The sequence below is a fragment of the Chiloscyllium plagiosum genome, unplaced genomic scaffold (assembly GCF_037043375.1).
Source record: "Chiloscyllium plagiosum isolate Xiang-an unplaced genomic scaffold, Cpla_swu_hap1 HiC_scaffold_15, whole genome shotgun sequence".
Taxonomy (NCBI): domain Eukaryota; kingdom Metazoa; phylum Chordata; class Chondrichthyes; order Orectolobiformes; family Hemiscylliidae; genus Chiloscyllium; species Chiloscyllium plagiosum.
Genome location: NW_028270153.1, coordinates 19,339,563 through 19,458,746, shown reverse-complemented (window position 1 = coordinate 19,458,746; position 119,184 = coordinate 19,339,563). Strand labels below are relative to the sequence as shown.

Genomic DNA, 119,184 nt, shown 5'->3' with positions numbered 1-119,184 from the left:
GGAGGGCAAAAAGGGGACATGAGATAACATTGGCAAATAGAATTAAGGAGAATCCAAAGGGTTTTTACAAATACATTAAGGACAAAAGGGTAACTAGGGAGAGAATAGGGCCTCACAAAGATCAACAAGGCGGCCTTTGTGTGGAGCCACAGAAAATGGGGGAGATACTAAACGAGTATTTAGCATCAGTATTTATTGTGGAAAAGGATATGGAAGATATAGAAAGTAACGAAATAGATGGTGATACCATGCAAAATGTCCATATTACAGAGGAGGAAGTGCTGGATGAGGGGCATGGATAGAATAAATAGACAAAGTCTCTTCCCTGGGGTTGAGGAGTCCAGAACTAAAGATTTAAGGTGAGAGGAGAAAGATATAAAAGGGACATAAGTGGCAACCTTTTCACGCAGAGGGTGGTGCATGTATGGAATGAGCTGTCAGAGGAAGTGGTGGAGGCTGGTACAATTGCAACATTTAAAAGGCATTTGGATGGGTATATGAATAGGGAGAGTTTGGAGGGATATGGGCCGGGTGCTGGCAGGTGGGACTAGATTAGATTGGGATATCTGGCTGGCATGGATGGGTTGGACCGAAGGGTCTGTTTCCATGCTGTACATCTCTATGACTCTATGACAAAATAGCATCACGAAGAAACAAGTTTACAGCACAGTTTAAACTAAAGGTTATTGAAGTTGCAGAGCAGAACAACAATGGCGTAGCTGCAAGGGAGCTTTGTGTATCTGAAAAACTTGTCCGAGATTGGTGGAAAAAAGGCACACAGTTAAAGTCTATGCCAGAACAGAAGTATGCCAACCTAAGAAAGCTGAATAAGTGGCCACAACTAGAAGAAAAGTTTGCTGACTGGATAATTCAGTGTCATCAGAATGGAAGGTAGTGACTCAACAAGAATCAAAATACACACCAAAAATGTAGCAAAAAGAAATGAATTCAGTGATTTCAAATCTAGTGCTGGATGGTGCAGTAGGTTTATGAAAAGGTATGATTTAGTGCTTAGACAAAAACCCAAGATTGCCCAATATCTACCAGCAGAACTTAAGGTCGAGTTAATCGGGTTCCATCACTTTGTAATCAAAGCCGGAAGAAAAACAGGTACAGGCTCTCATGCCTTGGCAATATGGATGAAACCCCAATGAACTTTGATATGCCAGGGAACAGAACTGTGGGCAAGATTGGAGCAAAATCAGTTTTAGTTAAGACTACTGGCCATGAAAGGAGTTGATTCACTGTGACACTTGGTTGTATGGCAAACGGAACAAAGTTAAAACTTATGGTGAATTTTAAGCAGAAAACTCTGCCCAAACAGAAATTTCCAAAAGACATTGTTGTCCTCGTCCATGATAAAGGGTGGATGGATGAAGGTGGCTGTAAGATTTAAATTAGGAAGGTCTGGAATACGTGACCAGGGGGACGTAGAAAGGAGACATGCTTACTGGTTTGGGATATGTTCAGATCACAGAGTGAAGAGTGTTATCAGTGAACTTCGAGCTAACAATACTGACATTGCAATGGTTCCTGAAGGCCTTACGAGCATGGTGCAGCCATTGGATGTTAGCATCAATAAACCTTTTAAGTGCTTAGTGTGGAAGAAATGGGACACTTGGATGCAAGAAGGAGAAAAAAGCTTCCTAAAGGGTGGCAACATGCGTTCTCCATTACTTGCAACTGTATGTGAGTGGATTGTTGAGTCCTCGAAGGAGATGAAAACTGAAATTATTGTGAAAGCCTTCAAGAAATGGGGAATTTCTAATGCTTTAGATGATACAGAGGATGACTATTAGTGGTCTGTGGACAAATCAATTGATGATCCCCTTGAGAGTGTAGATGAAGATGATCCATACAATGATATACTTGACTTAGACGACTGGAATGAATTATTCAGCGATGCAACTGATGAGGACAGTGAATTTGAAGTATTGTAATGGACTTTTGCATGTACTGGTAACTTTTATTTTAAACAGCAATCCCATAATATTTGTGATATACGGTGAGAAGAGTTTTTTGCTGTGAATATCAGTTTTTTGATGTAAAGTGTTTATCACATATTGTAAACAGTTCCATGCAGTTTTAAAAAATAAAATACTATGAAACTGTTTCTTTTGTTGCTTTTCCTGCTCCTCTGTTTTAATTTCATGAATTGTGTGTTGTATAAATATCCCCAGTAGATTATCTGATCGCCTGCTGGTATGCGTGTTAACTTTTATTCATACGTGTAGACCTACATTCTCTGGAATATGGTACAACAGTACAGTTCTACTGTAGTGGGCAGAATGGAGACAGTTATTTTGTAAATAAATATTTAATAATGGCCATAATTCTTTTTCCTTTTGTTGTTTGTTATTCTATGTAGAGATCTGGCTCTTGTTTGTCCATTTTTTGACTCATGCCAAGCATGAGTTTCATCCCGTCGAAAATAGTACCTTGTATAAGTCGACTCCCCCCATTTCAACCAAAGAAAGTCTTCAAAACTCAACCTATACACAAATATATATGGTAAATGGTCTTATCTTTTCTAATCTCTTTCACTCACACAATCCTATGAATTCCACTAACATTAGCTTTTTGTGTATCCTCCTTGCCTTTCTCTATCCCTTAACATCTCTGCCTCTTCACCTACTTTCTTCTTTTAACCTACCTTCACTCTTTAAAGACAATCTTTTTGATCAAGCTTTAGGCCACCTGTCCCAATATCTCCACCTTGTTTGGTGCAAACTGGCTCATTTCCTCTAGATAAATTGAGGCATCTGAGTGGAAACAAAGGGTTTACATTAAACTATTAATCAGCATGGTGGTGACACCATTTAACATGGAAAAAGCTGAAAGAGGAACCAATTTGTTATAGTGGTGACAATGTATATCCTCCATATTTTATAAGCTGTTCACAAGAGTATTACTAGGAGAAAGTGAGGACTGCAGATGCTGGAGATCAGAGCTGAAAATGTGTTGCTGGAAAAGCGCAGCGGGTCAGGCAGCATCCAAGGAGCAGGAGAATCGACGTTTCGGGCATGAGCCCAATTCCTGAAGAAGGGCCCATGCCCGAAATGTCGATTCTCCTGCTCCTTGGATGCTGCCTGACCTGCTACGCTTTTCCAGCAACACATTTTCAGCACAAGAGTATTACGCTAATTATTGATCTAATGTGAGCTTTTATTTTGCTGTCTTCTTTTCTCTTCTAATACCTAGTGGTATATGAAGCAGACACAGTGCGTCCTTATGTCAATTACCATAGCTTTATTTTTCCTACAACAAGTCTCTAGTCTGTTGCCAGAGGCTAATGCTTGAAGGGTGCCACTTCTTATCATGGAATGATGGAATCAAGAGATATTTTTGTGATTTTTAGGATGTTTCTGATTACTGGGCAGTCCAGACCCAAAGGTCACAATTGAAGGCTACAGAATTGACCACTTAGGACTAAGACAAGGAGAAATTTCTTCACCCAGAGAGTGGAGAACCTGTGGAATTCTCTGCCACACAAAGTGGTCAAGGCCAAAACATTGAATGCTTTCAAGAAGGACTTACGATATGGAGGTGCCGGTGTTGGACTGGGGTGACAAAATAAAAAATCACACAACACCAGGTTATAGTCCAACAGGTTTATTTGCCAGTGTTCCAAATAAACCTGTCGGACTATAACTTGGTGTTGTGTGATTATAAAAGAAGGATTTATGTATAGTTCTTGGGGATAAAGGGATCAAAATATAAAAAGAGAAAGCAGGAACAGGATACTGAGTTGGATGATGAGCCATGATCATGTTAAACAGTGGAGTAGGCTCAAAGGGTTGAAAGTCTACTCCTGCTCCTATATTCTTGTTTTTATATTTTGATCTTCACCATGGTGGAAACTATAGGAGAACAATATATATATGCATATATATATATATATATATATATATATATATATGCATATATATATATAATATGCCAGATCCTTTGAATTGGGCTAAACAGTTCCCAAGAGGTATTAATGTCAGTGATTAAGTCCTGAGGAGTGTATTAGAAATTATCTGATATTGGAGCTATCATTCCGAGGAAGATGCTGAAGCAAGGTCAAGTGAAAATTTCAAAAGGAGATTCAGCATATGTGAAGTGAGGGTGTGAAGGACTACTGAACAAAGATGGATATTTCATGGATCACCTATGATGTATGTGGATGAGATTTTCAGGCAGGATCTTTTGGATAGTGTGCATCCTACCCTACCATTGGCAAAGTCAGCAGAGATATGCTTCCTACTGCTGTGGGCTTCACCGCAGTTACTTATGCAACATTAATTGTCTGGAAATGAGGCCTCTGTCCCTTTGGTGGAAGTTCTACCTCAGCGAGCTCCCGTATATCCGTATCTCCGATTGGCATCTCCATAGTTCCAAAAGCCCTGGCAGGAGGGATGGTCACTGCTGGGTACCATGGGAATGGGAGGGGAGGCACATTGCAACAGCAGAGGGTTGAGGGAATTGAGGGAATGTGGGCGATATGATGGAAAGACTGGAAGGGGAGGACTCACCTGACTGGGTAGGTGGGCAGAGGGTAGACCTTCAGCTTGGTGACCCCTATCAAGGAAAAATGGACCCCCCCACCGCCACCCTTTACCCACCTGAGTCTTGATCAGGAAAAACTGCTGCGCCCCTAATTTCTGACCTCCATCTTCTCGTATCAGAATTACAGCCACGTAAGAAGCAACCATTAATTGGCCATTTGGAAGCCTCAGTTGGGGTGAAGGGGTGTGTGTGTGTCAGGTGAGGTAATATTGCAGAATTGTATGTTCAGTTGCCTCTAATTGGCTTCTCCCTTTTCCCTTGTAGTGATCTGTCCACAGAGGACATTATTTATTGACATTTTGGAAATGTTGTGGATTGGGCCATCTCCATTGTGAAACAGCCTCTTCCTTACTTAACTAGCATTGCCAGGCTGCTGTCACTTTCAGGTTCAATCGCCTCTATCTCACCTCTCAGCTTCAAAAGCCCACTCACCACTCTGAATTGTAAGGCAAACATGGCCTCAGAAAAAAAATGGAGTGACTGTTTCCTACTCAGTGGAGGCTTCTCACCTCTCATGGATTGCGAGGGAAGTGTTCTGAAACCCAGAGGGAAAATCCAGCCCCAAGACTCTGTGGCCACAATGGGAAAAATACCCATTTGTTTCTCCAGACCTTCCCTGAAGGGGTTACATTGTAGAAACTTCAAACCTCATTACTTAATGACTTTATCACCGCTGGCAGTCTTGGATGTAACAACCTAGCACTTGCCATTAACAGAGTGGAATTAAGTTAATTTGCAATTGACCTGCTGAGTTTTTATCATTGAAAATTTAATTTGAACTGCAAAAAACTACAAATTGATCGAACAACGGCAGTTGGCAGGTTGTTTAACCACTCCTGAACTTGCATATTTCAGACTAATTAGTGTAAAGGATTCCTGCTCAATGACTTTTACTGAAATTACTGTTAATCCTGAGTGTAAATTACCACTGGGGTTGGGGGAGGGTGAGGAAGTTGGTGTATTGAATCAAGTTCATTTGATTTGGAAATGCACGTTTACAAGCATGGTTGTGGCTGTTTAAGGCAATGGGTGTATGGCACATCAGAAAGCTGGTACTCATGGACAGTGAAGACCCCATTAGGATTTCTCACTGACATGCATTATAATGAAGACAGTGCACTTTGTAATCATACGCAAGTGCACAATCGGTGCAGAGAAACCAAGTTTTGGTTTTAACCAATCTTGCCCATCTAGAATGGACTGGTTTGGGTCAGAGCATCCAAGTTCATGCTCTGTTGAAGTGGATGATATGTAAAATGGGCAAGTGGCCGAAATGAACCCAACTTAGGCACTCTTTAGACCTGAGAATGCCTGCACTTGATTTCAGAAAGGGAGGAACACAAGAAGACAGATTAGCAGAATTGCTGAAGGGCAATTGTTTCTTTCCCAGAGGTTATTCAAAGAATTAATTGAAAATTTTGGTAATTATTAAAATGAAAGCTGCTTGACAACTTAAACAAAAACCCTTTCGCCATGTATTACTGACTGAAGAACTCAGGAGATTTTTTTGCAGGTTGGGGACAGGTGGAGATAGTCATCAATGTCTACAGCACAGAAAAAGGCCCTTTGGCCCATCGAGACAGTGTTGCATCTTGTACTGGCTTATAAGGCAGTGGAATCTTGTTTTCTTGAAACCAAGTGCAAAGGGGAGGGGCTTACTCTTGGGAGTGATTTGGGTTTTCTTACGTGATTATGTTTCTCACAGCCTATTCCACATGGCGATGCCAAAAAACCCTAATTTTACAGGCAGCCAGGCAGGAAGTTTTGACCTCCAGGTGCCATTAAATATGGCACCTAGACAGCACTTCACTCCAGGGACATCACTTAGCTTCTGTTCATCACTCCCACCCATGCCTGGAGATGTCAGAGACAGTGCAAAATACTGCACTGTGGTTTAGTAGCAACTCCCTTGAGGTTCTCCTAAAGGCTGTCCAACAGAAAAAGGAAGTGCTTTTCTCCAGGGATGGAACAGAATGTCTCCCAACTGATGAAGGCAATTTGGATAGAGGTCGCTGTGGAGGCCAGAGATTGTGAGCGGCTTGAAAGAACCTTCTTCAGTGCTGCAAAAGAATGAATGATCTGTTGTGGCTTTGCCAGGATATGCACACTCCATGTTTCATGGCCCCATGATTGTGAGTTAGTATTTTAAGCTTAGGGTTGCACAGGAATGTCACTGAAAATTGGATATGGGGCATCTCCATCAAGTTCCTCATTATGCAATCAATGTCTGCCATTGACAGGATGGCTAGCAGCAAATAATGGATAGAAATGGGCAATTCCACAACCTACGGATCAGATCTAAGCTCTGCAGTCCTGCTGCATCCAGTCATGAATGGTGGTGGACAATTAAATAACACACTGGAGGAGGAGAAAGCTCCACAAACATTCCCATCCTCAAAACGTCAATACAATAGATAAAATAGAAGCATTCACAGCAATGTTCAGCCAGAAGTTCTAAGTGGATGATCCATCTTGGTCTTCTCCAGAGGGCCCCAGCATCACAGATACCAATCTTCAGCCAATTTGATTCACTCCATATGATATTATGAAACAGTGGGAGGCACTGGATACTGTAAAGGCTGTGGGACCTGCCAGCATTCTGGCACTAACACTGAAGAGTTGTGCTCCAGAACTTCCTTCGCTCCTCAGCAAGTAGTTCCAATACAGCTACAACACAGATGTCTACCCAACAATGGGGAGCACTGCCGACAAAAAATAAACACAACAAATCCAATCCAGTCAACTACCACCTTATCAGTCTACTCTCAATCATCATTCAAGTGAATAATGCTGTCATCAACAGTTCTCTTAAGACCATCTACTCAGCAATAAACTGCTTACTGATGCCCTGCTTAGGTTCTGCCAGGGAATTTGGCTACTGACCTCATGACAGCCTTAGTCCAAAACATGGACAAAAGAGCTGAGTTCTACAGGTGAGATGAGAGTGACTACTTTTGACATCAAGGCTATATTTGACTGAGTGTGGCACCAAGGAACCCTAGCAACTATGGAGTCAATGAGAAAACCCACCACTGATTAGAATCATACCAAGCATAGAGGAAGTGGGTTAGAGGTCAGTCATTTTAGCTTCAGCTCTTCTCTGCAGGAGTCTTCAGATTATGTGCTTGGCCCAACCATGTTGAACTGCTTCATCAATGACAATTCCTTCATGATAAAGTCAGAAATGGGATGTTCATTGATGATTGTGCAACATTTAGCACCATTTGCAACTCCTCAAATACTGAAGGAGCCAGTGCTAAAATGCAACAAGATCTGGACAATATGCAGGTTTGTGTTGACGAGTGGCAAATAACATTAGTGCCACACACGTGCGAGGCAATGGCCATTTCCAACAAGAGACAATCTAACCATTGCCCCTTAAGATTCAATGGCATTACCATCACTAAATCCCTCACTTTCAACATCCTGGTGATACTATTGACCAGAAACTGAATTGGATTAGCCATATAAGTATAGAGGCTACAAGGGGCAATTAGAGTGTTGCAATCTTGCATTGAGTAACTAACCTGCTCAATCCCCAAAGCCTGTTGACCATCCACAAGTCAGGAGTGTGCTGCAATACATACCACTGGCCCGGATGAATGAAGTTCCAACAACACTCAAGAAGCTTGAGACTATCCAGGGAAAAAAAAATGGTTGATTGGGGAAAACATTCAGGAGTCTGAAGTGCAAAGAGACTTGGGAATTCTAGTCCATGTTTCTCTCAAGGTAAACTTGCAGTTTGAGTCAGTGGTTAGGAAGGCAAATGCAATGATGCCATTTATTTTGAGAGGACTTCTGAGGCTCTGTAAGGCTCTGGTCAGACCATATTTGGAGTATTGAGTGCAGTTTTGGGTCCCATATCTCAGAGAGGATGTACTGGCCCTGGAGCATGTTCAGAGGAGGTTCACGAGAATAGTTCCAGGAATGAAAAGCTTAACATATGAGGAATGTTTGAGGACTCTGGGTTTATACTAGATGGAGTTTAGAAGGATGAGGGGCCATCTAATTGAAACATACAGAATACTGAATGGCCATGATGGAGTAGATGTTGGGGGGATGTTTCCATTGGTAGGAGAGACTAGGACCTGAGGTCATAGCCTTAGAGTAAAGGGAAGACCTCTTAGAATGGAGATAAGGAGAAACTTCTTCAGCCAGCGAATAGTGAATCTATGGAATTCATTGCCAAAGAAGGCTGTGGAGGCCACATCATTGAGTATATTTAAAGCTGAGATAGATCGGTTCTTGAGTATCAAGCAGATCAAGAGTTATGGGTGAAAGCATGAAAATAGGGTTGAGAGTTGATTCCAGAGATGAGGAGGTTACCCTATGAGGAGAGGTTGAGCTGCCTGGGGCTGTACTTGCTAGAGTTTAGAAGAATGAGAGTGTATCTCATGGAAGCATGTAAAATTATGAAAGGGATAGATAAGATAGAGGCAGGCAAGTTTTTTCCGCTGATGGGTGAGACTAGGACTTGGCCTCAAGATCAGGGGGAGTAGATTTAAGACAGATGAGGAGGAACTGTTTTTCCCAGAGAATAGTGAATCTATGGAAATGTCTGCTCAAGGAAGCAGTTGAGGTAGTTTCATTAAATATATTCCAGACACAGTTGGATTGGTTTTTGCATGGTAAAGGAATTAAAGATTATGGGGATAAAGCAGGTAGGCGGAGCTAAGATGATGGATAGATTAGCCATGATCTTAATGAATAGCAGAGCTGAGTGGCCTACGTTTTGCTCCTATGTCTTATGGTCTTATCCTTCCACCATCGATGCTCAGCTGCAACAGTGTGTACCATCTACAGGATGCACCGCAGAAATTCTCCAATGATCTTGAGACAGCACCTTCCAAACCTACGATCACTACCATCTAGAAGGACAAAGGCAGTAGATACTTGGAAAAAACCACCATCTGCAAGTTCCCCTCCAAGCCACTTACCGTCGTGACCTGGAAATCCAAGTGCTGCTGGGCCAAATTCATGGAACTCCCTGCCTAATGGCATTGTTAACCTACCTGTATCAAATGGCTTGCAGCAGTTCAAGAAGCTCACCATCAGCTTCTCAAGGGCAACTGAGGATAGGCCATATATACTGGCCCATCTAATGATGCCCACATCTCACGAGTGAAAAGAAAATGATAGTCTTAAATTGTTTGCTGGTTGAGATTGTGCAGTAATTGCTGCCAGTTGTGTAATCACATCTAATGTTGGACACTATATTTTGAGATTTTGCAAGACAGGCTGTTGGTGAATGGTTAGTACCCTGGATATTGACAACAGGCTGAAGGCACATGCTATTTGATATACTCTACCATTCAATGGGATATATGGCTTTGCTACCTGGTATTACATCGGCACTAAAATTCATGTACCACATATTCATTTCTGTGATAAGCAGAATGTCTTTTTGACTTGATGGCAGGATCGTGTTAATAAAGAACACCACTCATGTCACCATTATATAGTAACACTATGAAATGACTCGCTTCCCTTGTTCCTCAAATTTTGAGATACCTTGTTCTTCCAGGGTAATTTGAAGTAAACTGACTATTTTTCAGGGCTGGATGTGGACGCTTCAGGCCCATTCAAGTGTTTGCATGGTTCATATTGAGGAATGATCTTACTGCGTTGCCATTATCTGGCAGGATAGCTATGATGCACCCTATTTCAGCTTGGTCTCCTCAACCTTATGCAGCAATAAGTTGCACAGATTCAACACCCTCCGACTGAAGAAATTCCTCCTCATTGTGATTCTAAAGGCTTGTCCCATCAGTTCCTAGTCTCTCCTATTAGTGGAAACATCTTCTTCACTCTCTCTATTGCAACTCTATCCTTCCTTTGAAAGGGTGATCAAACCTACATGCAATATTCCAACTGGTCTTAGGTATAGTTGCAGTAAGACATCCTTACTTTTGAACTCAAATCCTCTTGCAATGAAGACCAATATACCAATTGCCATCCTAATTGATTGTTACACCCATCTGTTCGCCTTCATTGACTGGTGTACAAGGACACCCAGATCCCTTTGTACTTCACACTTCTCAATATTCACCATTTAACAATACTCTTCCTTTGTGTTTTTCACACTGAAGTATATAGCTTCACATTTAACCACATTGTACTGCATCTGCCATGTGTTTTCCCATGCTCTCAACTTGTCTTCCACCTGGAAGGTGCCTTGTATCATCATCACAATTCACAATCCCAACCAGTTTTGTTTAATCAGAAAACTTGGTAGATATGAATTTGGTTCCTTCATCCAGGTCATTTATGAATGGCCGGGATCCTAAATGGACCCTTGCAGTTTCCCCTGAATCACCTACTGCCACTCCAAAAAAGAAACATTCATTCCCACTTTCTTTCCTGTCCAAGAACCAATTCTTGATCCATACCAGTATATTACTCCTTATGAGGAACCTCTTATGAGAAACCTTATCAAAAGCCTTCTAAACTCAAAGTACACTGCATCTACTCATTCTCCCTTATCTATAATACAAATTACGTCCCCAAACAAATCTCCAGTAAGATTTGTTTAGCATGATTTACATTTCATAAGTCTACGCTGCCTTTATCCAATCATGTTAGTGCTTTCCAAAGCTTTTGTTATCACATCTTTTACAAAAGACCCCAGCATTTTTCCAACTCCTGATGGTTGACTAACTGGTCTATTATTCTCTGTGCTTCTCTCCCTCCCTTTTTAAATAGTGTGGTTACATTTCCCACCTCAAATCTGTAGGAGTTGCTCCAGAGTCTATAGAATTTTGGAAGATGGCCACCAATGCATCCAACATTTTCAGGACCACTTTGTTTAGTGCTGTAGATTGTCAAACCCTGGTGACTTGTCTGCCTTTAAGCTCATCAATTTCCTCAGCACCATTTTCTTCTTCATAATGATTTCTTAATTTCTGCCCTCTCAGCAGATCTTTGGTTCCTTAACATTTCTGGGAGGTTATTTCTGCCTATTCTTTGTGAAGACAGAAGCAGAATATGTGTTCAATTCTGCTGTCATTTCTTTCTTTCCCAATATATACTCTCTAGCTTCTGACTGTAATGAAACTACCTTTACATTTGCTAATATTTTTCCCTTCACGTATTTACAGAAACTTTTACAATCAGTTTTGAAATTTTACTCTCATACTCTATTTTACCCCTTTTGATCAAGCTTCCTTGATAAGTATCTACCGGTCAGGCAGGAAGGAAGTGGTCGAGCGCAGGAGCTGTGGTTATTAAGGAAGTTGAATTTCTTGTCAAGAGGAGTAAGAAGGCAGATGTTAGAATGAGATGGAAAGACTCAGTTCGGGCGTTTGAGAGTTATAAGGTAGCCAGGAAAGACCTAAAGAGAGAGCTAAGACGAGTGAGGAGGGGACATGAGAGGTTGTTGGTGGATAAACTCAGGGAAAACCCTAAAGCTTTGTATTGGTATTTAAGGGACAAAAGAATGACTAGAGTAAGATTAGGGCCAATCAAGGACAGTAGTGGGAAGTTGTGCATGGAGTCAGAGGAGATAGGGGAAATGCTAAATGAATTTTTTTCATCAGTATTCACACTGAAAAAAGACAATGTTGTCGAGGAGAATACTAAAAACAGGCTACGAGACTGGATGGGACTGAAGTTCAAAGGAGGAGATGTTAGAAATTCTGGAAAATGTGAAAATAGGTAAGTCCCCTGGGCCGGATGGGATTTATCCTAGGATTCTCTGGGAAGACAGGGGGGAGTTTCCAAGTCTTTGCCTTTGATCTTTATGTCATCATTGTCTACAGGAATAGTGCCAGAAGACTGGAGGATAGCAAATGTTGTTCCCTTATACAAGAAGGGGCATAGAGATAATTATAGACCAGTGAGCCTTACTTCAGTTGTGGGTAAAGTGTTAGAAAAGGTTATAAGAGATAGGATTTATAATCATCTCGATAGGAATAAGTTGATTAGGTATAGTCAGCATGGTTTTGTGAAGGGAAAGTCATGTCTCACAACCTTTACTGAGCTCATTGAGAAGATGGCCAAACAGGTAGATGAGGGTAAAGCTGTTGATGTGCATATGGATTTCCGTAAGGCATTTGATAAGGTTCTCCATGGATTGAGGGTGATTTAGTGGTTTGGATCAGAAATTGGCTAGCTGAAAGAAGACAGAGGGTGGTGATTGATGGGAAATGTTCATCCTGGAGTTCAGTTGCTAGTGGTGCACTGCAATGATCTGTTTTGGGTCCATTGCTGTTTGTCATTTTTATAAATGACCTGGATGAGGGTGTAGAAGGCTGGGTTAGTAAAGTTGTGGATGACACTACAGTCGGTACAGTTGTGGATAGTGTCAAAGGATGTTGTAGATTACAGAGGGACGTAGATAAGCTGCAGAGCTGGGCTGAGAGGTGGTAAATGGAGTTTAATGCAGAAAAGTGTGAGGTAGTTCACTTTAGAAGGAGTAACAGGATTGCAGAGTACTGGGCTAATGGTAAGATTCTTGGTAGTGTAGATGAGCAGAGAGATCTCGATGTCCATGTACATAGCTCCCTGAAAGTTGCCACCAGGTTGATAGGGCTGTTAAGAAGGCAAATGGTGTGTTAGCTTTTATTGGTAGAGGGATTGAGTTTCGGAAACATGAGGTCATGCTGCAGTTGGATAAAACTCTGGTGCGGCCGCATTTGGAGTATTGCATATGGTTCTGGTCACCGCATTATAGGAAGGATGTGGAAGCTTTGGAAAGGGTTCAGAGGAGATTTACTAGGATGTTGCCTGGTATGGAGGGAAAGTCTTATGAAGAAAGTTTGAGGGACTTGAGGCTGTTTTGTTAGAGAGAAGAAGGTTGAGAAGTGACTTAATTGAGACATATAAGATAATCAGGGGGTTAGATCGGGTGGACAATGACAGCCTTTTTCCTAGGATAGTGATAGCTAGCACAAGGGAGCATTGCTTTAAATTGAGGGGCGATAGATATAGGACAGATGTCAGAGGTAGTTTCTTTACTCACAGAGTGGTAGGGGCGTGGAATGCACTGCCTGCAACAGTTGTAGACTCGCCAACTTTATGGGCACTTAAATGGTCATTGGATAGACATATGGACAAGAATGGAATAGTATAGATTAGATGGGCTTTGGATTGGTTTCACAGGGCAGCACAACATTGAGGGCCGAAGAGCCTGCACTGCGCTGTAATGTTCTATGTTCTTGCCCTCTTTTGCTGAATTCTAAAATATTCCCAATTCTCAGACTTGCTGCTTTTCTGGCAATTTGTTTTGTCTCCTTTTTGGAACTAATGTTATCCTTAATTTCTTTTATAACCTATAGTTGAGCCACTGTTCCTCTTTTACTTTTGTGCCAGACAGGAATGAATAATTCTTGTAATTCAATCACATTTTAAAAATATGAGCTATTGCCTAACCACTGTCAGCCATTTTAGTCGGTTTCCCCAAACCATCCATGCCAATTCATACATCATAGTTCCCTTTTAGTTAGATTTTGATCATGTGAGGAATTCCCTGGAGACAATAAAGGACATGTACCCACTGTTTATTTCATGTTACTTGCTAACTTGCTGGTCCCAGATTTTGAGCCAATCAATATCAAATGCTCTACCTTGCTATTGTGACAGTCAAAAACTACAACCACACTCTATATCTAGATCCTGTTAATCGACATGTTCAGATCTGTTGTGACACACATCTGGAGCTGGTGGGTCTTGAATCCAGGCCTTCTAACTCAGGGGCAGGAACACCACGACTGTTCCACAAGATGCCTACAAACATTCACCTTCTATACTGGGCCCTTTCAGACTGCAGCAGGGCAAAGGGAAGAAGCATCAGTCAATCCACTATTCACTGATGCATTAAACAAATGGTGGATGCATTGTTCGTGTGGGTGGCCAGTCCATAACCTTTCCTATGGACCTATTTCATAGCGAAGTGTAAAAAAAATCTATACTTAGCGCAGCATCATAACAAGGCTGCTAACTTCAGAAACATGACAGGATTTCCCCAGGTGTGAGATGTCACTGACTGCCCCTTTGTTGTGCCCCATATTTTGAACATTTGGACAACTTTGTCAACAGGGTAGAGTGCAATAGCAATCAGAAGTACAGTAATCAATGTGAATATTTGTTATCTATGGAACTGGCATGATGGAGAGTCCACTATATCTACATTGTTTGCTGGTAAAAGGTAGAGATCTGGATGGTTGATTGTCAATTAGGCATATAGTTGTGAAGGCGTAGAGGTGTACTGTATCTTTAAGAGAGTGCAGGACTTAGCAAGCACACAGAGCACTGGAGAATTTACAATGTAACATTTAGTCCAGCAACTAGCAGTACCTGGGTTGCTATGAGACAAAACAAGTTCAAATTCGGCCTATTAGTTTAAACTATAGCTAAGATACCAAACTCTAATCAAGTTTGAATTTGGTATTTTGACAATATTAAAATCAATGAAATGATCCAATGCTTTGGGATATAAATATTAAACAAATTGAACAGTTGGAATTGAACTGCCAAGCCACCAAATATGCAGACTGACTGTAGAATAGCTCTCTTAAAGGTACCTTTATCTATCAATGGCCTGTGAAACAGAAATCCCTAAGGAGAAGAAAAGAAGACAGAGAAAGATACAAAGAGAAGATTCGATAGCTGGCTGGTTTTGAAATTTGAATTTTTCTATAAATCTTAATCAGGGATTTTACTGGACTAGAATGTAGAGGGGAAGGTAAAAGATAGGTTTAGGTAAATGATTTGTAAATAGTTGTTAGTTAATTATTCTCTGTTAGATTTTAAAAAATTAAAGTTGTTAATTTTTACTTTAAATCATGACTTTTGGGATAGTTCTTTGCCTCTCGAATTTTTACAAATTACCGCATAATCTTTTCTGTGTTGCTGGTTTAAATTGGCGGGGGGTGGGGTTTACCCCATGTCATAATAGTATCCTTTCACACCTTTTAACAGCTACAATTAATTTCCTTACTCCCCATACTGAACACTAACTCAATTTAGTTCAAGGTGCCACTGAGTTTGTAATTAACCAGGTCACTGATGATCTGAAGGTATGCTTCGGTGCTGGGAGGAGCTCTCCAATTTAAAGCGGACAGGATCTCTGAAGTCATTGTCATCCTCTGCCTTCTGCATCATTTTACCACTTACAAAAGAGAGGAAATGGAAGCTGAAGAATGTGAATAGGCAGCAGAAGCTGCTTTGGAAAACATCACACAGGATAGCCCTTTGCTTGTAAAGCTGGTGGATCTCAATAGCAGTACCTTGACTTAACTACTGAGAACTTTCATTATGGTTACTCTTATTCAAATACACAAATTGTTTATGTACTAACATCTAGCCCTTCCACAAACACACACAGGCTCCATCATATTGAAGAAACACATCTCACTGCATAGAATTTTCTCTTTGAGCTTTGGACCCTTGACACTGGCAAAGTCAAATTATATCAGAGGTCTCCACTGTGCAATTGTTTCTGCAGCCAGCCAGGCGGGTGAGACTCTAAACGTGCCTCATGCTTCCCTAACACTGACTAGGAACGATTTGAAGTATATAATATTCTGACAAGGCTGGAGAGACTGGATGCAGGGATGATGTTTCCCCTCATTGTGAGTTCAGAACAAAGAATTATGGTCTGTGGATATCTGTAGGTCAATTTGGATTGAGTTGAAGAGAAATTTCTTCATTCAGAAAATATTGAACCTGTGGAACTTTCTATTGCAGAGGTCTGTGGAGGCCAAGTCACTGAATATATTCTAGAAAGATATTCATGAATTTTGGGTATTAAACTCATCAAGGGGAATGGGGAGAAAGCGAGACTGTGGCTTCGAAAAAGAGGATTAGACGTAATCATATTGCATGCAGGAACAGACTCAAAGGGCTTAAGGGCTTATTCTGAATCTTATTTTCTACTTATAACAATCTGCCACAAGCACACAACTCCCAAAAGTCCCTCATCTCCATAATACAGGTTTGAAGTTCTCAAGTTGTAGCTGATATGGGCTAAGATCAACCATATTGTGCAGCTGGGATCTCGCCAATGCTGAGCCGTGTGAACAAAGGATCCAGGAAGAACATGCCCATTGAGCAAGGAGGCACCTTGTGCAGAGGAAATGGCTCTATGTGAAGAGAAACTTAATGGGTGGCAGAGCCATTCCATGAGCTGCAATGGATGCTGAGGGGACAAATCACCAGGCACCTGTTCTGTTATACTGTCCAATTTTTGTGTCATTGAGTTTCTTGATCGGAGACAGAGAAGTGTAATATTAATATGGTGTATTGGGGTATTAATGAGATGCAAATGTATGGAAATAAGCCTCTTGCCACCCTTTAAGATTCTGAACTCATCACCTAAAGCTTGGGACTTAATCAAGAGTGATTGAAGTGAGGACTTAAGTCAACTCATTCACCGTCATTCTCACCACCACAAAGAGGGATAACTTCTACCCTTAGTTTTCTTTCCCTACAGAGTTATATTCCTTTGAAGAATCATGTTCCTGTTTCCTTTTGGCTTGCTTACAAATGGCACTGAGTTTCAGTTAATGATAATCTTAACAGAGATTGAGCCACATTCTGATATAGAGTTTGGCACAAGTTACTGCAAGTGTAGAACTAATGGTCGAAAGAAAACACTAATATTCATATTCATTTGCACAGAGACAGCTTTTGCAATGTTTATTCATGCTGAGTCAAATATCCAAAAATGCTGCACTTCTAACAAGCCTGACCCAATCCTTCTGGACAATCAAATCTACTGTCTAAGCGTCTTTTTCCACACGCTGCTGCATATAAATTGTGTCTCTTTTCATTTTATTCACTGAAACTCAGTTGTACAGCTGCTGTGCTTGAACCACACAACCATCTAACCAAAGATCATCTTTTTTTTGCTTCAAAGGTTGTTCTTCATGTAACATTCATCTTAGCAACTCCGTACAGAATTACTGAACCTGCTTATGGCAAGTCCAATGAAAGCGTCAATATATCTCTGTTTTGTACTTTAAATGTCATGGCTCTTGTTAATGTGGAACGAACTTTAAAAAGAAATATTAGACGTGTGTAGATCTTTAACTGGAATCTGCTGCCTTTGATTACATTTTCCATTTGTTAGAATAATTTCAAAGAAATATTTAAGCACACCTGCTTCACAGTCAGTCAAACATGTATCCTAATTTTTTTAGCTATATATTCTATCACTTCCTTTTATTCCCTTAGTGCTGTGAAAAATGCTGAGGCAGCTGAGATATTGAGATGTTATATGACAGATTTGCAAGTGTGCTATGAAGCGTTGTAACAATGAGTGTGCGAAGTATGAAGGAGTGCTGGCACGCCACGTAAGGTAGGCTGGTAGGTAGTACCAGAGGACAGGGTAGTGTGCTGTGCCAGGGATGCTATAATGTTGGATTCACGATTTCAGACAATGTCAGGGTCACGGTAATGGGCTATACTGAAGCCTGTTACAGGGAAAGCTGGAGTATATTAAATGTGGTATGAAACCAAGGAATACAGCTTGCTTAGGGGTACAGCAAGTAGAGTCAGGCATTTATGTGCAGAATAGCTGTTAATTTAGAATGCAGTGTGGTGTATATCAGAGATGATACATCGAAGAGATGGGGGTGGGAAGGGTCTGCCTGAAATGGTGATGTAGAGCAGAGTTTAACCGTGCTGAAGGGTACGGGTTTTCAATGTCTGGTTTCATTGCACCATTAAAAAGTTGCCGAGACATTTCAGCATTTATGTCTTATCACCGAGTCGCACTGGAACTGAAAATTCATTATCTTCTTCCTTGCTAATTATTCACTGTGCATAATTTGCGTAAGTTCAGTGCACTAGCTTTCATTAACAATGCATGACTTAATTAGTGATTTGATCAAAGTTGAAGATTGACGTTCAGATGTTGAGGCTGTGGCTGCGTGATAATAGAAATACATTCTATTAGTCTTTGGTTAAGCACAGTGCTCATCCAACTCCTGCTGCTAGCCAAATGGCTGCTTGATGAGATGGAGTTTGTTGTAAATACATTAAGACATAGATTCCAATCAGTGGCCAAACTACGAGAAAATGTTTCACTTTAACTGCTTTCTTTAATTGTACTGTGTCGGCAGGCAGTGACTGTAGCTACACTGAAATAATAAGGCCTACTCAGCTTAACCACTTCACTGCCAGATTTTGAAATTACTTGTTTCTACAGGTTTGACTTACATGATTGTCTACCAGTGATCAATTTTGGAAATGTAACATGAGAAGCTATTGTTAAGTGGTAGAATGCCTGATCAGTCTTGCTCCTTTACTATGTGGGTAAACTTTCAATCGGGTGTGGTATTGTGTTCTCCCAAAGAGAAAAGTGACATTGATTTATAACTTGTGTTTGAAGCAGTAGACAATGCTCACTGCATTCAAGTTCGTATTTTCCAATCTTCCTTTCATTTAAAACATTGTTCTTGGTAAAGCAATCCAAAGGTCTTGATGGTTCTTCTCATTTTAAGATTGTATTGCTAATCTCTTTCTGTTGACATTTGGACACTGATTTTGTCACCACCGAGTAATAATTGATTTGTAGCTAGACTGTACTTAATTATTATATTTTGTTGCATCATGTTACTCACCAAGGTGGCGAAATGGGGATGTTTGTGTAATATTTTGCATCTTTTAAACCCACTCATTCTCTCTAATCAGGAAGTTTACACCAAAGGCACAGAAAAAAAGCACACAATGAAAGCGCTGCTCTGTATTATGTCATCCTGAGCTTCCCACATAATCCTGGTGCCTTTATGAGCAAGACAGGAAATTTAATAAACATTAGTGCAAAACTATAGATAATATTATAATGTAGACTCATGCTCACTAGTGCCAGTAAAAAAATATATAATTAGGTTTCCTTGTTGACACAGAGAGACTTTTACACAGTAGTCTAAATAGATGTAAAAACACATATACTGTTTAATGGTCCTAGCAGCATTTGGAAGGACTGTGCATGAACAGCCTGCCATAGGTGAACATAAGAAATAGGAACTTATGCAGACCATATGATTGCTTGAGCCCCCTCCAGCATTCAGTACAATCATAGCTGATTTCTAATCTCAAATCCACATTCCCGCTCACCACCACCCATTTACCCTGATTCCCAAGGGATCCAGAATTTTGCCCATTGGGTAGAAAGCGGTTTCCTCCCACAGTCCAAAGATGTGCAGGTCAGGTGATTTGGCCATGCTAAATTGCCCGTAGTGTTAGGTAAGGGGTAAATGTAGGGGTATGGTGGGTTGCGCTTCGGCGGGGCGGTGTGGACTTGTTGGGCCGAAGGGCCTGTTTCCACGCTGTAAGTAATCTAATCTAATCTAATCTAAAAGCTGTGGACCAATGCCCCTCAATTTCTTAGCATGATTTCTTAGTAATACACTCAAAATGCCTAAGTTGAAAAACTCCTTTTAAAATTCCAGGTTGCAGAAGTCAAAGAAGTTTTTTAATCTGTTGAGCATGATAGTCTTCCAATGTCCATTCAAATCCATTCTATACAGGCTGAATAGAAGAAAATTATTGTCGATTTTGCACATAGTGCGACAAATACTGAGATAGCTAGGGTTGTTATCTGTACAGTCAGTAATGATGGAATAACTCAGTAATAGAAAGAGTCAGACCTACTTTATAAAACAGTCAGTGCTTTTGTATAATAAATGGACCGTAAGCCCTGTTATACATATTCAGTCTCCCATGTTATGTTCAAAGAAAGGAAGAAATATGTATTTGCAGTACAATAAATCCTGGAACAGATAGTCAGGAAGTGACTTGATACCCATATTATAGACACAATTCAATTAGGATTTAATCAATTCCATTCTAGATAAATAGGAAAATGTGATTACCTTTGACATGGAAAGGAGAAGGGAAAAACTATAGATTTTTTAAAAAATGTACAAGGACAATGTATTTTATTTTTAAGAATATTTGAAAGGACTCTTTTTTTAAGAGTTTGTATCAATTATAAAAAGATCAGTCATAATTTTCTCAGTTAATAAACAAAAACACTGATTCATGTGGTTTGGTGACCCTTGACCTAGAAGCAGTAACAATAGATAGGAAGTTAAGATGTGTGAATGACAGCAAAAATGTCAAAACTATTATATATATAAATAGTCAAAAATAGTTAAAGATACATCATATGCCACCACAAGTATTTGTATCATTCCTGCACAAATGTAGCATCAAGTAACTATTCTTTATTAATGTAGGAAAGATCAGGAGTCCTATTCAATAATAACTTTCATCTTCAGTTTTCATGAAAAGGATCATTTTCAGTGCTGAAGAAGGGTTACACCCAAAATGTTGACTTCTCCACCTCTTGTTGCTGCCTGGCTTGCTGTGTTATTCCAGCCTCATACTTGTCTGTCTCATTATCAGTAAGGCACACTTTTACAAGGGCTTATGCCCGAAACGTCAATTCTCCTGCTCCTTGGATGCTGCCTGACTCGCTGTGCTTTCCCAGGAACACACTCGTGACATGTTTACAAACCCTTGCTTCTGCAAGCAGAGGGCATGGCAAGTGAAGGTTGTCAGTACATAGGTGGAGACACAAACAGAAAGCAGGTAAAGGCAGCAAGAGGAACACAGATAGCCTTGTTAGGAGAAGAAGGAAATCATTCTCATTGAAAGCTTGGCTTTTATGGTAGGCAGAAAAAGACACAGAAGTTCAATGCATGCTAGCTAAGAAGATGTAAAATGTGAAAAACTGTGTGAATAGTACAAGAATATTAAAGAGCTGTATATTTTCACAGAAATGGCCAAACCATGAACTGGAATGTTATTGGTTGGATGATTGGAAAGAAATTATGGAAAGCTATGCCATTAGAAAGGAGTGAGGGTTTGTAAACATGCGCCTTACTGAAAATAATCCGACTCATGAAAGCTGATGGTGTAAGTTGTTGTTGAACAGGATTCCTGACCTTCCATGAATAAATAAAGAATGATGGCACATTTGTGCGGGGAATGATACAAATATTTATGGTGGCATATGATGTATCTTTGTAGCTTTGATGGTTTCATGTAAAATTGACTTGTTTATCTGAAGTATAATTTTTCTGTTAACTCATGGAACTTGTATTGGCTCTGATTGTGTTAGAGGAAAAGTTACAGAAAGTTGGTATTTTTGGCAATCTCTTCATTTGGGGGTTATTCAGTAAATTTAGTTATTTTTATTCTCTGTCTCCCTAAGGGGATTATAACAAAAGCAATGATTCATCATCTGTTGACAGTAAGAATCTTCATAAAGCTAATCCTTAATGTCGACCAGGAGGTGAGAGCAACTTCTAAATGAATTTAGAATAATGGACCTCAAGCAAGCAGAAAGATTAAAAATTAACTAATGGGAATGGACTTTTCACTAATTTTACATATACCAATTACATCATGGGATTTGAATAAAAGTACTTTGGACCCTGAAACTCAGTATTGTTTTGACATTAACAGTGAGGGGTAGCTGAGATGTTGCTAATGTCTGAGATATTCAAAACTGTATTTGTGTAACCTTAAGCTGATTCAGTTCAGTCTCTATGGAACAAAGGTGAGCATATGTCGAGAGCGTGCTGCTGGAAAAGCACAGCTGATCATCAGGTGGCATCCGAGGAGCAGAATTAATGTTTTGGGCATAAGCCCTTCATCAGGAATGAGGGTCTCATTCCTGATGAAGGGGTTATGCCCAGCCGTCGATTCTCCCGTTCCTCAGATTCTGCCTGACCGGCTGTGCTTTTCCAGCACCACACATGACTCTAATCTCCAGCATCTGCAGTCCTCACTTCCTCCAAGCGTGAGCATATGTTCTAGAGCAACCAAAATTGAAACCATTGTCTTGACATCATTGTATGGTTTAATGTGTGATCTTCATGTGTGTAACACAACTGTGATGCTTTGTGTAATTAATGTGCAGAGGATGAGGTTGGAGATTGATGTCTGTAAGCTTCAACCAAGCTGAGGATGTTGTCAATCTAGCAAGGTGAATGAATTGCTTGGATTGTGTGTTCAGATATATAGAGATAAAAGGACCCTTCATAGCAAATCTTTAGTGTTATCCCCAGTAAAGTGCAACTTTGGTAAAAGACACACTGTCTAATTATAGGCCTCTCATTGCAGTAATCTAAAACATCTTATCACAAAATATTTATCTTTTCATGTCCTATTGTGGTAAACAAATGAACTCAATATGGCTTCTCCCTCTCTAGCCTCCACCAGTAAGAAGAACGACTGTTCTGATCCCTGTGTGAGTCTGTAATAATGAGGTTTGATCATACTGAGGTTTCCCATTTGGAGACACTGTGTGGCATGCACAGCAGTGGCCCTAAGCTCAGAGACAGCTTCAGTTCTTACACAGTTAATGCATGATTTTAGATATCACAGTTCTGAGAAAAATGACAATTTCAGCAATTTTGGCACCAGCTTTTCCATGATACATAAACAGTCTTTCCTTCGTTCTCTTGCAGGTTTGCTTAACAGAAAGAAAATTCATCATAGTCACTCCATGTTATCCATGAGTATTAATTGTTCAATTTTTTCTCCTTTTTTTCCCTGGGTGCTGCTTTTTTTTTGGTACAATTTAATCTCTTGCTGTGAACAGAAAGTGCTGCACTGTTACAACAGTTTTGTCATTTTCGCTGTCATCGGGCTGACGCTTGGGTGACAGGTAGCAGATGTGTGGAAGATGGATGCTGTTCTGAGCAAGGATACAGATTAACTGCAAACAAACTGGGTAATAAATGGGAGATGTAGTGTGGGTTTGATGAGGACTCGTCTGCATGCCGTGATGTATGTGAAGGCAAGCTGCTAGCAATTTGTATCTGAGAAACAAGTCATCTGTCAAAAAAGGAATCGGAGAACATGTCGCATCTGAGTGCTACAGATTGCACTGGGATAGCAAGATGAATTGTGCCAAAAGGGATGGTCATGTGATTGCCATGTGCTGGTTTTCTGCAAATCAGATTGTACATGGCAGTTAAGACTTCATGGAATGTGCTGGGCTACCTAATATTACAGTACAAACAGATTTGTTTTGTTTTATCAATTCCTTCATAGCAGAGGGAACATAGTGTCACCTTTGTGAGAACTGGAGTCCTTTCGAATGCAATAAGCTCCGAGCTTGCCTGACCCTTCATGCCCCATTCCAGTGTGTGGAGGGCCAGCAGAATGGATATCAATGAGTTAAGGAGAGTTGGGGTGCAGGTCAGCTACTCCACTGTGGACTGTACCACACTTGACAGGAGTAGCTTGCTGGAAATCAAGCCCTGCTATTCCTGGAGTTGTCACTGAAGTTAAAGATTTTTAAAAGTGTGCAGACTTTACCAATTTATCTGTGTTTTAGACCCAGGTTGACAAAAAGCACCTAACAGATTTCTGTACTTAACACAAATTACTATTTATAACAAGTAATTAAAGGCTAGCTATTGGTAAACAATTATGACCTGTTGACATGTAACACTATTACTTAAAACTCTTACCACATTATAAACCTCACAGCGCCAGAGACCCGGGTTCAATTCCCGCCTCAGGTGACTGACTATGTGGAGTTTGCACATTCTCCCCGTGTCTGCGTGGGTTTCCTCCAGGTGCTTCGGTTTCCTCCCACAGTCCAAAAATGTGCAGGTCAGGTGAATTGGCCATGCTAAATTGTCCGTAGTGTTAGTGTTAGTAGGGGAATGGGTCTGGGTGGGTTGCACTTCGGCAAGCCGGTGTGGACGTTTTGGGCTGAAGGGCCTGTTTCCACACTGTAAGTAATCTAAAAACCCTACACACATACAGACACATACAGACAGACAGACAGACAGACACACACACACACACATACGCGAAAAGCACAGGTGATAAGGGTAGAAATTGGGAAGGTTGTTCAGTGGTTGCTGTTCACAAGGTTTGCTGAAATAACTCTTTCACTGATCAGAACACTGCTTCTGATCTTCCTCCTCTGGGATGCTGTCAATATTTGCAGGAGGCACAAGGTGATTGATTTACAAACTGTTGAAAGAAAAATACACTCGTTTTCTTCAGGTTTCAAAAGAGTTCTTCTGCAAAGAACAGACCCACTGGGTCGTGGAGAACTGGTTACTATTCTCTATATTGTTCACAGCCCCAAGGTACCTGAGCTACTTGAATCACATGGTTGTTGCTAGGCAGAAGGGGTTTATCATTAATTTTAGATCACTGGTTCACAGACCAATCAGCTACTTGTTGTCAGCTGAATCTCCATTTGTTCACACCCTTGGCTTCAGCTCATCTGTACCTTCTCCCTCAATTACCTTGACCGGCAGCTATGCACACAGCTTTTACAATGAGTGTCAGGTTATTTGCTTTCAAGAGCATGCAGTAATGCTCCAGCATTACTCCGTGTGGGTGGCACGGTGGCACAGTGGTTAGCACTGCTGCCTCACAGCGCCAGAGACCCGGGTTCAATTCCTGACTCAGGCGACTGACTGTGTGGAGTTTGCACATTCTCCCCATGTCTGCATGGGTTTCCTCCCACAGTCCAAAGATGTGCAGGTCAGGTGAATTGGCCAGGCTAAATTGCCCGTAGTGTTAGGAGAAGGGGTATGAGTGGGTTGCGCTTCGGCGGGTCGGTGTGGACTTGTTGAGCTGAAGGGCCTGTTTCCACACTGTAAGTAATCTAATCGAATCAATCCTTAACAGCTTGTACAAAAGGTTACATTATGGCTGTTGTTTTGAATTCCCTCCTTCATACTGTAAGTATATAGTTGGTGAGCCTTTGAGTCCTAGTACCTGACAGCTTAGTAGTAATGCAAGAGAGCAGTGAGTGAATTGAGATTATAAAAGAAATGTTGTACTTTCTTGTAGATATCTAATTTCAGAATCCCTTTAAGATTCTTCAATGTTCCTGAGGTAGGAGATTGCATATCCTGTACTATTTTGGAACGTATAATGCAGGAAGGAAGTATATAGTAAATGGCAGAACACTAAGAAGTATTAACATACAGAGGGATCTGGGCATACAAGGCTACAGTTCCCTGAAAGTACAACACAACTGGGTAAGGTAGCCAAGGCATAATTGTTTGAGTATAGAGTATAAAATTTGGTGAGTCATGTTTCAACTGTATAGAACTTCAGTTCGGTCACATTTGGAATATTGCCTACAGTTCCATTTGGCACACTGCCAGAAGGATGTGAAGCCTTTAGCAAGGGCACAGAAGCAGCCTACCAGAATGTTGCCTGGTTTGGAGGAATGAGGAAAGATTGAAAAACTTGGTTTGTTTTCACCTGAACATCAGAGGCTCAGGGGAGACCTGACAGACATTTCCAAAATTAAAAGAATAGATGGAATAGATAGTCAGGGTCTTTAAGGTAAAAAGGGGAAAGTTTAAAGGAGATGTGGGAAGCATGTTTTTACACAGGGGATAGTAGGTGCCTGAAATGTGCAGCCAAAGGAGGTGGTAGAAGCAGATATAACAGCAATGTTTAAGAGGTTTATTGACAGGCACAGAGCAGGCAGGGAACAGAGGATATAGACAATGTAGCGGATGGGGTCTTTAGCTTAGAAAGGCATTGTGTATTGGCGCACGCTTGGTGGGCTAATGTGCGTGTTCCTGTATTGTACTGTTCTTTGTACAGAAGAATGGGGACCTCTTCGTTAAATTTCAACAACGGAGCTCTAGTAATGGTTCAGTCGATATAGAGGCTATCTGAACCTTGTAGATCAAGAAGGTTCAAAGGCAACATTACATTACATTACAGTGTGGAAACAGGCCCTTTGGCCCAACAAGTCCACACCGACCCACCGAAGCGCAACCCACCCATACCCCTTCATTTACTCCTTACCTAACACTACGGGCAATTTAGCATGGCCAATTCACCTGACCTGCACATCTGTGGGAGGAAACCGGAGCACCTGGAGGAAACCCACGCAGACACGGGGAGAACGTGCAAACTCCACACAGTCAGTCGCCTGAGGCAGGATTGAACCCGGGTCTCCGGTGCTGTGAGGCAGCAGTGCTAACCACTGTGCCACCGTGCTGCCAATGTTCAGGCAATGACCATATCTAATAAGAGAGGATCTAACAATTACTTCCTGACACTCAATGGCATTACCATCATTGAATTCCCGCATCAACAACATCCTGGGTGTTACTATTGACCAGAAACTAGAAGTGGGCTAGCCATATAAATACAATGGCTACAAGAGCAGGTCAGAGGCTAGGATTTCTGACTCCCCAAAGCCTGGGACCACTTACATCTATGACAAGGGCAGCAGATACATGGGAACACCACCAGTTGCAAGTTCCCCTCCGAGCCACTCACCATCCTGACTTGGAAATATGTCCTGGAATTCCCTCCCTCAAGGCTTCATGTCAGACTTACTGCAGTGCTCCAGTGAAGCTCAGCGCAAGCTGGAAGAACAGCATCTCGCTAATCCTGCAGCCTTTGGAACTCAGTATTGAGTTCAATAACTTTAGAACCTGAGCACCTTCTCCCATATCCTTATCCCAAACCCCGACACACCAGGCCTTGTCATCACATGGGCTGCTACCACAACCAACCCAATGTCAGCTACTAATGGTTCTCCCCAGGCTGACATTTACGCATTTCTTAATCTGCCCAACTGTTTCTCTCTCTCTCTCTCTCTCTCTCTCTCTGGACTCCATTTCCACCTATCATGCATTCCCCACCCCCCACAACACACACACACACCCCATGTTCAACATAATGTAGCAACTTTTGCTTAGCTCCATCCATTCTGAAGAAGCGTCACTGGACTGAAAATGTTAACCATCCTTTTGACAGATTTTGCCAGACCTGCTGAGATTGTTGAGCTATTTCTGTTTTTATCTCTGATTTCCAGCAAGTTCAGTTCTTTAGTTTTGTTTTGCTCATACTGATGCTCTGTTGTAAGCAACTCCAGGGACCCAATTCACACCGGGACCCACAGAAATGTTTCAGGGATCATTTCAAAGTTTCCATAAGATCTGCTTTGCCATGGGAAGCAAATGGTGATCCTCATCGAAACAGAGTCAATATCTTCCAATCAACAAGAGCAAACACTGAGAAAGGACAGAGAGAGGGATGGAAGAAGGAGGCAGTTGCTTAGGCCCACACCCTGTCACCACCTCCATTTATTGACTCACTGTGGGTGAGCACACATGGTTAAGATATTGGGCTCATAAGCCTGTTTTGAACTCACAGCCAACACTGACATCTCACTTCCACCCCTCAAGAAAATCATCCTCTACATGAGGAGTCACTGAAGTTGCGTTTACAAATGTATTCAATTTGCCTTTCAATATTGGCCAAAATCCCAGTCATTTTAGGTTGGAATTAGAGTTAGTCTTTGTTACTGGTGCTGACTAGATGTTTTATTACGACGTTACTGATTTTGCTTGGCATGATTAGATTATTACTTGGGCTGGATATCTAGCAACAAAAAGACATTACTGTCCTGAAGTGGTGTAGTGGGGAACAAATATAATATGACAGATTGAACCTATTGCAATATGTCACTGTAACATAGTCTTATTGTAATATCTTTCAGACAGATGTTAATTCCTTGGCATCTACATTGTGTGCAAAGTGGCATGCGATTTCCATGCATTGATATGGTGCTCCCATGACAGCCTGACAGTAATGGATGTTAAGCAGTAAGTTAAATAAAGAAGAAGTTAGCTGGAGTTGTGCTCCTGACAGTATCACACAATGGAGTACTCACCAAGATCTTCCTGAATCTCTCACTGAATGAATGATCTGGCCAAGCAAGGTGATATAGTGGGACATTCTCCCTCTCTGTGTGAAGGTGGGATGAGACAGGAAGTGGAGAAAGTAAAATCCAATGGATTGATTTTCAAATGGAGAGGCTAGACCTTGGCAAGTGGGAGACATCTCTACTCCATTTTCCAAGGCGAAGTTAGTTCCTAGAAATAGACTTGCTTTAAATATTTTCATTCTAAGAGTGTGATAATGTCAGAACTAGGAAAAATGACAATTTGAGATTTGGCTAAGGGGTGCAATCATTATAACAAGCTTGTAGCTTTTATACTATGACGTTGAGTGATAACAATAAAGCTTACCGTGCACAAAGATTTTGATTAATAATGTAAAGTATGATTTCAGATGACGACAGCACAGCATCATTTCAGTGAAGTAAAAGGTGGTAAAAGGACTGCAAGTTCTCAAACAGGTTCTTGATAATGAAAAGCTTCCAATATCATGTGCACTTCAGAATTACTTGTTGCTTTCACAGATAAACCCAGCAGACAATTGTGTTTGTAACCAGAAACTAAAGATTCACATGTCAGCTATAATTGATGACCAGGCATCTCAACAGTGAAAAATACCTCTCTCAGATAGCTGGCTATTTGAAACTCCCAAAAGGAGCTGTGTGTTCATGTGGCCTGTCTGTTTGACAGAATATTACAAGCATATCAACAACATTTCACATAATATTTATCTGAGTACATTACTAATGGAATGGAAATCTACTCACTTTTTCCCACACTTGCAGTCTTTTTAGTATTAGGTGTCGACCCACTGGGTTTGTCTCTTTGCTGACATGTCAGGAAGACAGATGAATGCATTGAGGATCATCATGTATTAACTAATAAAGAAAATGCATCAATATATATTTAAAAGTATGGAGTGAAGACGCAGAAATAAAGAAGTCTCTCATTTTAGCCTCATTGTATGGTAGGTAGTGATTATGAAAGGAGCTACTGTGTTTAAGGGTGCCAGTGGAGGCAGGGGTTTTGATTCCTACAGTCCAGTGTCATTAAACACTCAAATATAAAATTATCATGTCATAACACACTGATAAACAAGGCAATATTTAGCAATTATGGCTCAGAATCTAATGTGATTAATATTTAGGAATGATCAAAGCAGAGAATGTTCTATTTGAATAGATTTCCCACATACCTATCAAACTGCATTCATAGAATCATAGAGTCATATAACATGGAAACAGACCCTTTGATCCATGGTCTGCTATTGCACACAACCCATTGTTAGCCATGTATAGCCCCCATTAGTAGCTATTCATTCTCCTAGGCTGATTGTTATCCACTCCTTTTTCCAACTGTCTTTCTCTTTGGGCTTTATCTTGACCTATCGTTTATTCCTTATCCCCTTGCCCACCCTATCTTCTGCATAAAAGCCAACTTTTTCCTAGCTACAATCAGTTTTGAAGAATGGTCACTGGACCCAAAATGTTAACTCTGATTTCTCTCTACATATGCTGCCAGACCTGCTGAATTTTTTCCAGCAATTTCTGTTTTTGTTTCTGATTTCCAGCATCTGTAGTTTTTTTTAATCCTAATGGGATTTCTGGTAATCTTAGAGCTGCAAGGTTTCCAAGCATTTGGAATATAGGAATTAGGAGCAGGAGTAGGCAATTCAGCCCTTCGAGCCTGCTCTGCCATTTGATATGATCATGGCTGACCTTATCCTGGTCTCAACTCCACTATCCTGCCTGCTCCCCATAACCCTTTATCCCATTTTTCTTCAGAAACTTATCTATTTATTTCTTGAATCTGTTGATTGATTCTGCCTCCACCGTACTCTGGGGCAGTGAGTTCCACAGATTCACAACCCTCAGAGAGAAGTAGTTTCTCCTCTTCTCAGTTCTGAACCTATTTCCTCTCATTCTATATCTATGCCCTCTTGTTTGTGACTGTCCCACAAGGGGGAGCATTATTCAACATCCCCCTTATCAATCCCCTTCAGCATTTTGTATACCTCAATCTGTTTACTTTAATTGCCGGCACAAAATACACTGGACACACTTCTGACTCCTTTAGAAGTCATTGGCAAAAATTATGTTGTCTAGATTTTGGAGATGGATTTTCCTTTCTTCAGTTGCAGAAATGGGAAGTTGGCACTGAGTCACTTTCTCAAACTCTTACAGTCCCTGTGGTTAAGGCAGCTGTGCTGTTAAGGAGGGAGGTCCAGGATTTTAACCCAACTGCCAACTAAGGATGATGTGTGACTTGAGGGAAACTTGGAAATGGTAGAGTTCACCATATTTGCTGCACTTGTCCTTCGAGCTGGTCGAGGTCTCATGGAAGAAAGCTGCTATTGGAAATATTCATCAGTGCAAACTGTGTACTATAATCCACCTAAAGTTCTCCTGAGACATACTTAACTAAGAGGTGTGAGACTTGCAGCATCAGTCTAACATGAAGACAGATTTAAGATGATACTCTGGACATCGTAAACCTCATTCTTAACATTAGTGGAGCTCTGAATCTTGTTACTACTCCTCATGTTTCAGTTTATATGATATAAAGACGCCAGTGAATAAAACTCCATGCCCTGATTAATGCAATGCCATGTAACGTAGATTTGCCAACTCCATGCTGTGATATAAGACATTCTTGCATGTTATTAAAATAAAAGTATCCTTGTACAACAGAGGTAAATGATGGAACCGATTTTCCTTCCTTTGTCCAGGATCTGTGCCTTACTGATAACTGGCAGGTAATGTGTATAAATATACTTTTGCCTCCTGTTTCCCTAATCTATGAGCTCTGAAGGTACAAAACAAGCTCAGTTCCTCACCTCCTCCAGGAAAGCTGCCCTGACATTTCCCACATTTTCAAAAGAAAGGAATGTCACCGTATGTATCACAGTTGATGAAAAAGCTTTACTTATTTTTATATTTTCTGATTTGCTTTCAATGAATTGGAATGAAATGAAATGTGATCGTAATGTTTTAATTTAAAATGCAGCTATTTTAAACTTCATTACACAAGCATTTGCATTCCTTATTCCCATATGGAGAGTGTGTCTTATGCATGGCTGGAAAACACACATGGGTACATGGTTTCATTTCCCATTTATTCACTGTCATTGACTTATTTAGGTCCATAATAGTTATAATTTATTACCATACATTCCCTGCATGGAGTAAATAAGGGCTGTCTTTTGAAAATTCCCAGGACGATTAACAGAATAAAAACTGAGTCTATATTAGCATTTATTGCACTTGTACATGAAGTAGGCACCACTGATAAATTACACAACAAATTCATTTAAAAAGGCAAATCTGTCAGATAAAAAGGGATAATGATGAAATTGCTTGTGCACATTTGTGCAATAACAAAAAATAACAGTAACTGTTCTCATAGCCATGTTTTGGTGGGACTTATTAACACTGCCAATAGTTCAAGAAAGATTAAACTTTATATTTGGTTTGGAGCAATTAAAATGTTTAAGAGGATTTCTAAGTAGATAGCAATTCATGACTGATAGTGAAGAAGCTGTTTGGTATGCTTTCTTTTATTGGTCAGAGTATTGAGTACAGGAGTTGAGAGGTCATGTTGCGGCTGTACAGGACATTGGTTAAGCCACTTTTGGAATATTGTGTGCAATTCTGGTCTCCTTCCTTTCAGAAGGATGTTGTGAAACCTGAAAGGGTTCAGAAAAGATTTACAAGGATGTTGCCAGGGTTGGAGGATTTGAGCTGTAAGGAGAGGCTGAACAGGCTAGGGCTGTTTTCCCTGGAGCCTCAGAGGCTGAGGGGTGACCTTACAGAGATTTACAAAATTATGAGGGGCATGGATAGGGTAAATAGGCAAAGTCTTTTTTCTAGAGTCGAGGAGTCCAGAACTAGAGGGCATAGGTTGAGGGTGAGAGGGAAAGATATAAAAGAGACCTAAAGGGCAACTTTTTCACACAGAGGGTGGTACCTGTATGGAATGAGCTCTCAGAGGAAGTGGTGGAGGCTGGTACAATTACAAATTTAAGAGGCATTTGGATGGGTAATATGAATAAGAAGGGTTTGGAGGGAGTAGGGCCAGGTGCTGGCAGGTGGGACTAGACATCTCTATGACTCTATGACTGCTACCAATATTTAAAATGGACCATTTAAAAGAATACAATTATTAAATGAAATGGCCTGCATTTCTCTACATTTTAAGGAAATTATCATGTCAACAAGATGCTCCATTATCTTTAACAGACCAACATATGATGCCATGGATTTCCATGGTTTTAAAATACATTGTAAAGAGTGTTCACGGTATGTGCATTGCTTTGCTAGTATAGATGGCTTCCATTGCACAAAAATGCCAACAAATGTTAATTCTCCTGAAAATGTCCTGAATAAGATGGTTGGCTGACACCTCCAACGGCACACAGTGGCACCTTCATGCTGTTTTAAGTCTAGCACTGTCTATAGAGTCATGAAAGAAGGTGTTACTTGAGAAAACTTATGGCCCCTATGTTTTGATTCAAAAGAGGGTTACTTTTATTCTCCCATTAAATGGTGGGTTTAGTGTGAGTACAATATTATCAAGTCAAAAATCTGAAACAAGAACTCAACATGTACTGAATCCACTTGGGTAAAAGCCTTTTAGATGTCTACATACAAATAATTGCTTGGTGATAAATACCTAACCGTTTGTAAACAGAGATACAAAGATGAAGCTTTTTGTCTCGTAATCATCAGGACTGACATGCAAGAAACCATATGAAAAAGGGAACCTCAAATTATGCAGCATGAAAAACAACTAATTGGAATGTAGTTGCGATGAGAATCAGCTACTATTAACTGTTAATCTTATTTAGCTGAGAAATGCAGAGAAGGCAGTTATTCTGTGATTATTTAATGCATTACCATGGGAACGCAGTAGCAATTGACAGTCTCAATGACCCTTCTCTCAATTAAAATTGTGTGATCATTTTGCTAACGAGGATTAGGATCCTGTGTATTAATACATGTAGCTGAAAATGTGTTGCTGGAAAGGCGCAGCAGGTCAGGCAGCATCCAAGGAACAGGAGAATTGACATTTCGGGCATAAGCCCTTAATACATGTAGCCTGTACCATATGCTAATGCATCTGTGAGTCCAACAGATAATCTTAATTGGTCTCTTGTGTAAGTCTAAGCACAATCTCGATTATACAGCAAATGTTGTCCAATAGTGGAATCATATCCAATGTTGAATATACTGTTTTGAGTTTTATTAGCTCGGATTGACAGTTAACAATTTTTCCTGAACCTCCAGGCTATCCATGCTCCAGTCAATTAACACTTGCTGTTTAAGTTAGTGTTCGTTTCCAAATTTTGGTTTCTTGTGTGTCAATCCTGATTTTCAATGTCATCTGAGTGTTTTATCTGGGCCGGCATTGGCTACATGATTCTTCATTGACGTTTTGGATAGGTTGTATATGGTATCTTGCTAAGTGTAAGACAAAAAAGTTTTGACTCCTTGCCCATTCACGCTTATGAAGCTGCATACCTTCATTTTAAAAGTGTTTCAATGTTTTAACCCATTCTGGCTGAGTTTCCTTGAGCATGAACCAGACAGAGTTGAGTTGAGCCAGAAATCTGAGAGGTGAAAAGAGCAGAAAAGGGCTGGAACTATAAGGTAATTGCCATTATGATTCTGTTTGAGGATTGGGAGGATGTAAGAGAGTTTCACTCAGCCCCACAAACTAATCTGCAATTATGCTTATGATCTAAAAATGCCCCCTTTAACCGCCTCAATCATGGTGGCTCAGTGGTTAGCACTGCTGCCTCACAGCGCCAGGGACCCAGGTTCAATTCCAGCCTCGGGCAACTGTTTGTGTGGAGTTTGCACATTTTCCCCATGACTGCGTGGGCTTCCTCTGGGTGCTCCGGTTTCCTCCCTCAGTCCAAAATTGTGCAAGTCAGATGAATTGGCTAAGCTAGATTGCCCATTGTGTTAGGTGCATTAGTCAGAGGGAAATGGGTCTGGGTGGGTTACTGTACAGAGGGTTGGTATGGACTTGTTGGGCCAAATGGCCTGTTTCCACACTGTAAGGAATCTAATCATCATCTCCATCATCCCATAATTGGACTTTCCTGAATACTGTTTTTACCCACCTTACCCTGATGGTCAATTTTCCTGCAGTCCACCATCTTGTCTATTCCAAAACAAACACAGGGAATACTGAAGAAACTCAGCTTGTCTGGCAGCATCTGTGAAGAAAGAAACAGAGTCAACATTTCAAGCCCCGTGTGACTCTTGCATTCCCCCTCATCAGCATGATATCTACCTGTAACCACAGTCACCTCCCTCAAGGATTGGTTTTGGATTTGGAAACCTGAAGGAAATGTTTTAAGAGCTGTCTGGTCATTAGAATCTGCAGGGTTCTTGGAAAACCTGTACTTTGAGACTTCCTGCCCACTGTGGGCAGTATGGTAGCTCATTGGTTAACACTGCTACCTCACAGTACCAAGGACCTGGGTTTGACTCCAGTCACAGGCGACAGTCCATGTGGAGTTTGCACATTCTCCCCACGTCTGCATAAGTTTTCATGAGGTGCTCTGGTTTCCTCTCATAGTCCAAAGATGTGCAGGTTAAGTGAATTGGTCATGCTAAATTTCCCATAGTGTCCAGGGATGTGCAGGCGAGGTGACTTAATCTTGGTAAATGTGTGGTTATGGGGATAGGGTGGGGGTCTGGGTCTGGGTCTGAGTGGGATGTTCTTTGGTGGATCAGTATGGACTCGATGGGCTGAATGGCTTTCTTTCCGCACTGTAGGGATTCTGTGATTTTATAACTCCTCCTTAGTCTCTGTTTTGACCCATAAATATCAAGGCCAAAGTATTTTCTGTCTCAGTGGAATGAAAAGGCATCAGATTGCCTGGTCATTATCTCATTTTGGTTTCTGGGATCCTACTATGCGCAGTTTGGTATCTTCCTTTATTTAATTAGACATCAAGCGAGTTTTGGCATCCTTAGACTGTGGAAGACATTATAAAAATGCAAGTTCTTTCTTTACTTAAAATTAAATGCAGAGAAAGCTGCTCAGGAGGCTGGCAAAATGCCACTTGTCCTATCGCTGCCTAATAGCATTGATAATGTGAAGCTGCTCAAGCAAACTAAATAAGAGTTCAACTGGAAGTTTAAAACATTTGGTTGCATTTATATTGCTTTGGATGAATTATATTATCCAGAGATTTATTAGGTCCAATTTTAGCCTCTGGGCATGGACATGGGGTGCATGGCGGGAGTGTAACCCCGAAGGGTATGCTATATGCAAGCTCAGGTGACTTCAGCTCTGCAAAACTATCTTCCACCCGAAATCGAGTGGGAGTGGGCTTACAGCTGATTGGAGACAGCAAGATCCTGCTGAGAATGCAGGGGTGTAAGGGCTGTGGTTTTTAGAAGCAGCCTTTGGCAGTGGGAATGGAATGAGAACACAGAGATGAAAGACTCTGAGGATCTGTGAACTCTCAGGTAAGCTAAACATTCCTCACAAACGTTTTAAATAATTATTCAACTTTGCCTGTTCTGAGGTTTTGTTGGTGGGTTTGGCACCATGCAGGCCTTCTGTGTTCCTGGGTTTAAGTAGAGTCATGGTGACATCACCAAGTTTTGACTTTAGCATACCTGGAGTGTGCTGACTTGCCCAGTCATAGAGACATGGAGATGTACAGCACGGAAGCAGACCCTTTGGTCCAGCTTGTCCATGCTGACCAGATATCCTAAATTAATCTAGTCCCATTTTCTAGCATTTGACTCATATCCCTCTAACCTTTCCTATTCATGTAGCCATCCAGCCCCTTGCTTAAAATGGTATTAGGCTGAAATAGCAGCTGGTTAGAACTAATCGGGAATATGTTGTCGCAACAATTTTGACTGCCCACCTGTTATATTCATGCTGTACGGGCCAGGTTAAAATCAAGACTGACATCTTGATCTGGAGTTAGTTGTGTTTCAGTATCAGCTTCAGCCCAGCATGAAGAGGCACATGTGAAGTTGTCAGCCATCTCGAGCAACTCCAACAGGTCGAGGCAAACAGCAGGGGGAGCATGCAGAAACCTGAGCATCCCTCCCACACACCTTTTCATACACCAGCTGGTCTATTTGAGGCAGGCTGCATGAATCCAGCATTGGACTGTTTACTGACCTCATAATCCACAATTCTTGAGCTGAGGTAAGTCATCCTCTGTCTCAAGGTACTGTCTAAAAGAAAGAAGATTCTACAGCCACGCTGTGCTATGACAGATTTGCCTTCACTTATTCGGGTTTAAACTACCTTATTTATGTTAACTGTGGCTATATTGTTCAAAATCATACCAAAACACTGAAAAAAAAACTATTCTTCAGTATATGATGTGCATGATTTTTAAAGTCTGGAATTCAATCTTAATGCATTTTGTAGATTTTTGCCTTTTAGACATGATGTTGTAGAATCATAGAGGTCTACAGCCAAGAAAAAGGTCCATTGGCCCATACAGTCTGTGCTAGTAAAGTACAATCACCTAACTATTATAATTGCATTTTCCAGCACTTGGCCAACAGCCTTGAATGTTTTGGCATTGCAAATTCACAAGTGGACTTGTTTGCACTGTGCCCATGAGTTAACCTAACAACTCTGCCATTTTCACAGCTTCAGAATGCCATGTCCCAGCTTCTTCTTGCTTCCTCCACAGCCTTTGAAATGGATTGACAGAAAGGTCTGGATATAATATTGTGCTGGGAGATAGGACCCTCATGCATCCTTGTATCAACCAAGCTATGCTGCAGGAAGCTGCCACTGTTGGCGTTTCAGTGAACCTGATGTAACTAGTCGAGCCTCATGTTTTTTTCCTATTCAATTCCCAGGATAATTGTCTCTTATTGTAATTTGCTTTTAGATTATGTGCACCATTTATAATATGCATTGTTTATTGATTGGAAGAAATCCGATCTTTCTGACCCTTCATTTATGACCTTCAAGGAATTGTGTGAATGTCAGGATTTTGAACTGTGTCTGTATGACTTTATAACGGAAATAAACTATCAAAATTCATAATCTTTGTCAGCTATTAGTTGATGCTGGGACTACCAACTGCAGTAGGTACGCTTGTGTCTTCAGTTAAATTCCAATGACTGAGGCTGTTGATTAGAATGGGCAGTCCTGGGCTATTGCAGACTGTACAATTTTACAACCAGTATATTTTGTGAGCTTAAGAAATTGATTTTGCAATAGGAATGATGAGTTTAATGTTGTGTAGCACAGTGCATAGTCAGTGAGATTTTGTAATGCTAAAATAGATCCTTTCTCCTCTCAGCCAGAGAGAAAAAAGGTGGGGAAAAGAAAACAAACAGCTTAGATTGGCACACTGCAATTTTGTCAAGGGAAATTTAGACTGTTTTCCAGTCCCTCCCTGTATCCATAGAAGTGCTTTATGTGCATATACTGTAATGCTTGGCTGATCAATGGTAAGTTCAATTTCAGAAACTCACATTGTACTCAAGGTACAGAGAAATATGGTATTCTAGTTTATTCAGAATGTCCCCATCAGTAATGGCAACAGCCTTCAACAGGCCAGATATCAAACTTCCACTTCGAAGTTCATAAAGTGCAACAGACGTGATACCTGGTTTACTTATTGCTGGTTGGTTGAGGGGCTTTGGCAAAGAACCATGCCCACTATGAGGTTTTTGTGTCAGGCAAGTACACCAGGATGCTTAGTATAAAGTGGAACACTCCTTGTCTATCACTGCATCCCGTCACTGTGAATTCACCCATATGTTTCACTTGCAACCAGCGTTCTCTTCCATCTAGCTACATCTTTTAGTTAGTTTTCCGTTTGACTCAAGTATGCTCAGTCATTGCTCAGTTGTGTCGCAAAATTTGCTTCACGAATTTTGAGTGTTGACTGCTCTGGTCTCCTGAGTTAGTTTGGAAATTATATTAGCACAATGTGCAAATTCCAGGGAGAAACCACTTCATGAACAGGCTGAGCTGTCTTTATCAAGATCACTCTTAATTAGAATGGTTTCTGTAACATTGGAGAACCTGATTGCAAAGAACATGCTTTGAATAAATTAGCTTATGGGTGGCTAACTTCTTAATTAGAGCTATAGGATAAGACGAAGGAGATTTGCAATAGGAGATTTCACTACATAGCCTCATGCTGCTGATATTCACTGTCATTTAGTGTGATCAATGGAATGTCTCTTGGTGGCTGAGGTGCTTGTACATTTAAGGTTTTTAAGGTTGACTTTATAGAGAACTATTCAAAAGTTGAATCACACACTAATGTTATAAACAAGAAATTTCCTTCAATAATTAATTCCTCTACAATTTTTAATGTCAATACAGCATAATCAGGAAGGGGTAATGGAATACTTTCAGAAGGCATGTTTCAGTGAGTAGAACTCAGCAGGCCTCTGAAACAGAATGATATAGCTTCAAGTTCCAGGACTTGATAAGAGTCAGGACTAATGTTTCAGTGCAGTACTGAGGGAGTGCTGCATTGTCAGATGTTAATACTGAGGCCCTATCTACTCTCCTGGGTGGATGTTAATTGCCCATGGCCCTTATATAAAGATAACCAGTGGGATTAGTCCCTCTGTCTTGACTAATACTTACTTCTCAATCCTCATCATAACAACAGATTACCTGATTGTTATCGTATTGTTGTTTGTGGGAGCTCTCTTTGTGTCAATTAGTTGAATTGCATTACAACAATGACTAGACTTCAAAAACACTTAATTGGCTGTAAAGGTTTGGTAGCTATGAAAGGTAGTCAATAACTGCAAAGTTGCCTTTTGAAATCCAAACTTTTGAATTGGAGATTCAAAAGATTTTAGTTTGTGTGGTAGTTTAATTGTGAATGTATAAGAATCCCTACAGTGTGGAAGCAGGCCCTTTGGCCCAACAAGTCCACACTGAAACTCTGAAGAGTATCCCACCCAAACCCATTACCCTATATTTACCCCTAACTAACACATCCCTGAACACTACGGGCAATTTAACATGGCCAATTCACCTAACTTGCACATCTTTGGATTGTGGGAGGAAACAAGAACACCTGGAGGAAACCCACGCAGACATGGAGAAAATGTGCAAACTCCACACATACACAGTCGCCTAAGACTGGAATCAAACCCAGGTCCCTGGTGCTGTGAGGCAGCAGTGCTAACCACTGAGCCACTGTGCCACCATATATATTGTAGATCCTAGCAATGCACCTTGGGTACAGATTTATAATTACCTCTTAACATACTCAAATGCTATTATTTTGTTATCATACACATTTACAAAAAAGATTTGTAAAGGTGTTGCACGGCCAACATGTTTTGTGTACTCATATTCTTCGAAGGGTTTATGAGAATGAACTTGCATTTATATTGCACCTTTAACACGGTAAAACATTTCAAAGTGTTAATCAGACAATAATTGATAGAGACAAAAGCAAAAATTACTGGAAAAATTCAGCAGGCCTGGCACATGTGTGGAGAGAAATCAGAGTTAATGTTTCGTGTCCAGTGACTATTATTCAGAAAAAAAATGGTTCTTTAGTTCTGATTAAGGGTCACTGGACCCAAAATGTTAACTCTGCTTTCTCTCCAGAGATGCTGCCAGACCTGCAGAGATTTTCCAGTAATTTCTGTTTTCGTTTCAAATTTCCAGCATCCACAGGTCTTTCATTTTTTTTTAAAAAATTGACAGTGTCAAAGAAGGAGGCATTAGTGTAGGTGCTTAAAAATTGCTAGAATGTTTTAATGAAAGAAAATGAGGCAAGGACAGAGGGAATTCAAGAGCATATGACCTGGCTGAATGTGGACAATGCCCAAGAGGCCATAATTGGAAGCTTTTGAACATAAGGACAAGCATTTTAAAATCAAGGTGTTGGTGGACAGAGAGCTCTTGTCAGTTGTTGTGAATACTCTTCATATGAGTTACAGACAATTAAAAAGACATTAATTTTCATATTACAGACACTTTAGCACAGTGACTGCATCGTTATACTTTGTATAATGTGATTTCAATACTTTGCAAAGGTAGCTGCAGGCAAAACATTTCAACGCAGACCCCATATATGAAATGAGATGTATTTACTGTTGTTTCTGAAATTAATGGTGCATTTTTAGTTATGCAATTTAATTTAATGATGCAATTCATCCAATAAAGACACCATTATGGAGAATATGTACAGCCACAATGATGTTACCTCTGTTCTGGATAATGCTGCTGATGTTGGAGACTCTTTATTTTATCCCCAAGTGCTTGTGTGTTTGTTAAATGAAGGTTAAAAGAATGAGTTTTACAAACAAATTATTCATAAGTACAATCATTGGCTGCTGCACAATAAGACATGATGGCCTTTATAATCAATGATTCTTCTGGTTTACAGCCTCCTATTCCTTGCATTGATGTCCATGCATTTTGGTCGAAGTTCCCTTGTTCTGGTCATTTTTATTTCTGCTATCTTGATTTTTCTCTTTAATTTTTATTCCCTTGTCTTGTTTAATCTTTTGTAGTGTTTCTATCTCCTTCCTACCTGCACATGAAGATGACATTCCCTCACCATACAAACACAGATGTTTGCAATAAGGATGGAACAATTCAAAACAAATTATTTTTTATTTTTAACTTTCATTGCTTCAAATGTTTATCCAACCTGTCCACTCCACTCTCTTAACTTTCTTCTTTCTGCATTTATAGGCTCCTTTCTCTCAATGGTTACTTTGCCAGAATCAGTGCTGCTCCCTGAAACTCACTCAGTCCAATCTTCAGGGTGAATTGGACTGTATCAAAACATGGACTTGTAGAATTATATAGTACAAAAGGAAACCATTCAGCCCATCCTGCTTGCATAACTATCTTTGAGAGACTAGTCCCATGACCATGAGCTTTTCTCTGAGATTGACAAGATTTTCCACTTTAATTAAGACACCGGACGTAACTCACTTTTATATAGCTTCTTTAATATATAAAACATCCTACAACGCTTCACAGAGAGTGTTCAAGCCATAATTGACACTGAGCCACTTAAAGAAATATTACCGTAGCTAACCAAACATTTGGTCAAAGTGATGGATTTTAAGGAGCATCTTAATTAGGGAGGGAGAGATGAGAGGTTTAGGGAGGGAAATCCAGACCTTAGGGTCCAGGCAACTGAAAGTGTGACACCAATGATAAAGTGATTAAATCAGGAGCATGCAAGAGTGTAAGAATTGGAGAAATAAAGATGTGTCAGAGTGCTGCAGAAATGGAGGAGACAAAGTGCTGGAATGGAGAGTCAGTCCACAGAAGGATTGAAAAGAAATGAGTATTTTAAAATTGAGGTTTTGTTTAAAAGGGAGTCAATGTAAATCTGTGAGCACAACATTGGTGGGTAAATGGAACGTGGAGTTTAGTAGGCTTTTGGATTATCTCAATTTTACATTCAATTCTGTTTTTAAAAAATTAGAAATGAATTTGATACCAATATCTTTCTAAGCAGCACATTCCAGATGATATCATGAAAATTTGTAGAAATAGGTGCATCATTGAATGTAAAAATAGGAACTTGCAGTGGAAAATAGATTATTCCAAAATCTGAAGAAAACATAATGAAAGGAAACAGTATTTTGTAAGTGGAAATTTGTGCAGATATAAAACGTTTCAAACAATGTCAAGAAAAAGTGTTTATATCAGAGATCACACCTAAGGGATCACATTTCAAAGACTCAAGAGCTGTTTTTAAAAATAGAGGTGGTCACTTCCTTCTGGCTCTCATCTTAAGAAGCAGCAAGGGGTTTAAAAGCAGCTGCAAGCTACATAGAAACAATTATCCTCTGACCTCAGTATATGCTTAGCCAGTAACCTAAGCAAGTACCTAGTTACAGCAATTAGAAAAAAGACAGGCTAGATCACACACAGTTTCACCTGAACAGCAAAAATAACACTTTGTGCCTTTTATTCTATAATGTTCCTACCCTTATAAAGCTGTATATGATATGATTGACAACAAGCAATTCCAATCTGGTAATAAATATCTATTTTCCATCGCTGGCGGCACTTTATAAAAAGAGTAGGAAGGGCAACAGAAAGTTAGATTTTCATGGAATAAATCTTGTTATTCCAATTCAGAAACTGTTTACTTCCAACAGAGTGCCTCTCTACGTAATTTATTGAATGTCTCTTTCAGTTTTGGAAATTAACTCAATTTATTCTTCAATCTGCTCACATTTATTTCCGTAGTGGTTTCTCTGTGGATACTGGTTATATAAACAGGAGGTGACAGCCGACTTGATATATTCTTGGAATTGTTTGGTTTGAGCCTCTTGTCTGGGATGAATTGATGAGCACAGATTTGTCCCATTTACAGGACAATTTCTTTTGAACAATATCCCTTCACAAGATTCGGCAAATCCACAGGTAGGATAGGCACTTCAATATCAGGGTCCTCTTTCAGGCCAACATCCCTAGGATCAAGGCCACTAGTTACAGTCAATGAGGAACATTGGCTAAGCCACGTTATTCTCATGTCTGATACAAAACCAGGTCAGTTCTCTGAGCTTCGTCATGGTAACCTGGAGGGCGGAGGAAATGCTCAAGGATGTCCTCAAAGCCTCCCAGAAACAATGTAATATTCCTATTGAATTGTAGGAATCTCTGAACGAAGACCACCCAAACTGGAAAATAAGTATTCATGAAATAGCCAACTTTTTCAAGTGGTCTCAACAGGTCCAGATGGAGACCAATAGCAAACAGCAGAACTCCAAATATCCTGCTGACCAGCCTCTTCAAGCAATACCTGCCCACCGTCCCCACCTCCCCCACCTTGTGGTTGGGTATGCATTGGCCTATCTATTCACCTCATGACCTATACTCCAGAGTGGAAGAAAGTCCCACCCTCAACCTCAAGAGACTCATTAAAAGAAAGAGAAAAAAATGTACAGGAATCTAAGCAGTGCCTTCAAAAGAAATCATGTCTCTTACAAAGCCCTGTATCACTGGTGTCTATAATCCCATTGTCAATTGCAAATCAGTTGTTGACACTCTTGCTTCTGCAAGGTTTTGTCCGTAAGTGGTGTACTGAATTCAAGGCTGAACATCCACTGTAGTACTGAGGGCAAATTGCACTGTTGGAGGTGCTACCTTTTGGATGAAGTGTTAAGCTAAGTCTCTGTTTGCCCACTCCACGGACTGTAGAGGGATGAACCCCCTGAACATCTCGACCGGAGTTCTGGATTGGTAAGAAAGTCTGCCCTGACATACTGAGCCAGAGCTCCCTGACTAACAGGTACCTCCAGGGACTTTGGAGAGCCCTACTCCCCATTGTGTTTGCTGAGTAAGCTGATGGCAATGGTGAAGGTGTGAGATTGACGTAGCACACTGCTGTATAGCAAGATGTACTCCCCCCTAGACTGAGGACTGATGAACAGGAAGGCAAGCTGCCTCATCCTGTGTCTATTCCAATCAGCAAGACAAGTCATGGTAGGGCAATGAATGGTGTAAGCATGCAGGTAAGCACAAAGTGAATGAGTGCTAAGTGAGTAGCCCTTAAATTCAGCCTGGTCCAATCAGTGAGCTGTAACTCTCTGTCTGTGCAAAGTGTCCCTGTGCAGTTACTGTATGCAGAGCTTGCGTGTGGAAGCATCGAGCCATAGAGTCCTACAGCACAGAGACAGGCCCTTTGCCCAAACTGGTCCATGCCGACCAAAATGTTCATCCACACTAACCCCATTTCCCTGCACTTAGCCAATATCCTTCTAAGTTGAAACTTTATTGCTGGAACAGCACAGCAGATCAGGCAGCATCCAGGGAACAGGAGATTCGACGTTTCGGGCACAGGCCCTTCTTCAGGAATGAGCAGAGAGTGTTCAGCAGGAGAAGATAAAAGGTAGGGAGGAGGGACTTGGAGGAGGGGCGTTGGAAATGTGATAGGTGGAAAGAGGTCAAGGTGAGGGTGATAGGTCGGAGTAGGATGGAGGCGGAGAGGTCAAGAAGAAGACTGCAGGTCAGGAAGGCGGTGCCAGGCTGGAGGGATCCGGCTGAGACAAGGTGGGGGGAGGGGGGATGAAGAAACTGGTGAAGTCCAAGTTCATCCCCTGCGGTTGGAGGGTTCCCAGTCGGAAGATAAGACGTTCCTCCTCCGACCGTCGGGTTGTTGTGGTTTGGCGGTGGATGAGTCCAATGACCTGCATATCCTCGGTGGAGTGGGAGGGGGAGTTGAAATGCTGTGCTACAGGTTGGTTGGGTTGGTTCGTCCGGGTGGCCCAGAGGTGCTCCCTGAATCGCTCCGCAAGTAGGCGAGTTCCGTCACCGTGCCTAACCACCCCCCCCCCCGCGGGTGTCCATCACCATGTCCAACTCCGCCCCCACGCCGACCTCTGTCCCCGCCCCCAGGCCTAACCCCGCCCCCACATCCAGCTCCAGCCCCACACCAGGTCCTAGCTCCCCGCCCTGCCGTGTGTTCACCATCCCTCCAGATTTGCCCCTCTCTGAGGATGAAAGATCAGTCCTCAGCAGAGGTCTCACCTTCGTTCCCACACGTTCTCGGGTCAATGAATTCAATACATGGAGTGACACCGAACAATTCTTCCGCCGCCTTCGCCTCCGTGCCTTCTTCTTCAATCAAGACTCTCGCCCACCCTCTGACGACCCCTTCTCCCACCTCCAACACACCCCGTCCACCTGGACACACCGTGCTGGCCTCCTACCTGCCCTCGACCTCTTCATAGCAAACTGCCGCCGCGATATTAACCGCTACCTGAACTCCCCCACCCCCCCCACCCACTTCAACCTCTCACCCTCGGAACGCGCAGCCCTCCACTCCCTCCGTTCCAACCCCAACCTCACCATCAAACCAGCTGACAAGGGAGGTGCAGTAGTAGTTTGGCGCACTGACCTTTACACCGCTGAGGCCAAACGCCAGCTCGCAGATACCTCCTCCTACCGTCCCCTTGACCATGACCCCACCCCCCACCACCAAACCATCATCTCCCAGACCATCCATAACCTCATCACCTCAGGGGACCTCCCATCCATCGCCTCCAACCTCATAGTCCCACAACCCCGCACCGCCCGTTTCTACCTCCTGCCCAAAATCCACAAACCTGACTGCCCCGGACGACCCATCGTCTCAGCCTGCTCCTGCCCAACCGAACTCATCTCGGCATACCTCGACACGGTCCTGTCCCCATTAGTCCAAGAACTCCCCACCTACATTCGTGACACCACGCACGCCCTCCACCTCCTCCAGGATTTCCGCTTCCCCGGTCCCCAACGCCTCATCTTCACCATGGACATCCAGTCCCTGTACACCTCCATCCCCCATCACGAAGGACTCAAAGCACTCCGCTTCTTCCTTTCCCGCCGTACCACCCAGTACCCTTCCACCGACACCCTCCTTCGACTGACCGAACTGGTCCTCACCCTGAACAACTTTTCTTTCCAATCCTCCCACTTTCTCCAAACAAAAGGAGTAGCCATGGGCACCCGCATGGGCCCCAGCTATGCCTGCCTCTTCGTAGGGTATGTGGAACAATCCATCTTCCGCAACTACACTGGCCCCACCCCCCATCTTTTCCTTCGCTACATTGATGACTGTATCGGCGCTACCTCGTGCTCCCACGAGGAGGTTGAACAGTTCATCCACTACACTAACACCTTCCACCCCAACCTCAAATTCACCTGGACAGTCTCGGACTCCTCCCTCCCCTTCCTAGACCTTTCTGTTTCTATCTCAGGCGACCGAATCAACACGGACATCTACTACAAACCAACCAACCCCCCCCCCCCACCCCAGTCTCCTACGCTCTAAAGACAAAAGTCCTAGGTTGTCCAAGCTCTCCCTATAACTCAGACCCTTGAATCCAGATAATGTCCTTGTAAATTTCTTTTGCATTCTTTCCAGTTTAATCACAGTCTTGCAAGAACAAGGTGACCAAAACTGAACACAATATTCCAATGTCCTGTGTAACTGCAATATAACCTCGCAATTTCTATACTCAGTGCCCTGACTGATGAAGGCCAGTGTGCTAAAAGTCTTCTTCATTGCCCTATCTACCTGTGACTCCACTTTTAGAGAACTGTGAACCTGAACTCCAAGATCTCTCTGTTCCACTACACTCCCTAAGGCCCATGAAATTCCTACCTTGATTTTACTTTCCACTTAGCAGCCTCTTTGCTCTCTTTCAATTCTCATTGCCAGTGCACTCTACAAGGCAAGGCTGTTCTTCATTAGTGTCCTGCAAGTACATCAGAGAGGTGCCATGATGGTCACGAGAAGCTACCAATATCCTTGGAACAGGGGTGCAAGTGGCTGGTGATCATATATTCTGCTCTGAGCTATGACTTCGTTGTAGCCACATGGAGATCTTTTGGAGCAAGTGATGAGCTGAATTCACCAGGCACCTGTTCTGGTTTCCACGTCCAGTTCTTTGGCTGTCCCACCTGTTTGGCAAAGTAGGAAGCTGAGGTGAATGGGGAAGTAAACAAGACTTTTCCATCCTAATGGCAACTCAACACTGCCGAGCAAGAAACTCGCCGCACCACTTGTGAAAAAAATGAGAGACTGCTAACTTCAAGACCAGCCTTGCTGGACATCTAGCCTGATTCTGCCACAAATCTCACCATAGCCCACATCTCTCAGACTCCAACAGGATTCAGCCACAAGTTTCAAAAACATTTTATTGGCTTCAGGATATCCTGAGGGCATGAGAAATAGACTATTTACTACTCCATCTCAAAAGGAATAGCCAGAGCTTTCTTTCATAATTTCTTCCCTCATCACTTCTAAACAAATGTAATGGTAGAATCTGATTCCATTTCTTGCTACCACACCCATAAAACTGTAAGATTAAGCAGAAATTGAGAGGTGATGGGTTAGTGGTATTATCACTAGACTATTAATCTAGAGAGCCAAATCATATACTGGGAACCTGGGTTGCGAATCCGACCAAAGCAAATGGCGGAATCTGAAATTATCTGGAATTAAATGTTTAATGATGCCCGTGAAACTGTTGTCAATTGTCAGGAAATCCCACCTAGTTCACTATTGTCCTTTAGAGAAGAAAACTGCCATCCTGATCTGGTCTGGCCTACATGTGACTCCAGACCTACAGCAATGTGATTGACTCTTAACTGCCCTTTTGGATAGGCAATAAATAGGCCTAGCGCAGCAGGTCAGGCAGCATCCTGGTCAAGGGGGCAGTAGGAGGAGGTATCTGCGAGCTGGCGTTTGGCCTCAGTGGTGTAGAGGTCGGTGCGCCACCTGAACTCCCCCACCCCTCTCACCCACTCCAACCTCTCACCCTCGGAATGCGCAGCCCTCCACTCCCTCCGTTGCAACCCCAACCTCACTATCAAACCAGCAGACAAGGGAGGCGCAGTAGTAGTTTGGCGCACCGACCTCTACACCGCTGAGGCCAAACGCCAGCTCGCAGATACCTCCTCCTACTGCCCCCTTGACCATGACCCCACCCCCCACCACCAAACCATCATCTCCCAGACCGTCCATAACCTCATCACCTCGGGGGATCTCCCATCCACCGCCTCCAACCTCATAGTCCCACAACCCCGCACCCCCCGCTTCTACCTCCTGCCCAAAATCCACAAACCTGACTGCTCCGGCCGACCCATTGTCTCCGCCTGCTCCTGCCCCACCGAACTCATCTCCGCATACCTTGACACCGTCCTGTCCCCCTTAGTCCAAGAACTCCCCACCTACGTTCGGGACACCACCCATGCCCTCCACCTGCTCCATGATTTTCGCTTCCCCGGTCCCCAACGCCTTATTTTCACCATGGACATCCAGTCCCTGTACATCTCCATCCCCCATCACGAAGGACTCAAAGCCCTCCGCTTCTTCCTTTCCCGCTGTACCGACCAGTACCCTTCCACTGACACCCTCCTTCGACTGACTGAACTGGTCCTCACTCTGAACAACTTCTCTTTCCAATCCTCCCACTTCCTCCAAACGAAAGGAGTAGCCATGGGCACCTGCATGGGCCCCAGCTATGCCTATCTCTTTGTAGGATATGTGGAACAATCCATCTTCCGCAGCTACACTGGCCCCACCCCCCCCACCTTTTCCTCCGCTACATCGATGACTGTATCGGCGCCGCCTCGTGCTCCCACGAGGAGGTTGAACAGTTCATCCACTTCACCAACACCTTCCACCCCGACCTCAAATTCACCTGGACAGTCTCAGATTCCTCCCTCCCCTTCCTCGACCTTTCTATTTCTATCTCAGGCGATCGAATCAACACGGACATCTACTACAAACCGACCGACTCCCACAGCTACCTGGACTACACCTCGTCCCACCCTGCCCCCTGTAAAAACGCCATCCCATTCTCCCAATTCCTTCGACTCCGCCGCATCTGCTCCCAGGAGAACCAGTTCCAAAAACGCACAACCCAGATGGCCTCCTTCTTCAAGGACCGCAAGTTCCCCCCCGACGTGGTCGACGATGCCCTCCACCGCATCTCTTCCACTTCCCGCTCCTCCGCCCTTGAGCCCCGCCCCTCCAACCGCCACCAGGACAGAACCCCACTGGTCCTCACCTACCATCCCACCAATCTCCATGTACAGCGCATCATCCGCCGTCATTTCCGCCACCTCCAAACGGACCCCACCACCAAGGATATATTTCCCTCCCCTCCCCTATCAGCATTCCGTAAAGACCACTCCCTCCGTGACTCCCTCGTCAGATCCACACCCCCCACCAACCCAACCTCCACTCCCGGCACCTTCCCCTGCAACCGCAGGAGGTGCAAGACTTGCGCCCACACCTCCCCCCTCACCTCCCTCCAAGGCCCCAAAGGAAACTTCCATATCCGCCACAGATTCACCTGCACCTCCACACACATCATCTATTGCATCCTCTGCACCCGATGTGGCTTCCTCTATATTGGGGAGACAGGCCGGCTACTTGCGGAGTGTTTCAGAGAACACCTCTGGGACACCCGGACCAACCAACCCAACCACCCTGTGGCTCAACATTTCAACTCCCCCTCCCACTCCACCAAGGATATGCAGGTCTTTGGACTCCTCCATCGCCAGACCACAACAAAACGACGGTTGGAGGAAGAGCGCCTCATCTTCCGCCTCGGATCCCTCCAACCACAAGGGATGAACTCGGATTTCACCAGTTTCCTCATTTCCCCTCCCCCCACCTTGTCTCAGTCAAATCCATCGAATTCAGCACCGCCTTCCTAACCTGCAATCTTCTTCCTGACCTCTCCGCCCCCACCCCAGTCTGACCTATCACCCTCACCTTGACCTCTTTCCACCTATCACATTTCCGACGCCCCTCCCCAAGTCCGTCGTCCCTACCTTTTATCTTAGCCTGCTGGACAAACTTTCCTCATTCCTGAAGAAGGGCTTATGCCCGAAACGTCGATTCTCCTGTTCCCTGGATGCTGCCTGACCTGCTGCGCTTTTCCAGCAACACATTTTCAGCTCTGATCTCCAGCATCCGCAGACCTCACTTTCTCCTCAATAAATAGGCCTAATCAGTGACCCCCACATCTTCTGAATGAATAAAACGAAATAGGCCATTAGGTCCACTGAGCCTGCTCTGTCATTTAATGAGATCATGCTTTATCTGATAATCTTCAACTGCACTTTCCTGCCATTTCCCCATAACTTCAGATTTCTTTACTGGTTAAGAATGTGTTTGCTTCAGTCTTGAATAGTTTTAACAGCTTTTTGTATGTCCACAGAATTCCACAGACTCATCACCCTCTAAAGGAAGAAATTTTTCTTCATCTCTGTTTTAACTAGGCAGTACCTTACTCTGAGATTATGCCCTCTGGTCCTAGACTCTCCCAAAAGGAGAAACAACCTTTCCTCTATTACCCTGTCAAACCCCCTAAGAACTTTATATGTTTCAGTCAGGTCTCCTCTCATTCTTCCAAACTACAACGAATACAGGCCCAACCTACTTCACCTCACCACATTCAGAATCAGCCCAGGGAGCCTTCTCTGAATTGCTTCCAATCTTACCTTGGAAGGGGAACCAAAATTGTTCTCAGTGTAACCGAGAGACCATTTTGCATCACCACAGCAAGGATGCCACATTGAGCACCAGATGTGGGGACATTCCAGCATGGAATCTTGGAAAGTGGTTGGGGGTAGTTCAGCAGTGAGGTGGAATCAATGTCCCAGTCCATGTAGCCAGCAGGGATCTTGCCACAAAGCTCATTCACCTAAGTGAGCCATTTGTAATCCTGTACGTATCCTCCCTCTAGATTCACTAACCTCCTGCCACATACTGCACCCCTGCAACCATATCTTCTTTCCCCTGTGGCTTATTCCATGCAGCCAATCCTAAATTATTCTACTTTTTCAACTTATTTTTAAATTTTAATCCCTAGTTTCAAAAATTCAAGTTATTAAACTCCAGGGAATGAAGTGGTAAGCACGGAAACATTGGCTGGAAATTATTCTAAGCATTCCATGAATCTCACAGGCAAAACCTCATTCCTGCTTGAATCCTACACATGGGAGAAACATCAAACACATATTCAAACTTCCAGTCAATGAATATTTCTACTTTGCCTCATTATACAGCCACCCAAACCTTTTCTTTTCAATTAGTATTTTTAATTGAGCAGAGTTGTTGGTGAATAATCATCCTCTACTGAAGGCATTCTGTGGGTTTTTGTTATATTCAGCTTGTAACTATATTCAGTCATATTGTTTTCAGCTTGTCAGGGCATATCAGCTTTTATTAAGGCTTGGGTTTTCTAGGTGAAGGAAATCTAGGTGGACGGACAATATGGCTGTGCTTATCTCTTTGGTTTTACTTTAATAGCCAGAGACTGGAGCCCTCACTCGGTTTGAAAAATGACCAGGAGGAGTTCACTCTGAAAATTAAATTGGTGTCTTTTATCGAGGAAGGGATTCGGCAGCCACTGTGTTTCTGAAACTCGCTTAAGAGTCGAGAATCGATAGTGGATCTATGATTTTATGAATTTGTTGAGATCAAGTTTCCTCATACACACATTCAGGCCATTTAAAAAAAAATGAAGGAAGTAGTTAGAGCTTCTAATGCTCTGAATTGAATTCCTGATTGACTCTGAGTGTTTGTCAGGCTGCGTGGTCAGCATTATTCCGTGCTGAAATGTGCACTAAACGCTGGCACTTGAGCTATTTTTGCCTCAAATTAACAAGTGCCTCGAGCTGGTCCTTACTTAATTGTTCCCATGTCCCAAATAACATGTTTTTGTTTGCTCTCTCCCTCCACTGACATGTTAATTTGATAATTTTATTCTTGACCTTGGCATTTCTTTTTAAAAAAATTGTGTGAGAGATAAACAAACAAATAAAAAGAAAGTTTTAGAAAGGAAGCAATGGAAGATGCCGTAGGCTAACTGTTATTTATTGCCAAATGACAGCGGTGGAGGTGGGGGCAGAATTTCAATCTGAATATGTAGGGCTTTCCTTATTAAATTAAAAATAAACAGAAAGTTCTTTAAACTAATGCAATTTAGTTTGGGAATTCAAATGTTGGCTACACTGTTGTTTTTGTTTGGAAAATGAAGATCACGTTTCCAATTATACCTTTTGGCTGTTTGAGATGGCACAAACTGTTTCCTTCAAATTCAACCCACACCCATTTCTTGGGGGAACAGTTTTGAATGAATGTAACTCTGATCTTAATGGAAAAGTTTGAAGATGGTCTTGAAATGATCTGCAAGGCTACAAAAAAGAACTGACAGGAAAAGACTATTTTTTTAATATTAAATAACAGAATCTAAAATCGCTTCAAGAGGTCTTTAATTGCATTTAATTTCTCTGCAGATTATTCCAATGTAGCTTGAGATCATTTGAAGTATTTTAATGTAAGATAATTTAAAGATGTGCTGAGAATAGAATTACTTAAATTATTTCACCAAATTAGGGCATTCCTTATCTCTTAATGATAACTGGTTTATCCTTATTGCAGCTTATGTTATATGTAATTCTATAGATATGACTACTGAAATATAAGAAAACTACAACATCAAACGATGATTAAAATTAAGATTACTTTGGCATAAATTCACAGGAATATTCATGCATTTATAGAATATTACAGTAAAGAAGGGGATCAGTTGACTGGTCATTTGTCCTACGAAAGAGCTAAACAATGAATCTCACTCCTCTAAATTGATCAGGAGGATTCCACAACTTTCTACATAAGTTTTCATGCTGTTAGATGTCACAGAAACTCAAAATAGTATTTGGTGAGTGCAAAATCAATGCTTACAGAAAGTTCACTGATCAGAGAGAAAATGGGATGAAGGGTCTTAAATCTTAGCAGTTCCAATGTGGACCTGGATGGAATTCAGAAATGAAAGGATGCAGGGGACATTTGGTGGTATCTGATCCGACATCTTAACAGTCAGCACACAGTATGGTATTCCATACCAGAGTACATTCTGAATCTACAATCAGATTTGGCCTTGGTCTGCATACTCATTCCGACCTTAAACAGAAGGACACTTGGTCTAGTTTGGTGAATGTTCTTCAGATGAAAAAAGTCAGAAGAGAGAAATAAATACTGCACCCTAATTTTCAGAAAGCGACTGTCTATTCACACAGTGGGAACATCCTCAAATATATCGGCTTCAAGAAAAGTTTAGTGTCCAATTGTGCAAGGATGGTATAAATTTACAGATTTAATGCAATAGGATGAAGAACCTATTTACTCTTATTAACATGGAATGGTCAATACTGGAGTTGATAAATGTTTACTGAGCATATCTACATACTTTGACTGCAACAAATTGTCACATGAGCCTGAAATTAGCACAACATATTGCATTATATTCTGGTTATAACCTAACCATTTGCATTCTCCTATTGTGTGTAACATATTCCGCAAATTCTTGTTGAGTTTCTCTATACATCCCAAAGGACTGTTACACCCCCTAAAGTACACTCCCAATTCTCTCCGACATTATACATTCCCATTGACCAACATGAAAAGGCAGAACAATGTATCTTGCTCCATGCAGGTATGACAAGATTCTCATGTCTGCTTACAGTACCAGTGCTTTCAAAGAAAGAAGAAAGTATTGATGTCCTAGATTTATGACCCACTAAATTAATGACTTTGTGGACCAGAAATTAAGAAAAAAATGTTACAACTGCCCCAGAAAAGAATTTGCTTCATATGTACTAAAATGTTACTGACCATAATGTGGGTTAATTCCTTGGATGAATTACAGAACCTCCCTCTCCACTTAGTTTTCAATGTAAAATCTGTCCTTGGTCCCATGTCAATTACTGAGTTATTAATCTCCAATTGCCATTTACAAAGAATGAAATCATGAAGCAGACAAAAATAAAGAAATGTAAATTCAGCACTTCGATATTTTTTAACGTGAAAATAACCTTGTGCTGAATGGTATTTTCAAAAAAAACTAGAAGAGTGGAAGTTTGGATACATTGTTGTTCTTGATTTTCAAGAATGATGCCTGAAATAGTGGTTTTAAAAAAAACAGAGTGTATTCAAATAGTGTGTATATATTACAGTCAGGAAAATCAAAAGTGAGGTAAACATTTGAAAGAGGATATATCCCTAAAACCAAGATGAAATACAATTGAATCAATAGTTATGTTTAATGAGTCTCAGTCCATTCAATGCTGAGTGGAATTTGTCACTATTTTGCAAACATGCAACTATTAGAGCCCAGAGACACACATTTTGCAATTTATTTTCTTATGTTTATTTGTAAATGCAACTCATCATAAGGTATGAACATAAAGGAATTTAGCAGATTTAGAATGTTGTCAGTTACTTAGCCCCGTATTTGAAACCTAAACCTGTATTTAAATTTTCTAAAGTCCAAATTTGTGGTCAGTTAACATAACAAAATTGCTTTCTATTTGTTTTCACATGCATTGTTGTTTTAGATATATTAGATGTTGGGCAGGAAGGAACAAGATTGTTATTAAACCAATGACATCAAAAGAAGAGTCAGTTTAACAAATAAATTGCAAGTATAATAAATGTTGAAACGTTCAAAAATAATGTTCAACTGACTTGTCAGAACTTAAAAAAGTTTACAGTTAGTAATTTAGGATGGGATTTACTTCAAAGCACTGAGTAAATACCTCTGAGTATTCAGTGCTTGACCTTAGTCAAGCATAGATCAATATTCTGTGTCAGGGTGAGTACATCATATTCGCATTTTGGAAGGGACTATTAATCATGTTCAAATAAGACTAGAATTATGGCCCGGAGGCTCTGTTTTCAGGGCACCCTCATCATACTTCTGAGGCTGAATGTTCAAACTACGGCACAAATTAACTTTCCAACCTGAATTTCATATGCATGATGACTTTATCACTTCTTCAGTCAGTAGTTTCTACAATACCCTAAGGGGCCTTGCCAGTGTTTTTCAAGACCTATTAAATGCAACTATTGGAAGGGGGAGGGGAATGACTAGCCAAAGTGTGTGGAACAATCTCACCAGGAAATTTGTCTTTTGAAGAGATTAAGTACATAGTTTGCCTATTTACCTCAAGTGCTTAGAGTTTGTGATTATCGTGTAATACTCTGCAAATTGGTTTGGTCTTATTTCTTTTTTCTTTTATTATTAACCAAGTGAATGCCTATATTTGGCTAACATCCTTCTGGAATATGCCAACCATTGATGAAATGGAGCATCTTTGCTTTCTTTTCTGTCTCAGGTATAGCATTCAATTTACTACTGTAGATGATGATGGCCTAATGTCATACTATAAAAAGTTCAGCTATGGGTATTTAGTATAATAATAAGCATTATTACAGTCTTGACACTGTGCTACTACAGACTGGAAGTATTGTGGCCAAGTTGCAAATTGGGAAATGGGTTTGTTTCCAGGTTGCTATCTTGCTCTAACCTAAAAGTAGAAACTTCTTGGTACTTTGGTCAAGTTAAAGCCTCAGTTGAGTGAGAGATGGGCCTGAATAAACAATTAGTGGCAAGGTTGGGAGAGGCCAGGAACTGACAAAGGTCACTGCATTGAAATGCGGGCCACATATTGACTTGCTTCGGCAGCCATTGCTGTGGCCATCATTTGGACAGTAATGGTTTAAATAAACAAAGGGGAAGGTGCAAACATTTCACATTTCAGAGGGAAGATTAAAACCTGGAAGTGTGGGCAGGTAGGGATTAAGGATTTGTTAGGCTTTTATAGACTTATTAACTATGAGTTAAGCTCTCTTTGCTTCATTTAGCCTCTTTGTTGCCGCTGATATATTTATGTTCTGCATTCAGACAACCAACCCTGTTCTCCCAACCCTTGAGCTGGTGTGTTTCAGACAACTGCTGAAGGCTACCCACCCCAGGAAAATTTGTAAACATCAAAGGTGCACTCAGAACGAGCTCCTAAATTGTCTTAATTGGCCTGAACATTGCTGGACTCATGAATTGGAGACACTGGTGTTGGACTAAGGTGTACAAAGTTAAAAATCACACAACAACACCAGGTTATAGTTCAACAGGTTTATTTGGAAGCACTAGCTTTCGGAGAGCTGCTTCTTCATCAAGTGGTTGTGGAGAATAAAATTGTAAGACACAGAATTTATAGCAAAGGTTTACAGTTTGATGTAACTGAAATTATATATTGGATATGTCACACTACAAGTGACCTGATTGCGCACTATATATACACACACACACACACACACACAGACACTCCTACACACACACACACACACACAGACCCTCTCTCATATGCTCACACATACACACCCGCACACACCCTCTCACAGACTTATATCCCTTTACACTCACACTCACACACATACACACACTCTCTCGCAGACACTCAAATCCCCTGCTCTTCCCCCCCCCCCAACACACACACACACACACACACACATATAAGTTTGTGGGGTGAATTAGTACTTACAGAATTACATTTAACTTTGCTCAAAAACTGCATGAATCCATGTAAGATTTTAAAAATCCATTTTTTAGATTCGAACCAGTCTGACCATTGTGGCACAGACAGCATCACACTAGGAGCTAACACCTTCAATACATTATCTGGGCCGACATGACATCAATTGTTAAAGTCCACTTGAGAATGTAACTTTTGAAAATGTTTTGTGATTTACATACGAAAGAACTGAAATCAACATGGTCATTCTAAAAGATGACAGACTTAACAAACAATCCAGGCCTTTTTCAATATATAATTTCAGTTACATCACACTGTAAACTTTTGCTATAAATTCTGTATCTTATATTCTTATTCTCCACAACTACCTGATGAAGGAGCAGCGCTTTGAAATCTGGTGCTTCCAAATAAACCTGTTGGACTATAAACTGATGTTATATGATTTTTGCTGAACTCACTAGCCTTCCTACCTCCTGCTCTACTTCTGTCCTCAGGCTGGGCTGAGAACTGAAATAACTCCACAGGGGTCAGTATCCATCACCATCACCAAGTCACCCTTTATTTACATGTCAAGAGTCCTTGACACCAATCCAGCTCCCTCAGAGCCAGCTCTGGCACTCCTGCCCTTATCAGTCAGACAGAGACCCCGATTGGACAAGGTAACAGCCCCACTCAGACCCCCATTCTATGGGGTCCATCTGGCTGACTTTGTTACAATCAGTACAGGAACAGAGACAGCATACTGTCAAACAGATCTTCAGTACAATTTTATTTGGTTGCTGTTGTATGTGCTGCAAAGCTATCGCTACCAGCTTTCAATTGGCGTAGCCACCAACCCCTTTCCTTGATAGGATTTAAAGAACTGAATGGTTTACAATGATAGAACTCACCACAAGAGAGTCTTAATGAGAGGAGGCTCTCAACAGAAAAAATGAAGCAGTTTATTGTGTGGTAGCAATTAGGTGCAAGTTGAGTTGGTAAATTAGACATTATTACTAAAATTGAGGGGACCTAGATTATGGGTCCTCATTCTACATAATTTCAAGATGTTCTGCCTTTTCCCCATCAAAGTGCTTTTGACATCATCAGATTGAGTGGGGTTTGATATAGTGTCCAACATTAACCCTTCAGAACCTGTATTTCATAAAAAAGTCACCTGTTTGCATTCCATCCCAACTGTGAAATTTCTGTCCCAGATCTCTGTATCACATTTATTGAAGGTCAAATTCCATTGTAATTACAGACAGTACTGAAGTCGTGAGAACTCATGTGGAAAAACAGAGAGTTAAGAATGCGAGATTAGCAGCAGGAATGGCAGATGATGGTGCGTTGGCTCAGAAATCAAAGTTTTATTTCTGACATCAATTTCAATTTGAGAGGGATGGAAACTGGAGAAAAGAGAAATCCTCAGGAGGTAAGGGAAAATGAAATTTCATTGAAGATAACTTACTACAGGGTAAAAAGAAAACTCAAGGTGTTTTCACTGTGATTAAGTAGGTCAAATGAAGTTGGAGTATCAGTGGTTTAGAGAAAACACTGGGATGATGGATGTGGGAAAACAGGATAAGCCAGTGAGTTTTGTTGAAGTGCTAAAGGAAAACACAGCAGAAGATAAAAAGCTGCAAAAGCATGTACAACCTGATCAGCAGTTGATTGGAAAGGAAGTGCCAGGTTTCTTTAAATAATTTATTTGCTTGGGTAAGGTTTACTTATGTTTGCCGGAAGGAGTAGGCAAAGAAATTAAGACTTGAAGAGACACAGGACCCAGTCAATCTTTAATGGTGAGAGAGGAGGAGAAATGCAATTCAGAAGGCATATTGCCAGAAAAGGTACATATGGATTTCATGGTGAGAAGAGCAGTGTTCCACTATGTAAAGTGAGGTTCAAAAGTCCGGTGAACAGAGATGATGTGGTAGTAGGAGTAATAGAGAAACTCTCCAGAAATACAGTTTATCCTTGATAATGATGTAACTGTACTACGGGTGGGAGATTTGCCCATTGTAGTTGGAAAGCCTGTGGAAAATCAGGCAAGTGAGCTGGTACATGAACTATATCCTGGGATTTTTCCTGACTGCGTAACAAGGTCATAGAGCCACAAGTTGAAGCAGGAGGAGAAATCAGATAAGGAAGTTGAAGTTCAATTCTCAGAAACTATGTTTGATCAAATGGTTGAAAAAAACAAGAACAAGTGCAGGACACTTTGGATATTTTTAGTTCTGAGATATTAGATGTATTACAATAGAAAGATGAAAAGTGAAGCAGTTGTATCAAAAAGCACTCAGAAGAAGAATCTGAGTGTATCCCAGATTTAATATCTTAAAAACGAAGTCTTGATGAGGAAGTGGAAACCATCACCTATTCAGATGGATGAGAAATGGGTAAAAGTACATCAAGTTGTATTACACGTAGGTTACAGAAAACAGGGAGCAGGTAGCACATAAATTACCAGCAGGAAGTCATTTGGGAAAGATGAAAACTCAAGCCAAAATACAAAAACTTTTTATTGACCTGGAACACATAAGGATGTGATTAATTGTTACCGAACATGTCATAGGTGTCAGGTAGTTGGAAAACCTGAGGCAGTGATAAAACCAGCACTCTTAATACCAATTCCCACATTTGAGGAACTTTTTACAAGAGTCTTAATTGATTGCATGTAACCCCCATCTAAAATTTAAAAATGGGAATCCGTATTTGTTGAGCAAAATGAATGTGTTTACTAGATTTCCAGAGGCTATTCCATTGTGCAGTATCATAACAGAAGAGTTATTAAAATGTTTTACTAGAAATGGATCACCCATGGAGATACCATTGACCAAGGATCAAATTTTACATCAAAGTTATTCAAGGAAGTTATGGATAGCCAAGGAATAAAACAATTCTAATCCACTTCATACCATCCAGAATTGCAAGGAGCACTAGAGTAGTGGTATCAAACTTTAAAGACCATATTGATGGCTCATAATCAAGATGATACAGAAAATTGAGGAAAAGAAATTTCATTTGTATTTTTTGCAGTTAGGGATGCATTGAATGAATCAACTAAATTCAGTCCATTTGATTTGGTTTTTGGGCATGAGGCAAGAGGACTAGTGAAGTTAATTAAGGGGACGTTGTTGAGTTAGAGTTCAAAGACCACGTATTTGAATTAAATGCCAAATTTTACAGAGAAATTAAATAGAGTAGGTGACAGCATTAAAAGTAGCACAGCAGGTGGTGAAGCAGGAAGCAGACAAGAAGTCAAAAAATTTGTACTTTCACAACAGGAGGTAAAATGTTAATGTTACTCCCAGTGTTAGGTTAACCTTTAAAGGCAAGGTTTAGTAGGCCTTATCAAATCAAAAGGTAACTGAGTGTTGTAAATTATTTGATAACAATGCCAGAGAGAAAGAAATCTCAAAGTTTGTCAAGTGAATATGCTTAAAAGATATTTTGATAGGGAAGGATAGCAAAAGGAGCATGTGTTTCTAGTTATAACAGTGAGTGAAGAACCACGTTCAGATGATTCTGAATTGGATGTTCCTAAAGTTAAATGAGGAAGTTTTCAAAAATTAGTATAAATTGTTGGGTTACCTTCCAGAGAAAAATCAAAGTCACCAGAAAGAGTTATTACAATCATGTGGGCAGAGATGTGGGAATAAGCAGGGGAAATATTAATCTAATTAGGCATGATGTAGACATAGGAAATGCTGTTCCAATTAATCAACATTCTTATAGACTTAATCCTCAACAGTTGGCACAGATTCAAAAGAAAATGAATGCATGCTCAAAGACAATGAAATGGAAGTGATTTGCAGTGAATAGTGCAATAATAATAGTGCCAAAACCAGATGGTACCCAATGATTATGCGTGGAGTATTGCAAAGTCAATCCAGTTACAAAATCTGATTCATATCCAATTCCACATTTGGATGACTGTATTGAGAAGGTTGGACAAGCAACTTACATTTTTAAGTTGGACTTACTCAGAGGCTACAGGCAGATACCTTTGTCTGAAAGACTGAAGGAAATTTCAGCTTTTGTGACATCAAATGAATGGTACCAGTTTAGAGTCATGTCATATGGTATAAAAATGCACCAGCCTAATATCAAGAACTAATCAATACGTTATTTTGTGATTACCCAATTGTGTACATTGATAATCTGGTGATTTATAGTCAGACACAGAATGCAAATTTGTAGTAATTATCAGAAATGTTTGATCGAGTTCAGGAGGTGGGCTTGGTGATAAACCTGGCTAAAAGCGAATTCACTCAAGTCCAAGTCATGTTCCTGGGTCATGTCATTGGACATGGAAAGATGGCTCCATGGGATGTGAAAATGAAGGTTACTTGTGGAGTTTTACAGCGCCCGCGGCAATAGCCGCAGACGCCGCCGACGATGACGTCACGTCCGCCCCCACCGACCTCGCAACCTTCATGATCGCGGCCCAAACAACCGCCTCCGGAATCGCCGCACAGACAACCTGCTCTGCGATCGTCATGAAGACAATCACCAACAGATTGGCGACCTCCGCGGCTACGGGGAAGAACTCTGTCTGCGTGGTCGCCGCAGCTACTTCCGCCCCCAGTGACGTCAGCAATCTACGTTTGGACCACATCGCCGCATGTGTCTCCGCCCCACCGCCGCGTTCCGTCACCACGCCTGACCCCGCCCCCCCGCCGCGTTCCGCCACCACGCCTAACTCCGCCCCCCGGCCGAGTTCCGTCACCGCGCCTAACCCCGCCCCCAAGCCGCGTTCCGCCACCACGCCTAACTCCGCCCCCCGGCCGAGTTCCGTCACCGCGCCTAACCCCGCCCCCACGCCGCGTTCCGTCACCGCGCCTAACTCCGCCCCCCGGCCGAGTTCCGTCACCGCGACTAACCCCGCCCCCCCGCCGGTCTCTATCACCATGTCCAACTCCGCCCCCAAGCCGACCTCTGTCCCCGCCCCCAGGCCTAACCCCGCCCCCACATCCAGCTCCAGCCCCACACCAGGTCCTAGCTCCCTGCCATGCCGTGTGTTCACCATCCCTCCAGACTTGCCCCTCTCTGAGGATGAAAGATCAGTCCTCAGCAGAGGTCTCACCTTCGTTCCCACACGTTCTCGGGTCAATGAATTCAATACACGGAGTGACACCGAACAATTCTTCCGCCGCCTTCGCCTCCGTGCCTTCTTCTTCAATCAAGACTCTCGCCCACCCTCTGACGACCCCTTCTCCCACCTCCAACACACCCCGTCCACCTGGACACCCCGTGCTGGCCTCCTACCTGCCCTCGACCTCTTCATAGCAAACTGCCGCCGCGATATTAACCGCTACCTGAACTCCCACACTCCCCCCACCCACTCCAACCTCTCACCCTCGGAACGCGCAGCCCTCCACTCCCTCCGTTCCAACCCCAACCTCACCATCAAACCAGCTGACAAGGGAGGCGCAGTAGTAGTTTGGCGCACTGACCTTTACACCGCTGAGGCCAAACGCCAGCTCGCAGATACCTCCTCCTACCGTCCCCTTGACCATGACCCCACCCCCCACCACCAAACCATCATCTCCCAGACCGTCCATAATCTCATCACCTCAGGGGACCTCCCATCCACCGCCTCCAACCTCATAGTCCCACAACCCCGAACCGCCCGTTTCTACCTCCTGCCCAAAATCCACAAACCTGACTGCCCCGGACGACCCATCGTCTCAGCCTGCTCCTGCCCAACCGAACTCATCTCGGCATACCTCGACACGGTCCTGTCCCCATTAGTCCAAGAACTCCCCACCTACGTTCGTGACACCACCCACGCCCTCCACCTCCTCCAGGATTTCCGCTTCCCCGGTCCCCAACGCCTCATCTTCACCATGGACATCCAGTCCCTGTACACCTCCATCCCCCATCACGAAGGACTCAAAGCACTCCGCTTCTTCCTTTCCCGCCGTACCACCCAGTACCCTTCCACCGACACCCTCCTTCGACTGACCGAACTGGTCCTCACCCTGAACAACTTTTCTTTCCAATCCTCCCACTTTCTCCAAACAAAAGGAGTAGCCATGGGCACCCGCATGGGCCCCAGCTATGCCTGCCTCTTCGTAGGGTATGTGGAACAATCCATCTTCCGCAACTACACTGGCCCCACCCCCCATCTTTTTCTTCGCTACATTGATGACTGTATCGGCGCTACCTCGTGCTCCCACGAGGAGGTTGAACAGTTCATCCACTACACCAACACCTTCCACCCCGACCTCAAATTCACCTGGACAGTCTCGGACTCCTCCCTCCCCTTCCTAGACCTTTCTGTTTCTATCTCAGGCGACCGAATCAACACGGACATCTACTACAAACCTACCGACTCCCACAGCTACCTGGACTACACCTCCTCCCATCCTGCCCCCTGTAAAAACGCCATCCCATTCTCCCAATTCCTTCGTCTCCGCCGCATCTGCTCCCAGGAGGACCAGTTCAAAATACGTACAACACAGATGGCCTCCTTCTTCAAGGACCGCAATTTCCCCCCCGACGTGGTCGACGGTGCCCTCCACCGCATCTCCTCCACTTCCCGCTCCTCCGCCCTTGAGCCCCGCCCCTCCAACCGCCACCAGGACAGAACCCCACTGGTCCTCACCTACCACCCCACCAATCTCCATGTACAGCGCATCATCCGCCGTCACTTCCGCCACCTCCAAACAGACCCCAGCACCAAGGATATATTTCCCTCCCCTCCCCTATCAGCTTTCCGTAGAGACCACTCCCTCCGCGACTCCCTTGTCAGATCCACACCCCCCACCGACCCAACCACCACTCCCGGCACCTTCCCTTGCAACCGCAGGAGGTGCAACACTTGCGCCCACACCTCCCCCCTCACTTCTCTCCAAGGCCCCAAGGGAAACTTCCATATCCGCCACAGATTCACCTGCACCTCCACCCACATCATCTACTGCATCCGCTGCAGCCGGTGTGGCCTTCTCTATATTGGGGAGACAGGCCGCCTACTTGCGGAGCGATTCAGGGAGCACCTCTGGGCCACCCGGACGAACCAACCCAACCAACCTGTGGCACAGCATTTCAACTCCCCCTCCCACTCCACCGAGGATATGCAGGTCATTGGACTCATCCACCGCCAAACCACAACAACCCGACGGTCGGAGGAGGAGCGTCTTATCTTCCGACTGGGAACCCTCCAACCGCAGGGGATGAACTTGGACTTCACCAGTTTCTTCATCCCCCCTCCCCCCACCTTGTCTCAGCCGGATCCTTCCAGCCCGGCACCGCCTTCCTGACCTGCAGTCTTCTTCTTGACCTCTCCGCCTCCACCCTACTCCGACCTATCACCCTCACCTTGACCTCTTTCCACCTATCACATTTCCAACTCCCCTCCTCCAAGTCCCTCCTCCCTACCTTTTATCTTCTCCTGCTGAACACTCTCTGCTCATTCCTGAAGAAGGGCCTGTGCCCGAAACGTCGAATCTCCTGTTCCCTGGATGCTGCCTGACCTGCTGTGCTGTTCCAGCAATAAAGTTTCAACTTTGATCTCCAGCATCTGCAGACCTCACTTTCTCCTCGAGTTTTCCATATCATCGACAGAGAAGCACTACGATTCCTGGACTGAGTAGTATTTATAAGAAGTGTCGAAAGGTCTGCTTCAAGCTAATAAAGTAAACAGCTTGTGAAGCCTTGGGGTTTCTTTAAAAGTTAAAGCAATGGAAGAAGCCTAGTTAGATGGGGTCAAGCTCCCACAGAACCAGGATTTTACTTTTTGCTTTCAGTAGCTGTTGAGGTTGTGAAAGCTTTTACATTTCTCTCCCTCTTTGCTTCAGCTAAAAGCTTGGGTTCCCTTCCTGCTGTTCGAATTGCACGTGAGACAATCTATTTTACTGAAGTTATCTTTGCTAAGGGTGTGTTAATGGGATGTCATAATGTTGGAACAGTTGTTGTTTAGAAACTAAATAATCTTTTATTCTGCTACATTTTCCAACAGTTATGTTATTTCAATAGTTTATTTTGCTTGAATTTTAACCATAGTGTATGAACAGAGTGTGTTTTGATCACAAGACTGGTAGTTTGATCAATTGAAGTGCATCTAGAATGCAACTTTGAACATAGAACATAGAACAATACAGCGCAGAACAGGACTTTGGCCCTCAATGTTACTCCAACCTGTGAACTAATCTGAGGTGAAACTGAGGACTGCAGATGCTGGAGATCAGAGTCTAGCTTAGAGTGGCTCTGGAAAAGTACAGCAGGTAAGACAGCATCCGAGGAACAGGAAAATTGATGTTTCGGGCAGAAGCCCTTCAGGTCATGAGGATGGTGCTGAGCTGGCAGGTTGGAAGTGGGGTAAGGTGGGGCGGGAAGGGAAATGAGGAAACTGGTGAAGTCCACATTGAGGCCCCGGGGCTGAAGTGTTCTGAGGTAGAAGATGAGGTGTTCTTCCTCCAGGCGTCGGGTGGTGAGGGAGTGGCAATGGAGGAGGCCCACAACCTGCATGTCCTTGGCAGAGTGGGAAGGGGAGTTGAAGTGTTCGGCCACGGGGTGGTGGAGTTGATTGGTGTGGGTGTCCTGGAGATGTTCCCTTCTCCAGAGCGCTTTAGGGAATATCTCCGGGACACCTGCACTAATCAACACCACTGCCCCGTGGCCGAACATTTCAACTCCCCCTCCTACTCTGCCGAGGACATGCAGGTCCAGGGCCTCCTCCACCCAACGTCTGGAGGAAGAATGCCTTATCTTCCGCCTCGGAACACTTCAACCCCAGGGCATCAATGTGGACTTCACTAGTTTCCTTATTTCCCCTCCCCCCCACCTTACCCCACTTCCAACCTGCCAGCTCAGTGCCATCTCATGACCTGTCCTACCTGCCAATCTTCTGTCCCACCTATCCTCTCTGACCTATCACCTTCATCCCCACCTCCATCCACCTATTGTACTCTTGGCTACCTTCTTCACAGCCCCACCCCCTCCCATTTATCTCTCCACCCTGAAGGCTCTCTGCCTCATTCCTGATGAAGGGCTTTTGCCCAAAACATTGATTTTCCTGCTACTTGGATGCTGCCTGACCGGCTGTGCTTTTTCAGCACCATTCTATTCTAAACTGTGAACTAATCTGAGCCCATCCTCCTACACTAATCTATCATCATCCTAATGCTTATCCAAGGATTATTTAAATGCCAATAATGTGGCTGAGTTACCTACATTGACAGCCAGGGCATTCCACGCCCATACCACTCTCTGAGTAAAGAACCTGCCTCTGACATCTGTCTTAAATCTATCACCCTTCAATTTGCAACTATGCCCCCCTTGTACAAGCTAGTGTCATCATCATAGGAAAAAGACTCTCACTGTCCACCCTATCTAATTCACTGAACATATTGTATGTCTCTATTAAATCCCCTTTTAGCTGTCTTCTCTCCAGTGAGAACAGACCCAAGTCCCTCAGCGTTTCCTCCTAAGACCTTCGCTCCAGACCCAGGCAACATCCTGGTAATTCTCCTCTGCACATTTTCCAGTGATTCCACATCCTTCCTGTAATAGGGCGACCAGAACTGTACACAATATTCCAAGTGAGGCCACACTAGCGTTTTGTATAGTTGCAGCATGACATCACAGGTCCAGAATTCAATCCCTCTACCAATAAAACCTAACACACTGTATGCCTTAACAGCACTATCAACCTGGGTGGCAACTTTCAGGGATCTATATACATGGACACCAAGATCCCTCTGCACATCCAACTACCAAGCATCTTTCCATTGACCCAGTATTTGCCTTTAACATAAGAAAAAGTTAAGGTCTGGCCTATATCTTCGACATGTTTTGGTCCATACAGAAGGGAAGACAGAAGCCACAAGCAGGTTGAGTTCAGAAGAAAAGATCATTACCAGCAGAAAGACAGTTTAGTTTTTGGCTGCCTCTGGGCCAAAGCAGCTGGAGTTTAAGTAGACAGAGCTGGAAAAAAAAAGCTCTTAACTTTTTTGAATGTTCAGTGAGGAAATGTCAGTGAGTTAGTGTCATGAACAGACACCAGATAAGGTTCCCCATTATTTTGCAGTTCCAGATGAGAAACCCCAAAATGCAAGCTCCTTGGTGAGGAACGATGAACTGGCTCTCCTTCTTTATAACTGTGTTCCTCACTTGGTCACAACAATGCTGGTTTAAAAATCACCCTTTACCTTAGGGATACCTTTCTCCGAGACTGAAATGATGCCATGTTTTAAAAGAAGACAATTTAAGCAGGCTTTCCTGAATTAAAAAAAAGAGTTTACTAATTACTAAATGGAATACGTAATAATGCAACACGCATATGCAGTGTAGAAAGAAGAGGTGAGACCAATAAGACAAGTGTATAAATTATTGTGGATCAGTCTCTGAATTGTTCATGATGAGCTATCTTATGGCTACTATTGGATTGCACCAGTAGAGTTGATGTTGCAGTTGAGTGGACAATTTTAAGATTCTTGGTTTTTATTTGCATTCATTGGAATTTCTCTGCTCTAATTAATTTTGAACTGACTGGCAGCAATCAGAATGAGAGAGGAACTTGCACTTTGTTTTACCTGTAATGTAGGGGTGTTTAGAATGGCAGTTCTCAAAACTGTGGTGCTCATGTCAATCTAGTCAATACACCAGTCTCCTGAACAACAGACTCTGACTCGTGTTTCACTCAGGTTTTTAATCCATTTTCCTTTACATTCTTGGAAGAAATAAACAGACATGTCTGCAAGTGGTGACTTTCTTCTGAGGTGGGTGGGGTGATGACCCCCCCTCCTTTTATTGTTAAACCTTTCCCAGTCTGAAGTTTCCCCAACACTTTATAGATGTGACATTATGTCTCAGGGAGAAATAGGATCGCAACTAATGAATGTGCAGAAAGTCACTGAAAATAAACGTTGGAAATCTCATTAGTTGAGTAACTTGTTTTAAAGAGAAGATGGGACTGACACTTCACGAGGGTTGAGTAAAGGACGTTGGTGTAAAAAAAAGTTGAATTTCCTTTTTGCTGTTTATAATAACATCATTCAATACATATAAAACTTTTTTGCTATTGTCCAATAAGCTTGTTTTTTAATTAGATGCACATTGACAGCCTCCTGTGAATATGTTTAGTGATTGATCACCATGCTAATTAAATTTCAAAAATAAAACTTCCAATCTATTAAGCCAGGTTTCACTCCGGAATCTGACTGTATTACAATAATCTGAGCTCATTACTAATGTGGAGAGAAGATATTATTATAGCAGATCTTTTTCAGTACCAGGTCCTTGCTTCTAATGCTGTATGCTTGGAAAAACAACATGAATGCTAATGTGGGCTTAAATTTTCAGAAAATTCAAAACAAACAGTAAGTTGGTGTTGGACTCTAGCTTAATCTACCAGCTTACTTTCCCTTATGTGTGAGCCGAGTCCTGCGTGTTCTTTTAATGAAGCTATTAGAGAAGATATTCGGTCTCAAATTCTTACTTTATTTTAGCAGTGAGTGGATAAAGTATACAGAGCTCTGGGTCTAGATCTTCCCGTCCCTGACAAACAGCAAAATGTGTCAGTTCACGAAGTCCGACCCCTATCCTGCCCCTGACCCAGTCTTTTATACAGTACAAAACGTCATGTAATCACAGAACATTGTGCATGCATTGAGGTGTGGTTTATTGTGCGTGATTTTTCAGTGGCATGACAGTAAAGTGTTTACCCCTTCGACTGAGTTAGGAGTGGCGATTGAAGTGTGCTCAGAGACCTGCAAGTTTAAGTTATAGCCTTGCTTCCAAGTTCTATGAATTCAGTGCCGATATGTGTTGGAATTGTCTAGTGCTCTGCATATTTGGATAATGCATTACGAAAGGCTTTCACTTGCAAATCACAGAATGAGATTGGGGTTTCTGCAACTGTATGAGTTCTTGAATGAAAAAATTATAGGTCACACACAAATCTTTGACAATGGCAGGACATACCAATCAGGTTGTTAAAAAGCATATGGAACTTGAGGATATAAAACTTGGAATGTATCAAATACTAAAATGAGAAGTTGTGATCACCACCACTTTCTCAATGGCTGTGGTGGATGGGCAATAAACATTGGCCTTATCAACAATGCTGACATCTCAAAAATAGATACACATAAACTCAGATGTTTATCGCACAGATGGAGACCATTCAGTCCATTGTGTCTGTTCTGGTCAACAAGCACCTGATTACATACATCCCATCTCCCAGCTTTCCACTCATGGCCCTGGAGACAATAGTAATGCAGATGAATATCTAATTATTCCTTAAATTTTACAAGGGTCTCTAACTCAATTGTCCTCTCAAGCAGTGAGTTCCAGACTCCCACCAAACTCTGAGCGTGAAAATTCCTCCTGAACTCTCTTCTTAACCTTCTCTCTCAATCAAAACCTGCATCCCCATTCGAAGTGATGGAAGACTGAACAGCAATTTATGTTTGTTCAAAACATTGCATCAGTTGTGTGACACTTTGATCTGTTGCTATAAATTCTGTGTCCTATGACCCTGCCCCACTAGTTACCTGATGAAAGAGCAGCGCTCTGAAAGTTTGTACTTTCAAATAAATCTGTTGGACTATAACCTGATGTTGTGTGATTTTTAATTTTGTTCTCTCTCTAACTTTAAGTCCATGTCTCCTGATTATTGATCTTTCTACCAATGGAAAAGTGCCTTTCTATCCAGCCTAACCATTTCCCTCATACCTTGGTTGGTCCCCTTTCAACCTTTGCTCTTCTAAGGAAAGCAATCACAGCCAATCTACTGCATAGTTCAGACCCTCCAACCCAGGAAAAGTGTTGGTAAATCTCATTTTCACTCTCTCTAGTGGTTAAATCACATCTTTCCTATAATGTAGTAACCAGAACTGAGGCAGTACTCCAGTTGTGACCAAACCACCATTTTGTAAATCACAGCTTTGCTTCCTTGTGCCTGCATTCAATGCCCTCAGCTGATAAAGGCAAATATCCCGAATGCCTTCTCAAACCACTGCATCTGCTTTCCACAATATGGACACCAAGGCCTCCTGATCCTCAGTACTTTCCTACCATTCATAGTCTAATCCCTTTCCCTTTTAGCTATCCCTAGTACATTATCTCGCACTTTTCTGTGTTACATTCCACTTGCCACTGCACTGCCCAGACAGTACATATCCTCCTTCAGGTATACTGCTCACAATTTACCGCTGTACAAATGTTCACGTCATCTACAAACTGCTTGATCCTATTCCATATATTTAAATCAAAATCATTAATGTCCACCACAAGCAACAAGGGCGTCTGTATGACCCAACTGCAAACAGACTTCCAGTCACAGCAACATTCCTTGACCATTTCCCTTTGCTCTCTGCTTTTCAGTGAATCTGCCTCCTTGCCTTCCATTCTTTATGCTCACCTTATTGAACAGTCTGCCATGGAGGGATCTTATCTAAAGCCTTTCAAAATGCATTGCTTTCAGGAGGAATATATTGTCCAAGTAGGACCATTTCACTTCAGACAGAATCTCAAAGACTTGGAGACGGTGCACAGTAAGTTTACTGGAAAGGTATAAAGGACGAGGGATTTCAGGTATATGGAGAGATTGGAGATTCTGAGTATCCTCTCCTTAAACCAGAGAAGGTTAAAGGAATGTTTAACAGAAATATTCAAAACGATGAGGGAGTTTGGTGGAATAAATAAGAAAAAAATGGCAGGACATCAGTCACCAGAGGACACAGATTTAAAATAATTGGCACAGAGCCAAAGGGTGGATGACGATCAAAAAAGTCCACAGTAACTTGTTATGATTTGGAATACACCACCTGAAAGAACTGAAAAAAAACCCAAAAATGACTTTCAAAAGTGAATTGGATAAATACTTTCAAAGGGTAAAAATAAAGTAGGGCTTCAAGGGAAAGAGCCAGGAAGTGGCACTAATAGGATGACTCATTGAAAGAGGCTGGATGTATAACTTCTTCCTGTGCTATATGACCCGATAAAATGTGTCACAGGTAGACTCACGATTGTGATAAAGACTATCATTCAGTGGCACTCATGGACTCTGAAATGAAACTGTAGGACAAACAACCGCCTATGTCTCTGAAATTGCTATCTGGTCTTCTCCAGCTGTTGTGCTAAACTGTTCAAAGTTAACACAGTAATGCCTCTACTAATATAGTGGAAGGAGATATTCGTCTGCTACTATGCCATGGTGTAATTTCAGTGTCATGGTTCTAAACACAAAGTACTCTGAATTCGCCATTCTGTAACTGACGTTAACATACATCTAAAAATTGCCATTGCTTTCCACTCCAAAAAAATCAGATTAAAGTCATTTCTCTTGCTGATGCCTTTTTCAGTCTTACCCACATCTAATTTGTGCTGCAGAGATTCCACTTGCTGGAATGACACTCGCTATTTATAAATTTGCTTGCTGGCGGCAGGATTTTAGGCATTAGTTCTATCACAGAAACGCAACTTAAATGTTGTGACACTCAGAACCATTGACAAGTAGTGTGAAGGTAACAGCATGTCACAAATTTCTCAACTATTTTTAGTATTGTGCTAAAACAAATGTCTTGCACGTTTGTTTGAGGAAAACAGTTGTTTTTTTTTTCAAAAGTAAATCCAAACTTAAATGTGACAGAATCTGAAGACATCATGTAGTGTTAGTCTGTCTTATGTTGTGCATCTTATTTGGTAATATGGACAACAGCAATGGGTTTTCTTAATACTGCAATGTTCACCAGGTGGAATAAATCCTGGGATTGATTGTGCTTAGCACTAAACCTATGCCTAACTCCAGTATCTTAGGTCATTATGCTTAAACGCATTGTGGAAGTGATAAACTAACAGAGGCAGTAAAATGACTCCAGCATAACCACCTTATAGTGTAGAAGCACCACATAATTACATATTGATCTATCTGTGAGTTCTTGTTTATAGGCTTTATTTTCATACATGTAGTTCCAAAGTTCAGAGGAAAATGCAGAAAGCAAGGTACAAGCTGGACACGATTGTACTTTTCATTGTATTTAAGTCAAAATTTGTAAAAAAAAGGCTCTGCCTGCTTCAGATAGAGTGGAGAGAGCAACCTTTTCAGGTAGCTGCGGAGTCAATAACAGTGGACACAACTAAAAAGAGAGTAGAAACAAGGAAAGACTTTTCTTTACAACGAGTATTTAGTATTCAGATGGAGCTGCTCAATGGTATGAGGAAACAGATTCAAGACAGTCATAGAGTCATAGAGATGTTCAGCGTGGAAACAGGCCCTTCTGTCCAACTCGTCCATGCTGACCGGATATTCTAACCTAATCTAGTCCCACCTGCCAGCATTTGGCCCCTATTCCTCCAAACCCTTCCTATTCATGAACCAATCCAGATGCCTTTTAAATGCTACAAATGCGCCAGCCTCCACCACTTCCTCTGGAAGCTCATTCCGTACACGCACCACCCTCTGCATGAAAACGTTGCCCCTTAGGTCTCTTTTATATCTTGCCCCTCTCGGTCTAAACCTATGCCCTCTAGTTCTGGACTCCCCCACCCCAGGAAAAAGACTTTGACTGTTTATCCTATCCATGCCCCTTATTATTTTATAAACCTCTATAGGGTCACCCTTCAGCCTCTGATGCTCCAGGGAAAGCAGCCTAGCCTATTCAGACTCTCCCTATAGCTTAAATCCTCAAACCCTAGAACATCCTTGTAAATCTCTTTTGAACCCTTCCAAGTTTCACAACATCCTTCCGATAGGAAGGAGACTAGAATTGCGTGCAATATTCCAAAAGTGGCCTAACCAATATCCTGTACAGCTGCAACATGACCTCTCACCTCCTATACTCAAAGCTCTGACCAATAAAGGACAGCGACTCCACTTTCAAGGAACTATGAACCTGCACTCTAAGGTCTCTTTGTTCAGCAACACTCCCTAGGACCTTACTATAAAGTGTATAAGTCCTGCTAAGATTTGCTTTTCCAAAATTCAGTACCTCGCATTTATCTGAATTAAACTCCATCTGCTACTCCTCAGCCCATTGGCCCATTTGATCAAGATCCCATTGTAATCAGAGGTAACCTCCTTCATTATCCACTACACCTCAAATTTTGGTGTTATCTACAAACTTACTAACCAGACTTCTTATGTTCACATCCAAATCATTTCTGTAAATGATGAAAAGTAGTGGACCTAGCACTAATCCTTGTGACATACCACTGGTCACAGGCCTCCAGTCCGAAAAACATCCTTCCATCACCACTTTCTGTCGTCTACCTTCGAGTCAGTTCTGTATCCAAATGGCTAGTTCTGCTTGTATTCCTTGAGATCTCTAACCTTGCTAACCAGTCTCCCATGGGGAACCTTGTCGAACGCCTTACTGAAGTCTGTATAGTTCTCGTCCACTGCTCTGCCCTCATCAATCTTCTTTGCTACTTCTTCAAAAACCTCAATCAAGTTCGTAAGATATGATTTTTCAAGCACAAAGCCATGTTGACTGTCCCTACTCAGTCATCACCTTTCCAAATACATATATATCCTGTCCCTCAGGGTTTCCTCCAACAACTTGCACACCACCAATGTCAGGCTCACTGGTCTATAGTTCCCTGGCTTTTTCTTACCACCTTGCTTAAATAGTGGCACCATGTTAGCCAACCTCCAGTCTTCCGGCACCTCACCTGTGACTATCGATGATACAAGTATCACAGCAAGGGTCCCAGCAATCACTTCTCTAGCTTCCCACAGAGTTCTAGGGTACACCTGATCAAGTCCTGGGGATTTATCCACTTTTATCTGTTTCAAGACACCCAGCACATCTTCCTCTGTAATATGGACATTTTTCAAGATGTCACCATCTATTTCCCTACATGTTGTATCTTCCATGTCCTTCTCCATAGTAAACACTGATGCAAAATACTTGTTTAGTATCTCCCCCATCTCCTGTGGCTCTATACAAAGGCTGCCTTGCCGATCTTTGAGGGGCCCTATTCTTTCTCTTAATAGACTTCAAAAAGAGAATTGGATAAATACTTACAGGAGGAAATAAATGATTGGGTATGATGAAAGAGTAGGGGTATGTGCCTAATTGGATTGCTCCTAAAAAGTGCACATATAGACTTAGGGGGTTGAATGGTCTCCTTCTGCGACATATTGTTGTCTAATTCTTGTATAAGGGGTTGGGCACATCACAATTGTTTGAATGGTTGATAATTAAACTATTAATATATCAATCAAGATTCTCACATCTGATACTGGAACAAGATATAGTGGTGCTTCCAGAAACAGAAAAGTAATGATCGGATTCTTTCCTGAAACAACTCTGCGGGTCTTGTCTTAATTCCCCTATTATAATTTTATCCATTAACACTTGAGGTTTACCTAGATATGTGAACAATGAATGCTATTTCCAGTATAAATCCTTCCCTCTGAAGGCATAGCGAGATTGGGAAATGATGGTTACAACCACATATTTTTTGACTTATTGAGAGACAAATTCACAATGCAAACTTATTTATTTAAAAAGAATTTATTCCTCAGCTAATAGTTTCAGTTGTCTTTGATGGCATTACCATAGTTTCTTCATCTGCATGTTGATATCAAACCTCCCTTTTTATCATGTGACTAAGTTGATTAACATTCTGACCAACTTGGTAACACAATCATGCAGCACAAAGAAGTCCCTGGTCCATTGAGCTTGTGCCAGTCAAAAGCAACACCTGAGTATTCTGATCCGATGTTCCAGCATTTGACGTATAGCTTTATACGCCTTTGTATCACAAGTGTACATCTAAATGTTTCCTCAGTGTTAATTATTCATGCTTTCATTCTTGGCCTGGTTTTCAGGAAGTTGGGACCGAATTTGGGAAGGTGAAATGGTGACTGGAATCTAGTTTTGGGATACCATTCCTAATTTTTGGTATGGCCTATTGACACTGCAAATTGTGAGGCTGTATCTGGTTTTCCTGACCTGGTCAGCTTTGTAGGGAGCATTGATATGTTACATTGTTGGGCTGACTTTTCAAAGAGGTATGGTTCACAGCACCTAAGAGCTGTAATGCACCATAGTTTGCAAGAGAGAATATTTTGAAAGGTAAGTTCAGAATGTCTTATCAGTGCTCCTACTGCCAAGCAATGCCCCTCCACTCAAGCCATAACATTTCATAATTCTGTACTCTGTTCTCCCATCCAGCCCTCATGGACACTCATATCACACATGCTAAATGGTACCCCCAAACTACCCCAATGGAATCTTGGAGCCTCCATGCCAAGGTAAAACATTTCTATACCCATTCACCCACTATACATTGTATAGAACCAATGATCACTGGAGTGAAGATGCAATTTGTTTAAAAAAAAGCTGTCATTTACTTTTACTTTAGTGAGATACCTTTCACTAAAAACCAAAAGACGTGTCAATCATACAGACCATTTAAGTATCAGTATCAGAAATTGCAAGCACTTGACACCTATTTATCTTCTGTTACTAAACATTAGATTATTCACAGAAAAAAATAGAGAGCCAGAACTATAAATTGTGGCTTAGTCATTTTAACAGTCTAATGGATGACTGGACTCTCAGCCAAGAAAGCATAATGAAACTTGGCTCAGAGCTCAGACATACCTACGTTGAGGACAAAAATCCAGCCCACTATTTCAATCTGTGCCATAGTTTGTTTCAAGTACATGGAATACATAACATAATTCTTTTTCAGTCAGAGGGAATGTTTGCCCATTAAGATGGGTTAGAATAATGTTGGAACAACACTGTATCATCTCCTGGCTAGTTTTCCAATGAAACGGCACTGTAGAATTGTCTGGAAAAGGTTATAAATCATGTTAATAATGCGCATGCTCCAAAATGTCATCACAAATTGCTGTTCTCTTTCTTCAAACATATTAAAAGCTGTGTCAATGAAAAATGAACTTAGTTGTACAGTATTTAGAAATTTGAATTCACATTAGGAATTCCAAATTTGATTGTCGTCAGTGACCTAGGTTTCCTGTTACTACCAGTTGTATTGAAAATGATCTTTCAATGGAATAAACAACAACTTCCATCTCAAATTGAAATTAATTCATACAAAGCAAACTGAGAGAAATAGAAAAAGTATTTGTACTTATATTGTGCTTTTCATAACCAGCGTACATCTTAAAGTGTCTTACAGCCAATCGAGTATGTTTTGAGGTATGGTTAAGGTTATATTAGATGGAATGCAACAGCCACTTTGTGCAGTTATTTCCCAGAAACAGCAGTGTGAGAAGGATCAGATGATCTATTATTATGATGTTGAATGAGGGGCAATTATTGGCCACAACACGAGGATACCTCCCTTGGTCATATTTCGCATCCACCTGAGGGGACAGATAGGGCCTTAATTTACTGTCATATTTGGAAAGTAGGGACTATGAAAGTGTAGTATTTCCTCAACTGTGCACTGCACTGTTGCACTGGTTTCTGTACTTCAGCCCTGGAATGGACTGAGTTTTCAGACTAGAATGAACTGTCAGAGGAAGTGGTAAATGCAGGTACAGTTAGGACGCTGAAGAGACATTTTGACAGGTATGTGAATATGAAAGAATCAGAGGGATATAGGCCAAGTGCAGGCAAATGGGACTAGTTTAGTCTGGGAAATCTTGTCCGCATGGGTGAGTTGGACCCAGGGTCTGCTTCCATGCCGTATGACCATAACTCTGTAAGTGAAGAAGAGTCAGCTTTTCAAGAATCCTGAGACACAAGACGTTATTTGTTCAGATACCATTGCCTATACTGTGGGTAGGGACAAGGTCCTGCAGCATCATTATGAAAACAGCCCGGCTGGTTCCAGCAGTTGAACACACAGATGGCAGCAAGATGACAATAGGGTCCGACTATCTAAAAGAAGATACATGGCTTTGTTCACACAGTTGCCTAATGAGCTGATCAGTGGGGAGCAGACACACTGTACAATTTACAGTATTATGACACCATGCAATTTGCAGCATTATGATGGATTTTGCACAGTCAGCAGCAGGAGTAAACTCCTAACTTCTTCTGCCTTAAACTTCCAGCGTGCAGCTCACTGATGTCCATGAGGAGCCAGATACAAACACCTTGCCACAGAGCAGTGACAAGCTGAAGATCGGTCTAAATAAGTATTGTGGCTGATTTTAGTGTAGCTATTTCTCCACATTGTAAAAGAGAGGTTGGTGGTGACAGTAACTGTGCAAACTTGTTTTTGATTCAAGTACAAGCGTTATGATAGAACCGGACATGTCGGAACAAACAGAACATGAAATAAAAAGCTTCATGGCTCACTCATCACTTGTGAGTTATTCACTTTGCTCACTCATGGAGCAAAGTAGCTATTGTGGTGATCCCTAATGTGTTTCTTGTCTTTGTCACACTCTTGCCTTGCAAACAAATATTTCTTCAGCAACCAGCACAGATTGGCAATACACAAGTGGTCACTCTAATATTCTGAGTGACTTCTGGTATAAGATCAGGCACATACTGATTATTTCCTTGCATGCACAGTTTTTTTTGGAAATGGTTCATTTTGGGATTCAAAGGAACAGCAGGGCAGTTATATACATGTGGTGTTTTGACCCGGCATTCAGGTGGGCTTGCAATCCATTGCTATTCTGTGGAAATAGCTGAACTGGAATGACATTTTGGGCACAAGAGGTGTCTCACAAAACCTGCCGCTGACAAGGTTGCCTGAACTTTGCAGGATGGTGGTATGGCTGTTGAAGGCGCCTTGAAAGGTTGCCATATGGAAATAGTTCTATCACGTCATTCCAGTAGCTTATAGCAAGCCGTTTTCATAGCTCCCACTTACAAGTTCTTGGTGAAAGCAGTGTGCTTAGTTTCATTATGCCTTAATAAGTGGATTTTAAACCAGAGACTGAGCAACTCAGCCGCCTCCATATAAACGCAATGACAGGCTTCATTAGTACTATGAAAGCTGAGAAAACCCTTGAGCATTTCCTTAATCTGATGCTGACTCTCACCTATCTGCTCCTAAATGATGAAGTTAGTCCCGACCTGCTGTTCCATAATTTGCAGTTGTGAGATATTCATCTCACTGGGGAATAGTGCCATTTGAAGTCGAGCATTACTTGGAGTAGCAAGTGGCTTTTCTCAGCTTAACCACAGAGCGCTGGAAGCAGAGGGGTTTAAACGCAGTGACATATCCACACAAAGGGGAGGATGGAGTCGATTGTGGATGGATTATTGATAACCCTTGTGAACACTGCAGTCATGTCATTTATTGACCTGTTTAATGAAAAGGGATACAAAAAAAAAAGAACTTTGCAAACTCTAAAATGTTTCCTGACACACCTGCCATTTGTCTGCTGACAAGTAGTTTTTCACACAAAACCAACCACTGTGCTCTAGAGACTGTGCAAGTCATGCCAGTGACGAGCAGGTACAAGCTCACATGAATTTCTGACTGTACTGTGATTGATGGTGCTTATTTGCAGTTGAATGTGTTAGTTGTATTGAGGTGCTTTTATATATATATATATATATATATACATAATACACACATACACACTTAAAGCCTCTCCCACTTCAAGCTGCAAGGTATGATTAATTTTGTGTAATAACAGCAGCTACTTTCTGTGTTCGTATTCCTAAGACATTTTAAAAAAAGAACTTTGGTTTCTAAAATAACAAGTGTGAGCGAGCAAGTGAGAAAAAGCCAATCTGGCAAAGTCTTCACAATAACACAGTGCCTCTCTCAAAAAGCAAGGAACTGGATTTAAATTTGTGCTACGTGTATAGTAGCATTTTAAAGAATAGCACTGGATTAGTCACCAAGAGCTCTTGACTAATGATCTGGAGACATGAGTTCAAATCAGCTGTTGGGAAATTTAAATTCGGTTCATTAAAAAAAAACTGAAAATAAAAGCTGGAGAGAGAAATGGTGACTGTGCAATTAAAACTGTCATAAAATCCTATCTGATCCATTTAAGCCCTTGAAAGTTTAGGAAATCTGCCTCATTTCACAGGGCCTGAGATGACTCTAGAACTGAAGCAATGTCAATAATTCTTAATTGCCCTCTGAAATGGCTGAGCAGGCCACTCTATTGTATTAAATAATCACAAGGGGGTTAATCAGAATAAATAGGAACAAATCATCCAGACCTTATTAGGCTCTAGATGTGACATAGACAGATCTTGCCCTGTCGACATACAAAGTTCTTCTTTCTCTGACATATGGGAAGAGCTGCTTCACAGGCTAGTCAAACAATAGACATTCCCATACTCATGGAATCATATCTTGTAGCCAATGTCCCAAACTCTTCCGTCATCATCTCTGGGATTGTAATGTTCAACCAGTAGGTGCCACTAGAAGTGATGGCACAATGGTATACAGTTAGGATGGAGTTGTCTTGGGAGTCCTCAACATTGGTTCCAATCTCCATGAAATCTCAGGACATTAGGTCAAACACGGGCAGAGACATTTCCAGCTGAAAATCACCTCCCAATTGATCCCCATCAGCTGTTGAATCAGTGTTCCTCTACATTTTACGATACTTGCAAGGGCACAGAATGTATTTTGGATGGGATATCTCATGGTCTATTATCAGGAAAGGCTTGACAACATCATTACTGACTGAGTTAGGTGAATTCTGAAAGGCATAGGTATGAGACTGAGCCTGTAGCAACACAAAGAAAGACTTACCCCACGTGATTGAGATTTGTAAACTAAATGTGAAGTCATCCATTTTGGTGGAAATTATGAAGGGAATAGATAAAATAGAAGTAGATAGGATGCTTCTACTGGCAGGTCAAACTCGGAGAAGATGGCAAAGTCTCAAAATTAGAGGAAGCAGATTTAGGACTGAATTGAGAAGGAACTTCTTCATCCAGAGGGTTGTGAATCTGTGGTTCCATGCCCAGTGAAGTTGTTGAAACTTCCTCATTGAATGTTTTTAAAGCTAAGATAGATAATCATTTGAACAGTAAAGGAATTAAGGGTTATGGTGAGAGGGCGGGTAAGTGAAGCTGAGGTGACAAAAAGATCAGCCATTATCTTATTGAATGGCGGAATGGGCTCGAAGGGCCAGATGGCCTACTCCTACTCCTTGTTCTTATGTTCTTATGGATAGACAGAATTGACAGGAAGGAACATTTCCCCTTAGTGGAGGGATCAATGACCAGGGAACACAGATTTAACAAAAGGGGCAGGACGTTCAGAGGATGTGTGAGGAAAATTATTTTCATTCAGAGGGTGTTGGGTTTTGGAACTCCCTGCCTGTAAGGGTGGTAGAGGTGGAAGTATTTAGCTGTATATGTGTGATACCAAGGCATACAAGACTATAGGCCAAGTTCTGGGAAATGGAATCAGAATTGTTGGGTGGTTCTTTTTGCCTGGCACAGACTATATGGGCCAAAGGGCTTTTTACTGTGTCATAGATTTCTATGACTTGATAACTCTTCCTCACACACCTACCTATTACAGATGCCTTAGTCCATGAGATATTGGGAGGATCAAACACTGCGCGGTTCTTAGGAATCAAAGTCCCATCTTCATATTGAAGATATGTTCCATCTTATTGTAACACTACCTCTGTGATAGATGGGATTGATTTAGGACCTGTTGATCAGTTCAAGACTGGGCATCCAGGAGGTGCTATGAGCCTTAAGACACAACAGAATTGAGTTCAGCCACAGTCTATACCCTTCTGGAATATTCTGCACACTGTCATTATAAGTGAACCAGACGATCAACCCTGGTTCAATGAGGATGAAGAAGAATATGCTAGGAGCAGCAACAGGTCACTCTGAAGCACCAACCTGGTGGAACTATAACACATGACTTATTGTATGCAAATAAAATTGTTATACACAGGGACAAGCAATCCCACAATCAATTTGATACCATATCAAATCGTAAATTGTGGTGGGCAGTTCCACAATTAAAAGGCGAAGGAAACAATGCAAATATTCCCATCCTTATGGACAACAGAGCCCAGTGCATTGATACAGAAGACAAAAGACATTTGCAACCATCTTCAGCCAGAAATATTGGGTACATGATCCATCTCAGCCTCCTCCTGAGGTCCCCAGCATTGTGGATGGCGGTATTCATGCACTTCATGCTATATTAAGAAATGGCTGAGTGCACTTAATACAGAGAAGGCTAAAGATTCCAATGACATCTCAACCAGAGTGTTGAAGACCTGTGTTCCAGAATGAGCAAAGTCTCTAGCCAACTTGTTGCAGTCCAGTTATCACCCACCTGATGGAGCTGGCAGTGATGCCCATATCCCAAGATTGAACGAAGGAAGCAAAAAGGGTGTTAGATATGAACTGGCTATTATTTGAAATTCTAGATCTCAAACTGATAAGGATGATGACCAGACAAGTTTAGAAATTAGGGAATAGCATTGAAGTAATTGAGATCACAAGGCAAGGGACTTGTGATTGCTTTAGCAATGGTTAAGTCGGCAGTATTCGGCTGGAATTAACAATATGGATTGACACAGGAGTTAGATATTTAGTTGCTTTTAAGATTCTTTCAGTTTGAAATAATTTGTTACGTAAAATATTCCAAGGACAGTAAACTGATGCTATTTCTCCCTTGTATTAATATTAGGAATATTACAGATTTTTATGAAGGGATTACACAGTTCTGTCAACAAATTATTTGTAGAATGTTTATTAGTGCATTCGGGATTGGCTTGTGGATGTATGGACTCTGGCATTGATTCATTTTTAAGGAACCGAATTTGAGGAATCTAGGACCGGGGAATCGCCTATAAATTGGAGTTTTTAGGAGTAATATTAGAAAATATTTGTTCACAAATAGGGAGGTAGAAGTTCTGAACTTTTTTCTGCAACAGATTTGATGTCAGTCATTAATTTTTAAGTGCGAGATTGATAGATTCTTATTAACCAAAGGTATCGAGGAATATGGAGCAAAGCCAGGACATGAACTTAGGTAACCAATCAATCATGATCTTATTGATCGGTCAAGCAGACTATAAGGAATAAATGGCCTACTGCTGTTTTCTTATTCTTTTGAGGGCACTTTACTGAAAGCTACAATGGTTTAGTTTGCGAAAGAAAGGAGTACAAGTTCTCCTACTTAGACAGGCTAGCAGTGTTGGGTCATCTGCTGTTAATATTACTCCATCTGCTTTTCCCATCTTAGGAAATTATCTTAATATAACTACATTAAACAGGCCCCAAGGATGAATCCTTAAATGCATTGTACTTCAGCAATCCCTGTTTCAACATTAGATTACAGCAAGTGTGTGATCTTTCCATAACTCAATCCCTCTTCCAGATTTGACCACATGATGGCAGTGTTGTGTTGTCCACTGAGGCTCAGTATTTAATTTTTTACAGCTGACCCAGTCTCCCAAGTGTTGAGTGACATTATTATCTCATCCCTGTGTTCAAGTTCTATATGAATGTCATCAGGGTGATCTTCCATTAGAAGAAGCAAGTTAAAGTTCATAGAAATGACAGAAGGGCCACTGATCTTCCTTGTCGTCTTTGCTTTCCAAAAAAAAATGTTTCCACTTTGCTATCAGAGTTCTTGCCTCTAATTGGGAACTGAAGCCACTGTATTCATCCAAAAGGAAAATGTAAAGGCTACAAAAAGATTCTTCAGTCTGTTTGTATTTGATTCTTCTATCACTTAAGCTTTTGTCTTTAGTAAAGATTTCTTAACCCTTTGCATTGGACAGAAAAAAAAGAGTTTGACATTGACAGTCAAAGGTTTAGTACACATGTTTAAACATCTAACCTAAAGATCATGAACTTTAGTAAAGTATATTTTAGAATTTTGCAAAGCCATCTAAGACTATTTACTGGAGACTCTGTTTGCCTGTTCTTTGTCTTCGTTTTAAAAAAAACTCTTTACTATGCAATTTTAAAAGCCAGAAGTGTATACTTAAAAATTAATAAATTAGTGTTCTGTGTGAACCACTGTCTAAATTGGGCCTTGATTTCTGTTTTCACAGATCTTTTACCTGGAGATTACTCAAAAACAAATGTCTGTTTTGTTACAGTGTTAAGCAATTATTTTCTTTGATCACATAACACATCAACACAGAACTACATAGGATGACATGGATGGTGTCAATGGTTTAAATAAGTTCAACATACTGGAACCACAAATGCTTGGGTGATATATTTATCTCATTTGATGTATAAAATGTGTTATTTCATATTTTCCTTTAACTATCATCGATTCCTGCCTTATATCAAAGTAGCTCCAAGGTTTTCATCCCAGCAGCAACTGAGCTTAGTCCAGACATGAGAAATAATCTGTGCAGTTGCTAATATGTCTCCAATTTTGGCACTTTACTCTGCGTTGCTCACACTGCGGTCTCCTCGACGTTAGAGTGAAGAACCACTGACTGGGTGACCACCTTGCAGAGCACCTACATTATGTCTGTAAAAATGACCCCAAGCTTCTAGTCGCCTGCCACTTCCACACACCACCCTGTTCCCTGACCAATATCTCTGACACAGGCTCGCTGCAGTGCTCCAACGAGGCTCAGAACAATTTGGAAGAACAGCATCTCCTTTTCTACTTGGGAACCCTGTACCCTTCAGGACTCAGTATCAAGATTAATAATTTTGTAACCTGAACACCATCCTCCACGTCTGTTACCTATTCCCACAGCCCAACTCCTGTCTTGACATGGATTGATTTCAGTACAGCTAACCCATTTGCACCCACTCATTGTCCCTATCACCTAACTAGCTTTTCTCCTTTCCTGGCTTACTGTTAACAATTCCTTTGCCTGCCTAACCCTTCCTTCTTTCACTGTCTCTGACTCTATTTCCATTTTTCAGTTACTGTTCTGCTCCCTCCACTCCCTATCATCAGTATAAATACCACATTTCCCTGGATACTACCATTTCTGAAAAAGGGTCACTGGACTCAAAATGTTAACTATTTTCTCTCCACAGACCTCCTGAAGTTCCCCAGCAACTTCTGTTTTTGTTTCCATTACTCAAGAGCTGCTCCACTTACCTTCCACCAGCCAGGGTTACTGCTAGTATCTAGCAGTTACTTGGAAACACCTTTCATACAGGTAGACCTCAATGTGCATGCATAGTCATGACTAAAGCCAATGCCTTGAACCCACCCACTTGTTTCTGATTACCAATACAATAACTTTTACAAATAAAACTGTTGAATTTCTATTCAGGCTTTCATCACCTCCGCTCATCCAAACGTGATTTCCTTTTCTGTCACTAGTGGATTACAGGAAGTGTGGCAGTGTATTTGCATACAGGAAGATCCCAAACACAGCAATATAATAAGTGACCATTTGGATTTGGATGAGAGATTTACATTCAGTTTAGGATGCTGGAGACAGTCAGGCTGCTGAGAGGGACAGATGGAGACTCAATCAACATTTCATTTGGAAAGCAGCACCTGCCACCATGCAGCACTGCCTCAGTACTGCTCCAGAGTGTCAGCTGCGACTTGGTGTACGGACAATAAGTGATGTTACTCTTCCAAATCCTTTCGGAAGGGCCAGGGACAAATGGAAGAGGACATATGACTGGCAAAGGCTGAATAACATGCACAAAAAATATTTTCCTCTATCAGTATGACTCTGTGACCTACTCAAGGAAGAAACCCATTTTATCCTCTGTTATCCATACACATCCAGGCACTTTGCCCAATTTTAATTTTGCTTATTCTGATAATCACAGCAGCATAGTTTTCAAAATAGTTTGATTCATGACATGAAAGAAAAATAACAATTTTCTATCGTCACAAAAAAAATTAAATTTGGTTGTAACTAACAGCATCCTGTAATTATTTAGTGCCCTTCATGAAATAAAACATCCCAAAGTGCCTCACGGTAATCAGATATTATTTGAGCCCTAGTAAGTAGATAATATGGGCAGGTTGTCAAAAAGCTTGATCAAAGATGTTGTTTCAAGCAATATGTCAGGGAAGTGGAGAGAGGAAGAGTTTGTGAATAGAATTCTGGAGCTTAGGGCCTGAGGGCTCTGCCAAAATTGGTGGGTGAAGGAGGTAGGTGAGGCACAAGGGACCAGAAGTGGAGGAAAGCAGAATTCCTGGAGGTTGGCTGGGTGCAATTAATTCTCACAGACTTCCAGAGTCTTGTATTCCATCTGATAGGTTACCAAACATACAATCAACATCAAAGACTAATTCACAGTTAAAATAAATCCTGTTCCTCGATGGAGGTTTCGGGAATCGTGCGTTCATTTTAATGTGATTTTACTGCTCTTCTCCCAACAGATGTGGGTGGGTGGAGGGACATTTTGTTCAAAGGGAAGGGGGCAGGTTGACTGAGAAATTAAGATGGTGTTTTGGGGGTGCTCGTCATTAAATTATAATGGCTGCTTTGGAGCAAATCAGCTTATAAAACAGATTAGGAAAAGGCAGTGAGACACAGGGAGCTCATTACAATGTAACTGAGTTACTAGTGGGAAGAATTCATGTATTACAGTGCAAATTGACAATGCTTTTGTGTTGTCATGTATAATAGCTGTTAAGTGTCACATGAAGTCTTAGTAGAATTAGTTGTAACCCTGAGGCAGTGTTATTAATTCTTCCAATAACTTTCATACCAACTATTTATAGTCTGCATATTCAGTGTGTCATAACTGGGGCTGCAGTAGCATGAATTGTTATTAAGCTAACAGCCTGTGCATGCAAAAGCTTCACTTAATAATTATTAGTGTCAGGAGTTATTACACAGCAGCTTTACTGAGGTGCTGTATATTCTGTTGTCATTACTTGGGTCTTGCATGCAGGCTGCCTGAATGTGCTGTCAGTACAACAGTACTTCAATTTAGTTCTGCTGCAGCATTATAAAATAGAGGAAAAAAAATGAAACTCGAACGAAGTAAGGATATTTAGAAATATACTAAATGGATTTCTGGGTCTGCTGATCTGTTACAATGACAGCAACTTATATTTATATAGCACCTTCAACATAATGAAACATTGCTAGATGCCTTAGAGGAGCATTAGCAAACAAAATATGACATATATAGTCCTACCAGGTCATTAGAGTGAGAAGTGACTGTTGGTTGTTTAACCTGAGGGTCAGCACACTTCAGGTGAGGGGGGAGGTTGAGAAGGAGACTCCTGCCGAGTAACCTCAGTTAGTGCAGGAATTGAGCTCATGTTAACATTACACTGATTTGTAAACCAGCTGTCCAGTCAGTTGAGCTAACCAACTCCCAACAGGGTTGCATGCAAATAAGAAGCAGAAGTAGGTCTTTGGGCAACTCAAACCTACTCTGCCATTCAATAAGATTGTAGCTGATCGTTTGATGTTTCTATTTCCGCCTTTCCATCAATTGCTAATGATCTCTGATCTCCTGCTTCATACAGTTCCAAAATCCCTCAACATACTGAAAGCAAGGAAAATATTCTTCTTGTCATGATCCAAAAGGGGTGACCCCTAATTTTTAAGATCATGTCCCTTATTTCTGGACTGATTCAAAAGAGGAATCATCCTTTCCATTCCATATTGTTCTCTGTTGTTCAACCTGCCCCCTTCCCTATTGAAATGGAACTGTGATTCAATAGGAATGAATGGAATCAGAAAGGAGCAAGATCAGGGTTAGGATTAGGGACACATTATATTCTATAGGAGTTCTCTGACATTTGTGAACACCAAACCACTTCAACCAATCAGATTTAAGAATTCGCTCTGAGACACACAGAGTTTAAATCAGCAATACAAATGAATGGTAAATGATGTACAGAAAATGAAATTAAAAATGAGAAATTCAGATTGGATTAAGGGAGAATGGTAAGAAGTAGAAACAAAAAGCATTTTTTAAACACATATCCACTGTCAATTTTCTTCTAGAAGAATATAATTCCACGCTGCTGAAATACACTTTTTAGGGCTAGAGAGGTTCTCCTTACGTAATTATCAGACTATTAAAAACATAATCATTATAGACCTTTCTCAGCTGTTGCTAGCATTGAGCTAATGGATAAGGATTGTAAGTCATATCAATGGCAAAGCTCTCAGCAATGACTGGAAATGCACATTTTGTGCATGAACACGGGTCTCTCGAACATAAATTTTCATCTTTCCATATTTAAAGTCCCATGTGGAGAAACCAGTGCTAATGTCCTCACCATTTTTGTTATCATAAACTCCCCCTGTTATGGATCAACACACGCAGGGCTGAGCTTTTGCTTGTCCCAGTCATCCTTTACTGTTTACCTCTTTTTCTTCCCAGGACCTACCCTCAGGCTAACTTGTTAAAGAGCCAGCTTCATTTCCTGAGTCTGCAATTCTAGGGATGCTCAGTTGTCATGTACAGTTTATTGGCTTATACAGGTGAGCTGAAAAATGTGTTGCTGGAAAAGCGCAGCGGGTCAGGCAGCATCCAAGGAGCAGGAGAATTGACGTTTCGGGCATGAGCCCTTCTTCAGAATTCCTGAAGAAGGGCTCATGCCCGAAACGTCGATTCTCCTGCTCCTTGGATGCTGCCTGACCCGCTGCGCTTTTCCAGCAACACATTTTTCAGCTCTGATCTCCAGCATCTGCAGTCCTCACTTTCTCCTTATACAGGTGAGGTTGAGTTCGAATTTCCAGGAAGCTGAGGTCTCTCGACACACATTCCCATTGTGACAGCCGTTTTTGCCGATATCTTCACCCTGGTTTTATTCTGTTTGGTGGGTGCCAACAAAATGCTCTTAATTCATCCATGTGTTACCATCCACACTTTCACATCTGAGATGTTGGTGAGCAATTCAACCATTGAAGCAGCTTCATCAGAATGAATTGTATTTACATTTTGAAGAATTTTGTTTGTTCTCCCTGACTGTGAACAACCTTAACCCCAAAATACACAAGTATTATCCCAATGAAATATTTCAGTATTAATATGTCTTTTAAGCTGAGGCTTTTTTATGTTATTTATTCCAGTAAACATAATCAGATTAAACATGTATTAATAATTATTGCTATAATAATAATTTGATAGCAATCTTCTATGACAATTTTTCAAGATTCTGTTGATAATGAAATTTAAAGTGAAAGTTGAATGGTGCTGACGAACCGCCACTAGGTGTCACTGGTGCAACCAGTCACAATATAGAGTTGAAACCTCAGGTTTGAAGAGAAAAGGGATCCTATATAACCCACACCAAAATCGCTGTAACAAAACTGCTTGTAACACACTCTAATTACAATGCAAAGGCATGATAATAAGAATGGAATTATGACCTCCATTTGGTTCTGATATAGTTGCAGCATTGTGTCATAATTGTTTAATTATAGTTTACAGTGTAATTATGCAATTGTACTATGATCGCCACTGCACACTTGTAGCCACATTTACTGTATCATTAACTACCTTCTTTAAGCATTGTGTTATTTATATTGTTTGAGTAATTCAACGATCTCTGCATCTGGCTCAATGAGAATGAAATTTTCAGTGAAAATAATTTTCATTTACATTCTGCCTTTCACAACTTCAGAACTTTCAAAAGAATTTTGCAATAATACAAAGGATGATGTCATTCACATGTTTGATGATTATTGGCAACATTGGATTTCAGAAAGTATTGAAAATGTGGATCACCCTACCACATGACATGTTCAAGTCAATAGCATTGATGCATTTAAGGGAAATGTAGGTTGGTACGTGACAGAGAAATGAATATGAGGATATGCAGATAGGATGAGATGAAATAAAGTGGGAGGATGTTTAAGTGGAATAGAGATCAACATAGACCAGTTGGGCTAAATTTCCTAAATTCTGTTATCTGGAGGCTCAAAATAGTTGCACCTTTTAACTTGCATAACAATGTTACAGCATTCAACTGTTCTGTAAAAACTGAATCCTGATGTGATGTCAACGAAATGGTCCTTATTGATAGTATACTTGAATTAAATTTATTAGCTGGAAAAGAAATCAGGTTCAGTGTGAAGTGATTGAAGGTGCACAGTAGGGTCTCTCACAGAACACTACATTACTAAAGGTGCAATCCTTAAGATGTTAAACACCTGCTCAGCCTTTTCAAATGGACTTTAAAGACGCAGGTATTTTGCCAAAGTGCAGATTTCCCCCCCCAGTACGCTGGCCAATATTTATTCCTCAATCAAAACCTTCTAAAAAAAAAATTATCTGGTCATGAACCACTTTTTTCTTCTAGGAACTTGCTATGTACAAATTGGTCGCTCTGTTTCCTACACTGCGGGACTATGTGAGCTCCCAATATGGAATATGGAGTATATGGAGGTAATGAAAGGTTCAATACAAATTGAGCAGAACATTTGGCCCATTGCATTCACACCAACCCTCTGAAGAGCATCTCACCTCTACCCACTCTCTTACCATATCCCTATAACCCTGCAGTTCCAATGGCTAAGCCACTTGGCCTGCATATCCCTGGACATTATGGGTAATTTAGTACAGCCAATCCACTAACCTGCACATCTTTAGACTGAATAAAATATAAATAAAAGCTCTTTCTTTCATTGAACGCAATTTTACACAGGTCCATGAGGTCTGAGCCACTGAGAAAAGATTTTAGAGTAAAGCACGTGCATTGTCACAGTATTATTGTGGGTGGCACAGTGGTTAGCACTGTTGCCTCACAGTGCCAGAGACCTGGGTCAATTCCCGCCTCAGGCAACTGTCTGTGTGGAGTTTGCACATTCTCCCTGTGTCTGCATGGGTTTCCTCTGGGTGCTCTGGTTTCTTCCCACAGTCCAAAAATGTGCAGGTTAGGTGAACTGGCCAGGCTAAATTGCCCGTAGTGTTAGGTGAAGGGGTAAATGTAGGGAAATGGATCTGGGTGGGTTGCTCTTCGGAGGGTCGGTGTGGACTTGTTGGGCTGAAGGGCCTGTTTCCACACTGTAAGTGATCTAATCATTATCAGATCCAGTGGCTTCCTTAAAAGACTTGTAGCAGCAATGACAAAACAATATCTACCCTATATAATGGAGCTTTAATTCATAGGCTATCTGCATTGACTGTCACTACCCACTTTCAAAGAGGTCAAGGCTGACAGTGAAATGTTGAATTTCATGCGGCAGTGGTAAGCATCAAACAGATACCGCAATAGATTCTTGCAGACTTTGCACATTATGAAGTAAACACATATGTCCGTAATGCTACTGTGAAAAACGTCACTGTGGAAAAGAGGACAAACGACGATGAGAGACCCGAATCATGCTAAGACTGATCCTGAGATACAAAAATGAGCACAAGTGCCTTCCAGTACTACCAGTTTAAATAGCTTCATTTCAGGAGGTTATTTTAGTATTTACTGTTTTTTAAATTTTTTTTTGCAGACCTGTGTGAAAAAAAGAAATTCAGTTGAGGTTACTTTCATCCGAGCAGAGTTAAAAAAAAGGCAAAATATCTGGATCAGCAGAAAGTTGTTTTTTTTTCCCCCACTAGAGGTGTCTGTTTAGGGGGTTTCTGCTGGTATTTTTGGTTCTGACTGTGGCTTGGGGAAATTAATCTTTACTGTCATTAATACGCAGATGTGAAGTTCTCACCACAGCAGGACTGAAGTCAGCATTAACACAACTACAAGGTGGAAATGTTTAACAGAAAGCTGGAAGGGAGCTGCACTCAGAAAGAAGAGACCCAGGAGAGTGTGTGTGTGTGTGGAAATGCTGGAATCCAGCTCAGTACGAGGAGTAGATAGCAATTGTTTTATTTTATTTTTAAATGGATCACATGCCCAATTTTTTTTAATATAAGGGACATTCCTTCTGAGGATATTTGAAAATGGCTGCTATTTTTACTTATGTACAAATATTAAGCAACCCTTTGCAACTTAACTATCTCATGAACAATAATTAGCTTCATTTCACTCGTGCAAAATACTGAGGTTGTTATATAACATCTTAAAATGTACCATCGCAATTGGACTGCCTTTTTTGACTCGGGTCCGAGGGCACTGTAAACTGGAGAATCAGAATGGAAAAGTAATGAGCTGCTAAATTAAAATGTCTGCAGAATTGAGTGAATTTATTTACGTTCAGCAGCCAAGAACCAGTCACATGCTCTGAAACTTTAATATGCAAAGCAGTCTTATTAAGGGCATTGTGAGTTTTTGAGTGCAAAAATAATTATGGATTGACTTGTGTGATGAAAAGTGTCCTGTTAGCATCGTATGGGGCCATCAATATGAGCAACAGCAGCAACCGGCTGCAATTCATTATATTTATTCTTTCTCTTGACTAAGTGAAATGTTTAATGGGTGCAATCTGCACTGTTTCAGTCCATGGGCACTTGCTGACATGAATGGGTGGCATGATTAGCAATGTGCCAGGTTTCCTCCCAAATATAAAAATGTCATCAAGACTTTGCTCTCGACCGGGGATAAACCTCTATTTTTATTCACTGCCAAGAGAATGTCTCACAGTAGCACTAGATCACAAATAAAAACAACCTGCAACAATTATTTTTGTTCAATGTGGAACGTTCACTGAATAAAATGAACTTCTTTAATTCGAATTGAGCATTAATCACAAAACAGTATTGACACAGACAAAAGTATTTTCCTCTCAACTATAGCACATGTTTTCAAACAAGTTCATAACTGAATGAGAGACAGAAGATTATCATTATTTAGTCATCCCATTATAACAATATATTCCTAGGGCATATATTATAACCTTGATGAGCACCCGGGTTCCCCTCATACTTTTCTTTGAAAGGTTAATCTTCACTTTGTGACTTCTTTTATGATAACATGGGGCAGCCATCTGTGAGACAACAAAACAATCCCAACTGTTTATTTGTCAGCAATTTAAAATGTTCCCATTATTTACCCAATCATTTGAAATCTGGCCATTGTTTTACAAAACATCCCACAATAAACTGCATATTTTACAGAACAATTGAAAATATAAGACTTCTGCACAGAATAATTTAAAACAAGTTCCTGTACAAAATAGATTGTGCTGCATATTTGTAGAATCATTTAAAACAATATCCTGCTTTACGGCATAGCTAATATGTATTCTATAATACTAAAAGGGCACCATTTTATGCAAAGATATTAATACACTTATAAAATAATTAAAGTATATTATATATTTAATTAAATTAAATAGCTTACATAGTATTATTTGAAATATATCTCCTTTTCCAGAAGCACATGCATTAGGGCACCATCTTAAAACCTAATTTAAACTGTATCCTTGTATTAGTTTAATATTCAATGTATTCCTGCCATTAGAATATTCCAAAGTGCACTCATATTTTATAGGTAAAGTGCTCCCACCTTCCTTTTTAATTTATAATTTACCTGGTGCACATTTATGTGCAAGAATTTACAACTTCCTATTCTAAAGAAGAATTTTAAATACAACTGCCTTTTTAGAGAATACCTTGAAATCCACATTTATATTACAAAATAATTTAAAATATATCTCTTTAATGTTAGGTTATGCAATCAAGGATTTTTTACTGTGACCAAAGTTTCCCTCTAATTCTGATGTCTTCATTAGCTTTGATTTAGTTGAGACTCCAAAAGCTCATTAGGTTAATGTTGAAGTCCTATATTACTGTTTGTGAGTATTTATGGAGCATTTGTAATGTTCTAATTTCATTGATTGAAAGTTTAAAAATTGTAACAATGTGGTTTTCGCAGTTAAAGCAAGGTTATTTATTTGCCAGTTGAATAAAAATTAATTCAGATTTCATGCTGATTCTCACTTGTGGATCTATTGATGTAATTTCCTTGCTACTTATCTGTTTTAGAAGAAGCAGTTAATTATGAAAGATATGATATTTTGCTTGAAAAATATTACAACAACAAGATCAAAATAAATGAAACACAAAGCACCTTTTATCTATAACTATTTTGGTTCGCAGAGTATTAACTGCTCAGAAAGGTTGAAGCTTTACTTCCAGGAAAACAGGCAGAACAATTTGATCCCAGTTTTTCTAATCACTCCTGCAGCACCACCCCCCCCCCCCACCCACCCAACACACACACACACACACTCACACACACACCTTCCACTATCATATGCCTATCATTCATTGCCAGAGTAAGTAGCAAATTGCTCTGCGGACTCTGAAGCGTTGCTGTTACCAACCCCTCAAGAGACTCTAATCAGAGTGACACAACCTGGCACCTTTTCTCTCTCCCTCTGAATGAATTTCTTTTTTTTCATCTGCTATCACTTGGAAAACCAGATGGAAATTAGAAAATGGTTATTGTGGGGCCCACAATTGTTTGCTCCATAGAAAAAAAGTTTTTAAAAAATATACTAAGGTTGTAAATTATCCTGAAGTGAGTAAAGAAACTGATTACAGGGTCCCATAAAAAGCACTAAAGATAAGTCACTGAAATTGCAGTACATTTTGAAACTTAAAGATTTGATTATTCAAACACTCTCACTATTCCAGTCACAGGGAAAAGGAAAAGGTTAGTGGGGAATGTTAAAGATATTTAAGTCTTCGGAACAGGAGATGATAAATATGGGAATTTTTTAACATGACTTTGAAAGTAGTTCTGCCGATGCTCACACGTGAGGGGAATGCTGGAACTATTTCAAAAGGTGAACTGACTTATAAATTATTAAAGATTAAAAATAATTGAATGGTGTTTGAAATGCAGAAATGCACTGTTGGGCCCACCACATAATCATGGAATATGGAAGAAATGAAATTTGAACAGAAAAAACAGCATTGGCCATGCATTGTGTTGAGGCAGATATTGAATATGAATTTTATTTGCATTTCAATGTTAATAACTCACCACACTGTTTATTCCAATGCATTTTTACACACATTCTACATTTCATAAAATTAAATTATTAATGTACTTCATACATATTCCTCTTATTGACAGAACACCAGGTTATGTTATTTGATGCTATTATATCTAAAAAAAAACCACAGTGTAAAATGTACACTGTTTGGGATATGTGAATAATACAAATATAATTACTCAAACAGCTGTATAACAAATTCTGATATTACAATCTTTTCATTACAACAATTTGTTCTTATAAATTTCAAGTTATAAAATCTTGTTCTTAAAACCTCGTCAGCACAAGCAATATTATGACGTTTGTTTATTACAACAGTTGGCAATTGTAAGAGTCTATTAGTAGAACCCTCCTCTCTGAAAGGTTGATCTCCTCTTAGACCACTCCAAAATCTGTTATCACCATCAAGAAGCTTGAAGCTCGATGGGGTGACCTTTTGCTGAGAAACAATCAAAGATCCCTAGACTTTGTGATCCTGAAATATGATTACACTGCATGTAACAATAGGGAAGCTCCATTATTTTTTCTTTTCTCTGTTGTGTCTTGAATGTATCTAAAATATGATTAAAATATGTTTGTACTGCAGTTCCAAATTACATCTCTATGGATTGCATTCATATATATTTATCTTTCTTTTTGGAAATTTACATGAGGATTTTATACTATATCTCTCTGCTTATAATGTCAAAAGATGTGTTTGTAAATGTTTTGTTATATATGTACTTACCTGCATAAACTGTCCATATGTATGCCTTTTTTCCATTTATACAATGACAGCATAGTATACTTATGTCACCATATTAATTGCATAAAATACATTGAAAGATAAAAATATAAACTTTCCAACGATAAGAATTTAAGTGTAAAGTCAGTAATGATTGAGAATTTGAATCATTCATCAAGCTATTAGAAATCAGAATTAAAAATGCATCAATGGTTGTGCCAGTTGATATACCAGTAAAACTGCTAATGTTTAATCAGTGACCAATAATCACCAGAGTTGCATCACTGCTCACTGACCAAGGAATCCTTTGCATGTGATTTTGTGTTTTGAAATATATATAGGATGAGAGATTAGATAGCTCAGTTGGCTGGACAGTTGGTTTCCAATGTAGGGTGATGCCAACAGCACAAGTTCAACTTCTGCACCAGGTGACATTTCCATGAAGGACTCTCCTCATTCTCTTCCTTCATCTGGGCCATTGTGACTCTCAGGTTAAACCACTACTAGTTGTCTCTCTCAAATGAGATAGTAGCACTATGGTCTGCTGAGACTATGATGACTTTACCTTCATTATATTACAGCCTACATTCTGAAGATTTGGTTTTATACTTAGTTGCAAGATAGAGAGCAGGTTGTGTCTTTTTTAATTACAAGTGAAAATCAAAATGTTAAATTGCCCAATGGAGCATCTGGTCTCCTTTGTTATGTGTCTTTTGGAGTTATACTGCAGCTGGTGCAAAAACAAATCACAATTTAAAAAAAAAACGTTTGTTCATGGGATGTGGGCATCTCTGGTTAGGACAGCATTTGTAGCCCACTCCTAATTTCCTCAATATGTCAGTCCCTCTAAATGTAGGCTAGGGCTGAGGGCAAGAGTCACAGTGCTTGGTTAATTATGTTCAGAACTTGTACTTGAATTCCAAGTTATAGAGCCAATGTACTAAATTACACCCAAGTCTCCAAAGTAGCTGCATAACTGTATCTTTGTCTTTGAAAAGATTTGTAGCTCAGATTGAGGTTCTGGATATAGGTTTGCTCCCAGAACTGGAAGGTTCATTTTTGGATGTTTCATCACCATACTAGGTAACATCTTCAGTAAGCCTCTGAATGAAGCACTGTTGGTGTTGCCCGCTTTCCATTTTATATGTTTGAGTTTCCTCTCAAACTCAAACATATAAATAAAAAGTGGGCTGCACCACCAGTGCTTCATTCGGAGGCTCACTGAAGATGTTATCTAGTATGGAGATGAAACGTCTAAAAATGAACCTTCCAGCTCAGGGAGCAAACCTACATCCAGAACTGTAACTATATGTAGTAGATAGTCCTCTAGTTGCACCTTATTATGCCACCTAGTATGGGAAAATAAAATTTTAGTCGCAAAGCAAGCTCATCACATTTTTTAATTGTACCTTAGCAACTAATATAAAACCACTCAAGGCTTAAACCAACCTTCTTGTTTTACCAGTCTCTTCATTCTCAAGGTCTGTAAAAATTCTATTAAAGTATGGAATTAGCAGGGTGCTTTAGCGGATATATACTGTTCTGTTAGGACTATTACAACTAAAATTATTGCCAAAGGCACATCGATTCTCAAGATAGCATTCTGAGATTTAGTTTCAATCCAGATTGTATCTAGTCTATATTATCGGAGTGAAATGTGACCTGAACTGCCCACGAGAAAGCTCTTTCTATGTGCCTACGTGCAAATGCTTGCTTTTATCTCAGCAGTTAAAGTTTGAAGCCTCCAACTCCAATCATTGCATGATTGTGATAACTAGTAGCAGTGAGGGGGAATGCAATAGCTGGTATTCTGCTACTGCCAGCATTTGGCTACATAAGTTCCAATTGCAGTGCTGGGGATAGGAGATTGTGTGTCCACCTTACAGCTTCTTGTTAAAAGGATGTGTCAGGTGGATTATCAGGTATTCCCCCATCTCCCTTGACAATTCTCAATGGTAGCCAAGCCAATGAGGAACTGGCATTTGTTCCTTGAGTGGTTTCCCAACATTCTGAACCTTGACCAGAGTAATTGATTCGGGGGGGGGGGGGGTGGAGGTGTAATCTCTTTGTCAGTGCACCTTCCAATGGCAGTTAAGAATCACAACAAAGTCTTCTGTCCATCTTCCCTTTTAAAGGACTCTGCTTTATCTTGTATAAATAGATCAGTTTGGGTCAAGGTGAGTGCAGATATTGTCCCCTCACTGGTGCTAGTGTTCCCAAATTACTCCATCCCCAGATTTGGCCTGGAATCTCTTTTGGCAGAAGTAGCTTGTACTCTGATGTATTTGGCTGATAGTCAAGTGAAGGAGACTTAAATATTTAGAAGCTGAGGACTAAGGAGCATCTGCACACCAAAGCGTTTCATTAATTGCAGGCAGACATAAAGCATTGAAGATAGCCAAAGACATTTGCATTGGATCTACTGTTCCTCTAGAGGCTCTCTGCTCCACTCTGGATTTACATCCATCCTTACCATATTACTCCAACTACAGCAAAACAGGAACTCTTTCATACTGATGCCCAAGTTGAAAGATAAATGTATCTTAATAATTCACACGATTGCAAAGATATTGGACAGTCCCACACAACGCACCAATTAATGTTAAATGGTTAATTTTGCAATTAAAACGCCGTATTGCAGAATTGTATTTAAATACCCTGTAACCAGCTAATTTAGAGACAAGTGTACACAGATCTGCTGTTGTAGCCTACCAGCAGCTGTTTATTTTTTGCTCATTTCCAAATGACCCTGTCAGACTTAGCCTAGTAAGTATTTTGAAATCTACTTCATGTGATCTGTCATTCGTGACCCCAAATCCTTGGTACTAAGTTGTCAGAGATAAGGTATTTTCTTTTAAACAAAATGCTTTCCATATCTTCAAAACAAAAACCCTGCTTCAATGCTATAAAAAAGTTTCAGCTTCAGGCGTAGTTGAGGCTTGGTCGTAAGGCACGGACTAGGTCAGAACACATCATTTTTCAAACTAACAGACAGATTTAAACTACTGTCATCATGGGTTTCTTTAATGACAATGTTTTTGTGTATCCCCCAAAGTAGATTTAATAGTTAGCTCCTTAAGTGAATAGTTTACGAAGGAAAGCGCCATTCCTGTGACAATAATTTCAATGATAAGAATGCATTTTATGAATCCATCAGCAATGAAATGGGGGAGTGTGGGAATAGGTAAGCGGTTTTCAGCATCACATTAATACATTCACCGTTTTGACACCGCGTGCCTAAAAGTGAGATGCGGCTGCATCTATTTTGGTTTTATTTCATTTTAAAATCCTCGCAATTAAGCTGCTGAACTGTACATAATGTATTATCATTACACAATGCAATGCGCATCACCGTCACTATGTTGCATGCATGACCATACGCATTTAAATAAAAACAAGGAGCGCCAGCAAATTATTCAAATATTCAGCAGGTTCTGTGTTTTGCATGGCAAGCAGAAGGTGGCCCCTCTCCCTTTTTGCACTTTTCCTTTTGACATCTTGTATATTCAAATCGAGAAAATGACTTACATCACACCAGAAATATGCAATATACACATCTATGTAGCTTATATTTATTACATGAAATATTCAGTGCGTGAATTAATAGATAATCAGGGCGTTTTGCGAAGTTACAGCGTGCCGACTTGTTTCAGTCATTGATTAATACCTGAAGCCGTTTGATGGTTGACAGTGACGGGAATCTGCTACACCAGATCAGAAATCTACATTCAAAGAAGTAATTGCACAGGACGAAAAGAATTTGCTTTTATTCATGGTTCTTTTCTTTAAAAATTCCAAAGTATTCATAATGCATGTTATCTAATAAAGATGCCTGATGAATAAAAAGCATACAGCTTCCCCGAAGTTGCCACAAATTTCCATTATATTGGGGTTTTTAATACGAGTATCCTTCATCCTGCTGAATTATGCAACGCAGAGTGACATGTTTGGGATGTTCAGTGTTATTAGCTTAAGAGAGGGAGAAAGAAAGGAAATCTCTCGGATCAGAAAAAACTCATCTGTATTGCTTTTCAGTATTGTTTTATATAAACCTTTTAGAATATAATAAAATATTCTAAATTCTAAAATATTATAATTCACAGAGCTTGTGGCAATAACTTGTTGTTAGCATCTATTAAAATATAAAAATTCTTTTTTTGGTCTGACTTGTTTAGATCTTGTCTCTGTTCAAAATTGCCAAGACTAATTCGTGTTGGTGCGTCTCTTTGCACTTCAGATTTTGGGTCTCAAAATGTAGAAGAAAAATTATCAGAAACATTCCTCACTCACTGCAAAATATCAATGGTGCAACATCCTTACACTGCAATCTGAAATGCCATAAGAAATATGGTGGTATGGTGGTTAGTGCTGCTGCCTCATAATACCAGGGGCCTGGGTTTGATTCCACCGTCAGGCAACTACCTGTGTGTAGTTTCTCCATCTCTGTGTGGGTTTCCTCCAGGTGTTCTGGTTACTCCCATAGTCCAAAGTCGTGCAGGTTAGGTGGATTAGCCATGGTAAATTGCCCATTGTGTCTAGGGATATGCAGGCCAGGTGGATTAGTCATGGGGAATGCAGGGTTATACGGATAGAGTCGGGGGTGGTTCTGGGTGGGATGCTCTTTAGAGGGGTGGTATAGACTCACTGGGCTCAATGGCCTGTTTCCACACTGTAAGGTTTCTATGAAATAGAAAAAGGCCATTTGGCCTTGAGCATGCTCCACCATTTATTTAGATCCTGGCTGATCTGAACTTTGTCCTGTCCACTTTCCTGCCTTTTCCCCATCACCCTTGATTCCCCGACTGATCACCAATCTATCTACCTCAGCCTTAAATACACTCAAGGGCTCCGTCCCCACAGCTCTCTGTGGCAAGGAGTTCTGAGGACTGCTGAGAGAAGAAATTCCTCTTCATCTCAGTTTTAAATTGGAACCCCTTTAACCCGAGACTCAGTCCTCTGCTCCTGGACTGTCTCATCAGGGGAAGCATCCTCCCAGCATTTACCCTCTCAAGCCCTCTAAGAATCATGTATGTTTCAATAAGATCACTTCTCATTCTTCTAAATTCCAATGAGTAGTGTCCCAACCTGTTTAACCTTGTTCTTAAACAATCCCTCCATACCGGGGATTATCCTAGTGTATCTTCGCTGAATTGCCCCCAATGAAATGATACCTTTTCTTACATAAGGGAACCAGTATTTCAGATGTGGTCTCACCAGCACCTTACACAGTTGCAATAAGACTTTCCTACTTTTATAGTCCAACTCCCAGGAAATAAGGTCCACATTCCATTAGTTTCCAGATTACCTGCTGCGTCTGTATTCTAGCTTTCAGTGTTTCATGCACAATTTTAAAATTTAAATAATGTTCTGTTCTTTTGTTCTCCTTTCCAAAATGAATAACTTCACATTGTTCCACATTTTACTCCATTTGCCGACATTTTTCCAACTTATTTAACCTATCAATATCGCTCCGTAAAATGTTTATATCCTTATCCAACTTGCCTTTCCATCCATCTTTGTGTCGTCTGCAAATCTGGCTCCAGTACATTCACTTCCTTTTTCCAAGTCATTAACAGCACTAATCCCTGTTGAACCCCAATGGATTACAGGTCGCCAATCTGAAACAGAACCCCACTCGCTGTTTCCTGCCCATTAACCAATTCTTTAGCTATGCCAATATACTACATCCAACACCATAGGCTCTTATAACAACCTTAGTGTGGTACCTTATTGAATGTCTCCTGGAAGTCCAATTGCAACACATCTACTTGCTCTCCTCGATCCACTGACTGAGACTTCCTCAAAAACTCTAATAAATTAGTCAGATACAATTTCCCTTTCATGAAGCCATGCTGACTTTGCTTGATTAGATTAGATTAAGGATTTATTTCCTTAATAGTTGAGTCTAATTTCCTTAATAGTTGAGTCTAATACTTTTCAAATAGATAACGTTAGTCTAATCATCCTAATGATCCCTGTCCCCCCACCACTAGCTGCATTTTGCCAACTTGTAAATGGACCATTAATCCTGACTCCTGATTTTTGTTAGTTAATGTATTCGCTGTCCATGCTAATATGTTACCCTCAACAACACAAGCTCTTATTTTATGCTGTAACGTTTTATATGGTACTTTATGAAATGCTGTTTGGAAATCTAAATTCAGTACATTTACTGGTTCTACTTTATCTGTCCTGCTTGTTACATACTCAAACATTCCAATAAATCTGTCAAACATGATGCTGCTTTTATAAAACCATGTTGATTCTGCTTCATTATATTATTGCTCTCTAAATATTCTGCTGCCGTTTCTTAATAATATATTTAAGCATTTGCCTGAATAGAGATGTTAGATTAATCAGTTCCATTGCCTGCTCTCTGGTTCCCTGCTTTCTTGAGTAGTAGTGGTGCATTTATAAATTTTCTGAACCATAAACATTTTCCAGAATCTAGGAAATTCTAAAAGATTACATCCAATACAACTACAACTGCTGCAACCACATTCTTTTAGGTGCTAGGATGCAGCTCATCAGGTCCAGTGGAAATATCAGTCTTTAGTCCCATTAATTTGCCCAAGAATGTTTTTTTCTGTAGTAATTACGATTATTTAAATTTCTTCAATCTATTTTGCCCCTTGATTTTCCATTATTAATGCAATGCCTTTACTGTCTCTACCAGGGAAAGACAAGCAAAAAGTATTTGTTTAAAATATCTGTCCCTTCCTCATTTCCTGCTTTAATTCCCCAGTCTTATCCTACCAGTGACCAACATTTACAGTAGGTACTTTTTAAACATACTTTTAGAAGCTCTTACTGTCTGCTTTTATATCTGTTGCTATTCACTCTCATAATCTATTTCCTGTTTTTTGTCATGCTTTTCTAATCTCTGGGAGTGTCCCCTTTTCTCGACTTGAGCTAACCTTTATAACATTGCCATTTTTCATTCAATTTGATGTCATTCTTAATTAGTGAACAATGATTTGTTCATCCTTTTCCTGAATCCTTCTTTTTAAATGGAATGAGTTTTTAGAGTTATGAAAAATCTCCTTGAAGGTTTTCTGCCACTTATGTATCATTAAACCTTTGAACCTATTTTCTCAGTATAGGTGACACTGTCTTCATATCTTTGCTTTTGTCTTATTTAAGTTTAAGACATTAGTTTCAGAACTAACACTGACATTTTCCCAGTCCTTGACTGAAATGGGTAACGGCAATTAAATTTGGGAGAACGTGATGAGAATGAAAGGAATGAGATCTTTGATTTTGTCTAACGAAAGTCCAATTTTCCACTGAAGGTTTCAAAAACTAAATGAGAGTTTTGCTAATAAGCAGAGAGGAGTGTATTTCATACATTTGCACCCCATTATTAATAGCTGAGCTTACTTCGCGTCTGCAATTCCAATTCAATCAGTCATGGATGGGCAGCTAGATGATGTCAATTCATGATCTTGAAGTTTGCTGATTGCTTCCCTGGCCTCCATATTCAATTTCATTCACCAACAAAGGGACCTTGGAGTGCAGGCTCATCGTTTCTTGAAAGTAGAGTCACAGGTAGACAGGATAGTGAAGAAGGCATTTGGTATGCTTTCCTTTATTGGTCATAGCATTGAGTATAGGAGTTGGGAGGTCATGTTGTGGTTGTACAGGACATTGGTTAGGCCACTTTGGAATACAGTGTGCAGTTCTGGCTCTCCCTCCTTTAGGAAAAATGTTGTGAAACCTGAAAGCATTCAGAAAAACTTTACAAGGATGTTGCCAGGGTTGGAGAGTTTGAGCACAGGGAGAGGCTGAATAGGCTGGGGCTGTTTTCCCTGGAGCATCCGAGGATTGGGGTGACTTTATAGAGGTTTATAAAATCATGAGGGGCATAGGTTTAGGGTGAAAGGAGAAAGATTTAAAAGGGACCTAAGAGTCAACCTTTTCATGCAAAAGGTGGTGCATGTATGGAATGAGCTGCCGGAGGAAGTGATGGAGGCTGGTACAATTACAACATTTAAAAGGCATCTGGATGGGTATATGAATAGGAAGGGTTTGGAGGGATATGGGCCAAGTAGTGGCAAATTGGACTAGATTAATTTAGGATATCAGGTCGGTATAGACAAGTCAGACCGAAGAGTCTGTTTCCGTGCCGTACATCTCTATGACTCGATGAACATCTCATGGCGTGCTTTATGGCTAACTCCACCTTTCATTCATGGAAGACAGCATTGGCAAAACACCAGTGTCACAACATTATTGTGGCCACTTTGAGACTGACTTCACTACTGCACTGCTGAAGCTTACCATTATCTTATGTTGCTGTGCATGTGAGGATAGTCACCCATCTCAGGCATCTGCAAAGGATGCATATCAGGGTTCCTACCTTGCTTTCTTAGTGCTCATTCATGGTGTGCTCCCTTTGAAGCTCACAGTATCCCTGTTTTGCCTTTTGGCACAGAATGTCAGCCAGATTGTCACATTTGCCAGTACTGAACAGTCAAATAGATGCATGTGTGGCTGCACAACTCTGTGCTGCATCAATATCACACATACAGCATGTGTCTGCAGTGAATGTGGCAACACATTTCATATACATAATCCAAATATCCAACTCTAAAAGTCTAAAGACAGTGGTTCAATGTTCAGTGGGGTTGGACTATGGTCAGTCAGGGATTGCTGCCACAAAAAGTCAAGGGCATCATCTGATTTCAGTCTCAGGCTTGGCGACTGTCAGTCTGGGGATGTGGGTAGTAAACATCAAGGGGGGGGGGGTTATCTGGGTGTAGTCCAAGCTGCATTGAGATGTGTGGGAAACCCGTGCCAAATTGTGATGCAGAGGAGATAATGACTGATGTTGGGGTTGGGGGAGGCAACTCCAAATAGTTCTAATGTAACATGGGAGTGTAAAGAGGACTGTGGAAGAAAGGGCTTTTGCAAACCACCCCCACTCTGGTAACAGGATGAATTGAATGAGATGGAAGAACTCCTAGTGGTGTGTAATAGCAGACAAGTTTTAAAGTGTCATGAGTGAGTGAGTTGGAAATACAGGGGGCAGAAATGCTTAGCAACTTGGTAGGGTGGGATGGATGAAAGCTGTTGAATGAAGATGCTGCATGCAGTACTGACTATAGTAGATGAACAGGCTTGTGAAATGGCAAAATTCCTGGGAGCATGAGCTATCAGAGGGAAAGTGATGGCACTTACGCTTGTAGAATGCAAAAGCTGATTAACCTTCTTTCTTCACAGCTGGATATTACATCTCACTGGGGGGCACTGACCAAGTGTTTACCTTGGTCCAGGCTAGCAGCAATGGGTACTGTGATCTCCTTTCATGGTTTAGATAAAGAGGATGGTCCTTCTCTCCACCAGCCCATCCACCAAAATATTCATGTCCCTCCCTGAGAACCAGGATGTTAACTTCCCTTTCTCAGTTATTTTCTCCCTATGAACATTCGAGGAGCAGTCTTTGAATGGTAGTTCTTGGCATGAAGCAATTGAATAGGTGTGCTCCTGGGGTTTGAATACAGTGCCATAGCATCAATGCACACAATTCCTGGCAGTAACAAACAATTTTGCCTCTGAGATTGCACGATTCATTGCTGTGGAGGCCATGTGCATAATTATTGTGATGAGCAGTTGAAGATTGTGTGAGAAAAGCCATGACTGCCCACAGAGAGAAAGTCTCCATGGAACTCCCTGAAATTGACACTTAGCCAAAATAAGGGAAGATTCAGACCAAGTTTCTGACCCTCAAATTACATGTGAAATTTTATGATGTAATGATCACTCTTCCTTAGAGGATCTTTCATTATGAGCTCATTAATTAGCCCTGTCTCATTACACATTACAATCCCAGATATCTGAAATGGTATGTTTCCTGGTTGGTTTGACAATGTATTGTTCAAAGTAACTGCCCTGGATATACATTGTGAATTTGTCTTCAAGGCTACCTTTATTAGAACATTTTTTGGGACAATTTTTACTCTAAAGGTGGTGCATAAATGTAAGTTGTCATTGTTGAAAGGAATAACAGGAAAACCAGCTGAATAAAGTATATTTAGATGTTGCAAGGATAAGTCAAACATAGTTAAAGGAATGAAAAGCTGAGAGTAAGTTATTTTATGTGATTTAAAAATAAGGAAAGGGCAAACAGAAACATGGTACCATTCGTCCTTCAGGGTATAATCTGAAGTACATTTACCAAATGCTGCCCTAAAGAACAAAGCAATATTTAAACTCATCTTTACTTGGGATAAACTGGCCAAATGAATAAAATCTCCAGAGATCTTTCACTGAATAAGCTGCAAATTGAGAGAGAATCCAAACATTCCTTCCTCTCTGTACAATCTGTAGATTAATCTCTGGAGCAACTTGAAGAAAACAGGAGTGTAGGTCACTCAATACGTATAACCCATCGAATCAATTTGGAGTATTCCACACGAATGGTTTAATCTGCAGAGATTAGAGTGCTGAAATATTTTACAGAGTGAAAAAGTCAAGGCTACCTTTGTTATAACACTCTCGGGACAATTATCACTTAAGTGTAAGTTGTCATTGTTGAAAGGAATAGCAGGGCAACCAGTTGAATAAATTGTGTAATTTTAGAGCGATAGGAAAACCGAAACGCTCTTCATCTGGAACATTCCTCTCTGAACGATAATCTGAGTATGGCATCCTGAATCATTTGCAATCGAGGGAGTATCGGGCTGGTGCCACAATCCCTATTCATTTTTTTTTTACCTTGCAGAAGGCGGGATGTTCCTTATTGCAGTGTAACCTGCAGGACAGTGGAAATTGCAATACTGTGTGTTATCAATGACCGTGCGATTCCCCTCGTCCACTGAAATAGCTGGGCGGCGCTGACGGAGTTAAAATGCTCAATCGCATTGGTACCGGTTTCAGCAGCGACGACAGGTTGACAACTCAAACGTTACATTACTGCTTTGATGCTTAGTTTTAGCTTCAGCGTGTTTAAGGGCTTGCGCTGTGGATTTCTTCCAAACTTTCAGGAAAATATCAGCTTGCTTTGCTCCTGGGTGGTAATCTTGTCCCCCAGAGGTCACTTGCTATTATGTTTTGTTCAGCACGCTTCCTATTACAACGTAAAATGGGAGAGAAAAGACTAAGACCACCGTTAAGAGCAGGGGGGACAGAAGCAATACATGATTTTGCCTGAGCAATAACACAAAAGGTTTGTTTTTTTAACAAGCCCCCGCTGTGCCTGTAACCCTAGTGCTAATTGCTTCCGTTTAAGACCCAGTGTCTTTCATATGAAATAAAAAGATATAAAAAGCGCCTGAGGGGTATCCGGGGGGAGATGCTGATAGCCACCTCACAGCATCTTCTACCCTTTTGACAATCATTTGGCGATGGTCAGATCCACAGACGGTGGAGCTGGCCTTGGGAGAATGAAAACTTATGAGGTTTTGGTCTTGTTGCAAGTTTTAAGTTTAATTTCGTAGCTGGATGGAGGAGAATTTCAAGAGCGAGCTGGCCAGGGCGAAAGGAAGGAAGGATAAAAAAGCAGGCGGGCGTGAAAAAAGGAGAGCGAGAGAGAGAAAAACACGGTGATGAAGGCAGAGATAAAGAAAGTGAAAAGTAACAGGAGCCCAGATGGTGTCTGAGTTTCCAAGGAAGGTCACTGAACTCGAAAGGTTAACTCTGCTTTCTCTCTCCACTGATGCTACCAGACCTGCTGAGTGTCTGCAGCAATTACTGCTTTTGTTTCAGATCCGCAGTTCTTCGTTTCATTTTGGTGGAGTCTGTTTGTCCTGTTTGCAGTTTTACTGACAGGACTGAAGCTAACAGCCCTATGTCAGGAGCTGGGGGAGTCATCTATTTTTTATCCTCAGTTGGATATTAATTGCAGTTATAACCAGGCTTTTCACATCCCTCTTTAATAAATGGCTACGACTGTTGGCTTAATCAGTGCAACTCTGACGCTTGTTCAGTTTCTCTCTGTTCCCCCCCCCCCCCCCCCACCACCACCACACACACACAGAGCAGCAAGTGTAACATCCAAGGAGATTATCACTTCCAGAGAGTGTCCAGTCGACCCGAGCAGCTGGAAGCTGCCAGTGTCAGCACTCACAGATGTGGTTGTCACATACTCGGTAACAAGTTATATTTCAAGGCTTATAACAATTCCTGCTCAGTTTGCAGTTTAAATAAGCATACAGTCTCTCCCGTGTTTCTGCTGCACCGAAGCAGTTTGCAAGGAAGAAAAAGATCCAGTCAGTAATAATTGCTTAGATACTGTTCTGCACATTCATCAACCTCCTTGCTTTAAAAGCATTACTGCTTATATTGTACAAATTAATTGCTCATCATATGCTACAAGGCACATGATTAGTCTTATTCCTGATAATATTCAATGCTATTTTCAGAGGGAATAAGCTTCCAATTTACTCCACATTCATCAGTAAAATGATTCATGTTTATAGTTACTCTCCTGAGAGTGTTTGTCATACAATTCAACGATATTGATAATGTGTGTAATAAAGGAGTTGATATTGATGAAAATGTGGCTCATAACAGTATTATATTTAATTAGTTACAATTGATTCAGCCTGGTAATGTTGGCATTGTGACTAAAGAGGAACTCTAATCACCGCTGTGGAGCTATGGTATGGATTGCTACACGCCAGCTCCTGGAACTGGGTGGAAAGTGCTTGCTGATACGAGCTTGGGATCATTTTTATTAGATTTTATTAGGACATTATGTTGACTGTAATTGTGCTCATTAGTCATTTATTATTGTTATTACCCTCAAATCCTCCGTCTTGCTGCAATGATATTTTAACGATGCAGGACCCAGGTAGTTGGAATAAAACTGGCAAGTGCTGCAGTTGTGGCCACTGAAGCGCAGAGTGGTTATTACTGAGCTTGTCTGATGAATCACATTTCATTTAGTTTTTAATTTGAAAATTGGTATGGGATTTGGGGAAGCTTAGAGTTATGTTGCTTTAAGTCTTAAGTTTGCACAGTTCTCTGTCACAGTGAAGTGCATAGATCACTGATTTGGACACGCAAGCAGTCTCCTGGAGAATAATGAACAGGAGTACACTTAATGCACATTCTTTCCCAAATCATTATTGGCAACCCAGGTTACATAGAGTACACAGCACAGAAGAGTATTCAGCTCAACTATCCTATGCTGGGATTTATGCTGTATAGGAGGCTTCTCCTAATCCTCTTCATCTAATACTTCTGTTCTTTTCTCTTCATCATGGGTTTATCTAGCTTCTCCTTAGATACATCACATATGTAGATTGAATATTTTGCCATTCACCAACTCCCTTTCCCCATCCCTGCCTTTTTTACATTCTCTTCTGGAAGATCTACCTACAATTATAGAATAATGGATTCACAGGCAGCCTCGGACAATTACACTCTTCATAATTAAGGTTGGACACAGTATCCAAAATAATGGCAATCAGAGATAAACCCAATCTTAACCCTTTTGCAACATCCATGTGTCATGGACATCAATCTCAATGTATAACAATGAAGAACAGTACACCTTTCTGACTTTTCTCGTTTGTGTGTTTTGGACACAGTTCTGTTTCATTTGCATTGCAGCTAAATAGATTGAATGATATGATGTGTGAAACTAACAATGCTTAATGGAGACTGAAGAAAATAAAGAGGTTCCCTATTACCAACCTGGCATTTTCAGGGCAGCAAGATTGTTAGTATGTGACAAATACACAATGTCACATGTTCTTAGCAGGCAGGCCACAAACTGGAAGTGTGATGAAGGGGACCTTGCTGGAGGACCAATAGAACTGTTATTCCATCGTTTCTTCATTTCAGAGAAAGATAGAAGAAAAGGATGAGGTAAGTAGTATAAACTCAATGATGGATGGGAGCAAAATCCTATTTCTGTAGTTTTAAGCAATTTTATTTTTAGATTCCCTCTGCAATGAACTAACGATAAGGGCCATTCAATCCTGATAATATTGGATTAGAGTGTTGGAAGAAAAAGCAGGAATGAATGTCAGTTTACTGTTCTGGACTGTTAACAGACCAACTTTTACAGTGGAGCACACATCTGCTAATCAATAATGTACAGTGAAGTCTCCATTATCTGATATCATGGAAATTTGTTCAAACCAATCTGGGCACACTACCAACTGCAAGTTCCCTCTAAGCGGCTCGCTACCCTGACTTGGAAATATATTGTCATTAGTTCATTGTTGCTGGGTCAAAATCCTGGCACTCCCTCATTGAGCAATGCCTTGGTTTTAAAATTCTCCAAGATATTTTCAAATCCCTCTCACTCCTCCCTACCTCAGCCCCACAACCCTCAAAAATATCTCTGCTAATTTAATTCTAATCTCTTAAAATTCCTGAATTTATGTCACTCCACCTTTGCTTTCTAAATGTTGCCAAAGCTTCTAAGCTCTGGATTTTCTTTACGAAATGCCTCCACCCCTTTTTCCCCCTTTAACAATCTGCCTTTTTAATTACCTACCTTGATTTTTGGTCATCTATGAGTAAATAATCTGTTTGATTGAATGGTCTATGTGACCTGTTTTGATTGGATTGATAAGTCTAACATTCATTAGGTCAGTTTACTTACTAAGAGGTGAAAATGGGGTGAAATAGAAATGATCGAAGTAGTGCAATAAAGTTCTGTGTCACATAAGCCTTTGCCTTGCATATTTTATCAGGATGGCAAATAATGGGAGCGTAGACAATGGGGCTTCCACATAGGCATAATTACAAGGCAACAACTTGATATTTGTTTTTCCTTCTCCAAACCAGAAGAAATAAGATACATCAGCACTATGTGATAAGATGCGGCATGTGTTAGGAAAATTTGGCATTCCTGTAGTACTTAGGAGGGGATGGTTTTGAGGGAATGAATTGTTTGCTAACCGACATTTTCCACGAGATTTTCTAAGAGTTTCTTTCTAATCTCCTCTCACCTTCTTGAGGCTAGCTAAGGGTTGACTGTAGTAGAACAGGGCAGGGAGTGATGCATTTCCTCCAGTAGAAGAGAGGCAACATGAGAGGTTCAATTATTAAGAGTCATTCTCATACACTTCCTGATGAAGGGTTATGCCCGAGTCTCTTGCTCCTCAGATGCTGCCTGACCTGCTGTGCTTTTTCCAGTGCTACACTCTATCGACTCAGGCTCTTCAGTATCTGCAGTTCTCAGTATCTCCTAGTTCAAACACTTCCTGCCAAGTTGTAACAGCAGGACAATTAGAAGCAGAGATGAGCAGAAATAAAGTAAGATTAATGGATTTCTGTACTTAAGATACCTGTAATTTGGGAATGATGAATTTACGGTTTTCAATATATTTAAAAATGGTTGTGATGGGATCCTGGGGTTATATATTGATAAAATGAGAACATTGGCTTTATGTCTATAGACAATAATGCTGTGAGAGGGATGGGTTATGAATTTAAATAGGCAAAAGTGAGGACTACAGATGCTGGAGATTAGAGTCGACAGTGCATTGCTGGTAAAGCACAGCAGGTCAGGCAGATCCGAGGAGCTGGAGAGTGGATGTGTAGGGCAAAAGCCTTTCATAGAACAGGGCTGTGATGTATTTCTCCAGTAGAAGAGAGACAACATGAGAGGTTCAATTATTAAGAGCCATTCTCATACACCTCCTATTGAAGGGCTTTGGCCCGAAACATCCACTCTCCTGCTTTTCCAGTATTACACTGTCGACTTATGAATTTAAATATCTGTCACGTGATCTCTGAAGTTTTCCCACCTTTTGATCTTCAGTTCTGCAGACATGGATGAAAAAATATAAATATGGGAAAGTTCAACAAATCAAGCAGTAAAACAACACTTATTGTCTTATCCAGAATTCCCCTTGAATTGAGACATTCCTTTAATGTTCGTATAGCTTCTCATAGAGCTTTACCATTTTTTTTCCTGATGCATTGGCATTAATTGAACAAAATAGTTAAAGCATGATTTAATATTTCATGATCCAAAGGTACAAATATTCGTACATTGAATTCCATACTAACTGTAAAAGAAAAGTCCTCACACATGGTTGTTATAGCATCTATAATTATTGTGTACTAGGTACAGCTAGAATTATTCCTACTCATGGACACTGATGTTCAGTTTTTAACAACATCTGACAAATAAAATCAAAATGAATGACCAGTTAATAATCAGTAAAAAAAAATTACGGTTCAGCTCTCAAAGTGTCATGATCTAAAATTCATTCTGATACCTTGGGAACTCAGTTAAGTAATGGAACCAGAAAAATAAGCTATATATGATTAGAACAACTGCAGTTTTGAGAATCTAATAAAGGTCCTCTAGAACATATTAATCATACTGCTGGATGCAGACAGGAGGACAGGTCACTTTGACATCTAAAAATTTGAAATGTGTCTGAAATGTAATGTTGAATTAACATCTTTGCTCTGCTCAATGTTTGAATGGATAATTTTCCACTAGAATGACCTACCCCAGTCCTGTTCTTTTCTTGCTGTGGAATTCTCTCCAACACAGCAGTTTTTGGAAAAAAATACAGCCATCGGCCAACTAGCAGCTTGACAAAAAAAACAGCAACTTTGCAAAATGAGAGGGAATGTTGCGGTCCCATCTGTACTTAGCTGTACAAACAGTGGCAGAAGGATACACAAGGGCTGCTGTGAAAGCAATTGTAACACGACAAAAGGACTTTTTAGACTCTAGTTGTTTTAATTAGGTAGAATGCGTCATGGGTTTAACGTGGGTGTTAGGACTCAGGTGAGAACTCAAAATAGGTGCGGTTTAATAAATAAAGAATACCACAGAAATGGCTGGAAACAGCGAGCCAGTTAGCTCTATACTGCGAAAGACATTTCAGGTTTGTATCCTTCATCAGATCTGATGAAGGACGAACATTCAAAATGTTAATCTGTCTTTCTATTTGTACTGGCTGGCCTACCTGTTTGTATGCTTCCAGCATTTTACATTTTTTATTTCAGACCTATTTCCAGTTTTGCTTTTAACTTTGTAATTTCATCATTGATAATGTAGAGAACAAGATGAATAAAAGGGACATTTCATCCATATCTAGTACTGTAAGACTTTTGTACGTCTCAGTGTCAACTCTACTAGATTTAAAATAAATTGTGCAAAATTTGATTAGCTCACATCTGATGCTGAATAGATCGTGTATTTCATTTCAACTCTAGGACATCTATATTATATTGCAAATAATAGAGGAATGCTTCATTAAGACTGTAACTCAGTGTTAAGTTGAACAGAAATATTACTGTCTCAACTCTATCACAATACTCAGAAGCCAAATGCAATTCTGGAGGATTTTTAAATGAAGATGATTAAATAATTATATGCAATTAAGAGATAAAGGAAAAGTTTAAAGACACTTCACACAGTTGAGTGTATGGGATTGGATGTTGAACAGCTGCTGCTAAGAATTGAATGTTGAAAGGTTCAGAACAAGTTCTCATTACATCTGTACTTGACATGGAATCTCCCTTTTGTAATGTTTGTTCCAAAAATAGCAAAAGAAATATTCTCAGATGATGGACTTTTGTATTTCAGCTCCTTCAATGATCTAATTAATACAAAATGTTTGATAAAATGCATACAGTCTGCAGCAATGCTTATTATGTTCCTGAAAGCTTTGAAATAACAATCTTTTGCTGTCATGACAGAATTCTCATTTCTTTGCTACATTGATGTAACTCAAAGCATACATTTGCATAAAATTAACTCTTGTGCAGTGCATGGAACAATGAAGAAGCATGTCAGATGTTTCTTACATTAGTAGCCTTTAGGAAAGATTGATCTCCTTTATTAGGTTTTTAATTATACTTCGAGAAGTTGTGGTTTAATTGAAATTAAATGGAAAATGTAAAGAACCAAGAGGAAAATGTGACTGTAAAACATCGAACAAAGATTTAATCTTTCTCTAATGGTTGCTATATTTAGTAAAGTGTTCTGAAATTAGATTTTTAAAATAAGGTCAACTCTTCATTCTTCCAGGTGAGGTGGGAGTGGAAAATTATCTCTATTCTAATATGAGCATCAAACACTTTCAAGTCAGATGTAACAGGAATGATCAAATGCAGAATGAAGCTTCCTCAGAATTGTCAAATAAATACCTTTAAAGACTTGCATTTATAAGGCACTTTTTGTGATCACCGAATGGCTCAAAAATATAATATGAAGTACTTTATTGAAGTGTAGTCACTGATATAATCCAGAAAACTTTGCACTTTATTTATACACAGTAAGTTAATGCGACAATAACTAAATAATCTGTTTTGTTTTAATGTTGGTTATAGAATATATAATGGCCAGGACACCTTTAATGGCTTTGAAGATAAATGTTGCATGACATGAAATCATCTAGATTATAGACTCATTTACTTGAGCTCTACCTGTTTGTATTGTATGTAAACCTATCTCTATCTATGAATACATATACACATGTATGTTCCTATATCTGTATTTGTGACTGTATGAGGGCATATATGTGACCAAGGTTTCATCTGGAAAACCCAAGGAAAAATAGGAAGGGTTTGGGGGTTAGGAGTTAAACAGGGCAAAATGTCTTTCTATTATTGCCTGAGGTCATTGGTAATAATTTTCCATTGTTCAGGAGTTCTCTTTTTGTTCACTTTGATTCCTCACATTATTAGTTTCCTCCCTCTAATCTGTCAAGTACTTTTATCCTTGTCTTTTAATTTTCCTGGATGTCTTTTCAACTCAGAATTTAATATTATGCACTAATGATCTTCTCTTCTTTATTCTAATTCCATGCTGTTTTCATTCATGTTCTTAATTTTGGTTTCTTTTGACAAAATGATTTCATTAGCCTTGAATTGTGATGGAAAAAGAGCAACTTTTTTGTGGCAATGAATCATTTTGATCCATATTTCCATAAAGTCCCATGCTTCCTTTGCATCTTGATAAGCGAGGATTAAAACCAAGTGGAGGTTAGGGGAATCTAGGGTTGTGAAATAAATACTGAGATTGCTTAAAGCTGTCAAAAACTTAGTTTTAAATTAGAATCATGGAAAGAAATAGTTTTTCTTCCAAAGCAAGTATTAACTTGGCCACGGAAACTCCAATGATTGGACTAGGTATTGACTTTGGGCTGCACATTCACTATCAACTGCTTTTTCGCGATCACACAAAGCTAAAATCTATTCCAACCCTCCTCATGCCCCTGACTTCACTGCTGCAGGTTAAATAGATTGACATGGCCTTTTTACGCAGCAAGTGGTGCCTTTCTTGAATGGAGTCAAAGCAGTTTTTTGACCCCATTGATTCCACTCCTGACATTGGGAATGGATTGCAAAATGACTGAAAGAGGACAGATCTCTGCCTGAAAACAAGATGAAACAGTTACCAAGTAGAATGGGAATTAGACTGAATTCATACACACTTGGGGCTTGCTCGCTCCGTCACTCAGTGTACCAAGGGCAGAGGCAGTGCATGGGTGTGATATTACAGGACTAGTGAAGTGAAGGCTCAGTACTTTATGACTTCCAGCTGATGTGATGTATAATAAGTATTTTCTCTTGTCTGTGATGATGAATTAAAATAGTTGTTTGGCAGCTTGAAGTAATCTCAGTATTTTTTAAAATTGCACTGTGCTGTTTGATGCTTGCTTTCAGTTAAAGAGGATCTATGCTTATTTTGCAAAATGTTAGAATAAAGCAAAAAAAGATTTTATGGTACAAGAAAACAGAATGGAAAATCTTTGTCTACACTTGTTTGGTTTTTGTGCCTGTACAAGATCACCCAAACTCATGGTTACGTTTGTACTCCAAGTTTTCTCTCCTATCACATCTTTGTTTCCAGTTTCGCTCCTTTTACAACTTAATTCTTTTTCATACTTTAAGCTGCAAAATTCACTTGAGACCGGAAATCAGAACTTCTGAAATAGCTCCAAAGTTATCTTACAAAAATTTTAAATACTGCCTTTTCCTTAGATGGCTTTCAGTTACACCCCCTAAAAACATTATAAAGCTTTGTACTGGGGTGGCTCAGTGGTTAGCACTGCTGCCTCATAGCACCAGGGACCCAAGTTTGATTCCAGCCTTGGGCAACTGTCTGTGTGGAGTTTGCACAGTTTCCCTGTGTCTGTGTGGGCTTCCTCTGGGTGCTCCAGTTTCCTTGCGTAGGCCAGGTGAATTGGCTATGCTAAATTGCCCATATTAGGTGCATTATTTAGAGGAAAATGGGTCTGGGTGGGTTACTCTTCGGAGGGTTGGTGTGAACTTGTTGGGCTGAAGGGCCTGTTTCCACACTATAGGGGAGTCGAAACTAATCTATTTCCCTTGCATGGAATACCCTTAATATAAAGGTCTCAATTTTAGGCTGTTGAGACAGCATTCTACTGTCTTTAATATTTACTATTGTGCTAAACCAAACAGTTGCACACAATACCTGATAACAGAATGTTTCTCTGCCAGAGACTATGTTACAATGATGATCAACATAAATGCAGAGTGATATGATCTAAGGCCAGTCATGAAGTGGAAGAATGAAAGGTTACTCTTCCATGAATTCCAATGATTATAGCCTTTACAGATTAGCAACAGCTCTTGTATTTCAGCTCAGGAGGATGACATTCAGCCTTATTGCACAATACTGACTCTTTAAGTTGTACTGCCTGCTCAAATTAGGCTGAATTACTTTTTGCATTTTTCTTTCCAAACTGTTACTTAGTTCCTTCTGTGTGAAAATAAACATTGTGAGTTCTTCATTTCATTAATAGCAGGCGCGTGTACACTATGAGTCATAAAGATAACATTGTCACTAATAAATTCAATAAGAAATTCAAGACAGTCAATTTTATTCAGAGGGTTAGAATGTGAAACTTCCTTTCACATAATGTGTTTGAGGTGAATAGCATAGATAAATTATAGGAGAAATTCAATAAGTGAAATAAAAATCATAAAATAAAAATTAATTAAAAATAAGAATAAAAAATGAATACAATAGCCAGTTTAGATAAATTAGGTTGTGAGGTCTCGATGGGTCAAATGGCTTGATTCCACACTGCAGTGATTCTGTTCTTCAAGGTGGCTTGTGTGGAGCTATGGTCAGTTGGGTCAAATGCCCTGTTTTTGTGTTGCAAGTGAGAAACAGCTATTTCTCTTGTAGAAACCATTCGTAACTTTTTAAACCAAAATAGGTCTGAAGTTGGGTGGTTCACCAGAGTTTGAATTCCCCCTGATTCTCTCACAGACCACTTGACACTGTTGCAGTTTCACTGGTTTTATTCAAGTATCTGTCAAGCTAAGGCACATTCTTCCTGATGTTTTATAAGTGTTTCCAATCAGAACTGATGCTATTGGTCACAGACCCCCAATCACCAACAGGTCAGTATTGGCAGCTATCTGCTCACCCTATTCTGGCAGAGACATGCATCAAACACATGATCACTGGCCAATCCCATCGTGGGTTCACTTGACTAGATTAAAATAACCTGTTGCAGCTATGCCACCTACGTCGTAGGAATTTACTGATGTCGTCAGTTTTAACTGCCTTGTGAGGCCAAGTCTCTGGGGGTGAGTTGACCCCTTTAAACCAAATAAACCTAACTCCCAATCAATGCAATAGCAGTGATTTGAAGTCTGCTCATTACATAGCAAATCAAGATCTTCAGGTACAACAATTGAATAAAAATAAGAAATCAATTAAGAACTTATGTATGTAACACTCAGAAAGGCTTAATTTAACTTTACAATTGCAAACCAAGTCCACAATCAAAAGGAGAAGCCTTTCGAGCGAGTAAATTAGAAAGGTAGTATCACCTGAGGAGCTTTATTTTAAAATTCTGCAGTGCTCTTGGTTTGTTATTTCACCAATCAAATTGTAAAAATACAATTTTGGTCTACGTACTTGGCACATATCTTTCCTATGTTATACCATGAAAGCCTAAGCAGTCATGCCTTATTCAGTGTGAGAGGCCTTTATTGTTTCCTGCACAAATGACTGTTGTGTTTAAATGAGTTTAGTGGTTTAAATGGACCACTGAGCCCTTTTCACAGCAGAATAGAGATGTAGATGCAATAAGAGTAGGAGAGTCGCAGTCTAATGAAGACAGCAGGGTAATGAGGTTGATATTGAGTGGTCTGTAATGGTAAATGTGTGTTGGACCAAAACACACACCTAATTGCTTCCTTGGGTTTCACTGATAGAGTTGTGGATGACTTAATTTTTTTTCTGTGCCTGTTATTTTTCATTACACTTTTTTATAGATTGTACTGTAGAGTGTAGATAATGTCTTTCAAGCATAAACAAATCACTATTTATTCATTTTCTACCTCCCTAATAAGAATTCCATTGACAACCTAGCAAAGAATGATACAATATTAACAAAAGGAAATTGTGAAAATATTGATTGCAACTTGGCGGATTCACTGAGGTACAAAGTCAGCTCATTGGGTTATATCTTTCTATATCCTTAACACTTGCCATGCTGGCTACTGGTTTAGTAAATGGACTTTGGTAGTTAACTTTTAGATAATATTTCCAAAAACGTTAAGTCACACAAAACTATTCTGCCTGTTTCCTAACCACCACCAAGGTCCTTTCAACTAACACCCTCACACTTGCTTGCCAACATTGGCTTCCATCAGACCATAAGACCATAAGACATAGGAGCGGAAGTAAGGCCATTCGGCCCATCGAGTCCACTCCGCCATTCAATCATGGCTGATGGGCATTTCAACTCCACTTACCCGCATTCTCCCCGTAGCCCTTAATTCCTTGTGACATCAAGAATTTATCAATTTCTGCCTTGAAGACATTTAGTGTCCCAGCCTCCACTGCACTCTGTGGCAATGAATTCCATAGGCCCACAACTCTCTGGCTGAAGAAATGTCTCCGCATTTCTGTTCTGAATTTACCCCCTCTAATTCTAAGCTGTGTCCATGGGTCCTAGACTCCTAACGGAAACAATTTCCTAGCGTCCACCCTTTCTAAGCCATGTATTATCTTTTAAGTTTCTATTAGATCTCCCCTTAATCTTCTAAACTCCAATGAATACAATCCCAGGATCCTCAGCCGTTCCTCGTATGTTAGACCTACCATTCCAGGGATCATCCATGTGAATCTCCGCTGGACACGCCAGTATGTCCTTCCTGAGGTGTGTGGACACAGTACTCCAAATGGGGCCTAACCAGAGCTTGATAAAGTCTCAGTAGCACAACAGTGCTTTTATATTCCAACCCCCTTGAGATAATTGACAACATTGCATTCACTTTCTTAATCACGGACTCAACCTGCATGTTTACCTTTACAGAATCATCAACTAGCACTCCCAGATCCCTCTGTACTTTGGCTTTACAAATTTTCTCACCGTTTAGAAAGCAATCCATGCTTCTATTCTTTTTCCCAAAGTGCAAGACCTCGCATTTGCTCACATTGAATTCCATCAGCCATTTCCTGGACCACTCCTCCAAACTGTCTAGATCCTTCTGCAGCCTCCCCACTTCCTCAGTACTACCTGCCTGTCCACCTAACTTAGTATTGTCGGTAAACTTCGCTAGAATGCCCCCAGTCCCTTCATCCAGATCATTAATATATAATGTGAACAGCTGCGGCCCCAACACTGAACCCTGCGGGATACCGCTTGTCACCGGCTGCCATTCCGAAAAAGAACCTTTTATCCCAACTCTCTGCCTCCTGTCAGACAGTCAATCCTCAATCCATACCAGCAGCTCACCTCGAACACCATGGGCCCTCACCTTGCTCAGCAGCCTCCCATGTGGCACCTTATCAAAGGCCTTTTGAAAGTCTAGGTAGACCACATCCACTGGGTTTCCCCGGTCTAACCTACTTGTCACCTCTTCAAAGAACTCCAACAGGTTTGTCAGGCACGACCTCCCCTTATTAAATCCCTGTTGACTTGTTCTAATCCAACCCTGCTCTTCCAAGAATTTAGAAACCTCATCCATAATGATGGATTCTAGAATTTTACCAACAACCGAGGTTAGGCTAATTGGCCTATAATTTTCCATCTTTTGCCTTGACCCTTTCTTGAACAAGGGGGTTACAACAGCGATCTTCCAATCATCTGGGACTTTCCCTGACTCCAGTGACTTTTGAAAGATCTCAACCAACGCCTCCGCTATTTCCTCAGCCACCTCCCTCAGAACTCTAGGATGTAACCCATCCGGGCCAGGAGATTTATCAATTTTAAGACCTTTTAGCTTTTCTAGCCTTTTGTAATGGCAACCATATTCAACTCAGCCCCCTGACTCCCTTTAATTGTTGGGATATTACTCATGTCTTCCACTGTGAAGACTGACGCAAAGTACTTATTAAGTTCTCCTGCTATTTCCTTATCTCCCATCACTAGGCTTCCAGCATCAGTTTGAAGTGGCCCAATGTCTACTCTTGCCTGTCGTTTGTTTCTTATGTATTGAAAGAAACTTTTACTATCATTTCTAATATTACTGGCTAGCCTACCTTCATATTTGATCCTTTCCTTCCTTATTTCTCTCTTTGTTATCCTCTGTTTGTTTTTGTAGCCTTCCCAATCTTCTGATTTCCCAGTGCTCTTGGCCACTTTATAGGCTCTCTCTTTTTCTTTGATAGATTTCCTGACTTCCTTTGTCAGCTATGGCTGTCTAAGCCCTCCCCGGATAATCTTTCTCTTCTTGTGGATGAACCTCTGTACAGTGTCCTCAATTTTACCCACAAACTCCCGCCATTTTTGCTCTACTGTCTTCCCTGCTAGGCTCTGCTTCCAGTCTATTTTCGTCAGTTCCTCTCTCATGCCCTCATAGTTACCTTTATTTAACTGTAACACCATTACATCCGATTTTGCCTTCTCTCTTTCAAACTGCAGGCTGAACTCTACCATATTATGATCGCTGCTTCCTAAGTGTTCCCTTACTTTAAGATTTTTTATAAAGTCTGGTTCATTACATAGCACTAGGTCCAGAATAGCCTGCTCCCTTGTGGGCTCCATGACAAGCTGTTCCAAAAAGCCATCCTGTAGGCATTCCATGAATTCCCTTTCTTTGGATCCACTGGTAACATTATTTACCCAGTCCACCTGCATATTGAAGTCTCCCATGACCACTGTGACCTTGCCTTTCTGACATGCCTTCTCTATTTCCCGGTACATGTTGCGCCCCTGGTCCTGACCACTGTTAGGAGGTCTGTACATAACTCCCATTATGGTTTTTTTACCTTTGTGGTTTCTCAATTCCACCCACAGAGACTCCACGTCATCCGACGCTATGTCATTCAGCACCATAGATTTAATTTTGTTCTTAACTAACAAGGCAACCCCGCCCCCCTCTGCCCACCTCCCTGTCTTTTCGATAAGTTGAAAACCCTTGGATGTTTAACTGCCAGTCCTGACCCCCCTGTAACCACATCTCTGTGATGCCTACCACATCATAATCATTCACGATGATCTGTGCCATTAGTTCGTCTGCTTTGTTATGAATGCTACGAGCATTCAGGTAAAGTGCCTTAATGTTAACTTTCTTATCATTAGAGATATTGGAAGTCATAAGATGTCCTAAGTTATCCTTCCTTTTTGCTGCATTCCCAGTCTGTCTCAAGTTTAAATCTGCCTGCACATATGCTATCCTGCCGCTTATCTTTCCATTTAACTCCATGCTCCCTGTCGCTTTCACTTTCCCTTCCCCCCAACTCAGAAGTTTAAAGTCCTACTGACCACCCTATTTATCCTCTTTGCTAGAACATTGGTACCTGATGTCCCAACGGTACAGATCCCCCCGGTTCCAAAACTGATGCCAATACCCCATGAAGTGGAATCCCTCTTTCCCACACCAATCCCTTAGCC

The 119,184-nt window shown here is 40.9% G+C and overlaps 1 long non-coding RNA gene across 1 annotated transcript; it reads left to right on the top strand.

Annotated features, from left to right (window-relative positions):
* Positions 1 to 17,379: 17,379 nt before the first annotated feature.
* Positions 17,380 to 91,586, top strand: LOC148147621 (uncharacterized). Its single transcript, XR_015759472.1, has 4 exons — positions 17,380 to 17,407; positions 54,770 to 54,854; positions 57,295 to 57,465; positions 89,446 to 91,586. It is a non-coding gene; the product is annotated as an uncharacterized LOC148147621 (long non-coding RNA).
* The last annotated feature ends 27,598 nt before the right edge of the window (positions 91,587 to 119,184 follow it).